The sequence below is a fragment of the Rutilus rutilus genome (assembly GCF_951802725.1).
Source record: "Rutilus rutilus genome assembly, chromosome: 8".
NCBI lineage: Eukaryota > Metazoa > Chordata > Actinopteri > Cypriniformes > Leuciscidae > Rutilus > Rutilus rutilus.
In genome coordinates, this window is record NC_140222.1 from 7,659,915 (window position 1) to 7,804,093 (window position 144,179).

Below are 144,179 nucleotides of genomic sequence, written 5' to 3' on the forward strand. Positions count from 1 at the left end.
GAAGCTGTGTCTCAGTGGGCGGTCTCAACCAGGATGGAAGACCCTTTTCTATTGGTCACCCTGGATCGAAGTGACAGGTTGACCACGCCCACTACGTTTTCTTGCTGCTGCCGCGCAGTGTCTGAGAGAAGAGCGAGCGAACTTGTAACGTGGCGAGCAACAGGGCATTTACTGGGTAAGATAACTGATGTAATATCACTGTGGCGAGCAGGACGAGGCGACACCAGTATTTATTTTGGTTTTGAGTGGTGGTGAAACCAACTGTTTTGGTGTGCAAACCTCAGAGCCTAGGCTGCCTACAGAGACGCGTTTGTTTGACGGCATGCTTATGGGGCGGGCAGCTAGCGGATCGTTAAGAAATATTAGATGAATGTGGTCATTTATGTTTGGGCCTGAAATCGCTGATTCAACCTTTAAATCAGTAAATTACCTGTTGCCCGCCAAGTTCGCTCGCTCTTCTCTCAGACGCTGCGTGGCAGCAGTGAGAAAAAGTAGTGGGCGTGGTCAACCTGTAACTTCGATCCAGGGTGACCAATAGAAAAGGGTCTTCCATCCTGGTTGGTAGAGCCCGCCCACTGAGACACAGCTTCATTCGCAAACAACACTTTTCAACTCGCAAGCAAAAGATTTACACCCGCAAAAAAGACTGCATAAAAGTTTGTGTGTTTGTGATGAAAAGTGTTCGAAATGCACAAAGAAAAATAAAGGTTTTCAAAGATTTACACGCTCTGCAAATAATTTTATCAACTTCTTTATTTTTGAGCCTTAAGAAGACTATTTTTGCAATCTTTTAATTTTTTTAATTACAAACAAACATACAGACAAGTCAAAGCAAACTGAATAGGTAAGCTTACACATCAAGTAAATAACATGCATCCTAATACACTCAATCAAACCTATAATTTACACTATTTGCATTAAATAACTTGTAAGAATGTGACGCCACCATTGTAAATATGTTTGAAAGTTAATTTGCTCTTCTCAATGAAGTTTATGAATTTAATTTAATTTTTTTCTTACATAGCCTCATTTTTTACTAATGTCAGTGCATGAAATGTGATTTTAATATGATAATGATTGATTGGATGCGACTGCAGTTCAGCACATAATCTACAAACACATCTGCACATTTAAATGTGTGATATTTTGAACATATAGACCAAACACATATAGCTTTGATTCAAAAATATTTTCTTTACAAATTGCGCAAGCCAGAAATGGAGTCAATGTAAAAAAAAAAAAACATTTTCATTTCTAGTTGCCATTTTGAATGCACTGTTCATTGCATTGTGCATTGTGTGGTGTAAAAAATAGTACAGCACATCATCTATAAACAAACAACATTTAAACAAGTCAAATTTGTACATCATTGGAACAATACAACAGGCAGAATCAAAGAAATTGCAGAATGAATCCAGATAAAAGGAGTTGCAGAGTTCAGGCATGTTTCTGTACCATGGCTTCTTACTCGAGCTGTTCTGTGTTCTGTTACTGGCCGTTCTGTTACTGGCCGTTCTGTGGAGGCAAAGATTAGGAATAAAATGAAACTCTTTGAAAACTATTAGATATTTTGATAATAGACCAAAATATGTGTACTCTCTGCCATGCAAAAACAATATTGTACAACATGTTTGACTATTTATACCAACTGTTTAGATTTCAATCACATAGAAACTCCAAATGTATAAAATTAGGAGGCATTACAACACACCTTTGACCACCAGTCGTGTACTGTGATGAACTCCCACATCTGGAACGAAACAGCTGTACGTTCCTCCATCGGAGAGCTGAAGATCGGTGAGTTTGAGAGAGACCTGGCCCTTCTTGAGCTCTTCAGGTAAAACTTCTGCTCTGTTCTTGTACGCTGGGTCTTGTTCCTTAACAGAAACTTTTCCATGGATAATATCGTATACATTCCTGGTGTCGTTGTGTCTCCAGTAGACTGTCAGTTGTTTTTCTTCAAGTACAATTCTTCTGTGACTGCACGGCAAAACGACAGAGCCTCCTTCAACGCCTTCAACCAACCTGTGCTGAGAGGCTAGAAAACAATTTTTTTTTTTTTACAAATTTTTTTTCATGAATTTAATCGTTCACTATTATTATACAGTGGGGTCCAAAAGTCTGAAACCACTTTTTTTTTAAATATATATTATTACAATTATTTCTGAATTTTTAGGCCCAAAATCAAGTGTTGCTTAAGAATTTACATTGATAATTGACTCGTTATACATTCATATTTTCTTTCATTCAAATGTAAAATGTTCTTTGGAACTTCTTAAATCATGCTGGAAATGTTTTGCAAATAAATTGTAATGGCAAAAAGTTATAAAACTGCAAAGTAAAACGTTTCACTAGTAGTTTCAAACCTAAGTATCCTACTGTACAGTATAGTGATATATATATCTAACTTCTGTCAATACTGGAAAGAGGATCAGGCGTGACTTTTTACTGCGCCGAGTCGAAGTGCTCCCAAGTGCTATTCCGCCATAAATTATAGTTAACCTTTTTAACCCGCTTAAAAGCGCCACGTTTTATTTTGTGTCACCATACTTGGTCGTATAACTACTCGTGTAACTGTTTTTAAATAGGGAAACCGTGGAGGTGTTTGGTCACTTCTAAATTCATTGCTGTTAGATACCATTGAATATACTGGGGTAAGCTAAGTGCTTTCAAAGTGTCACCGCGCGCTAGAGCGATTAAGTGCATGCACTGAGATGAGAGAGGTATGTATCAACTCGTCTTAGTTAAGGGAATAACATAGTTTAATATGAAAAAACGGTGGAGTTTCCCTTTAACCAATTGCTTCGCTAAATGATTCACTGTTTCTAAGTGTTCAAAACGCCACACTCTGGCGACCCCTGCTGGTCACAACGGTGTATTTGCAACAGATACTCAGGCCAAACATGCAAACCCATTCCAAATGTTTTATTGAAAGTAAAATCTATCAAATGCAATTATCTACTCATCTAATAAGATTTTCATTTTTTTAAGATAGGCCTAATTCTAATTTTCAAGTGTCTGTGTAATATGTGTTCTGTGTAATATGTTTGTTCCATGGATTGCTCAACTAAACAAACCAATGAGAGACTATTAACTATTATTCTTTTCAATAATACTAACGTCCACAAATGTATAAAACTGATTAGAGATCTGGTAAAAAAAAACCATAGATATTATTTGTTCAATGATCTCACTGAATCCGCATGATTCATTAACCATTAAAATTTGATCTACCACAACGGCTCTGGCCTTATCCACTGAATCGGCACTTTGAAACATGCGCCCAAACTGATTCGAAACAAAAGATTCATAAAGGTTTGTAAGCAGTAGGCCTACATTTCTGTACAGTATTTGCTCTGTTCTTACCTGTATCTATCAAGAGTACCGACAGATAGATGAAACAGCATCTGGAAATCAAGAGAGAACATTTTAATAACAATTATGCTGAGCAATGTCAAGTCCATAAAAACTAATTATAGCCAAAATATTCCGCCATCATTATCCATAAAAAAAATAAAATCATCAACAATATCCTCTTTCAAATGTGCATAATTTTATATTCAGCCTATCTTGGCTGTAGCCTACAGTTGAGGGTAAACTTGATTGGTCCGATCATGTTAGTTACTGACAGCTATGTTGCTCAATGAAATAAATGAAGACTGTAATTAATCTTTGTGCAGCATTTAATACATCTTGTTTATAGTTCACAGTCATACACGTTTTTTTTCTTTCTTTCTTTTTTTTCTATGTCTGTCAATGAGTGTTGAATTGAAACAGGCCATGAAACAGAATTTTGACTTTTTTCATTAAAAAAATGTCCCTATGTATGAATAGAGTTGTTTCTTAATATATATATATATATATATATATATATATATATATATATATATATATATATATCGCACATGTAGCCTATGACTCCAATCATCAGAAGTCCAAATTGATTACCATATGCAGTTTTAATAAAGTTGAATTAGTTAACCTTATGTAATTTTTACTCTTCAAAGTGCACACTTGCAGGTGTTGATTATAATGAATTTATCTCGCGTCATGCACAGTTTTCATTAGATTTTTTTGCTTTGTTTGTTTTTACCCGTGAATGGTGAAAGAATGGTCTCTGTGTTGCTAAGACATCATAAATCAAAATGCTATAGCGTACCACATAGGCCTAATAATGATTATCATTATTGTACACTGAAACGTAGCTCAACTACGTGCTGTTTAAATTGAGAAAGTCTTACCGTCGGTGCATGTTGTCAGATGTGTGTGAGGGTTACTCTCGGACTCTAGATCAGCTGTGTGGAAATACAAGGGGATTTAAATACCAGCGGGCAAATCTGCAAAACGTTAAGACTGGACTTTTCCTCCACCTCTCGTAGGAGGAGTCCACAACTCCACATGGGTTCTCCAACGATTAAAGTCCAAACCTTAACAGTAAAGCTCAGTGTAATAAGTGCATTTGCTAAGGAGAGGTGTGGTGGTTATATCCTCCTGGGACCCAGGAGTAGACTTGTGTTCTCTGTAATGGACAATATCTATTTTAGTGAATTTGTCTGACACCAAACACCATGTCCTGAAAAGAACATTCTGGGCTTAAAAAAAAAAAATTATTCTTTTTAGAGATACCAAATGTTTGGAGGTTTCACCATGACGACAACTTTTGGGCTTTAGAGCAACACTAAATAACTTTTTTATTTATTTTTTATTTTACCTTAAAATAATGTTTCCAAAATCGTATCAGTGGTTCATCAAGTCGTAACAGGGTGAAAGAAACTTCTGGATCCGCTTTGCAGCCCTATATCTGCTATAACCACACTATGCAAGTTTGCCAAACCGGGTCACATTTCTGTAGTTCGAATGAGAATGATAAAATTATTTGCAGTGCATGTAAATATTTGGAAACCTTTATTTTTCTTTGTGGATTTCGAACACTTTTCATCACAAATGCACAACTTTTGCTCTCTTTTCTGCTGCTTTTTTGCGGGTCTAAATCTTTTGCTTGCGAGTTGAAAAGTGTTGTTTGCGAATGAAGCTGTGTCTCAGTGGGCAGTCTCTACCAACCAGGATGGAAGACCCTTTTCTATTGGTCACCCTGGATCGAACTTGCAACGTGGCGAGCAACAGGCCCTTTACTGGGTAAGATAACTGATGTAATATCACTCTGGCGAGCAGGACGAAGCCGGTGGCGTGATTATTGATGAGCAACACATGCGCGACGCACCGGTCTCATGTCTCTCACGGAGGAGCGGAAGCATATGATGAGGGGCGACGACAGTGAAGATGGAGAGAGGACAGGCCTGGATTTTACAATGTGTTGTGTTTTGTTTTATTATGTGTTATTTATATCCAATAACAAACTTTGATACAATCACAAACTCAGTGACAAGAGAACTGAATTATTCTCTTCTTATGCTCTCTCATTTAAATACTTGGCTAAACCAGTCTGTAGTTTGTTTTACCGCAGAATAGACTTTATTAGCCAACACAACAGCATAGCTAGCAGCCAGAGCCACCCATAGACAGTAAAAGAAATGGACAGCGACCCCATTGGATTCAATGGAGAAAAGTGAAGTCAATTAGAAGCTCTCACTTCCTGATGGTCAAGCGTACTGCGCAGACTCAAACTGAGCTTGACGAGGTAGATTTGACGTGAGCAACCCGTCTGTCTTCTAGTAGCTGTGCCAAGATCAATCTGAATCATTACCTTCCGAATCTTGCAGAGACGGAGAGTGTGAGTAGGAGCTGTCCATGAGCTTGGAGCAGGAGAAACTTTTGCTAGGTATTCTGATTAATTATTTTGTCATTTTGCCTCCACGTCCCCCCGATTGCCCGCGAGCTTCTCCTCCTGTCTATACGGTAATCTCTCTACTGTGCGACAGAGAGTCGTGTGGTTATGACGCAATCGTTAGCCTATTTTTACTAAAACTGCTTCTACGGGGCCATAACATAAGATACAAGGTAATGGAGCCTTTTATACATTGTCGTGTTTCTTTAGAAATAAATAATGGACAAATGGAGTCTTTAAACGCCTCAGATGTAAAGTTATTCTCTGTCAAAGTGATGCCAAAATGAATGGGAGTCAATGGAATGCTAACAGCAGGTGGGGTCCGCTAATCAATGGCGACGCCCGGGGAAGCTTCAGTGTTTTCTGAAAGATTACCCCCCTGGAGCCACCAGTAGGAAATATCAGTTTTGTTAACAGACAGATCATGCACATGACATATAGCCTAAACCAGCAGCTAACAGTAGCAATTCACACTAAGCAACAGCCGGATTATTTTCTGATGGTCATTGTTATTTAAAATTCTACTTAAGATTAAATATGAATATGAAAAAGTTTAAATGCACTTACATAACAGCAAAAAAGTTAAAAAAAAACTGCTGGGAAAAATATATAATACCTGTCTTGATAAGTGCATGTAAAACAATTGAAAGAAAGAAAATGTGTGAAGAAATTTATGTTATGTATTTTATGTAGGCCTACCTATATTATCATTATAGTTTTTAAGACTAATATTGTTAATAATAATTTGTTACATTTATATAGCGCTTTTCTGGGTAGTCAAAGAGCTTTACATGGTCAACCACCACCAATGTGCAGCTCCACCTGGATGATGCGACGGCAGCCATATTACGCCAGAACACCCACCACACACCAGCTTACTGGTGGAGAGGAGACAGAGTGATGAAGCCAATCAGTATATGGGGATGATTAGGAGGCCATGATGGACAGAGGCCAAGGGGCAAATTTGGCCAGGATGCCTGGGATTTTTTATGACCACAGAGACTCAGGACCTCGGTTTAACATCTCATCCGAAGGACGGTGCTCTTTGACAGTATAGTGTCCCTGTCACTACACTGGGGCATTAGGACCCACACAGACCACAGGGTCAGCACCCCCTACTGGCCTTACTAACACCACTCCAGCAGCAACCTAGTTTTCCCAGAAAGTCTCCCATCCAGGTACTAACCAGGCTCAACCCGGCTTAGCTTCAGTGAGAGACCAGTCTTGGGCTACAGGGTGATATGGCTGCTGGCAGATGTTAAAAGTCAATATAACGTCTCTTTTTATATTGACTTCAATCACAATCACAGTTTCAGGTAGTCTAATGAAATGATCCGGAAGTTATGGCAGATCAGACATGATTACTAAGCCCGACCCTTTGGCCCGACTTCACTGGTTTAGCAAACGTTAAGTATTTAAATGGGAGAGCATAACAAGATAATATTTCAGTTCACTTGCCACTGAGTTTATGATATTAAAGGTTGTATCAGCGATTTCAGGCCCAAACATAAATGATCACATTCATCTAATCTTTCCTAACGATCCGCTAGCTGCCCGCCCCATAAGCAGGCCATCAAAAAAACGCGTCTCTGTAGGAAGCCTAGGCCTAGACCAAAATAAATAGTGTTCCAACAAATCACAGACAGGGGGAGGGTGTTGTGAGGTTTTCGCGTGCAGCCGTCATAGGCAGCCGTGCACGAGCGCAAAACCTCACAACACCCTCCCCCTGTCTGTGATTTGTTGGAACACTATTTATTTTGGTTTTGAGTGTTGGTGAAACCAACTGTTTTTGTGTGAAGATCTCAGAGCCTAGGCTGCCTACAGAGATGCGTTTTTTTGACGGGATGCTTATGGGGCGGGCAGCTAGCGGATCGTTAGGAAAGATTAGATGAATGTGATCATTTATGTTTGGGCCTGAAATCGCTGATACAACCTTTAAATCAGTAAATGACCTGTTGCTCGCCACGTTACAAGTTCGCTCGCTCTTCTCTCAGACACTGCAGTGAGAAAATGTAGTGGGCGTGGTCAACCTGTCACTTCGATCCAGGGTGACCAATAGAAAAGGTTCTTCCATCCTGGTTGGTAGAGCCCGCCCACTGAGACACAGCTTCATTCGCAAACAACACTTTTCAACTCGCAAGCAAAAGATTTACACCCGCAAAAAATACAGTATAAAAGAGAGCAAAATGTGTGTGTTTGTGATGAAAAGTGTTCGAAATGCACAAATAAAAATAAAGGTTTTCAAAGATTTACACGCTCTGCAAATAATTTGATCAACTTCTTTATTTTTGCCTTAAAGGAACACTGCACCGTTTTTTCATATTAAACTATGTTATTCCCTTAACTAAGACGAGTTGATACATATCTCTCTCGTCTCAGTGCGCGCACTCAATCGCTCTTGCACGCGGCGACACTTTGATAGCGCTTAGCCCAGTTCATTCATTAGGGACCAAACAGAGATGAAGTTAGAAGCGACCAAACACCTCCACGTTTTCCCTATTTAAATACAGTTACACGAGTAGTTACACGACCAAGCATGGTGACACAAAATAAAACGTGGCGCTTTTCTAAGCGGGTAAAAAGGATAACTATAATGTATGGTGGTGTAAGACTGAAAATACTGGTTGAGGCCCTGGTCTGAGACAAAGGGCTAATTACCATTTGACCTCCCCCATACGACCTCACTTCCGCAAAATACTAAGAACTCACACAAGAATATGGTTTAATGTGAATGTTTATCATTGACTGTTATGTTTTTGGTGTCATTTGAAATGCCTCAAAGTGAGTGGTACAGATATCTCATATCCAGATAGATAAAATAAAAGGTAATAAGGTTTAGAGAAGTTTAGAGAAAACTGGTTAAGCCATTTGAGGGTGGTTTTCCCCATCCCCCATGTCACCTGGGCAAACAGGATAAAGGAAGGTGTGCTTGCTCTATCTGGGCTCTTCTTTGCTGGTCACGAATGGAATAGGTGGTCTCTCCCTCTCTCTCTCTCTCTCTCCCTCTCGCTCTCTCTCTCTCTTTCTTTCCCTTTCTCTCTCTCTATCTCAGGTACAAGCTGGGTAAGATTCTTTGGTGTAACCAATGTATAATCATGTTCTAGATATTTGAATTGATTGTGGAATTGATCTCTGATATCTGAAATATTAAATTGTTACACGCGATTATTCTAACTGATTTTGACATTGTTCCTTTAATGGTTATAAGGAATAGTCAAACATTCGCTCACTTTCAGTGAGGCACAGATATTATTAAACCTTTCATTTATGGAGTCAGATGAATTAACGAGTAAATATATATGATTAATGTATTACAAATTTAACCAAAACAATACTTTGCGTGAGTGAGGACAGAACACGTGATAACCTTCCCCGTGTTATTGGAAAGCCTCCATTGGACCAATATATCGGGCCTTACAAAATGGTGACCTCGAGACGTGATCTCAAAACAGATCAAAACAGTTTCATGAGAAACGTCCTTTCCAGCAAGTATTGGGATTTTAAAATCAACAAGAGGTTTGAAACATCTTCTCTTTCTTCCGCGGTTGTGGTAAGTAAACTTTTTCTGCCCTTTATAGAAGTGTTGAAGAAATGTTTGCATTGTTTACGGGTCGTAATTAAAGCCCTGCTTTGTTTAGAAACGTGATGCGGCAGCCAGATGAAGAATGAAAAACCTTGTGTATTAGATTTTAAAGATCGCCTTGTTTTGCCTAAGCAACAAGAAACGAAACCTAAAGTGAGAATAACATCTTCCAAATAATTAGTAACTCGATGAAGAGCTGAAAATGTAAAGCCTAAAAGTTTTAAAAATCAGCCGCATGTTTTCCGGCCATTGTTGTATGGGCTTAAAACTAACCAGCAACATGTGAAAATAATGAGCAAACAAACAGAAAACAGAGAAAGAAAAATCTAAGTTTGTAAACGATCGGAAAACATGTGATTTTATAAATAAAAAGGCAGATTGATGCATTGTTTATGAAAAGACATTTTTGGGAAAACAGGATGATATGATTTACAGGCTAAAACTCAAATATCAAGGCTAACTTGATTAGTTGATTTGCTCTTCTCAATGAAGTTTATGAATTTAGTTTTTTTTTTCTTACGTAGCCTAATTTTTTACTAATTTCAATGCATGAAATGTGATTTTTAAATAATGAATGATTCGATTCGACTGCAGTTCAGCACATAATCTACAAACACATGGGCACATTTTGATATTTTGAACAAATAGACCAAACACATAGCTTTGATTAAAAAATATTTACTTTACAAATTGCGCAAGCAAGAAAGGGGTTCAAACTTTGTCGGCTTAAAAATCCCTGAGTAAATGTAAAAAAAACTTTCATTTTTCAACAAACAACATTTAAACAAGTAAAATTTATACAGCAATGGAACAATACAATGAACAGAATCAAATAAATTGCAGAATGAATCCAGATAAAAGTAGTAGGAGTTGCAGAGTTGTTCCCAGGCTTGTTTCTGTGCCATGGCTTCTTACTCGAGCTGCTCTGTGTTCTGTTACTGGCCGTTCTGTTACTGGCCGTTCTGTGGAGGCAAAAATTAGGAGTACAATTAAACGCTTTGAAAACTATTAGATATTTTGATAATAGACCAAAATATGTGTGGTGTGCTATCTGCCAAGCAAAACAATATTGTACAACATATTTGACTATTTATACCAACTCTGTTTAGATTTCAATCACATAGAAACTCCAAATGTATAAAATTAGGAGGCATCACAACACACCTTTGACCACCAGTCGTGTACTGTGATGAACTCCCACATCTGGAATGAAACAGATGTATGTTCCTCCATCGGAGAGCTGAAGATCGGTGAGTTTGAGAAAGATCTGGCTGTTCTTGAGCTCTTCAGGTAAAACTTCTGCTCTGTTCTTGTACGCTGGGTCTTGTTCCTTAACAGAAACTTCTCCATGGATAATATCGTACACATTCCTGGTGTCGTTGTGTCTCCAGTAGACTGTCAGTTGTCTGTCTTCAAGTACAATTCTTCTGTGACTGCACAGCAAAACGACAGAGCCTCCTTCAACGCCTTCAAATACCGGATGCAGAGAAGCTAGAGAAAACAACTTTTTTTAAGTTTTACATAAATTTAATTGTTCTCTATTATTATGCAGTGGGGTCCAAAAGTCTGAAACCACATTGAATATTTAATATTACAATTATTTCTGAATTTATAGGTCCGAAATCAAGTGTTGTTTAAAAATTTACATTGATCAGTGACTCTTTGTACAGTCAGATTTTATTTCATTCAAATGTAAAATGTTCTTTGGAACTTCTTAAATCATGCTGGAAATGTTTTGCAAATAAATTGTAATGGCAAAAAAAAGTATTAAGTCATAAAACTGCAAAGTAAAATATTTCACTAGTAGTTTCAAACCATAGTACCCTACTGTACAGTACAGTATAGTGATGGGAGAAAAGCTTCGAAACAATTGAACCAATTGCTTCGCAAAATTATTCACTGTTTCTAAGTGTTCAAAACTCTGGCGACCCCTGCTGGTCACAACGGTGTACTTGCAACAGATACTCAGGCCAAACATGCATAAAACACCTTTTACAAATCCAAATGTTTTTAGCGCAATTTTCCACCGGACAAAATTGCGCTTGTTAACTCATGATTTCTGTTCTGTCTGTGCGCACCAATCTTGCACTTCTATCTACTCCTCAACCAGACCACCTAGAGACTTCGGGTTTTCGGCATTATGTTAAGGAAGGTCTAATCTCGGGAACGCACAAAAAAAAATCCAGGAAAAGATTTACTATCTCTTAGTGTTGTGATCCCATGAGGTGAGAAAATTGCGCTAAAACACTCACTGAGTTTTTATTACTTTTTTTTTTTTTGTAAAATCGATCAAATGCAATTATCTAATAATCTAATAAGATTAATTATCAAGTGTCTGTGTAATATGTGTTCTTTTATCAATTTCCAGGGCTTGTTTTGTTTGTTCCATGGATTGCTCAACTAAACAAACCAATAAGAGACTACTACTATTATTTCCTTCAATTATACTACTGTCTCATTAAAACGTCCACAAATTGCTAACACCCCCCCCCCCCCCCCCCCCCCTCTTCACTACATCATTACCTGTGTTAAAATATGAATTGTTTAGCCTACATATAAGAATATTTCTGCACACTGTATTTGCAAAGTGAATTTTGTTGAAGGTTTTTTTTTTTTTGTGACAATGTAAAAAAGAAAATTTAATAAAGAGAATGTAAAAAAAAAAAAAAAAAAACGTCCACAAATTTATAAAACTGATCAGAGATCAGCTAAAACCCATATCTGTTCAATGGTTCGCCACTGCGGGTCGATCTCAATGAACACGTATGATTCATGGGTTCTGCAGTGATCATCGCCCCCTTACAGTCTATGGTCAGCAGGACTCGTTTACTGAAATCATGTGACTTTGGCAGTTTGATACACGATCCGAACCACTGATTCTAAACAAAAGATTCATAAAGGTTTCTAAGCTTCACCAGAGCCCGTCTACGGAGAGCCTGCCCACTCCCTATTAAGTCCTATTGTACCGAATTTTGGTTGTAGTTCCACCAGAGTTCCACTGGGGGCGATCGCCCATGAGTGCAGAATGAATGGGAGTCTATGGGGCTAGACGGCTAAATTTGTCTCTTTCACCCGATTGCCGTTGAGAAATCTCAGATTCGATAGTAGGTTTTGCAAGTTCAACATGGGTTATAGGTCGAAAGTTGAATGAACGAGTACTTATGTCCTTTCGATTTCTTACAGGTTGAGTTGTTGTTGCCCATAACACGCTAGCATTCTGCTAATGAACGCTGATTGGTCAGTGAAGGACTGATTACGACCAGAGATACCGCTTGATGGCATCGTGGCATCCGAAGCGGGACCAGAAACAAACAAAACAAAAACTCGTCTAGCATGTGTATTTACCTGTGTCAGCTGTGTTGTCGATGCCTCAAGAGAAAAGAAAGTGCAGAGCGCGAAAGCACCAGAGTGACTGAAGGATTGCCGTAAAGCAGTATCTGGTCGTACAATGTGTATGACGTCATTGACACTTTAAAATACTTTTTAAAGCAAATAAGTGACTCTAAAAAATCTAACACCCAGCAATGTGTAATTTCTTTGCATCTCCTTTCGAATACAATATTCAAATTACTAGACAAAAAATTATATCCTGAGAAAAGTGGATTTTGATGGGTATACTGCCATAGACCTCCATTCATTCTGCACTCGTCCTGTGAGCGCCCTCATATGGAATCAAAGTGGAACTGCAACCATTTCAGAAGCCGGAAGTGTACTGAGAGTGAAACTTCTCGCCTTATTAGACATTCTCTGGCTTCACGAAGCAAATCAACCATCACTACTGTACAGTATTTGCTCTGTTCTTACCTGTATCTATTAACAGTACCAACAGATATATGAAACAGCATCTGAAAATCAAGAGAACATTAACAATTAGGCTATGTTGAGCAATGTCAAGTGCATAAAAAGTAATTTAAAATATTCAGCCATTTCCAAAAGAATCATCAATAGATACAGACGGTTGGTCTGGGAACGCCCCGTCACGTGATGTGAATTTAGCCCGTGGGGGAAAACTATTAGTAATCCTATAAGATTTCTATAGTAGTGTATAATACTTCTGTGATGTTCTGTACCTCTATAGTACTTCTATAGTATCCCAAAATACTATAGTATTCCTATAGGATTACTATAATATTTTGTCCCAGAATAGCTACTATAGTTGTTTTTCATAAGGGATGTCTCATTCACATTACTAGCGTTATCAGCTGAAGGCTCGCTTGATAGGCCAATCGCGAACCTATGGAGTAGTTCGAGGTCTACACTCAAAGACTGCAGTCTGTGAGTTAGGGATAACTGTCAGCACAGTCCCTCGGCAACTTCGTACTACTGATCACCGTTTTACAAAAGGATTAATAGTTTGGAGTGAAGCATACGTACAATTGTTAAGTGACAAGGTTTTATGGAGTTATAGTATGCAACATATACGAAAGTTGATTGAGTTATAGGCTAATGTTACCGCTACAGCTACCGCAATGTCTTACCTGGAGATTCAACCAGATAACAAAATATGTCTGGAAACGACACCTCCGGCCATTTGGTTGGGTCATTGACACAGTTTTTAATTAAATAAGGGCAATCATAACCTATTGCATTTAATTTTGCAATGTACTGTTGCCGGTCGGCAGGCGTCAATGACTCGCAATAAGACATTTTTGTCATTCAAATACACACGATGTTCGCTGTGTTTTCCTCTATTTTTTACAGTCTATGGTTTTCCCCCACGTCGACTCCACCCTCGCCACGCCCCCAACTATCTAGTCTCTAGTCATAGTTGGGGTCGTGGCGAGGGTGGAGTCGGCGTGGGGGAAAACACTGCTTACATCGTGTGTATTTGAATGACAAAAATGTGGTATTGCGAGTCATTGACGCCTGCCGACCGGCAACGGTACATTGTAAAATTAACTGCAATAGGTTACATATGATTGCCCTCATTTAATTAAAAACTGTGTCAATGACCCAACCAAATGGCCGGAGGTGTCGTTTCCAGACATATTTAGTTATCTGGTTGAATCTCCAAGACATCGCGGTAGCTGTAGCGGTAACATTAGCCTATCAATCAACTTATGTTGCATAACTCCATAAAACCTTGTCACTTACCAATTGTACGTATGCTTCACTCCAAACTATTAAATCCTTTTGTAAAACGGTGATCAGTAGTACGAAGTTGCCGAGGGACTGTGCTGACAGTTATCCCTAAAGTCCTCTAGTAGCCTAACTCACAGACTGCAGTCTACTCCATCCATAGGTTCACGTCATGAGCCTGATAACGCTAATGTGAATGAGACATCCCTTATGAAAAACAACTATAGGAATCTTGTAGTATTTTGGGACAAAATATTATAGGAATACTATAGTATTTTGGGACATACTATAGAGGTATTACAGAACATCACATACGTATTATACACTACTATAGAAATCTTATAGGATTACTAGATTTCTTTTTCGTAAGGGATGTAGACAAAACTAGCCCACCACTTCCTAATACGAGTTTAACACCCACTACTATATCACACAGGGATCTACTCACACAGTAATCTCAAAAAAGAAAGCTCAAAAGCCATTTTGTCCCCATTTCCGGTTCTGTGTGTTTATTAGGAAGGATGTAGAACTTCAATTCATAATTTGTTTGTTTATTGGCGGTACAGAAAACGACACAGCAACTCTTCGGCATGATTGCCCCGTGTATTTCAATGAGCGCCAAGGCAATGTTTTCCCCCACGGGCTAAATTCACATCACGTGACGGGGCGTTCCCAGACCAACCGTCTGTATCTATGATATCTTTCAAATGTGATAAGTACCGCCTATCTTGGCTGTTACAGCCTATGGTTACAGCCTACAGTTAAGGGGGAACTTGATTGGTCAAAGTCTGTTAACTGACAGCTATTTTGCTCAAAGGAATGAATGAATCGTTAATCGTTGTGCAGCATTTAGGCTACTGTTTACAGTTACGGCGTTATGCACATGGTTCGTTATGTTTTTTTTTCCCCATATCTGTCAATGGGTGTTGAACTGAAACAGGCCATGAAACATAATTTTGAATTAATAAATTAAAAAATGTCCCTATGAATAGAGTTGTTTCTGTGGGGGAAAAAAATATATTGCACATATAGTCTACATAAATAAGGGTCATTATAGCCTATCACACATTGCCCTTTAAAACATGGTAGCCTACTACATAATGACTAACTGAAACGTTAATTTAATAATCTCACGAGTACATTGTTGTAGCCTACAATGAAAATGAATGATGATAGACTTATATTATTCAACTCTACGTCGTGCAGTTTAAATTTAGAAAGTCGTCTTACCGTCGGTACGTGTTGTGTGCGCGAGGGATATCCTCAGAATTAGCCGTTAACAAAAGAGTCATAGCCTGCTGTATCTCTGTTTACAACAACTCATATGAAGAAAAAAAGGTGCCTGTAGCCTAAGTTAAAGTCATGATGTGATTCGACAAAGCCCCGCCCCTGGTTAGTGGTTACCTCGAGTGGGTGTGGTGTAGCCTACGAGTAATTTGGAAGCTGTTATGTTTTGAAAAAGTATGTTTTTTAATTAACACTATTTCCATTAGATAACTTGTGCACATAAACACATTAACTTAAGAATGTGATGCCACCGTCATAAATGTGTTTGAAAGTTGATTTGCTCTACTCCGAAGTTTCTGAATTTCGTTAATTTTTTTTCTTACGATCATTTTTTACTCATTTCAATGCATGGAATGTGATTTTTAAATAATGAATGATTCGATTCGACTGCAGTTCAGCACATATAATCTACAAACACATCTGCACATTTAAATGTGTGACATTTTGAACAATAAGGACCAAACACATAGCTTTGATAAAAAAATATTTTTCTTTACAAATGTGTGTAGCCTACTTTTAAAAGGCTACATGTACTTAATATGAATATACATATTAAAAAATACAATTTACAAAACTGTACAAATAAAAGGTTATATATATATATATATATATATATATATATATATATATATATATATATATATTATTATTATTATTATTATTATTACAATGATTCATATAAGTAGCATGAAAATACTTAACAAGTGGAGTTTATTCGATTTTCATAAATTTTTGCTTGATTAAATAAACGCTTTGTCTATAATAAACATGAATGATGTTTTGATGGTACAAATACGTCTATATGTCAAAAGATTGAGACACATTTGATTTCTCATGTCACGACTTCTTTAAATACTTTTTATATAAAGAAAATTAAAAGGGGAAAAATATGCAGAAAAAAAAAATACTACTTTAACTATTATCTCTTTCCCTGCCATGGACGGAATTTTCCGGTTTTCACTGTTAGAGGGCGCTATTAAGCATCTCCTGTACAAGTAAGCCTACTGAATCTCCTGATCAAAACATAAGCAGAAACAAGAGATCTCATATGTAATCATATGTATATGTAAAATAACGTGATCATCAACATTAAATGAAGTTTTATGTAACAAAGTTCGGGAGGAGCATGTTCAGGTAATCATCCAATCAGCACAAGAATAGCCAGTATAAATAAAGCCTTCCCTTACCTCCTGTCTCATGACTAATTTCTCAGCATCCCATCACCACCCCATCACCTGCTCATAGATGCCTATGATCTATACATTTATAGGGGGGAGTACTCTGGGGTCGGGCCGAATTCCGAGCTCGGAGCCCTAACCCCCCGGACAGCAAGCCAAATACGCATTATAATATTACATCAGATTTCATTAACATGTGAACTTGTGAAACAGCATATAAATCAAAACTAATGTTACAGAATGAAATGTCGACCCAGAACGAGCTATAGCTTTATATTATTATTTATATTAGGGGTGTTTACGGATTCAATCTACTCAATCTATGTTTTGAATCCGTTCTGGATGTAGTCTTTGACAAAAATGTGCTATTGCTCAAAATTTTGCTTTTTTTATGAAACTTTTTATGCCACATTCAAGTTTTGAATAAATGAATAGAAAAGAATGCATGAAGCTGGAATAAAACAGAGGGTCTATTCTTTCTTTTAATATATTGCATGTTCAGATATTTGTACAAAAAAAAAAAATTCTGGGGGGCCATTACACTTGTGAAAAAAAAAAAAAAAAAAAAAAAAACACTGGTAGGGAATGAGTTAATACTAAAATACAAAAATACTAGTATAATAATAGTTCAGCGGTTTTAAAATAACATACACAAATTAACTGTTGTGTTATTAAACCCAACAATAACACAACAATGCTCCTTTCTCCTGACAAATAGGTGTAGTGTGACAAAACACATTTTATGTCAGCCTTACAGAACCCTTATCTTTATCATTAAGGCATTTTTTTCATTAAGGATGTTAGATGGTTAAAAAAAAATAGCAAAATGTTTATTTTTGTCAGTGGAATTTAAATGTAGATGATATTCAAGTGTATATACACTGGAATCAAGGGCAGGTTTGTCTCCGGCTTAGGATCCGCTCTCTACTCAATGGAATCTGTAAAAATATGGAAAGTATTTGAATGTTCCCATCAATCTACAAATTAAATTAGTCTTCCCACTACAGTGATTTTTAACTATTCACAATGAAATATGGAGCACTGACAAAGACAGAAAAACTACATATTGTATCTCTATGTTTATTAAAAAAAAAAGATGCAAAGAACATTTAACTCTTTATTAATAGTTTTCATCTTAGTAAGACATTTAAAAGCTTTGAAAGACCTACTCACATGAGCAACAATGAATGTATGCATGCTCATCTGTCCATTGCTGGTGATGTGGAGTTTATAATGTCCACAGAGTTTAGGTGAGATGTTAGTGATGGTGAGAGATCCGGTGTTGAGGTTCAGTTTTAAACTGTCTTTGAATTTGAGAATTTTTCTATAATATGGAAGTTCTTCATTGTTCGTTTTATCCAGTGTAGCTATGACAACAAATTTAGCGTTGTGTTTTTTGGAATCCGCAAACTTCCAACATATCTTCTCCATTCCCTGTATTTGAGCATCATCAGTGTGTAGCGTGACAGGTTGTCCTTCCATCACTGACACTGACGTGATTTTATCTTCCTTAACAAACACACCTGGAGAACAAACAGAAACAGTTTTTCAGATGTGATTGAACCGCAGTTGTATTTCCAAACACCAGACATCAGAACGTTTAATTAGTGTTTTTAACAAAAATAAAAAAATAAACACGGTGGCTTCGCAAATTGCAGACAATTTTTATTAACTGACACTTTGTGTCCCAGTGTCCTGAGAAGTGATTATGGAAACACATGGGATGGTGCTTTAAGCAAATGTTTTTATGCGACATTCTAATTTAATTCACAACTTTGGATGGAAACAACTAACCTTGTGACTTCCTACAGCCTGTATAACTACGGAGCCCCTGAAGGGACATGGTGGTGGGAAAAAATATGAGTTGGGAGGAAAAATAAGTAGTCAATGCTTTAGCCTTCCCCCAAGAAACTTAGCGCTCTCTCACAAAACGTTTACGTTCGGCCGAGAAACTCTTCTTTCGCTTGCAAAATGCTTTGTGTTTCCCCGAGAAACTTTGCATTCGCTCTCAAAACCTTTGCTCGACCTTTGCTTGGCAGATTGAAGATATAAGTCAATCATTCATCATAGGCTAAACTCACCCAAAATCTTTGGCTTAAATTGGAAACAATCAAACAAAAAAAATTACAAAATTAAAAATATTTTTGTCAGATCACGCATATATCATTTGACTTGTACCAACAGCCTAGGAGGAGTTTAAAGAAGTAGTTTTTTTAGAAAGTTCTAAAGGGTGGACAAATTTCACAGAGGAACAGAGAAGTGATGCACAACATGATCCAACAAGCCTGCAGTTTCTTTACACCTCCTCATTGCTCTCTGTGTTTATGACTGTGGAAATGCCAATCAATAAAGCTCATCATCCAAAGGTTGAAACCTGGATTTGCTCAGAGGACACAGCAACACCCTTTCCCCCACAGATCCCAGCAAACAGGTTTGATTATTTGTAATATCTGCAAAATACACATCTCTCCTCTGTGTGACAACTCCCTGCACAAATCCATGCAGTAGTTGTGGGTCAGTGTGTAGTCAAGCACTCGATTGATAGTTTACAACAGCTCATCATCACCTCATTTACTCATGTTTTAGTTTCTCTTTCACACACTGGCGATCATTTCAGCTTCATTCTGACTCTGAAGTTTCTCTATAGACCTGGAAATGACTCTCTAGACAAGAAAGAAATCCTGAAATTCTCACATAAATACAGTGGTCAAACATGCTTCTTTCAGCTTCGACTACTAGTAAAAGTAAAACCTATTCCGTCAAGAAAAAATTCGAAAAAATAAGATTTTACTGATTGGATTACTGTAACTCACTTTACTTTGGGATTAGCCAAACAACTAAGTCATTGTTATGAGGGTCTGTGACTGATGCATGCTAAGTATTGTGCAAATTAAATCATTACTATCGAGCGTCACCGGCGCAGCGCACCAGCCTTGTATCTCCAACTTTAATAAATAAATAAACTCAAAACAAAAGTAATGGCGGATGTCAACGGATGACTGCCGCACACACATAATAAGGCATAAACAAAACACAAAGTAAAATCCAGGCCTGGTCCTGTCTCATCCTTCACTGTCATCGCTCCTCCTCTTATGCTTCCTCTCCTCCGTGAGATACGAGGCCTCGCTCCATTCTCTCACAACCCTCTGGCTCGTCCTGCTTACCACAGATATTTTTCAAGGTATTTGATAATTCCAGTATCGTGACAGCACTATTAGTGTCGTCCGGCAGACATTTGCTGACAAATAAATGTGAATTTTTCAGTCCAGGTAACAATAAGAACGAGTAAACATTGCTGATTTACATACACTACCAGTGGCGTAGTGGACAAGAACACATGATAACCCCTCTGCTTAAAGAAGGACTATAGCTTATTCACCGTATCCCCCAGAGTTAGATAAGTCCATACACACCCTTCTCATCTCCGTGTGTGCCGTAACTCTGTCTGACGCACCCACCGCTAGCCTAGCTTAGCACAAAGACTGGCGGTAAACGGCTCCAGCTAGCATACTGCTCCCAATAATTGACAAAATAACGCCAACATTTTCCTATTTACATGTTGTGATTTGTATAGTCACAGCATGTACAAATAACAAGGTCACATGAGACACACCACCAACAAAAATACTACACTATAAAATGATTTATTGGTTTCAACTTTAAGGAATTTAATATTGCACCAACTTATTCAAGCAAACAAAGGTAACAAGTAAACTTCCAAATTTAAGTTCACTCAACTTTAAACTTATAACTATAAATGCATAATCTTAAAGGACAAGTTCGGTATTTTACACTTAAAACCCTGTTTACAGATCGTTTCTGATGAAATAGAACTGTTAAGATTAAAATTTGGACACATGCTGCTGTCCCGAGAATTTTAGGTTTCTTTCACTCTTTCACTTTCTTTCACTTTCTTTCACTTTTTTTTGCGCAAACTAACAGATTAAGAACGACTTTCAATCCAAATTGGGTTAAATGAACCCAGCGTCTTTACCCAACAGTCTAAACCCAGAAAATGCAGAAAATTAATTCTGCGATAACAGCCGGCTGGATGTACATTATCCTTATTTGGAGTTCCCATGTGCTTTCCTACAACCCACGCTGCCATCCTCTCAGTCACACCCCTCACCTGAGGAAAATCTATAAACCTGCTCCTCCACTTTTCTGTTCAACCTCACCTTATAATGTATACACCCAGCTAACAGTGAACATTTTCAGATCTTTAGCTAACGTTCTGGCAGGGTTCGCTCAACATTTAGAAATAGCTACCTAGTATCATGGTTCAGAGAAATTTAAAAAATAACATTCTCAAACTGTTTGCAAAATTCTAAAATAGAATGGAATTCTCTAACGTTCCCATTACCAACAAAACATAACCAACTTAATGTGAACGCTAGCAAAATGTTGAACAGACTTTTGTTAGCTGGGATATACGCTGCCAGTTTCGATTGTGCTTCACGACAACATGAACCATATGCTGAACAAAGACACAGTATCCTGCAATATTAGCACATGATATCTTACCGTCTGTCTCCACAGCTAACAAAGGAACTGCACCTGTTTTAACCAAAAATCACAGACTTCATTAAATAACACCTTTTGACATAGTAACTTTCAACCACCAAGATACACACAGTTGTACAGTAACTTACCATTTTGTGAACAACTGTCCTCATTATACGGTTTCCCGTCTGAGAAAAAAACAAAAAACATAGATAATGTCTTGAATGTGAATGTATATGAAACAAGAACACAGAAGTAAATGTAACCTTTCTTACAAAACTATATTTTGCATAATTAAGCGTTATTTTGTGAAATCAGCTCTAGGTAACACGTACCAGCTTGATCTGCACGTTTAAGCTTGTGTTGATGGTACCAGTAAACACCACACAAAACTGCAGCCAGAGCCAGAGCAGAAACACACACCAGCGCTATTTCACCTGCAGACAAACCTGCTGCTATAATGGAAGAGAGAAACCATATCAGTATTAGAACTGCTAAAACTTTATTGATTAGATATTAGATATCAGCGCTGTGGTACCTGCACATGTGTGACAGAGTGTGTTGATGTCCAGATGTGTGGTCTGGTTGCTGATGGGATTGTTCAGCACACAGCTGTAGGTGTTTTTATCCTGATATTCCACCTCCAGAGGTAGAGAGAGACTGATGCTGAGATCAGACGCACTGATGCTGGACAATACACTGATTCCTGCGTACCAGGAGAGAGTCACATGACTCACATTCACCACTGATGAACACACCAATGAACATGACGATGAAGAACAGTGTGAAGAGTTACTGATGATGACAGGAACAGGCAGAGGAGCTGGAAAACATCAGAGAATAACATTTTTCACTCTATTGACACAGCAATGCAATGAAATCAAACCAAATGCATCCAGAGAACTACTCACCAGAAACAATAATGCTGAATTTCTTCGGTGGGACCTCATTTCCACCAAAGATCTGTAGTTCATAATCGCCCCTGTGTTCAGTTGTGGTGTTTGTGATGGTCAGAGATCCAGTCTTGTCCAGATGCAGACAATCTCTGAATCTCCCATCAAGAACATCATCATATAATGAGACCTTATTGACAGCGTTGATGATTTGAGCTATTCGAGTGCTGTCGGTTCCAAATGTCCACAGTATGCGTTCATATTTCTGTATATTAGTAAGATCAGTGTGTAGCGTGACAGAATCTCCCTCCATCACGAACACTGACTTTACTTCACCTGTAACACCAAACACACCTGAAGAAAAGAGACAGTTTTGTGTTCCACAGAAGAAATAAAGTAGGATTGATTGATTTGGAAAAACATGAGACTGAGTAAATTATGACAGAATTAATGTTTTGGTGAACTATTCCTTTAAGTCTTATTACTCCTGCAATCCTGTTCAAATCTTTACAGATCCAAGGACAGATTTAAAGTCCCGCAGGATACAGTAACAACAAAATGGTGAATAAGAAATTAGTTCTCAGGTAAGTTCACTGAATCCTGAGTAATGTTAATGCAATAGTGAACAAGACATCAGCACAGAAACAAAGCATCATGTTGGTTTCATACCTTAAGAAAACTAACCATGGTTTACTATAGTAAAAGTGTAATAACCAAGGTTTCTTGGAAGATCGATTACCATTTGTATAACCACAGTTTTACTGCAAAGAAATATACCATGGTTAAACTATATTAGTGTAGCAAAACCATGGTTTATTTTCGTAAGGTTTAATAGGCTACTTGCACTGTAGAATAAGACGTTTTTCTTTCACAATCTCCAGACAGTTTCAAGACCTCTAGACCACAAAGACATTTTTTTTTACTTTGATTCGCCCTAAATTAATATTATTTTTCTTTAAAGTTTAAGTGAAGTGCGAAACCATTTAAATGTACTCACCGTCCACGAGTAACCCGGCGAAGATTAAAATAAACATATTTCTGTACGAGTAAAAAATGAGTAAACAAAGTCCATTGTAGTTATGAAAGTTTTCCATTGAGTGTCAGATTGATCGGTGTCATTGAGCCGGTTTTAAACGAGCAACTATTATTATTCCACTTTTCTAAGCGAGATTTTTATAAACTGACTTCAGATCGATAGATTTATACGAGTTTACACGAATGAAAAAAATAAAAATTCTCCTTCAGTCGGGAAAGCCCTCCACAACACTCAGACTTGCACCTTCTGCACTGACTGATATACAGACGCGCTTATTTTATAGCAGAAAATCCGCTTCCTGTGGTGGTGGTGGTGGTGGTGGTGGTGGGTGGGAGGGAGGGAGGGAGGGTGTTGACTTACTGGCAATCATATTTCTCTTTGTCATCACCTTGTACACAGCAGCTTTTTCTGTTTTTGGATTGCAGAAGTTATATAGGTAGGCCTAATTGAACTTTAAAGGAAATCATATGTTTGTCTTCTAGAAACTTGTTTTTATCATTATCATGAGTTTTCTAACCACAATATCTATATATCTGTAGGAGCCATTTACAGTGCTATGCATAAGTTTAGACATCCATACTAAAGTTGACTAAAAAGAGGAATAAAAAAATCATCTTTTGGAAACTGAACTTAATGCCTTAATTTAAAAAATAGGAAAAATCCAACCTTTAAGAACACCAATTTTCTTTGTGAATGAATAATGTATCGTAAATAAATAAATGTTCTTCCTTAAAATACAGGGTGCATAAGTTTGGACACCCCTATGTTAAATTCCCATAGAGGCAGGCAGATTTTTATTTTTAAGTATTTTTTTAATTATTTTTTTAGGATACTATGCATCCTGATAAAGTTCCCTTGGCCTTTGGAATTAAAATAGCCCCACATCATCACATAGCCTTCACCATACCTAGAGATTGGCATGGTTTTATTTCAGTTAGCCTAATAGCTAGTTTGATTTGCATTGAGAGATGATCTTATGGAAAGTACTCCATGCCCATCTCTAGGTATGGTGAAGGCTATGTGATGATGTGGGGCTATTTTAATTCCAAAGGCCAAGGAAGAACATTTATTTATTTACGATACATTATTCATTCACAAAGAAAATTGGTGTCCTTAAAGGTTGGATTTTTCCTAATTTTTAAATTAAGGCATTAAATTCAATTTCCAAAAGATGATTTTTTATTCCTCTTTTTAGTCAACTTTAGCATGGGTGTCTAAACTTATGCATAGCACTGTATGTTTATTGTTGGCATAATATTTTATTTTGTTTGGATATATTTATATTAGTATTTTGGACACTGGGTGACAGTGATTAGATGCACATGGTTGTATATAGGGGGCATAGGTGACAGGAAGTGGTAGCTACAGGTAGGGGGAGCCCACACCGTTCTTCTCACCAGACAACAGAGCACAGACCACGGATTAGCAGATCAGAATACACGCAAACAACCGGAAACAAGATAAGAAATCAACCGGTATGTTCATCTGTTTGTACAATTTACTACAATAAACCACAAACCTCAGCTGCAATAATCTCTGGAAAATCTTTGTGTGTCTGCGTAAAAACTTCACTCCTACCTGTGCATGATAGTAAAGCTAGAGGTACAGAGAGGCAAGGATTGCCAAAACACTATCTATCTATCGTTTGTTCTTTCTTCTGTCTGTCTGTCTTATCGTTCAATCTGTCTATCGTTTGATCTATCGTTCGATCATTCTCTCTATCTATATAAAACAATGGATACATTTCTAGTTAATCTGTGTAAATGAATTCTGAAAAAAAAAAAAATACATTTAAAAAAAAGTAATTACATTTTTGATTGGCCTTATATGTTTTAACATTATCCTTTTTTCCCCCAGCAGTTGCGGGAATCTTCTGTAAGCTTTTCAAATAAAAGCAGTGAACTGAATATCTCATCTCTGACATTTCTTTTTAGACAGATTGTGGAATCGATGGTGCATTGAGACAACTCTCACAGGTGAGCGTAAACTCACACATACAGAGATGACTGTAAGGGGTCCTGTGTGGTTTCTAGGTGGCAGTTAACTGCTTTGTTCTAAACCACAGAAGTCTTTCACATCTACCCCTGGCTCCATTCATTCTAAAATAATGCATGCAAGCCTTTCTCCTGAAACTCAACTCAAGTTGTTTGCCTCTTACAGCTACTATGAAAACAGACACTTCTTGTGGGTACAGTATAGTTCCTGTTACCAGAGAATGACTAATAAGGGGAGAAGTTCCACTCTCAGGAGCATGTTCCCGCTCAGTAAACCTCCGGCTTCTGAACTGGTTGCAGTTCCACTCTGGCTCCATATGAGGGCGCTCACAGGACGAGTGCAGAATGAATGGAGGTCTATGGCGCTATACACATCAAAATCCACTTTTCTCAGGATTTAATTTTTTGTCTAGTAATTTGAATGTTGTATTCGAAAGGAGATGCAAAGTAATTACACACTGCTGGGTGTTAGATTTTTTAGAGTCATTTATTTGCTTTAAAAAGTTTTTTAAAATGTCAATGCTTCATACACATCGTACGACCAGAGATACTGCTTTACGGCAATCCCTCAGTCACTTTGGTGCTTTCGCGCTCTGCACTTTCTTTTCTCTCGAGGCATCGACAACACAGCTGACACAGGGAAACACACGTGCTAGAAGAGTTTCTGTTTTGTTGTTAAAAAAAAAAAGTCCGCCTTAACATTCTGGCCCTGCTTCGGATGCCATCAAGCGGTATCTTTGGTCGTAATCAGTCCTTCACTGACCAATCATTCTGAACTGACTGTTCATTAGCAAGAATGCTAGCGTGTTTTGGGCAACAACAACTCAACCTGTAAGAAATCGAAAGGACATAAGTACTCGTTCATTCAACTTTTCAAAACCTGCAATTTCTCAACGGCAATCGGGTGAAAGAGACAAATTTAGCCGTCTAGCTTCATAGACTCCCATTCATTTTTGCACTCATGGGCGATCGCCGCCAGTGGAACTCTGGTGGAACTACAACCAAAATTCGGTACAATAGGACTTAAAGGAGAAGTTCACTTTTAAAAAAACTTTTGCTGATAATTTACTCACCCCCATGTCATCCAAGATGTCCATGTCTTTCTTTCTTAAGTCGAAAAGAAATTAAGGTTTTTGATGAAAACATTCCAGGATTTCCCCCTATATTATGGAGTCCAATGGGACCCAAACGGTTCAAGGTCCAAATGACCGTTTCAGTGCAGCTTCAAAGGGCTTTAAACGATACCAGACGATGAATAAGGGTCTTATCTAGCGAAACGATCGGTCATTTCAAAAATAAATAAAAAAGTTTAGGTTTTATAAGCACAAATGTTCGCCTTGCTCTGTTCTGCGATGCGCGTTCGTGACGTCACGTAATACGCAATTACGTTGAAAAGGTCAAGCTTGAAAAATTTCTGTCCTGAAGAAAATGTTCTTTTTGGCTTTTTAATATTAAAACACCCAGGATACGCACACGAAATGGGCATTTTAAAAACTGGGCAATTTTTTAAACTGACACAAATACATTTGAAAATGTGTATATGGTCCTCCTTCTGCACATTTGTAAACACGTCAAGCGTGACCTTTTCAACGTAATTGCGTATTACGTGACGTCATAAACGCGCATCACAGAACAGAGCAAGGCGAACATTTGTGCTTATAAAAACTTAAACTTTTTTATTTATTTTTGAAATGACCGATCGTTTCGCTAGATAAGACCCTTATTCATCGTCTGGTATCGTTTAAAGCCCTTTGAAGCTGCACTGAAATGGTCATTTGGACCTTGAACCGTTTGGGTCCCATTGGAGTCCATAATATGGGGGGAAATCCTGGAATGTTTTCATCAAAAACCTTAATTTCTTTTCGACTGAAGAAAGAAAGACATGGACATCTTGGATGACATGGGGGTGAGTAAATTATCAGCAAAAGTTTTTTTAAAAGTGAACTTCTCCTTTAATAGGGAGTGGCCAGGCTCTCCGTAGATGGGCTCTGCTGTTACCCACTTAAATGTGAATAATAAATAATAAATATTAGGGGTGTAACGGTACGTGTATTCGTACCGGACCGTTTCGGTACAGGGCTTTCGGTTCGGTGCACGTGTGTACCGAATGACTGAATGCAATATTTTGTGTGCGGAACATAGGTACATTTTCGTGTTTCCACACGAACATATTAAGTGGCGGAAGCCTTCGCGTTCAGCGCAAATCCCGCCCTGCAGATGATCAGAGCCCGTCTACGGAGAGCCTGCCCACTCCCTATTAAGCTCTATTGTACCGAATTTTGGTTGTAGTTCCACCAGAGTTCCACTGGGGGCGATCGCCATGAGTGCAAAATGAATGGGAGTCAATGGGGCTAGACGGCTAAATTTGTCTCTTTCACCCGATTGCCGTTGAGAAATCTCAGATCTGATTGTAGATTTTGCAAGTTCAACATGGGTTACAGGTCGAAAGTTGAATGAACGAGTACTTATGTCCTTTTGATTTCTTACAGGTTGAGTTGTTGTTGCCCATAACACGCTAGCATTCTGCTAATGAACGCTGATTGGTCAGTGAAGGACTGATTACGACCAGAGATACCGCTTGATGGCATCGTGTCATCCGCAGCGGGACCAGAAACAAACAAAACAAAAACTCTTCTAGCACGTGTGTTTACCTGTGTCAGCTGTGTTGTCGATGCCTCGAGTGAAAAGAAAGTGCAGAGCGCGAACGCACCAGAGTGAGTGAAGGATTGCCGTAAAGCAGTATCTCTGGTCTTACATGTGTATGACGTTATTGACACTTTAAAAGACTTTTAAAATCAAATAAGTGACTCAAAAAAATCTAACACCCAGCAGTGTGTAATTTATTTGCATCTCCTTTCGAATACAACATTCAAATTACTAGACAAAAAATTATATCCTGAGAAAAGTGGATTTTTATTGGTATAGCGCCATAGACCTCCATTCATTCTGCACTCGTCCTGTGAGCGCCCTCATGTGGAATCAGAGAGGAACTGCAACCAGTTCAGAAGCCGGAAGTTTACTGAGAGTGAAACTTCTCGCCATATTAGACATTCTCTGAGATGATTCTAAAGTTTTACCAGAGCCCGTCTGGTTTTAGTTTTACCCGTCGTCACTGTAACCTAAACCAATGAAATCGACTGCAGGGCGAAAAAAAGCTTTTCCGCTCCGTGTGCGCCGCCGCACTCTCCGTTCCGTGTGCGCGCGTGTGTGTCTGCGCTCTCTGCTCAATGTTCGACTCCGTGTTTGCGCTGCGCGTTCTGCTCTGTCGTTAACGGCCCAAACACTCCAATCATGTACCGATCATGCACTGGAAAAGCAAAGTCTGCTCAAATAATGTGAAATTTCTCAGTAGTAGACTTCTGTTTGCTGAGCTGGTATAGTCACGCTAGCAACAATGGTAAAATGACCTGCTCTGATCACATGCTCTGGTAATAATAGCTTTGTAGGAATATATTTTATTTTGATAATTAGTAAAAAAAAAAATGGGAAAAAAAAATCTTAAATTGATTGTTGATTGATTATTGAAAAATAATACATTGATTATATATGTTTAATATTATTTTAATATAGGGCTATTTTCTGTTCCTTTTTTCCCCCGGTGTTTCATTTAATTAGGTGATTCTAAGTTTAATTATTGATGATTACAAGCTTGGAGGAATTGCAATTAATTACAGCAAATTGTGCAATTAAAGCATTTTTTTCCCAGTCTTAATTTTTAAATATGAGCAGGCCTACAAGCTGGGATTGGTAATGCTGCACTGTAATCATAGTTATTTATTTATTTATATTTTTCATTAAATTTATTATGTGATATTGGTTTGAGACTGAGAGTATTTTATTTAGTGGAGAACTTTGCAGCAGTATTTTATTTATTATTCTTTTTTTTATTTTATATATATTTTATTAAAAAGTGTTTATAGTAAAAAAAGTTTATAGTAATAAACAACCTGCAGTTTAATGTTTGCATTTCTTTCCCTTACTGTACCGAAAATAAACCGAACCGTGACTTTAAAACCGAGGTACGTACCGAACCGTGATTTTTGCGTACCGTTACACCCCTAATAAATATTGATTTGAGTTGCAATTATTATCTGTATATTATCTTAAACTTTCACTAATAAATCGGCCTATCAACAAGACAGACACTGCAACACTCGTAGGTGGAGTGTGTGTAAGGCTGGACAAGGCTTAAAGGTGATGATACACAGGGCAACTTTTTGAGCAATCTTGCTGGGCAATGTTGCCGTCAACGGGCAACCAGATGAGACACAGGGTCCATGACTGATCTAAATGATCCAGACAGAAATTTACTGCCAATTTTCAATGGGAAAGTGCCCAAGCAACAATCGATCGGCAAGATTGCCCAGCAACATTGCTCAAAAAAAAGTTGCCCTGTGTATCATCACCTTTAGCCTTCCCCTGGTCACGGACTTGAGACTTGCTAGGAGTTTTCTCACTCAAACCACTGTCTGCTGCTCCTTCTGATTGCTTTTAGAGGGAAAAGCTGCCTATATTTGGCAAACAATCCGGTGCTTATCTGTGTTTGTGCTCTGGAGAACATAAAAAGCTTCTATTCTATCAGTCCCTGAAATAGATCTCATGAAATTAAGTGCACTTAAAAGTTATTGCACCAAAATACTTTTGTTCTGCTTTTGCATCTTGCACAGCTGACCACAGGCTGGTGACATTAAGAAGAAAATGTCTTAAATGTCAAACGGCCACAGTCAGGGAAACTACATTTTGAACTTTTTGTTTCATAGACATTGCACAATCAATTCTTTCCATTGAGATATACAATATGAGGTAAACAATGGCTTACATATAAAAAAATATAAAGACATATTTAATGTATTCCAATTATATGAAATCTCAAGGGCAATTAGCAATGTTTTAGTATAAAGTCGTTTTTGGGGGTTGTTTTTTTAACATGCCACTATACAGCGGACTAAATTCATCTTTGAAGTATGAATAGAGATTCTCAGACATTGCTTTGTTATTGTTGTTCTAGTCATCTGTTTAATGGTCATAAATATTTCTCCATCTTTGTATTCTTCGTTAAAGCCAGTTTGAACCATTGCAGTGAACTGGGCCTATTAGAAGCTGCTTCTTATTTTGCTAATGCAATACAACAGTAATTGTAATGATGAAAAATGCTTCTTTACATTGACTTTCTTTGTTGAGTTTTACCTCAGTGCTGGTTATTACAAGAAACAACTGAGCACTATGGAATTTCATTAGTTAGGTCATTAAATGAGTAATGTAAGCATGATTAAGCTAACCTGTTCCTTAACTTGCTATTATACCATCTGAGCAAGCATTTCTGGATGTACCTCACATCATGCTTTAGAGTGAAGACTAGGGGTAAACCAAACCCATGATGCAAAACTTATCATGTGTTGCTTGTACACATTTGTGCAGTGCAACTTGTGGAGATCTTGTGGAAAGCCTGAAACCCTGAGATATTTGACCGTCTTGACCTCAGATCACCTATGCTTATAGATTTTGTGTGTGTTTGTGTACTGTCTTTGACCTACATTATGAGGAACCAAGAACTGACTTTTTAAAGGTGGGGTATGTGATTCTCTTTATTGTCCATTTTTTTCAAAATCACTTAAAATCCTATTCCTAACCCACTTACAGCCACTGAGTTAGAAGCACTGAAATGAAAATTAAGCAATTGAATCATCTGTGGAACGGGCAGGACTCGAAAAACTCCAGCCAAGACCACCTGGAATCATTGGACAGTAAGTTCGTCAATCGTACAGTAAGGTCGTACACCCCCCACCCCCTCAGGGCCAGCGTTGGAGGAAAGAAGGTGCTTCAAAGCACGTTTTCCTTGACGGATGCGAGGTAAAAAAATAATCAAATAAAAAGAGAGAGAGAAAAGTCTATATTCTACTAAGGTCGTGGTTTGGGCTTTTGTGAGGAGTTTGGCATATTATAGTACTTTAGCTATGACACTGAAATTACTTTTCTGAAAACATTTAATGAACACGATGACGAACACTTCTAAATCCTGCCGGCCTTATAACCAGGAAGCGCACAGATCTGCAGATAAACATATTTCCATCACACGTGATAATATCATAAAATACAAGCTCATAAATGACACAAATAATTAACAGTGGACAATCACAGCACAGCAAAACATTCTTCAAGAATAGAACTAAACGAGGCATGCAAAGGCGAAAACATTTAAAACAAAGAGATGATGTGAATAAGTACATCATTACCGTTAAATCCCAGTAAAAAAATACACTTGACAGTAAAAATAAAATAAAAGATCAGCATGCCATCTCAAATGCTTCATAAAAGGTTACAATGTTGTAAGACTGAAAATACTGGTTGAGGCCCTGGTCTGAGACGGGCTAATTACCATTTGACCTCCCCCATACGACCTCACTTCCGCAAACTACTAAGAACTCACACAAGAATATGGTTTAATGTGAATGTTTATCATTGACTGTTATGTTTTTGGTGTCATTTGAAATGCCTCAAAGTGAGTGGTACAGATATCTCATATCCAGATAGATAAAATAAAAGGTAATTAGGTTTTAAGAGTTTATGGATAACTGACTTACAAAGGAAGGTGGTCTCTCAAGCAAATGGTCACCCACCCCCATGAAGGTGCTTCTTTTGTTAGCACATGTTTCCATGTGAAAGAGGTCTGACTATTTAATGAGATGCAGCAGAGAGTTCGGGGCCTTTTCTGTATTTCAGATCGGTCCGTTAGGATGAGAGATATAGATCTCTCAGCCGCACGTATTTCTTAAAGTTGGGTTTGCATCTTCTCTCTATTCCAGAGCATTTGATGTTTTGTATCGATTATCTTTGAATTGATTATGAAATCGGCATGATACATTTACCTGACATAATAAATTGTTACATTTGATTATTCTAACTGACTTTGACATTATTTTCATTGAAGAGTTAAACGGAATAGTCAAACATTCACCCATGATTAATGATCCACAGATATCATTAAAACCCTTTCATTTATGGAGTCAGATGAATTAACGAGAGAATACATAACTAAATGTATTGTAAATTTAACCAACCAATACTTTGCATGAGTTAGGACAGAGCACGTGATAACCTTCCCCGTGTATTGGCGGACCGGCAGATTGGACCAATTTCACGGGCCTTACAATGTTAAAAGACATTTATTAAAACAAAAATACAAAATTCCTGAGATTCAGAGTTTGATCAAGACTTAAGACTTCAATTCGTACTTGACAGCACCATGAAGCGAATCCCAGCGCTGATGATACGCTGGATTCAATAAAGTGTGAATAAACTCTAGCCATTTCATTCTTAATCACCGTACAGTTGGAAAACAGAATAAAACTTGAGCGTTTGAGTAAGCGAACACACATCTCCAACACATATTGGTCCCTGACGTGTCAACAGTGGCTTTGGCCAGGTGGGGTTTATAACATGGGGCGGAGCTTTAGATTCTAGAGAGCGTTTGATTGGACAAAAGATGTGATGAGAAGCTAAAGTCTGCAGTGATGTCATAGAAATCCATGATCCATTTTAGCGGAAGCGGAAGAGACTGTAAGTTTTGAATGTAACCCAGTAGAACAGAATTCGACAGTTAATGGGTTATTTCAGTTTATTTGTTTTAGTCTTTAGTCAATTTATTTGTTTATTTGTTTATTTTTTTGGTTGATGAGAGTCAGAATGTAGGCTCATAATTGGCCGACGCTGGTCATGTGTGTGATGCTGGCCAATAGTGAGCCTACGTTCTGACGTACAACCCAGAAGCGTTGCGCTGTTACACTACGTGAACTCACTCAGAGGAACACACAGAAGAAAATGAAGAGTTGAATAAAGTCGTTTTTTTTGCGCACAGAAAGTATTCTCGTCATTTGATATAAACTTAAGGTTGAGCCACTGTAGTCACTTGGACTATTTTAAACATTGTCTTTAACTTTCGGGGCCGGCAAATATCAATTTTCTTGCAGCCAATGGAGGAGTGAGACAGCTCTCAGATTGCATCAAAAATATCTTAATTTGCGTTGCGAAGATGAACGAAAGTCTTACAGGGTTTGAATAGAGTGAGTAATTACTGACAGAATTTTCATTTTTGGGTGAACTAACCCTTTAAGGTTAACATATTCATACTAAAAGCTAAAAAAGTTCAATTTTGATTTCAGTGGGCCTTGATTTCTAGTGAAATTTCACTAGTATTGGTACTAAAGAAATCTTGGAATCGTGACTATCTTTCTCTGTGAGCGATGTGAGATTCTTCTCTTGTTTCCCATTTTCTTTTCAAGTTCTCTTTTAATGAAATTATCAAAATAATGATAATAATAATAAACTTTATTTTATAAAGCGCATTTAAAAGCAACTTCTCAAAGCACTGTACACAAAATAAGCAATACAAATGTAACATCAACAATTAAATGCTAATTAAAAAAAATATGTCTCAAGTCTACCTTAAAAAATGTTGTAGCTCTGAGCTTCCCTAAGATCAAGCGGAAGAGAATTCCAAAGGACAGGAGCATATGAAGAAAAAGCCCTGTCACCCATAGATCGTAAGCTTGTATGAGGAACAACCAACAAGTTGGATTATGAAGATCACAGTCTCCGAGTTGGTGTATAGGAAAAATTAACAATTCAGATCAATAATAAGGAGCCATGCAATGCTTTATATGTCAGCATCATCTACTCTGAATCTGACTGGAAACCAGTGTAAGGCCTCCACAACTGGAGTGATATGATTGCATACCCTGGACCCAGTCAATATCCGAGTTCTGTACATATTTCAGGTTGTTTAGTGTGGATTTTAAGACTCCAGCTAAAAGGGCGTTACAATAATCTATCCTAGAGACGACAAAGGAATTCATCAGCTTTTCAGCTACTGAGAAATTTAGCATAGGACGTAATCTTGCTATATTTCTGAGGTGAAAAAAAGGATGATTTAACTGTACTCTGGACAAAAGAATCAAATGAAAGACTAGTATCAAAAATAGAGGCCAAGTGATCGTAACAAATGACCAAGTGGTAAATGATAAATATTAAAGAGCAGAGGGCCCAAGACTGAGCCTTGGGGAACACCAGTGAGAACAGAGCTAATCTCAGACCTGAAACCGCCTATGGAAACGAACTGAGAACGGTCGGTGAAATAGGATTTAAACCACTTCAAAGCTGTCCCCGACACCAAAATCTTGTTCAAGGCGGGCGAGTAATAGACTATGATCAACAGTATCAAAAGCTGCACTTAAATCAAGAAGGATGAGAATGGAAATTACACCAGAGTCAGAAGCCATCAACAAATCATTGGTAACTTTTACTAAAGCCGTTTCAGTACTGTGGAATTTACGAAAACCTGACTGAAGAGGTTCAAACAGGTTATTAATTGTAAGATGGTAACACAAATGAGAGGTACTCAAGTATAATAATAAGTGTTATGTAGGTGTTAATAAGTGTTTCTTCGTGAGACTTCAGCTCCACTTGCCTGTATATAAAAGAACACAGATTCACAAAAGGTAAAAGTAAACCGGATTGATGTTACTCAAAGGCTTGGAATTGCAAAAAATAACTAAATATCTTAAAATGTAGGATGTTTCTCTTCACATTTAATACAATAATTCATCTTTCCTAAAGAACCTGCACATTTAAATGCTTGAAATATTATTTAAACAAATTATTCTAAGTATATAATACTATAAAATGTGAACCACACACAAACATTTATTGAGCGCACAGATGTGAATCTATTTTGCAGTCAGACAGATTCAGGTCATGTAGTTTCTCACCTGTGTATCGCGCTTCGTCCTGTTCGCTTCTGGAGGAAAAACAACAAACTCTATTAAACACTTTACTTTGGTTAGAGTAAAAAAATATCTTTTAAAGATGTTTTTAAATCTCATATTTCAATCTTATTAAATCATGTGTACAGTATGTTACACTCACCGTTCCTTCTTGCTCTGCGCTTGCAATAACAGCAAATCACAGCAAGAATCAGAAGAAGAACAGCGACAGCGACAGCAACAGCTGCATATATTCCTGGCCAGAATGGAGTCGGACCTGGACCTGGAAGAGCTAAAGACAGACAGTTACAAAGTGACTAATAATTCAACTTCAACAGTATTTTTGTCTGATATCCATTTCTACATGTTTCTACTTTGGTCATCAGTTGTATGATGTTGATTTAAGCAGTAAATGGCTCCATCTTGTGTGTTTTTGAAGAACTAGCAGCTAAACCAGCATCACACACTGTGAGATCAACTGGAAACACCAGCACAGAAACAGACTATTTATACATTCATTTTTCATCTTAATAACATTAGTTCACTTTTTTTTTGCATGTGAAGAATTCTTTTGTCAAACAGATCTCAATGAAAACATTTTTTTGTGTTAACTTCAAATCCACTGCACTTTGGATTCTTGGTGAACTAAAAAAATAAATAGATGTATTTAAATTGACGATAATAAAACGGTGATAAGAGATGATATTGTCCAGAACAAAAGAGTTTAAACTACCACCAATAGAAAAAGTTAAAGCTATAAATTACAGTTTAAGAGTAAATGTGTTTGGGACAAATTAGCTACAATACAAGTCGATAGTTTTGGTAAGATTTTTCGAAATTAGTCTCTTCTGCTCGGTTATGACAATTTTAAAAAATGGTTTTCTATTTTAAAATGTAATTCATTCCTGTGATCAAAGCTGAATTTCTCGCATCATTTCACCAGTCTTCAGTGTCACATGATCCTTCAGAAATCATTCTGATATGATGATTTGATGCTCAAAAAACATTCATATTATTATCAATGTTGAAAAGTTATTTAGATTTTTATTTCAGGATTTTTTTGACGAATAGAAAGTTTAAAAGAACAGCATTTATTTAGAAACAAAAACACATAGAAACAAAAATACATAGAAAACATCTATTTTAAAGTGCAAAAATATTTCACTTTTTTTTTTTTTTTTTTTTATGAAATAAATGCAGCCTTGGTGAGCAGAAGAGACTCCTTTCAAAAACATTAAAAATCTTACCGACCCAAAACTTTTGACTGGAAGTGTAGATGCTGTGTGTGAATTAATATACAGGTAAAGAGAAAACACCCCACTGAATGTCACTGCAGAAGTATTAAACACTTTAATGATGTGATTTAAATGGACAAGACTTGCTTTTAAACATGAAGACTCACCATGAACAGAAACACTGAAGATCTTTTCACTGATTCTGCTGTCGCTGATGATCATTAGTTTATAAACTCCAGAGTGTGTGTTTCTGGTGTTTGTGAAGCTCAGAGATCCAGTGTGATGATACAGCTTCAGTCTGTCTCTGAATCTCTCAGTAACTTCATTACACTGAACATCTGTACTACAGATAAAACTGGAATCTCTAATGCTTGCATTTTCTCCAGTGATTTCAGCGATGAGAATGCCCATATAATACCATCTAATCAGTAATTGTTGGTTTGTTAGAACACCAGTGTTTAGAATTAAAGGATCTCCCTCCATCGTTTCTTCCGTATCAACACCAGACACACCTGGAGAAGAAACGATTAACATTAGTCGAACAAATGCATAATAGTGCTTTGAAAATGCTTTTTCTACATGTCATAAAGATTGTAAGTAGAGAGATATTTCTAGATTCACGGTGAACATTCACTTTATGAACATCATACAACCATGAATAAATGTGTTTTTGAAGAAATGATCTTTATGCTGTGTGTGAATTAATATACAGGTAAAGAGAAAACAGCCCTGAATGTCACTGCAAAACTATTAAACACTTTAATGATGTGATTTAAATGGATAAGACTTGAAGACTCACCACGAAAAGAAACACTGAAGATCTTTACACTGAATCTGTTTCTGTTGTTGATCAGTAGTGTATATTCTCCAGAGTCTGTGTTCGTGATGTTTGTGATGATCAGAGATCCAGTCTGATTATCCAGCTCCAGTCTGCCTCTGAATCTCTCAGTATTATTACACTGAACATCTGTACAGATCTTACTCTGATCTCTGTTGATTAGAGCGATACGAATGCCATTAAGATACCATGTCATTCTGTCTTGTTGGTGTGTTTGAACACCAGAGTTTAGAATGACTGAATCTCCCTCCATCACAGACACTCTATCAACACCAGACACACCTGAAGAAGAAACAATTAACATTAGTCAAACAAATGCATAGTGCTTTGAAAATGCTTTCCTATATATCATAAAGATTGTGTGTAAAGAAATATGTCTGGATTCACGGTGAACATTCCCTTCATGAACATCATACAACCATGAATATTATGATACTGCCATTTCCCAAAACATTAAGATCCAATTGAAGAATTTTTTTTTATCATTATTATTTTACCGTTTCAATTGTAGACTTAAATAACATGTTTTCATTTACACTTTTATTCACCCACATTGCCACTAGTAACAACTGATGACATCACGGCTTGATCTTTGCTTGATCAATCAGCGGACAGAGGCATTTTATTCCCGCTCGTGTAGAGATGGAAAAATACAACGTGTTTATCTAGTTTGGTTTTATTGTTTTTCCATTTGGCGGATTACAACAAAGTTTGATGAAAAAAAAAAAAAAAAAAGATTTGCAATTTCTTTCTTTATGTTCATGAGAAGGGTCGAATATGTGATAAATGAACGATTTCTTTGTTTTTCCGTTTAAGACAAAAACGAGAAAACAAATTATCCGAAGGTACACGGACCAATAAATAATGTCACTGTAAAAAGTATTAAACACTTGTGTGATGTGATTTAAATGGACAAGACTTGCTTTTAAACATGAAGACTCACCAGTAACATAAACAATGAAGATCTTTTCACTGAAGCTGCTCTCACTGGTGATATGTAGTGCATAATCTCCAGAGTCTGTGTTTCTGATGTCCATGATGGTCAGAGATCCAGTCTGATGATCCAGCTTCAGTCTGCCTCTGAATCTCTCAGTATATTCATTACACTGAACATCTGTACAGATATTACTGAGATCTCCATTGATCCGAGCGAGGAGATAGCCAATATACCAATCAATATTTTCATGTTGGTTTGTTTGAACACCAGTGTATAAAGTGACTGAATCTCCCTCCTTCACTGCCACTCTAACTTTATCAGCGGCACCAGACACACCTGAAGAAGAAACAATTAACATTAGCCAAATAAATGCATAATAGTGCTGTAAAAATGTTTTTCTACACATCATAAAATAGTGTTTAGATGTCTGTATTCATAATGTAACACAGAAGAACTTCATTGATTTACGGTCTAGCATCTGGACCAATCACACATACAAATTATTCATTATCTAATATCCATTCACCATCAAGACCACATCAGCAAAGATCAACTGGAGCCTCAACAGATTGCATCAGGACAGTTTAATTCAAATGGGCGAGACATGCAAGTATCAAACTTAGTCTCATTATTTGATACATTAAGTATCCTTACCCCTTTAAAGAAGGGCGTATTAGAACTAAACTGATGGTTTGCTCAAGGCTGTTGATCTGCTGACAAACAATGATTTCAAACAATGCTATAACTTCTTGCTTTCCTGTATTCTGCTTCAGCTCTCTTTCCCTTGGTAAACTGTATGCATGTATGTGTGTGTATGTTAGAGTAGTTAATAAAATCTTGTTCATGTCACACGTAAAGTTGTCCGTGTCTCAAGCTCATAACTGAAGTCACTAATCATAGTTTTTGTCTACTTGCTCTTAGTAGTACTGTAAATTAATTAAGACATTTCCCATGCCCCAGTAATGTACATTTCTTAGAGTTAATAAACAATTAACACTGAGTGTTCACGGGACAAACAGGCTAATTGATTGTAATATTAATGTACAACATTAAGTTAATTATATTAACTGATCCAAATATTCATAATCAATTATAACCAGTTATTATTGATTATTATTATTTCATAGAGCTAATTTGCTACAACACTTTCACTCATAAGAAAAAATTCACGAGGCTCATGGAACAACTTGTGTTCAAATTATGTTATCTTCTAACACATGGACATTATGAATATTACCCATAAAAAAACGTTAGAAAAAATTGTGCCATTTTCCAAAAACATTAAGGTGTATGGAACATTTATTATTGTAATCGTTATGATTTTTACTGTTTCAATCTTACACTTAAATGAAAATATGTTTTCTTTTACACTTTCATTCATCCATAGTTATACACTACATTCATTCAATGCACATTTGATCAGTTTATGCAAATGTATCAATATTTACTCACGGTATGAAGCCCATGTTACTTTTAGTGTTTTTTTATACCATGTCACTACAACTGCACATTGACAAGGACATATCTAATATAATTTTATATTTTGGCCATGTTTTGAATGAAGCATGGGCTGTGCCGAGAAATTCGTTCATCGTTCATTTTTATCGTTGACCAGAAAAGAGATCACGTCTTACATTGATGGAGTAGAAGACAAAAAATACATGAATATCCGTCGAATTTAAAGCTAATAGAGCATATTATGAAACTTTGTCGGTCGTATTACCGAGAAAATAGTTAGTAATGTATTATTGTCTTACCATGCAGACGTAAGCACACCAACAGTATGAGAAGAGATCCAGAGACATGCTTCATTTTCGCTTTTTGCTCAAAGATGAACGCAGATTCAGTAAAGTAAAAGACAAGTGATCGGTTGTTACTCTGCATTAATAGCACTTGGCGACCAGTACCAGATTTAAAAACAGAGTTAGGACACTCCCTTACATTCACACCGCCGCCGGTGTGGTATCCTGTAACCCTATAGTAAGCAGTGTTGCCAGATCTCGCAAGACAAATAAGCAACCAGGCCTGTGAAAACAAGCCCAAAACAAGCGACTTTTTTACGGAGCCCCCTTAGGTTCCGGGAAGAGAAAAATAAATAAACTGTGTGCACGGTTTTTGAACTGTGGGTACAGATTGTCAATTTACATCCATGTGGACAGATTGGTAAACTGTCCGCAGTTTTGCAAAACTGTACACACGGTATAGTTTATTTATTTTTATTATTCTCCCCCCTGAGCTTCAGGACATAGACAGTAAACATGATAATTAAAAATTAAACTAAAATTAAAATGTGCGCACAAATAAATATCATCCTGAATTCACAAATTCTCTATTTATTATTGCAGGGACTGCAGAAGATCGCATTTTTAATTAACTATAACCCACAAACAGTAGAAATTATTGATAATCTAGTGTGCAGCAATAAAGTGTCTCCTGCTCTGATAAACAAATGAGTGAGTTAGAAAAGACTTAAATAAACTAAACTGATTTAAAAACCATTCCAGTCAAAACCATTTTGAACAGGTGAGGATGAGGCTTGGTCTAAAACATTTTTCTTAAGACTCATAACACTTTAGCCTCATATATATGAAGAATAACACCACCATTTCTCTTTCTCCCAGTCTGTAATATTTCTTCCCATATTTCGCCCACTTTGTCACTGGCATTTTTGTTCCTCGAAAAACTCTCCTACAGTCCAGTCACCATCAGTCGCGACTCGCGCGTATTTTCAAAACGTCACGTTTCCGAACCAGAAAAAAAAAAAAAAAAAACAGATTGCCCTACTTTGCCTCTGATTGGCTAGTACTCGTTGCACTCTGCTGTATCATGTGTGTAACGGGAAAGGGGAGGGAGGGAACAGGCAAGACAACTCCCACGTTTAAATAACATATCGAAAATTTCTGCTTGACAACTTATTATGGAGCTGAGAACAAGCCCAAATAAGCAACTACACTTTAAAAACAAGCCCAAAAAACCGCGACCCGCGACCCGCGACTACCAATATTTGTAAGCGACTTTACAGAAAAACAAGCCCAAAGTCGCTTATAATAAGCGGACTTGGCAACACTGATAGTAAGGGGTCTGGGCTGAGGACCCAATTAGTATGCCAGTAGTATGCCTGGTCTAAATCTGTTCTCGCGATACGGTAAGGCAGTATCAGTGCAGTATAAGCTCAGGAAAAGCTCATAGCACGATCATCGGATAACGTTAGCTGTATGCTATGCTATTATCTAAGCTAATTAAAAAACACTACCAACGAGAAATGTTTAATTTCACAATCTATAGCTTCGGTTAAATACTAGTATATGAAACGTATAATTTAAAATACATTAAATACATTAATGATTCGTTATAACGTAGTACAAACGTCTTCTATAATAAAGTGATTTTGTATGATTTGTAACCAGGCACTAAAGCGATTACCCATAAAACGTGCTTTGAACCAATCGGATTGCTTGGGTCCTCAGCCCGGACCCATTAGGGTTACAGGATACTATACCACACCGGCCAGTAGCACCCACTGACAGTGGGTAGCACCTCACTGCAGTACACGAGATCCAGGGGGCGGAGTTGGATCCAGATATAAGGGGTGGAGATGGGTAGGTTTAGGGGTGGGTTTAGGGATCAGGGCAGGGTGGAGATGGGTAGGTTTAGGACGGTATATGTAGGGTAGGAGGAGTTGGATCTGGATCCGACTCCTCCCCCTGGATTCATGTTCTGCAGTGAGGACCATCTCCCGCCGGCGAACGATATTTTTTTCCCTAAGATGGTAGGGGAAGGTAGGTACCGCCTTTTTCGCCTCTGATTGGCTAGAAGGGCTCTCCTCCGATTGGTTATTTGATTTGGCCGTGAAACGTCATCTCACGTTCATGGCATACTGTCGGCTAGTCTGTTTTGATCGTCTTTACAACATAAGTAAACGAAGTCAATCCAACATTGCCTATGGGAGAGCGGGGCACAAAGTAACGCTTTTTGACTTTCTCAGTTTGTGTAAAACCTACTTATGGTTCATTTATTTTTTCCCACATTAATTTCCCTCATGTCTAGTACAATTATGTGGTTTTGTTTTATTAATAGGCCTACAGTATACTCTTTTTCCGAAAGAATGAAAGTGAAATGTGACAACATGCCCCATAGGTGGGGTACACTGTAACATGTGAGGGGCACATTGTAACATGACATATGACAGCTAAAAATGTTATCTGATCTAATAAAAAAATATACAAGACAAACTAAAATATTTTCTTAATTAAATATAATGATTAACTTTTTCATATAAAATAATGGCATTTTTTAATAATTAAATATAAACTCATTTTTGAGTTTCAACTACAAACACAGGAAAACACAGCTATGCAACATAGTTCAAAACAAATAAATAATTAGTCATTTCTGAACATTGACTCTCAGTCTTTATTCACCTTTTTCTCACGTTTTCTCAATAAAATTAATAAAAGTATAGAATATAATAGCATATTTCTAATAGGGGCACATTGTAACGCAGTGTGACAACATGCCCCGCCTGCACAACTGGGGTTTAAACCCGGCGAGTGTCTTCTGCTAGTTAGCGAAGCATTAAAGAACTATCTCAACTGTTAAATAACATATTGGAGATTAAAATAATATCAGATTTGTCTAATTTTAAATAAACACAAAAAATAGAGATGAAAATTTAACTTAACTAAGAAATTTACTTTTGCTATGGTTTAATAAATGTCTATGGATATCTTCCAAAAAAAAAAAAAATATATATATATATATATATATATTGGCGCAATTTTTCTCTATAGTGTTGATATGGCAACTAGTCAATACACCAAGTTTCATCATGCTAGCATTTGTTGAAGTATTTAAAACAAGTGTGTTACATTGTGCCCCGCGCTGCCCTACTAAGAAAAGCGCTATATGTGCGTGTCTTCAGATTTATATTCCAAGTTCACAATTTCATAGCCTGTTTAGATTAGTCTTAGCTGTTTGGGGGAATTTTGTGACGAACATGTGAACTTGGGAGTACAAATCTGACCAGCCTACGTTTCGTAAACTCGCCAAGGCTCTCAAGTACTGAACAGTTAGAGTACATAAGCATATTTAGGCCTATGCATTGCCTGGGTTTAAGATGTATGCAATACAATAAAACGCCACTATTTTGCCCAGCTGTGTGCAGTGCAGTGCACTATTCATGAAAACTAGTGATGCATCATCATGCTCAGCTTTGACTTAAGGTCCATTAAATAATACAAACAATTACACAGAGGGAACTAGGTATGGAAAGCAGTGAGACATGTAATGACTATTGTACACTGCAGTGGAGTAACATTGACAACCACTGTTGAAGAATTTCCCTCATGTAAAAGTCTGAATGCTGTAATGCCCAGCAGAAAATACTCACAAATGGAAAAGTACCCAAAAGTCTGTAAATGCAGGTGCTGGGATGCGCTGGCAGAGAAACATGTTTTTTGAGATGTTCCACCAATAGAAGAAGGTTTAGGGAGAGATGTATCTAATGGGGGCAAGGACACAAGGAGTGACAAAGAACATTTTTCAAATCAGACTTCAGGACCTGTGCAAGCAATACAAGCAACAAGTGTGCCTGCTGTTGATCGTTACAAAAGACAATCACCTTTGAAACCTCTGTCTGTGCCTTCAAAGTCTTTTGCTACTTCCTTGGCTGGTGCATGTTATCGCTGTGGATCTACAAAACATCTTGCAAATGATTCCAGATGTCCTGCAGTTTCTGTAAAGTGCAATAATTGTCAAAAGTTGGGACACTTTTCAGTGTCGTTCACAGCAAACACGTTCTGTACATGAGATTGAACTGCCTGAGCTTCAGATTCTTTACATGCAGGATTCAGTATCGAATAAGATAAAGTGTACTACTACTATCATGACTGCATCAGCCTCTGTACCTGTGGAGTTGATTGTGGATTCTGGATCTTCCGTTTCCTTTCTGCCAAAATCTGTGTATGAAAAACACTTTAAACACGACTCTTTGCTGCCTCCTTCTGTTAAATTGGTGACGTATTCACAAGATCCAATACCAGTGCTTGGTTGTCTACCTGTTACTGTTACCAGAGATAATATGAACTGCAATACGCCAGTCTTTATAGTTGAATGTGGCACTGCTCTTCTTGGAATAGATCTAATTAATGGATTGCATCTCAAGTTTGAAGGTTCTTCCATACTTCCAGGACCGGCTCAATCTTCAGCCCCTGTAATGCGACTTTCTGCTTCTGTGCCTGTTACTAAGCTAGGATGTGCAAAAGGCTTTGTGCATAAGGTAAAGACTTCTCCAGTGGTGAAACCTGTACGTCAGAAACTCAGACGGTTGCCATTATCTGTTCGAAATGCTGTCAGTGATGAACTTCAACGCCTTCTTGACTTGGGTGTTATTGAACAAGTGGATGCATCACCATGGATTTCTCCAATTGTAGTTGTTCAGAAGAAGACCGGTGGTATTCGCATGTGTGTAGACCTGGGAGAACCAAATAAAGCTGTTGTTGCGGACAGTTATCCTTTGCCCCATATTGATGAGATGATGTCTATTCTGCGTGGAGCAACTGTCTTCTCTACAATTGATTTAGAGAATGCTTATTTCCAGCTTTTGTTACATGAAGAAAGTCGTGATCTGACTGCATTCATCACCCATGAAGGACTATTCAGATTCTGTCGAGTACCTTATGGCCTTGCTTCAGCTCCATCTGCGTTTCAGAAAATGCTAGCAACTAGGATTGCCAAACGTAGCCAATTATCTGAATGATGTCACTGTCTGGGGACACACAAAAGTGACCACGACCACATGCTCAAAGTGGTTCTTCAGCGCATACACGATGCAGGCTTACAGTTGAATGATTCAAAATGTCACTTAAATAAAAGCAGTTTGCGCTTCCTTGGTCATACTGTATCTGCACAGGGTATTTACCCTGATGAGGATCATCTTAGTGCAATGCTTCATGCTCCTGTTCCTAAAGATCTACATACAACTTAAATAAATAGGCTATATTAACCATAAACAAGAGTCTATAATGAGAACAATGTGATTAAACAAAAAGCAATATAAAACAAATATTATATAAAACGTGCGCAAAAAAGTACTGTGTCTATCCCATGTTTTTGAGAGAATAAAATCGTCACACCCTGGGAATCTGGCGCAAAGTATCTATAATAAAAATGAAAGTTGCGGAAACCCCAGTAGCAGTATTAACATTAAGTGACATGGCATCTGACGCACAGAAGCCAATGGCACATGTCACTATACATATTGGCACATCCGGTCTTCATTGGCATGTGCCAGTGGATAGCAGGGGGCCAATGTTTCGAAAAAATTTGAAGCTTCCCCGGGTGCCACCATTGATTAGCAGACCATCACCTGCAGTTAGCATCCCATTGACTCTCATTCATTTTGGCGTCACTTTGACAGCGAATAACTTCACATCTGAGGCGTTTAAAGACTCCATTTGTCCATTATTTATTTCTAAAGAAACACGACAATGTATAAAAGGCTCCATTACCTTCTATCTTACGTTATGGCCCCGTAGAAGCAGTTTTTGTAAAAGTAGGCTAACGATTGTGTCATAACCACGCGACTCTCTGTCGCACAGTAGAGAGATTACCGTATGGACAGGAGGAGAAGCTCGCGCGCAATCGGGGGGACGTGGAGACAAAATGACAAAATAATTAATCAGAATACTTAGCAAAAGTTGCTCCTCATGGACAGCTCCTACTCACACTCTCCGTCTCTGCAAGTTTCGGAAGGGAATGATTCAGATTTCTCTTGGCACAGCTACTAGAAGACAGACGGGTTGCTCACGTCACATCTACGTCGTCAAGCTCAGTTTGAGTCTGCGCAGTACGCTCAGCCATCAGGAAGTAAGTGCTTCTAATTGACTTCACTTTTCTCTGTTGAATCCAATGGGGTCGCTGTGTCCATTTCTTATACTGTCTATGGAAGCAGTATTAACATTAAGTGACATGGCATCTGACGCACAGAAGCCAATGGCACATGTCACTATGCATATTGGCACATCCGGTCTTCATTGGCATGTGCCAGTAGTGGCCTGTGTCACTGTACGTGTGAGTAAAAAATGAGTAAACAAAGTCCATTGTAGTTATGAAAGTTTTCCATTGAGTGTTAGATTGTTCGATGTCATTGAGCCATTTTTAAACGAGCTGACAGCGACGATTAACGTCATTCTACTTTACTAAGGAAATTTATTATATTTAACCGACTTCAGATCGATAGATTTATACGAGTTTACACTAATGAAAAAATCATTTGTGACTGTTTTTGATTATTTCACTGCTGGGAAAACAATAAATCAGCGTTGCGTAATGAGGAAGCAAGTTCATCATTCATTGTGATTTAAATGGATCAGATTTGATTCCCCACACCGGAAGTAGATCACGACACCAACTATCAAACATTTTGACATTTGACGCTGTGAATGGGTGTGTTAGAAAATGTAATCTCCACCAATAAATCAAAGTCCAAATTCAAACTAATGTCTTCAACACTTTAAAAATGCAAGCTAACAATTTTTATGGAAAACAATTCAATGGGTTACAGTAAAATCCTAAAAAATGTTAATTGTAACATTTATATCATTGTAACATTTATATCATGAGTAATTATGCTGCAAATTATGAGTATGAAAATATGTTGTTACCAAGACAATTAATTAGACAGTTGACACATCATTACTTAAGACACGTTTTTTATTAATATTAAAAAGTTATAGGTTACAAATATTTTTTTTAAATAAAACATGTTTTGTTTTAAATGAGGCTTAGTTTCAGACCAAAACTACAGTTTCTCATTCACATTATATAACTGTAACATACTGATTGTCCACTAGAGGACAGAAAATGCTCAAACACCTGTTTTGTTCAGTTGATATTAACACTGATCAAAACAGCGAAACTCACACTTTATAATGTAACAGACATGAAACATACATGGTATTAATATCTGCATAACAGACAAGATCACGGTTAATGGGAACATGTTCCATCAACTTTAAAATAACCACACACAAGAAATGTTAGTTTGAAGTTTAAAGAAGCCCTTTGTCATTATACTTTTCACAGGCTTGCAGATCATTTCAAACACATTTGCCACAGCATTCAGGGATAATGTCGCTATAGACAAGAGCTTTCAGAGATCAGTCCATCCTTCAACAGTGAGTTTGTCTCTGGCACATCTTCTCTTTCTAAGGAATCTGTAAGATAGGATAGAAAAGGTCAGTGAAATTAAAGTGTTGGTTTCATCTCCATCTAGTGTGGATGTGACCGTTACCCAAATATATACCCTAAAATATACAAGACGGGAGAAATACAAAACAAAAAGAGATTAGAACAAATAACAATCATTTACATCAGGTGCTTTTAAATGTTTAGCTAATATTTGGCAATTGATTCTGCCATTAGATATTGAAAGGATTAATGAAAAATAAAAAAAAACATTGCATTGTCGTCTCCAGCACTAGATTGTTAAATAATATTTTTAAAGCAATATGGGAGCTGTATGCCAAATTTAGCCAATAAATCCAGTAAAAATGTATTACTTTTTGAAACTGATTCACATAGTGCCTATATGCACTTTAATTCCCACTGAAGTGCCTTGAAACACGCATTATTCATTGTGTTGACGTAATTCCCACTGAAACAGGAAGACGGGGCGGGACATATCGAACAGCTCCTCCCCTTTTTTAAATAGCCAATAGCGTGTCGTTTATATCACGAGTCAGTCAGAGCTGTTGAGCTTGGTAAAGCCGCATTTGACAGCTTATGACAGTCTAATAGATTCCCCTTTTAGATTTAAAATGAAACTCTTGTTAAAGCAAAACAGTGATCATAATCATGCTGAGGATGTGTAGATTGAAAAGTCTGTAATTTATGTTGGTGTTTATTTGGTGTTATCTCTTCTATTCATCAGTGCTGTTTCTAATGCAGAGTCTAAGTGTTTCTCCTCCATTTTGTTTTAAAATACAGAATTCTGTGCAGAATTCAAATGGGTCCAATTTTTTTTTGTGGTCTGTGTCAACTCAATCATATGATCTGCTATGTGTTGTCGTGTCTCTGGACTGGAGCTGTGGCGGTTCGCGTGACACTAATGTGAAACCAGACTTCCTTTGCCCCAATGGAAAGCATATTACACTGTCTGAATCGTTGCCTATCCCCTATATAGTGCCCTATGTGCCATTCACCATGCATGTAGAAAATAGTAACTGTTTTAACAAGTGACTGATTTCAGCATCTATTTATAATGTAGGGGGCGGAGCTTCAGATTCTAGAGATCATTTAATTGGATGGAAAATCTGATGAGAAGATGAAGTGCAGAGTGATGATCAAAATCAGAGATCCATATTGGCAGACTTAGTTTTAAATGCTTATATAATCTAAATGTGAATTGTGTCATTGTTTTTGGAGCACACTAGCTTATAGATAACAGTAAGGCTAACATATTCATACTGAAAGCCAAAAAAACTTCCATTTTGATTTCATAGGGACTTTAAAAACTATTACACTGACAGGTTTGAGCTACTCACCGTGGACAAGAAATGTCTTGGAGATCATACTTCTCCCATTCCTGGTAATATTTAGTTTATAAATGCCCAAATCTGTAGGTCTGATGTCATTGATTGTGAGATATCCAGTTTTGCGATCCAGGTGAACTCGGTCATCATGATCGCGACAACCGCTATTGTTCAGTTCATCCAGTCTGGCAATGATTTCAAAAGGACTGGTGAGATCTGTGCCTAATTCTCCAAACCTCCACTGTAACACATCACAGCTCTGTATTTCAGTGAGGCCAGTGTTTAGAGTGATGGACTCTCCCACCGTCACTAACACGGTCTTCAGTTCAACTTTCTCAGCAACGTCCTCATCTGCTGAACAAACGGGAATGGAGGTAGAGATTAAACATTGTAGTGGTGTTTAATAACAGAATAGACTCAATAACAGTATCTTACCATTACTCAGTTCAGTGTCTTGCCCGTGCACGAGTTTGGCCTGATTAAACTAAATGTAAGTCAAAATGTTTTTATATATATATATATATATATATATATATAAACAAACATATTTTTTACCTTTTGCTTAATCATGCCAAACTCGTGGGCAAGACACTGAACTGAGTAATGTGTATACATGTATATAAAGCTAATATTTTCTATTTTTTAACACTCTAGATCAAACTTACCCATGTGATCTGTATTTCTATATTTCCTGAGGATGATGAATATTCCAACAGCAGCCACAACAATTACTCCAAATAAAACACAGATCAGCACTATATGACTGGACGATAAACCTCCTTCTGTCGACCCGTCCACTGTAATATAATGCATTAGAGAGAGTTAACACGCAAAACTTGTGAGATTACAAAAATGTTGACATTGTAATTATGGGACACTTGAGAACTGGAAATAAAGTTGAGAGGTAAGAACTGTTTTTCCTGCTAAGACAAAAGCTGATATAAAACTCATCCTGCAATAAAGCAATAAAACGCACCCTGGACAGAAGATCTCAAAGAAAGAGCACAGGACATTGTCCTGCCCAAACTTATCTCCCTCCTTATCTCTGCATCCCACCTCTCCCTCCTCCCTTCCCCTTCCCCCTGATTCAAGTCACTAAAAGTTCACTGAGAATGTCTATATCACATATGATGTATCTTGTGAATCTATTGTTTTTCCTTTTCATGTTTGGTATCATTTTAAGTGTATCAGTGCGATTGGTAAAATGGTCTTAATTTCATTGCAGTCATTGGTATTATGAGAAAGATTGAGAACTTAGGAGAATCCTGTTCTCCTCTTTGGGTGATATCTCTTCAAGCTATCTGATAATTCTCCTCAAAGCCAGGTGTTACCCCCTGGGGTACATGAATTGAACCAAAAAATCTCTAAAAAATATTGGTACAACCTTTTTGTTCTGGTCTGGGTATTTAAGGGGAAGTGGCAGAGCAGACTTTGGGAACCTGTAACCAGGAAAACCCCCATACAGTGCTGTTTCAGTGTTTTCTCAAGTCTTACACTCACACACCACTGTGTGTCTCTGTCAGGAATGCATTTCTTACTCTTAGAGTCATCTTTGAGTAATTGATGTCATCATGCATTTATTATTTCTGAATTGGCTTTTAATAATTTACTTGTGTAATTGGCATGATACAATTTTACCTGACAAATAAAATGTTATATTTGATTTATTCTGCATTATTCTGAAATCATTTTTTCAAAAAAAATGTAGTCTGTTGTTTCCTCAAATCTCTGTCCAGGATAGATCAAACCGAAGGCACTAATGAATGGAGCATGGGGCACATCATTAGGGAGACCTTCCGATTTCTGACTATCACTGCCAGCGCACATACCTGTATTTACATCCTGTTTTCGGTCGAAGTCCAAAGTAGTCGATTGTCGAGTTCACGCGCGTGATCATAGGTAACTAAACCTATGCGCGTGAACTCGACAATCGACTACTGTGGACTTCGACCGAAAACAGGATGTAAATACAGGTATGTGCGCTGGCTGAATTAACATAACTTTTATTGATATCTTTCACATCTACTGCAGTCAGATTCACCGTGTTCACTCAGAATGAATCACTCACATGACCTGTGCACTTGTAATGACACATCAAGGATGTTAAGAGGCTAAAAGCAGGTTTAAAACTTGCCCCATTGAAGTCAACAGGGTGCATATTTTAAAAAGAGGATAACACGGTGTAGGCAACACAGATTTTTGTCGTTGTTCTCTGTATTGACAGCACTCCAAATGTACAAAAAAATGAGCTCAATGTTAAAATTGACCGGAGTTCTCCTTTAAAACAATGACACCTTTTGTTATGAGTCAGCAGAGAACGGCCACTTAGGGTAAAATAGTTCGCACTGTATCCTCTGATTATTTCAGAACTGGCTAGATTGTGTTCGTGAGCAGACATTCGCGATGTGACGTCTCAAAGCGAAACCAGGTTCTTAATAAATGAATAATTTAAAATATGGGATACCCAGAGTAATCAAAAATCTAAATTAAATCATAATCAATATTTATGATTATTGTCTGAAACACAATCTAAATTTGATTATCATTTGAAATTGGAGTCAGATTAAGCGTAGAGCTTGAGTAAAATTTTAACTAAATTCCAATAAATTAAGTGAACTTCACTGGAGCGCTGAAAAGACATACACGCATTATACCTTCACCCACATCGTTGGATTCCTTCGTTGGGCTAATGGGTGGGCTTTACAGTATCAATAGTGTTGAGCAGAACAAATCAGTGCTGCCGTACCTGCACATGTGTGACAGAGTGTGTTGATGTCCAGATGTGTGGTCTGGTTGCTGATGGGATTGTTCAGCACACAGCTGTAGGTGTTTTTATCCTGATATTCCACCTCCAGAGGTAGAGAGAGACTGATGCTGAGATCAGACGCACTGATGCTGGACAATACACTGATTCCTGCGTACCAGGAGAGAGTCACATGACTCACATTCAACACTGAACACACCAATGAACATGATGATGATGATGATGATGATGAACAGTCTCTGCTGATGACAGGAACAGGCAGACGAGCTGGAAAACATGAAAGAATAAACAGAGAATAATCAATTACAATCTTTATATAAATATTTATCTAAATAGAGCCACCTTGATGAAGTAGTTTGAAGAAGTTTAACATGCAATCTATAAAAGTGCACTTTCTACTGCAAAAGAGGAACATCTGGGTAAGTGTCAATGTGAAATTTTATATTATTGGCTCTTGATTGGTCCATTTTAATAACAAACTTTTTAAAGTCAACAAGCAAACACATTTTACTTCCGTCATGTGGCTTATTTCTGAGTGAGACAAAAGATATTCAATGAGAAGAATAATGTAGTTGAGTTGTAAATAGTTAATGTTACATATCACAGTGAAACAATGAAGCCAAGGATATTGTCCAACAAAAAATTACAATAATTGTGTTTGCTAAATTGATTCCTAACCTGATTCCTACCTTTTGAAGTTTAATACATTTAGTTAATTATTACTTTTGTTAATGCCATAATTATGATTTATCAAAGCATTATTTTTTTTCTTATGTTGCAGAAATGGGCTTCCATAGTTTTAGTTAGAAAGAGAGTCAGGGAACAAATACTTATCAAAATAATTTTGATTTGCCAAAGATAAAAGATACAAATGCCATGATATAAGTTCATTATGGGTCTGGTGATGCTCATTTACACAAATAGATCTATTTCTGCTGAACGCAATGTCCAAACTTAATGAATCTTGATGCACATAGTCAAATTCATAACAGGACATTTTGAGTAAACATGCAGAGTTTTTTTTAAATATCATCCCTATATATCACACAAAATCTGTGTAAAATGGCTCAAAAGACTGACTATGCATAAAAATGCATTATAGTTTCAATACAGTTTAATGATTCATTTAATTAAAGTCTAATCAGTCTGCAAAGAAATCTGCAATCTCCAAATTACTTTTATTTTTACATATCATATTCATACTGTCAAGTTGCTAAACATGACTTGCTGTCCAATTAAAATGAAGAGACAATATTCTCATTTGTAATATAGTATATATAGAATAATACTTCCATACTGAGACTCTCAAAGACTCATATTTGAAAAGAGACAAGGCCATTGAATAACTGTATCGTCTACACAAGCCATTTGTGCTTGGACCCCGACAACCGACGCGTGTGGCCTGTTAAAAACTTTTAAACTTTAATTTGTTATACCAATAATAAATCTTATTGCACCTTAATTATGCGACGTTTAATTTTGGAACTAAAGTTATATTTATTATATTATATACTGTATAAAGTTAGATTTAACTTAATGTCACTTCTCCTATTGAATGAGCAGAATGTAACAATGTCATCATCTCAATTACCCAACTATAAAAGAAACTGTAATATTAATCAGTTTTGCTGCTGACTGCAAAGCAATGAAATCAAACCGAATGCATATATTTTAACTACTCACCAGAAACAATTATACTGAATTTTTTGGCTGTGGCCACATTTCCGCCAACGATCCGTAGCTCATAAAGTCCAGCATGTTCAGTTTTGATGTTTCTGATTGTAAGATCTCCAGTCTGATCATCCAGATGCAGTCTGTCTCTGAATCTCCCATCAAGAGCATTACTGTATAATGAGACCATATTGATCATTTTGTTGATTTGAGCTATACGAGTGCTGTCAGGTCCAAACGTCCACAGTATCAGATCAGCTTTCTGTATTTCAGTATTAGTGTTCAGAGTGAGAGAATCTCCCTCCATCACTGACACTGACTTCACTGCGTCTTCAGCACCAAACACACCTGAGGAACAAACAAACAGTTTCTCAAATCGAGATCATTTCTGTCTAAACAACTTCATGAAACTTAATCAAATTGAAAGGGCTGGTAGATAGTAGCAACACTGATGTTCTGTCTAGTCGGACGGTACATGAAGTCTCTCCGAGTGAGTCCAACTGTATCCCACACTACTAAAAAATATACATCCTCATGAACATAAAAAACGAATCACATGTGGGTTTTTTTTTGCATATTTTTATTTTCGGTTTCATCACACTTTGTTCTAATTCACCAAATGGATACACACAAAAAAAAAAAACCTGGATAAACAGCTTAAATACTCGATCTCTACATGGGCAGGAATGACACGCCCCTTTCCACTGATTGGTCAACCAACCATAAAACTGTGTCGTCATCAGTTGTTCACCAGTTTCGCGCAACTCAACAGAATAATAGTAATCCGCTACTACAGTTGTACCGATTCTAAACGAGTTTATTGCAACACCATTTAAACTCTTTCTCCTCAAACAACCAGACAAACCAATGGCTTGACCCAAACTGTACCGGGGCAGAACCTAGGCAGGACTCTCTTTTGTGTAGACATAGGTTATTGCTATAACTACTCATGCCAGAGAAATACACTATTATAGCCTAGGTGTTTATTTCAAAAATATTAATGTAAACATCTGCTCCCACATAACCCATTAGTCTTCTTATTTGGCACACCGCCTGTTTTATATAGCTACTATTAGCTAGCCAACTTTAAAAATCTGCGTGACAAAGCTGCTTGACGCACTGAAAAATGTGGAGCCAATGCATTTACATTGTAGTGCAGACTAGTATATTTTTAAGAATCAATGCAGCAGTCGTAGCTTTTGTTTTAGGCAAAAAGCTGAGATTAATTTAATTGGGACAGCCTTCATTGTGCTGCTGTGACGCAATCAGCCTTCGAATGTGCCCTTCGAAGGATGCAGCCTCTGAATTGGGCAATTGTTTTATGAATGATCATTGAATCTTTGACTTAACCGATTAGTTCAAAATGCTGTGATCTTTGTTTGGAACTATTTTTGCTTCTAATATAGAGCAAAACAGTCAATATTGTGTCTAAAATGTGTGAAATTAACATTAACTACTTTGTTTTATAAAATCAGTGACACATTTTTAATCGTGATGGTATTCACTCTTGGTAGTGTCATGTTATAAACATAAAAACTACACATTTAGAATTTTTACCGTATTATGTTAACTGAGTTTGTTTGTGCTGCTGTCATTTGTTTCGATTTCTGTGCGACCCAGGCAGAAAACTGACAGAATGAAACACGGCAATGAAACAACGTTGATCTGTTGTTAAAATGTTTTCACTTGCCCCTTTAAAAAATCCACTTGCCCCGGACAAGTGCGCTGTATTAGGAAAGCTGTGTTGTTGTAAAGTGCCCGATGTGCAGAAAATGACTAATTATGTTTTATTAACAAAGTTCGGGAGGAACAGCCTTCTACATTTCTGTCACTAATTTTGAAGACGCAGTAGTTCAGTGCGGCAGCTACACACTGTCATGTTGTAAATAAGAACATCTGTTTTGCAAACCCCCATCAATGTTGTGGTTGTTGTTATTGTTTTTGGCGTATTCCTACCAACTCAACGTCATTTCCATAGAAACCAATACAGATATTCCGTAAAACAAAAGAGCAGCATGGAAACACAAATAGAATCTGAACAGTTGCGATACACAATTGTGAACAGTCATTCATTTTAGATCAGATTCCAGACGGATACACACACGGATACAAATCGGATTTGGACTGACAGTGTGAACACAGCTTTAGACAATTCTGTATCCCTTTTTATCTCTTTGAATGGAAATCTATGGAGCTTGTTGCTAGGGTGCTCTAAATGGTTGCTAGGGCGTGGCTTGATAGCTTCACTGTCATCCAGATAGACTGTTTGGTTGCCTGAGTAAAATAAGCCCACCCTCATGTCTCTATGGCTGTATGACATTGTGATCTAGTAAGCCTTAAAGTTTGTGCGATAAAAAAAATGAATGTATGCAAGTTACAATAGTAGAAAAACACGTGCGCGCACCTGTTTCATCGGAAGTCCCTTCACCGTAGTATGGGGCAATTCTAGGCAGCTCTTGCACCCCAGGGGAAGTTATGTTTTTACAGCTTGTCGGCCTCTTTAAATGTGGTAACCCAAATGTTTCTACAAAATTCGCGCTCGGAGCTGTCAAAATGCGTGCCAATGTTAAGTCTATGGTGACTTTTTTATAAGCGATAAACATCGTACGCCCGATAGATTAAAAAAAGTCATAGCACATCTATCCTCAATAAGCCGCACGATTTGACATCTCCTCATTCATGTGGATTCTTCTTCTTGTCCAGAAGTAGTAGAAGAAGAAGAAGCATGCCAGAGAACAATGCTTTGCTTATAGCCGCACCACTAATTAAAGAGTGTTGCCAAACAATAGGCTAGGCAAATGGATGCCAACATCAGCATTTTAATGAGACGTTGCATTTGGTAAACCACTTAGACATGTTTTATATTAAATACTGTAGTAATATTTTGTTATATATGTATAATCAAAGCATTTAAAATTATTTCGTTTAATAGCAAATACGCATGCCTTGAACCCAAGCAAAACAACGATAGGCTTAGAGAATGAAAGCGAAAGTGTCTGAGATTTTTTAAATCTGTACTTACCTTTCAAGAGTAAAAAGTAGATCAATAAAAGCCAGATCATTTCGCTGATGTAGATTAAAATGAAATCTGATTTATAATAGCCTAAAGTTGTAGTGTATTTGGTCATCAGAGGTGCGTTCTAGTTCATCTTTCAGGTAGCGCTGCGTTTCTTAAACGCGCTGACAGCGACGATTAACAGGCTAATTTTACCTAATTAACAACGGAACTAATATTATTATGTCTAACCGACTTAACAACAATAGAGACTATATTTTGAATGATAGCCTAATGGTTGCTGGTAAACCAGTAAACCTGCGTCTCGAGGAAAAGTTGGTAAGTTGAATATCAGGAAATTTCTGAGGTAGGATTTTGAGTAACCACGTAAACTTGAATTACCTGTTTCATCGAAACTTTTTCACGTGACCGAGTAAAACATCCAAACTAATAAACACAATGCATTATGTTCCTTTATGCACACCATAAATTGTTTTTTTAAAAAGGCAGACTGCAGGACCATAACACCTCTTGCTTAACATTAAGTCAGTTATGTTTAGTTCAATATCACTAATCACAATACAAACAAAATCCACCCGTTTTGGTTGAGCACTTGAAAAAATGCAAAACACTTGCACAAATGCAAAACATTTGTGATTAAAGACAGCATTTTACCAAATAATTTTTCCTCCCATCTAATTTTTTATCTTTCATTATTTACATCACATAGGCTATGTACTCAATTTCCACAACACCCTATTTCGGGTAAAAAATTTGTGTAAATCCATGTAACATTCGTTCATTTGTTTAATGTTTGTTCAATATAAATTTTTTGTATTATTGTTTTTTTTTTATTGAAAAATGAATAAATTAATTGTACTTATTTCTTGACATTAATGTTTTTTTCTTTCTTATTACAATCTTTTTTTTATTTCAATATGTGAAATGTCATTTTCAAAGGACAATTCAATTTGATTTGCATTTCAACGCATTATCGAACTTCTGTGTGTGTGTTTTTGCGAGGGAGCACAATGTTTTCCGGGAGAACACAAAACATTTGCGAGAAAACGCAATGGTCAAATTTTTCCTTCCATCTAATATTTTTTCCATCACCATTTCCCTTTAGGGGCTCTTATCATACAAACAACCATCACATTTTTCTTTAGAAAATATTCTGAATACAAAATTTAAAGAAAGAAAAAAGTTTAAAGTTTAAAATGTATATATATTACAAATATTGTTTTACAATTATACATGCTACAAAGCATGAACACATTAAACAACTGCAGTTGATTTGATTTTCCGAAACAAGTTGTCAACATCTGGTAATATATTTCTTCCCCCAGATTTACTTTTTCTTTGATGGAAAAACAATGATCATCAAGAGCATTTCATCAGAAAAAAGTTACTAAAAACTAAACAGCCAACTGTTTTTTACACAGTTCAGCGGTTTATAATACTGTTGGTTATAGTACTACTGTCTCCTGACCATTAAGTGTGACAAAACATACACACTCTTAAGTCGGCTTTTGTTGCATGCTTAACTTTACTTATTTTGTCACTTAGGATTTTAGACGGTTGTAAAAATAGAAATGTTTCTTGGAATTCAAATGTGGATATCCACTGTTTATGGTCCTCCTGCATTGTTAAGGGCAGGTTAGACTCCTCTGGGGTTTGCGCTCTCTTTTTACTGGAACCTGTTAGGAAACAAAGAAGCATCAAAGGTAAAAACAGGGAAAGTGTTTGAATTGATATTCCCGTTAATCTAATCATCAATCATCATGTGTCTCTTGATTTCAAAAAGATGGTTTCTACAGAGGCTCTAAAAGGGACATGGTGGTGGACAACTCCTTGAGTTAAGCACTGACTGCATTTCTTTATATTTGAGTCCAAGTTCAAACACTACGAAACGCTCCATTGTTAACATATGGAGCTCTGAAACATTCCCAGCGGGATATTAAAGTGTCTGTCTGAGCTCACAACAGTTTTTGCGAGGGAAGATTTGAAAAATATTTCTTTCTCCCATCCCAAATTTTCCCACCACCGTGTCCCTTTACGTGGGTCCATAGGTTTCTTCTTCACATTCACTTGCCATATATAATAGTTGATCAGTTACAGACTTCAGTAAAACAATTATGACTTTAAAAGACTTAACCAACTCACAAGAGCAACAACACTGAACGTCTTTGAGATCTTCTGTGTCTCGCTGGTGATGTGGAGTTTATAATGTCCATCGAGATTAGGTGTGATGTTAGTGATGGTGAGAGATCCGGTGTTGTGATCCAGTTTCAAACAGTCTATGAATCTTTCTTCATTATATAAGTATTCCTCATCATGTGTTTTATCCCATTTAGCGATGACGGTAAATTTAGCGCAACTGCATTCTTTGGAGTCAGCAAACTTCCAGCATATCCGCTGATGTTCCTGTATTTCAGTGATATCAGTGTGTAGCGTCACAGGTTGTCCTACCGTCACTAATAATGACATGATTTCATCTTTCTCAACAAACTGACCTGGAGAACAAACAGAAAGAGTTTCTCAGACAGAGATCAAACTTGTGCAAGACTGTGTGTAACAGATCTTGTCCAGCAAACCTTGAGACTTCAGTCATTACAACTTAATGTACAGATACTAATGATGCTGAAGTTATAGATTTTATAAACAAAGCATTTATTTACTCAAGCTCCTAAAACAGCTCATTTTGATATTGCGGGATCCGTGATGTAACACCAGCAAATACATTTGCATATACCCGCCTCCAGAGCAGGACATCAACGAATAGTTATACATCATCACACCATAGGCCCCGCCCACTGGTGTTCAGTCTCTTAAAGGGATAGTTCATCCAAAAAAGTTTACCCCATGATTTACTCACCCTCAAGCCATCCTAGATATTAAAAAAATGTCCTGGCTCTTCCAAGCTTTATAATGGGAGTCAATGCTTATATTTTTTTGGAAGTCCATCAAAGCGTGATTAAAGATTAAAAATCTATTCATGATTAAAGTGCTCCACGCATCTCCAGGGGTTAATAAAGGCCTTCTGAAGCGAAGCCATGTGTTAGTGTAAGAAAATTATCCATATTTAAAACTTTATTGACTAAAATAACTACAAACGGCCGTACGCAAGTCGACTTATGCCAAAAGAGTAACACTTGAACTTGATGGTGGTGCCCTGTTTTTTGAACTGCGAGAGACGTCTAAGCTTACGCCACTACTACATCCTACGTCATACATCGTCAAGTGTTCTTTGGTGTAAGTCGACTTGCGTACGTTATTTTAGTCGATAAAGTTTTAAATAGGGATAATTTTCTTACACAAACACATGGCTTCACTTCAGAAGGCCTTTATTAACCCCTGGAGCCCTGTGGAGCACTTTAATGATGATAGATGCACTTTTATCATGGATAGATGCACTTTTATGATGGACAGATGCACTTTTATGATGACAGATGGACAGATGCACTTTTATGATGACAGATGGACAGATGCACTTTTATGATGGACAGATGCACTTTTATGATGACAGATGGATAGATGCACTTTTATGATGACAGATGGACAGATGCACTTTTATCATGGATAGATGCACTTTTATGATGGGCAGATGCACTTTTATGATGGACAGATGCACTTTTATGATGGACAGATGCACTTTTATGATGGACAGATGCACTTTTATGATGATAGATGCAGTTTTATGATGGATAGACGCACTTTTATGATGATAGATGCACTTTAATGATGATAGATGCACTTTTATGATGGATTGATGCACTTTTATGATGGACAGATGCACTTTATGATGGATAGATGCACTTTTATCATGGATAGATGCACTTTTATCATGGGCAGATGCACTTTTATGATGGGCAGATGCACTTTTATGATGGACAGATGCACTTTTATGATGGACAGATGCACTTTTATGATGGACAGATGCACTTTTATGATGATAGATGCACTTTTATGATGGATAGACGCACTTTTATGATGATAGATGCACTTTAATGATGATAGATGCACTTTTATGATGGATTGATGCACTTTTATGATGGACAGATGCACTTTATGATGGATAGATGCACTTTTATCATGGATAGATGCACTTTTATCATGGGCAGATGCACTTTTATGATGGGCAGATGCACTTTTATGATGGACAGATGCACTTTTATGATGGACAGATGCACTTTTATGATGATAGATGCACTTTTATGATGGATAGACGCACTTTTATGATGATAGATGCACTTTAATGATGATAGATGCACTTTTATGATGGATTGATGCACTTTTATGATGGACAGATGCACTTTATGATGGATAGATGCACTTTTATCATGGATAGATGCCCTTTTATGATAGATAGATAGATAGATAGATGCACTTGTATGATGGATAGATGCACTTTTATGATGGATAGATGCTTTTTTATGATGGACAGATGCACTTTTATGATGGACAGATGCACTTTTATGATGGACAGATGCACTTTTATGATGGAGAGAAGCACTTTTATTATGAATAGATGCAATTTTATTATGGATAGATGCACTTTTATGAACTTGGAAGACCCTGGAAGAGCCAGGGCATTTTTTAATATAACTCTGATTGTATTCGTCTGAAAGAAGAATGTCATATACACCTAGGATGGCTTCAGGGTGAGTAAATCATGGGCTAATTTAAATTTTTGGGTGAACCATACCTTTAACAGCAGATATTTGCCTACACTGCATGTGAGCATCGTGAAAGATGTGAGCATCGTGAAAGCAAATAGAACCCATTATGACAACTGATGGTGTCTAGACTGATACAGTATACAGATGTGAGTTCAGTTTCTGACAAACTCCACACGCTTGAGTCTGTCGACAACCGGACAAATGAAAGAGTGAAAGAATGTTCGCTTTGACACATCCAGTTTAAACAGCTTGTTTGCGTCTCTATATAGACTTCAGAAGATCCCACCCAGACAGCAATATAGTGTCGGCCCAGATCCGGGCCACATCTGTGAATTCAGCACGTACCAGATGTGGGCCGACACTATATTACTGATTGGGCAGCGTCTGAAACATTATTAACTTTATTTTAAAGGTGCCCGGATCAAGTTGGAAGATTATATGTTTGTTCGGAGCATTTTGTTTGGCAAACAAGACACAGTGTAATGGAGAGTTTACAAAAAAGTTTGTGTTGAAAGATGAAGCTCCGACTGTATTGGATCTGACAGCAGCTGCATCACAAACCACGTAAATGATTTCATAATCCTTATGTAAATTATGGTTTCATATGGATAATGTTTGTAAAACAATTACTCGTATGCAACAACGAGTGGGCAATGATACTATTTCTAATGCAATGACTTTAGCCAATCATAAAGCTGAGTCCGTTTACTGGCAAGCCGCTTTAAAAACTGACTCACTTTAGTTAAGGGTCCAATTCTCTCTATTAACTAACTATGAACTATGACTTTTGCCTCAGTAAACTCCTAATTACTGCTAATTAATAGTTAGTATGGTAGTTGTTAAGTTTAGGTATTGAGTATAAATGGTCATGCAGATTAAGGCATTAATATGTGCTTTAGAAGTACTAATATAGAGCCAACATAGTAATATGCATGCTAATAAGTTACTAGTTAATAGTCAGAATTGGACCCTAAACTAAAGTCTTACCGATCATTTCAAGCAGAGAATTAGAATGAGGGTTGAAAATAATAATAAAAAAAAACCACAAGGAATATATTTTAATAAATTTTTTTTTTTTTAATTTAAAGGCCAGTTATGGCTCATTTGATGTCACTGTTTCTGTTAATCTTTTCGGCCCTTTAAAACCATTCTGGAAGAAACCAAAAATTTGTTTTTAGTTGTTTAATTTAAAACTTTTTTTCCTGGCAAAATTCCGGTGCATCACTATTTAAACTGTATCTTACCTTTAGTTAGAATAGCAGTAAGTTCAGCTCCATTAGCTTGGCCTGTATAAAAACAATGACTCAATTTAAAGAATAAAGTAGAAGTAAATTCATCCTTTTAATAAAACTCAAATGTTTTTTTTTATGAAATTAGCTGTTGGTAACACATACCCTGTAGATCTGCTGATTTAGATGTCTTGTGTTGATGGTAACGGCAAATAACACCCGAAATTGCAGCCGCAACCAGAACACAAACACACACACACACCAGCACCATTTGAACTGCAGACAAACCTGCTGCTATAATGGACAAAGAGACAGAGTGTCAATATTGTAACAGAATCTGAGAACATCTCTGTGAGTAAATGGACCGTTGCCATACCTGCACATGTGTGACAGGGTGTGTTGATGTCCAGATGTGTGGTCTGGTTGCTGATGGGATTGTTCAGCACACAGCTGTAGGTGTTTTTATCCTGATATTCCACCTCCAGAGGTAGAGAGAGACTGATGCTGAGATCAGACGCACTGATGCTGGACAATACACTGATTCCTTTGTACCAGGAGAGAGTCACATGACTCACATTCAACACTGATGAACACACCAATGAACAATATGATGATGATGATGATGATGATGAAGAACAGTGTGAAGAGTTACTGATGATGACAGGAACAGGCAGACGAGCTGGAAAACATGAGAGAATATTATAAAAAATAAATGTAGGTGTCAAACAACACTTTTAATGCACCAGTTTGATATGTTCATAAATATAAATGTGGCAAATACAAAATAGTTCAATACTGCAATGCAATGAAATTAATTATTTTGCAACTATAGAATGACTCACCAGAAACAATAATACTGAATTTCTTTGGCGGGACCTCTTTTCCACCAATGATCTGTAGCTGATAAAGTCCAGAGTGTTCAGTTGTGGTGTTTGTGATGGTCAGAGATCCAGTTTGATGATCCAGCTTCAGTCTGTCTCTGAATCTCCCATCAAGAACATCATCATATAATGAGACCTTATTGACCAGTCTGTTGATTTGAGCGATGCGAGTTCTTTCAGGTCCAAATGTCCACAGTATCAGCTCAGCTTTCTGTATCTCAGTAACATCAGCTTGTAGAGTAACAGAATCTCCCTCCATCACGGATAATGTCTTCACTGCATCAGCAAACACACCTGAAGAACACACCGAGACAGTTTCTTAAATGCAGATATAAACTGAATATTCTATTCTATTCATTCTTCATTGCTTTAAACAATTGAACCAATCATATTGATAGAGCTTGACGTGTTAGTCATGATGATTCTATCTTGATGTGTCTGGCTTTACCCTATAAAGCCTGTTGTGTTCTTCTGTTGGGCCGAGATTCTCTGAGTATTGCTCGAACTCCCGGCCGTTTGAATAAACCATCTGAGGGACATTTACTGAAGTCTGTCTCGTTTGTTATTTATGCTGCGCAGCAAAGAAGTTAGGAGAAGAGACTCGGCCAGTTGTCGACGGAAGACGCAAAGAGCTGGAGTATAAAAGTTATTAAGTGTCGATTTGTAGACGCTCAGTGTCGATCAGTAGACGCGACAGATTTATTTATTAAGTGTCGATTTGTAGACGCTAGATAGTCAGATTTAGGAAAACTCCATTACACTAACATCCTCTTTTTGAGTTGGAGCGACATGAGGGCGAGTAAGAGATGATTACATTTTCATTTTTTGAGTAAACTATCCCGTTAAGTGCAATAATCTGTTCTTCTAATTCCCGTCTTTACAGGTCCAAGGCCACTCAGGCCCAGTCAGCAAATTTCCTTTGGCACAGATTTGGCCCAGATAAACAGCTGAGCTGTGGCCCAGATTAGATTGCGTTTGCCGGCCCAGATATGGCCCACGTATTCTTTGCCAGAACTGAACCAAAGTAGTGCCATAACTCCACCAAGAATGAGTCAAAAAAGGCTCCCATATGTGAGCCTTGTATATGCAATATTAGCATGGTTGAGCTCTGTTAAAATCAAACTAGTAGGCTACTAGTACATTTTTGAAAAGTACTAGTACTTGTTAGATTTTAACTCAAAGGTAAATAAAACACTCAACAACAAAAATGTAGTCAAAACTATTTACTTTTGACCAGTTTTTAAATAATTGCAGCTACTCTGTTGTGCTTTTTAAGAATGAATATAATTAGCTACAACTACATTTCAAATTCAGCAATATATTTTACAAGAACAGGAACAACAAAATGCTGAATGCAGATATCCGGTAGGCCTAAAAGTTAAGTGAATTATGAGTAGGGCCTAACGTAACTGTTTCTTTCGGACACGTTTGACATAATGAGAGGCTGATGAGCTGAGCATGCGTGCAATTTGTTGAACTGTAAGTGTAACAAAATAAAACATGTTGGAAACATGTTTATCACATAATTACTGTATTTTAAAGATTGGAAACACAATGAATGGATGGTAAAACTAAACATGTATTATTATATTACTAAAACATTATTTTCAGGAACAGCTTATTTAATTTCTAAGTAAGTTGATCACTGAGCATGCGTGATAGCACCGTCTCTGAACCGAACTTTCTTTCGGCCAGCGGGGTCTGATACCGGTGCTGATAGCCTACACGAGCACGGGTGAACCGAGGACTTAAATGAGGGGCTGAATTCGGCGAAATGTAAGTTTATTTAGTAACAAATAAAATAAAATTGATGAAGACCAGTTTATTCACTTCAGGTCTTTAAGACATATGTAAAACATCCGTGTTTACTTTGCACATCGCCTGTTCATTTGCAAAACGTAAATGTAAGAAACTTATCCAAGATGATTATGACAATGAGTACTATTATTTAACTGAAGTTATGATTACAAATGCCTTTATTTGAATGTATTTTTATCCACCGGGATGATAGAATTGACGTCATTACGCGAGGACGTAAAAGAACTGGTGAACCGGTTCATTGAAACGACCTGTCCGAAAGAACTGGTTCGCGGAAAAGATCCGGACTTCCCATAATCTTTGCATTTTTGTTGGTTTCAAATATTTTGTAATAGTACTAGCACCTGCTATACAAACACATTAATTTGGGCGTTTTTCTTTCTCTAGACTACACTTTTCTTTTACTTTAAGCTCCAAAAACAGCTCTAAATTAACGTTAATTCGGCAATTTAAATCATTAATAATCATCATCGTTATCATCATAATTTCTTATAGTTTATATTTCGTTAAGTTTGTAAAGTGAAAGTAAAACTTAAATGTAGGCTAGGCTACTCACCATCATCCACGAGTAACGGGACGAAAAATAAAAAAAACATCTTCATATTTCTGATCCGAGTAGCCTAAAAGGTGGGTGAAAAATGATCTATATAGATATTAAACTCCGTTCGACGTCCAACCGTTTCTAAATGACCTAATTCACATCTTGACAGTGATGATGATTATTAACATATCATTTCCTTTTTATAAATCGTTTTACTGTATTTTTAGCCAAGAGGTTTATCCGAGTGAAAATTGGTGACTCTTCTTAATTCCAATGCTGGGCAAATCTGTAAAAGCAGTAAACCCGATTTTCTTATAAGAAATAAAGGGGAAGTAAGTTCATTAGAATTTCCCAGTGGGAACTTGAATGAAAAACTTTCCATTAACTCATAGCCTACCGGAAGCATCACTCCTTAAACTATTATTTTGACATTCGATCTGCATTCGATAAAGTGATAAATAAGGCTAAAGAAGAAATAAATAGGAAATAAATTAGAAAAAAAGTGTTAGAAAGTGCGAGTGCCACCAACAGGTCAAAATTCAAGGTCAAACTTTCTGTTCATGACAAGTGTACCCAGCACTTCCTGAAAAGTGAAACCAAAACATTTCTATTGCCCCAATGGTGTCCGGCTGCAGTACAGGCCTTTAACCCCGCCCTCTCTATCTGATCCAATGAAATCAAATTACACTACAACTATATATATATATATATATATTTTTTTTTTTTCAAAGATTGTTTCTGTCATTTCGAGTAGTTCTTATTTTACATAGATACAACACAAATAACTTCACAAGACAATTTTTTTTTATTATTAAAAAGTTACAAAAAAAATCAATTTGAATTTCGTGGTTAGTGAGGCTAAAATTGAGTTATCAGACAAACTGCCTGCAGTCTCTCGTTCACATTATAACTGTTTGAAACAGCACAACTTACATTGCCCACTAGAGGGCAGAAAACGTTCAAACATACACAATGTCATTCATAAACACTGTAAAAGTTCAAACTGACTCTATAAAATGTAACAGACATGCAGTAAACATAACATGGACATCATAATACGTTGTCATGTTACTTTTCACAGGTATAAACACCATTCATTTTAAACACGTTTCCAGTTGTAAAGGCTCATACATGCAGAACCTTAAGGATAAGGGTAAGTTGCTAACAAGGGGTTTCAGAGACATCTCCATTCATTAGCGGTGATTTTGTTCCTTTGGATGCAGTCTCTCCATTTTCAGAGGAATCTGAAAGAAAACAAAGAAAGATTCTTGTTTGAAACATTTTATTTGGTTGATTCTGAATTTCTTCTGTTTCAGTACAGTAATGTGATTTTTCTTTTCTTGTAAACCAAATCTGACCTTTTCACATGCCATATGATACTGATATGATTAATGAAGTATAAACAACAAACACTGAACCGCATTACTGTCTCCTACACTTGATTATTAAATCATATTTATTTTAATGCATTATAGGAAAATTCAGTCAAACAACCCAGTAAAACTTATAAATGGTTAATTTCAGAGCGTCTAACTTGTTCACACTGGACAGATTTGAGGTACTCACTTAAGACAATAAATGTTTTGGAGATCATATTTTGTCCAATCCCAGTGAGAATTAGTTTATAAATGCCAAAGTCTGTAGGTCTGATGTCATTGATTGTGAGATATCCAGTTTGTTGATCCAGCTGTATTCTGCCTTTGAATCTCTCATCATAATCATCACAACTGCTATTGTTCAGTTTATTTCCTCTGTTGATGACTAAAAATGGATTAGTTTGATCTGTGTCTAATTCTCCAAACCTCCACTGTAACATATCGAAGCGTTGTATTTCAGTGAGGCCGGTGCTTAGAGTGACGGACTCTCCCAACGTCACTGACACGGTCTTTATCACGTCTGTTTTATCCACAACTTCACCTGGACAACATACAGGAACACAGAGAGAGATTAAACACTCAGTATAAGCATGATATAACCGGTAGCTGGACACTTTTTTAGAGACTTTTTTTTAGAAATCATAATTTCGGTATCATTTGAAAGCTGAAACACAAAATGTATCCTGTGAAAGTTCAGCTCTGTGCTCAGAAAGGGATCAGTTAACAGGTTAATACTGATAACCAGAACAGATCCTATGAGTTTGATGACATATTGGACATTAATATTAGAGAATCTTACCATTACTCAGCTCAGTGTATTCTTGATTAGGAGTCTGGCCTGTTTAAACACAAACCACAGACTTAAATAACAAGTCTCTTTTTTACACTTCTCCACAATGTAGATACTCTTGCTCTAACTGTGAGTAATACTTACCCAAATTATGTGTTTTTCTATATTTCCAGTAGATACTTAACATCCCAGCTACAGCCAAGACTAGTAGAGTAACTACTATACCAACAAAGATCATCACCACATGACGGAAGGATAAGCTCTCGTTTGCATTGAAACTCGATGCATCCACTACGAAACAGTAGATCAGAGAGTTAACACATAATACCTTTGACCTACAAGTAGAGAACAGAACACATCAGTTAACAATACTATTGCTGTACCTGCACATGTGTGACAGAGTGTGTTGATGTCCAGATGTGTGGTCTGGTTGCTGATGGGATTGTTCAGCACACAGCTGTAGGTGTTTTTATCCTGATATTCCACCTCCAGAGGTAGAGAGAGACTGATGCTGAGATCATACACACTGATGCTGGACAATACACTGATTCCTTTGTACCAGGAGAGAGTCACATGACTCACATTCAACACTGATGAACACACCAATGAACAATATGATGGTGATGATGATGATGAAGAACATTGTGAAGAGTTACTGATGATGACAGGAATGGGCAGTGGAGCTGGACAAGATGAGAGAATAAACAGGCAAAAGATCAATCTTAGTAAATAAAAAAATGACACCTTGATGAAGTCAAAATAGACTTACATTGAAGGATCTATATATCATTAAAACTTGAGGTTGGACTGTTAAAGGCACACTATGTAAGAATTGTACATTAATATAACAGCTTCGAAATCATTTCGATGGTAAAACAACTCGTAGTAGGGTGAATTAACCCGATAGCAAAGCCTGGGGGGGGAACCAGCAATGCAAGTTTGAGAGGTGGCGCCCCGACAAATCTCGCGAGAATCACGACTTGCTTTACGGCACAACGCCACATATATCAACAACATATGAAGCAGCCTCTATGGAAGACACTAGCACGCATTACAGATGTGAATCATGTCAGGGTCGACGAAGAAAACGCGGTCGATAGAGTCAAGGAAAAGAAAAGGGTGTTCGAGGCACACATACAATACAGACTGCCGACAGTTCAACAGGGCGGGTGCAGCTCTTAAAGGGGCCACACCTTATTTCAGCTCTTAAAGGGGCCACACCTTATTTCCACTCGTTACAGCTTCCATCCTAAGCCCCTTTCACACAGAGATTCCGGAAAATACACGGATAAAGTGACCCGGGATTTGACCCGGGTTCGTTAGATTTTGGTTCATTCACACTGCCAGTGATTTTCTGTAATCAGAGGTAGTTGCAGGTGCTAGTTGTGAGGTTCACACACAACCCGTAAAAATCCCGTAAAGACACGTGACATCGATGTGACTTGTAATGTCTCAGCAGCATCTTCAGTTTGCTTATGAGCTGCAATTTCTCTCTCGAGAAATCACGCTTGTGCATTTTTTTCTCTGATTCGATCATAAACTTGCGCATTACGTACCGTTTCACTGCTAGCGAATGATCCCGGCTTCAGCGTCATCACTGCGACACGGCATTATTACGGCTTTTGTTCACACAGCGCGCGTTCCGGGACTGAACATGGCAATGTTACTAGGTCCCCAACCCGGCATCAATCCCAGGTTGTGTTTGCGTTCACACAGAAAGCGTTTGAAATTTGCCAGGATCATCGCACTGTGTGAAAGGGGCTCTACTGAACAGGTACTGGTATAGAGGGGGGAGGGGATCAGGCCGAATGGTAAATACAAGTACTCCACCGCGACTCTAGGGGCCACTGTTTGACAAAAACGGAAAAAAAGTCTCCCTTTAAGCAAACATTCACAGTAGCCTACACTAACATTACACATATCCATCAATATCATTATCTCAGTCACAAAAAGTAACTGTAATATTGATAATAAGACCAAAATGCAGTTGTAAAAGTCCTAAACATGAAAACTTTCCACTTACACTGTCTCTCTGGGTCGCTCACCACAAATTATATAGACTTAGGTCTCATTTTACCCTTCACAATAGAAACCAGATACTGTATTCAACTTGTGACTTTGGCTAAATTTGTGTCTCAGGTTACTAGGACAATATTGTACGTTCAGTATGGTTCAGTTCTGCAATGCAAATACAAAACTACTCACCAGAAACAATAATACTGAATTTCTTTGGTGGGAACTCATTTCCACCAATGGTCTGTAGCTTATAAAGTCCAGAGTTATCAGTTGTGGTGTTTGTGATGGTCAGAGATCCAGTTTGATTGTCCAGCTTCAGTCTGTCTCTGAATCTCCCATCAAGAACTTCATCATATAATGAGACCTTATTGACAGCGTTGATGATTTGAGCTATTCGAGTGCTGTCGGTTCCAAATGTCCACAGTATGCGTTCATATTTCTGTATATTAGTAAGATCAGTGTGTAGCGTGACAGAATCTCCCTCCAACACAAACTTATCGTCACCAAACACACCTGGAGAGCAAACATAACCAGTTTCTAAGATTTTCATTACGTTGATCAAATCCAAATGAGGTAATGAGTAGCTTAATTTAATGAGAGTTGATCGCGATTTCATTAGCCTACAGTTAATAGTGACGTAGAGAAGTGAAAGTGAAAGTCTCGAAGCTAAAGAGACTTACCTTTCAGTATAAAGCATAAAAATAAACCAGCGATCTTCATGTTGTTGTTTGTTTTTGTGAGTCAAACGCGATTTAATAAAGACTTCTTGCGTTCTTGAATTTGTTTACGATTAGCCGATAACGTTAGCCTCCAGCGCTCCGTTTAGCAACAGGTGTAGCAGTCGATTCTGTTCCCTTTCGGAATTCCTGTTCCCTTTACGGAATCATACTACAAATCATGCGTAGTTGCCGCGTTACCATACGTACCATCAGAATTGAATACGACAAGAAGCACAACTGGATGTACGGGAAGCCAAAAGGTTAAAAAAGTATTTTTAAATAAAAAAATTATAATAAGCGAGTTTTTCCTGCTCTGTCATTTCAATCTAGCTTTTTTTTTTTTTTTTTTTTTTTTTTGTGAAGTGAAACCACAATTTCACTTCACAATTTAATATCACACTTTATAAAATAAATACTTGTTTTGAAAGACTGATTTTCAAGTAGGCCTAGGTTTAACCAAAGGGAAAATGAAGGGAAAAAATAACTCCAAAAAACAATGGTTTCATATTTAGTTATTTATTGCAAGAAGCACATTTGTATTCATCTTCCGTGGATGGATTGCCAACACACTTTAAGTGGAACCATCGCCCACAGTCATCACATGCAATCTATAAAAATAAAAATATAAGATTAACAATTTTTTTTTTAAAAAGGGAGTTTAAAGCATTGGTCCATTCATGATTACTTTGAGTATGCTACACCAACCAAAAATGCTTAGCCATATTTACCCAAAGAACATCTGCACTGCAATCATCTGCATATGCAGTCAATGTTTCTGCCTCTCCTTCAGATTCAGAATCAAAAGTGTCTGCCTCTCCACAAAAATGGCACAGGTCACTTAGGTCATCTATGAGGTACAGTACAACACTGATGAAAGTGATGCACATCAAAAAGCACGTCAATAACATTCATGAGTTTATAAAGCCATACCAGATTGGCGGAGCAGAGTTAAAGAAATCTCCATTCTGAATCGTGTTAAATATTGTAGATCACTGGAGAAGTTTATTGTGGTATTTTGCAGAATGTGTTCTGCAAACTGAGGAAGTAACAAGAAATATGAACTTAAGCATCATCCCATTTTAATGAACACTTAATATTTGCTACAATACTATAATCACACACCTTCAAAGCGAACACACCACATGATATTGCATCCCTCTGAAGTGGGTGAGGCAAGCTTTCACACACCCAGTTTGAAACCGAAATACCCTTTGCCATCATCAGGGCTCTACAAACAAGATAGTATTATTTCAAGCATACAGTACATATTACACAATAACACTACATATGGTGCATGAAAAATACCTTGTTGTCTCCAAACACTTTTTCTTCTTGATATCTGACTCTCCAATTGAGTCAAGCAGAATGTTTTTTTGTTGGGATGGGTATATAGCCTAAGTAACATGCAAAAAGACAACTTGATAGGGGTATATAATTGCTAATCAGGATTAAATGAAAAAGGGAAAACTTAAGTGAAACTGTTCTATACCACAAATACTTACAACTAGGAACCAGTGGTGGCCCTCATTTACAATACCCACTATGACATCATAGTTTGCTGGGTTCAACAACAACAAAAAAAGAAAACATACATGTTCTATCATTTAAACTTTGCGAATGTACACAAAGCCCTGAACAAAATGGGCATTAGCACAAGTAAAAAAAAAAAGAAAAAAAATAATTGCACTTTTGCAGGACACCTTGAGCCTTTCATGTTTTCCGTTCCACATATCTGTCATGGCAAATGTGTCCATGTGGAATGCCTTGCCTGGTGAAGTCAAGTTGTGCTCCCTCACTTTCAGGGACAGATATGCATTTATAACCTTGACAAAAATGGCAAAACATTAATACAAAATATTAGCATAGCAGATGAAAGGCTTATCTGTAAAAATCAATGAAATGTGTACCTCACTCTCCAACTCCCTTCCAGGGCCGATCCGCAAGTCTTTGTAAAATAATTTATAGGGTCCCACTCTGGACAGCAGTACATAACTGTCGTTTCCTGCCCAGGCACTTTTGATATCTACAGAGGATAACCAAAAACAGCATTGCACTTACCACCTCACAAATATATTAGAAATCAGACTAATATTGATCTATTATAAGATCTGACTGTGCATCAACACTTACAGCGATGCACTGCGTCTGTGGTGTCGGCTGGTACCTCTGCAATCATTGTAGGGGTGTGGGACACAGGAGAGGAAAGTGGCTTTTTGGTTGAAAAGTTCAACGGAGACAGGGGAGAGGATCTTGTAGATTTAGATCTAGTAGACAAGTCAATTGGTGAGGATGGAGGTGATGGTGGGGGCTGGTGTTCATGTGACTTGGTGATGGTGAGGTCTACAGGTGTAAGTGAAGGGTATAACGTTTCTTGATGTGCTCTTTTATGTTGTGGTTCTTGGGTAATTCTATGGGGTATCCGGGGTGTGTCTTCTTTAAAGGGTTTGAGGTGGTCGGTGTTGATTTTGGGGAATATCTTGCCATTTTCATCCCTTAAATCTGCGCTTTTTTCTTGCAAATAAACAACTTCATATGGTCCCAACCAGCTGCGCTCAAGCTTGCCCCCTTTCCTCTGTTGGGTCCGTATGTTTTTTCTTAAGACCTTCTGCCCTACAAAAAGTGGTGCCTGATTTGCCACCGCAGCCACCCTCTGTCTCCTGTCCTGTTTTTTCTTACATTTTTTTTTACAATGTTGTCCAATTTCTCCTTCAAAGAAATGGCCTTTGAAATGGTGTCCTCTGCTATCACAGATTCCACTGTGCTGTTGACCTTTAGAAACATTGAAGATTGAAATTATTTCACTAAATTGATGCATGATATTTATATGGAACAATGTAAATGATCACATACCTCATATATCTCCGGCACCTCAGAAGGATATCGTGCCTCCATACCGAACATCAAAAAGAATGGTGAGAACCTAGTTGTCAGCTGTGTCTTGGTTCTGAGACCAAACATTACCGCATCTAGGTACTCATCCCATTTTTCTGGTCTTGTATCCACCAGTTTGCACAAGGCTCTGGAGTCATAACCAAAATGAGTTAAAAATTATGAGTAACCAATTTTCAAAGACAAATATTTCCCTGAATATTGCATTCCCACAAAGCAACCCACAAATGAAGGTTCACCTCTGAATGGTTCCATTTAATTTTTCCACGAGCCCGTTTGTTTGTGGATGGTATGGGGCACAGAGGCTTCTCTCCACATTGAGGAAGGTACAGAGCTCTTCATTGATCTGTTTCCAAAACATACATTAACATTAATCTACATAAACAAAAACAAATGTGTGAAACCATTAAATTCTCATGCATATTGAATTTAGTTCATTTAACAAACTACAAACCTGGTTTACAAACTCAGTCCCTTGGTCAGTTAGAATTCTCTTTGGTGCCCCAAACCTGTAGAAAAAAATTATAATGCAGCGCGAGACAACTGCTGCAGATTTATTTGGGATTGGATATGCCTCGGACCATTTAGTATAGTAGTCAACGAGGACACAAATGTACTCATTTCCCTGGTTGGTTTTGGTGACTTTCCCCACTAAATCCATGCCTAGCAGTTCCAGAGGCTTATCCACCTTAAAATTAAAATAAATACATTTAAATTATGTGCACTCATGAAATACCAGTCTCAAATCCCATGCACATCTGTGGACAAGCTTACACATATTGGGATGTACTTGGGCTCCTGCTTGATGGACAGTCTGCTAAATTGGCACTGGGCACACTGCAAAACCTGATGTTCAGAAATAAGCACATGAGAAATGCATTCCAAAACATAATACATTCGTATGTTTCACAGCAAAGTTAGAAAGGAATAATTTAGTATTTACCCATTTATCAATGTCCACGCCCATTCCAGGCCAGTAGAACCTCGCTGAAATGGCAAGCTTGGTTTTTTCTGTTCCACAGTGTGCTCCATAGGGGTTGGCATGGAATTCCGTGAATATTTGGTTGGCCTCTTTTTGTCCAATGACCACTTTTTTCCTCAAACCCATACAGTTTTTTGAGGAGATGTAGTAAAGTTGACCATCTATTGAAATTGCTTTATTGTTAGTAAAGTCTAAACAATAACCTGCACGGAGGTTCTGAGTGCCTGCAGGATAGGTAATTTTTTTATGTTCTATTTGCCAAGAAGGCTATAGTCCATGGACAAGTATGGGTTTTTTGTTTCTATCAAGTCTTGGTGTATTACTATACCTCACTCCTGTCTGTGGAGTTATGTTATCTTCACTTTCAAAAAATAATTATAATTTAGAATAGATTACTTACCATGAATTTGGAAATTGGAGCAACGTCTGCGAATCACATATTTATGGTCTTTTTTTATACCAAATGGATATGTGCCTTGAGTTTTATAGCTCATGATTTCCTCATACATTTTTGGATCCATTTTTGGAATGTGCCAGCAAGAATAGAAATTCAGGTGACAATGTTGTGTGGTCATCTCCCCAATTTATAACACCATTGATTAACTTGATTAATTAAAGCTAATTAGTGCCCTCAGAAATTGTTAATTAATTACTTGAATGTCATGTTGCACTCTCATGTATCTTGCATGTGAAAAATATTAAAGAAAAAAGCAATATGGTTTTATTCATATTTATTTATTTATTTATTTTCATACAAGGAACCTTTTGACAATAATATGATGAACTCTTTTTTCATGTGTATTTTGGTGACATTTAACATAATACATTTTATATACTGTTTACAAAGTTGTATTTCATAAACCTGTCATCTCTGACGTTTTGCAATCTTTATAAATAATACAGACATAATAATATAAAGACAATAATAAGGCATTGAGTTTGTTTTGTTTTGACAGAAATATTACTGGGGTGTGAGAACCATTTTATTATGCTGACAATTGAATGTTGCGCCAATGCTTTTGGCCTTTTTCGCTTTCCGTACTTCCAGTTGTGCTTTGATGCATTTGCTACGCATGCGCAGACATGCCTATTTGAGGGGGAACACAAATTCCTGTAGGGAACAGAATCGACTGCTACACCGGTCTACGATCATCTGACTGCGACACAGTTTTCTTACTATTATTATTTTTATATCTAACCGACTGATCAACAATAAAGAGACTTATACTAAGTAAGAAATCCACTAAGTGGATTATATTCTCTTTAGGAATGTTGACTCCCTGAATCCAGTATTTCCGCCTTTCGAGTAAAGTAAGACATGTTAAATGATAGGAAGTTGAATTTCCTCAATCCCGTGGGAGATACCAGCTTTCAATCTCATCCACCTCATGGAAAACGTTTTGAAATGACGCACTGAGTTACTACGGGTCTTAAACCATAGATGCGGCTGCTTTAACTGTTCCAGTGTTATTTATTTAGTGATTTTATCAGCATTATTTTGTAAAGTTATGATTTTTTTCTTTTGCTATATTGATATAGCAAAAGACTATGAAGAATTCAGATGCAAAAGCCTCTAAGTGCCATCTGAAATTTTCCTCTAAAATGATACATTTTATCAAGCTCGTATATTTAAGTTCAGTAATTTCACTTAAATGGCAATGAAAATTACCTATTAATTGTCATTTAAGTGAAATTACTGAACTTAAATATACGAGCTTGATAAAAATGATCATTCTTGAAGAAAATTTCAGATGGCACTTAGAGGCTTTTGCATCTGAACTCTTTATAAGTGATGTATCATGATGATAATAATAATAATAATAATAATAATATTAATTGCATGAATATTTAAATCTGGTGCATTTCATAGGTAGTTTAAAAATAAGTCCAAAAATATACTGTAAGGGAAGACCAATGTTTTTATGATTAAAACGCCCCTTACAATTATGACAATATGACAATATTTTTGTTAAGTTTATAATGTAATACATTTTTCATAAAGCTAATAATTGTTATTACATTATGAGCTCAAGATTTTATTACATTTTGAGAAAATTATTACAATAGGAGCATTTTATTACAATAATAATACTTATTACATTATGTGTAGATTCTACATTATGTGCAGTTATTACATTATGAATTGCTACAATGTGCAAACCAATGAAATGTAAAATAAGAAACTGTAACTGGCAAAGAAATATAAAATGGATGGCAATTAAATTAAATATTGACGAAAATTCTAGTTTTGTCCACCAGATGGACCCATCATACACAATACAGTCACTTTGGAGAAAAGCATCTAAAATTCATACATGTAAATCACTATTATAGATTAAAACTCACAATATGTATGACATCTGATGGATGTTTTTATTTTATTCAATGCCACAAGATAACATGATCACATTATTTACATTAGCTGCCAGAAAGAGAGAGATAAAAATACATAAAGCACATCAAATGCACACATTTCTATCATGAATATGAATATCATTAATGTAGAATCTTTCCAGGATAGTCTTATAGTAGACTAATAGACTTACAGTAGACAAAATAAAACAGATTTAAAATAACTGGACAAATTCAGTGTTATCTGCTGTTATTGATCATCATTGACCAGAAGAACAGCGGCTGGTTATCTCTGTTACTGCATGTTGATGTGATTTTGCAGGACAATGTGGGACACGTGTGAGAGAGATACATTTACTAATATTATATTATGTAAATATTGAAACAATACGTCAAGTATTTTTACAAATACGTTCTTCTTTTTTTTGTGTGTTGCTTTAGACCAAACCTGCACTGCTGTGATTCATATTGAAGGTTGGTGGTTTGGTTAATGGCTTATAACTATTTTAGTGAAATCCTTATGGAGAAAAAAAAAAAAAAAAACCGCTTAATGCTTTAAAGGGATACTCCACTTTTTTTGGAAATAGGCTCATTTTACAACTCCCCCAGAGTTAAACAGTTGAGTTTTTACCGTTTTCGAATCCATTCAGCCGAACTCCGGGTCTGACGGTACCACTTTTAGCATAGCTTAGCATAGTTCATTGATTCTTATGAGTCCAGTAGCATTTCTTTCAAAATGACCAACGAGTTTCAATATTTTTCCTATTTAAAACTTGACTCTTCTGTAGTTAAACCGTGTACTAAGATCGACGGAAAATGAAAAGTTGCGATTTTCCAAGCCTATATGGCTAGGAACTACTCTCACTCCGGCGTAAGAATCAAGGAACTGTGCGGCCGTAACATGGGTGCAGCAGGCGTAATGATATGACGAAGCACTTGCCGTCAACAAACCAACGTGACAACCCGCTTGCACAGGGAGCGTGCCTTGTAGCATGGAGACATTTGTGAGAGACGATTTAGATGACATTTACTTTGCTGATCCCGAACCGTATTTATTCGAACCGGAATACACTGAAGATGAGCTTTTGGAACGCGAAAGGCAAGAAAGTATGGCTGAACAGTAGGGTTGCGCGATATGCTCCATTTTCATATCGTCCTATCGTCAGCCTGTGAGATCGGCGATACACGATATTATCGTGAGGGGGGCGGGGCTTACTTATTTGATTATTAACTTGCTTATTTACTCATCAATTTGCTTGTTTTATTACTTCGTTTTAAATGAGAATCTTTTTCTATTTTGCTAGCAAAGGTGGAGTGTTTATTAATAGGCTAAATCAGGTTATTTCCTGGTATAGTGAGGTAAAAAAAAAAAGATCCTAATCATTCTTGTATCTGACCATTCTTGTATATTTCAACATGTCAGCGGGAAATTTACGGACACACATTATCCTCTCATGCCGTTACAGATGCAGCATTTTGACTGTAGGCTGCTTATGCACGAGATCACGAAAACACGTTTTAATTTATTGGGTCAAGAAAGAGTCGGAGTCTGCGATATGTCCGCCTCTGTCTGGATGCACTTCACTTATGCGCACCGCACTTCAATAATCCCAAATAACGCGGGTTTTAAATGCCGGGAGAAATCAGAGGCAAAAATCTAAAAGTCGTTCGGTACTTACTTATGACTTGACTCTGATAAAGGAAAATGGGTTAATCCGTTTACATGACCACATGCATTGTCAGTTTATTCAGCATAATCGAGTTAATAGCATGTAAACGCGATCATTCCCTGAAAACGAAAGCAGAAACGGACTGCGCTTTCACTGCATTAACGGCGCGTTCTCTCAGAGACGACGGTGGATATAACGGTAGGCTATACAGCATCTTAATTTACTGGCTTAATATTTCTCTTGTGGACTTACATTATTGACAGTGAAAAAAAATAGAAGAATATATTTCTCAAGTTTGAAGTTGCTTGTGATTTTCACAGGCAGAGTTCCACAGATGCTTCGTGTAGCCTACTAAAGACTTTATTAGGCCTAGGCGGCCTATATAATTTTATTGATATTATTATTATAATTAATATTTTGTAATTGTACTGTTTTTAGTGTTTTTACTGTCATTAAATATTTTGTTAATGTGCTATGGAAACAAAATACTGACGAACAACGATGCCGCGTCTTCATCTTGGCTCTGTATAAGAATGATGCGTCTGTTAAGCACTCTTGGCAATTTGTGAATGGATCACCTTGCAATTAAATTTCGTTGTGGGATGTAGTTTTTTTTAGTCTGTTTTAAAAATATTTTCTTTGAGGAGTCCTCATACGCGCGCGTCGGTGACGTCGCATGTGTGGTTATGTGATGTCGCAAGTGTGGTTATGTGGTGATGTCGTTATGAATTTAGGCAAGGCAAATATAATTGTAACTATACTAGCTTCATAATAATAATAATAATAATAATAATAATAATTTAATACATTAATAGGAAAACGAGCCAATTATCGTATTGATATCGTCAAAGGCATCTGCCATCGGCGATATCTCTGTCTATCGTCGATACACGATACTATCGTCTATCGGCACAACCCTACTGAACAGACTGGGGAAGAAGGGAGGAAGAGAGCAGATTCGAAATGGTGGTGCAAGTGTGGGTCTTGCCAACCTATGCCAACCGAAAGTGAGTGCTTGTGTTGTAACGAGTGGGACCAGGTCTTACCATCGATGACAAGGGTCGATCTACCTGATGAGGAAGTGACATGTGTCGCAACATCCGAGGACTTCTTAGTGATGCTGCATCCTGCGGTGGTCGATTTTTTTTTCCGGTTTGACAAAATAAACTGGAAAAAACGTCCCGTGCCGAGCGGACCTGACGGACAGCTATCGTTAGAGTAAGTGATTCCTGCAATCATTACAATGCATGAGTAAACTTTTTAGAAGTTTACTCATTTTCACGTTTATATTTATGATGTGCTATCTTCTCAGTCAATACAGGTTGGTGTCGTACCGCATTATTATGGAGTGGGCCCTGAAGGGAGAGACTTTGGGAAGAGGCAACCGAAAACCATTGCCATCGTGTGTGATTGGTGCCATTCGCCAAAAATATCCATCAGAATCAGGAGTTTATGTAGGATTTCAAGAAGCAGAAGATGCAATAAATATATTATAGTACTGTTACAGTTCTGTAGGCCTACATTCCAAGTACTCGGATTTTATTTTGTGGTTATCAGTGATTACATTAGTCTGTTTAGACATTTTCCCATCGGAAGATCAGACGTTTACCATATTATTAACTCAAAGATGTGAGTTGTCATAATTTAACTGGTCTAAATAAAGCTTTGCCTTCATGTACCTAGAAAAATATGTGAAGCCTTCTTTTTTTAACTTCTAGAAATACAGTAGAGCAACATGTATATTTGGTTTTGTTTACAACATGATATCTAACATCTTTTACTTGTAAAATACATATGCCTAGCTGATATTTTCAAACCAAAGGGTAATCACAAATTGAGAATGCAATCATTTATTTAACTGTACAATAAAACAACAAATTAAACATTTACATATATGATGTGAAGTCCCAGTGTATTCTGAACATACAAGGTCTATGGGGAGTTGGTGTGTTTGTGTTCATTCTGAGTTAGATGACAATCACAGCTTCTCTGATGGACCTTTGAACCTTGATGTGTACGCTCTTAGGACATCTTCCTTGCTGGGTTTTGGCTGTAAGGCGATGTTAGCTGCCAGACGAGGTCTTCTGACACGGGATGACGAATCTTTGAATTTGACAGTGGGATCCAATCGTCTTTCAATCACTCCTTCCATGAGACCATTTGTGAATGTTTGTGTTGTCTTCGTATAGATGGGTCTGGCAATCCACTGCTTAGATTGTCTTTGAAAGACAACATTGTGTCTTGGGAGGCCTGAAATTATACACCCAGGAAGGTATTGTGAGTTAGTCTGTAATGGTTATGATATTTATGACGTATTTAGAGGCCTTTTATATCAGCCCATTTTTTGTTTTACTACGGCGAGTGAGTGAGTGAGTGAGTGAGAGAGAGTCTGTGTGCGTGAGTGTGTGTGTGTGTGTGTGAGAGAGAGAGAGAGAGAGAGTGTGTGTGTGTGTGTGTGTGTGTGTGTGTATTTCATTTTGTAATATTTTCAGGTCTTACCAGCTGCTGTTCTTGCCTGTTCACGCTGCATCGAGTGGTTTTCGTTGTGGTCCATAATGGCCAACATTGTGCGTGCCTGCATCGATGAATAATGAAAGTGTAGACGCTTTGGACAGTATTTCAACAGGGCATTATGAAAGACCTCGAGTTGTCCTGGCAAAACGGAAACAAATTTGCCAAATGAAACAATAATCAGTATGAAATTATGTTTTCATGATCTGTACAGGACTGAAATTGTATCTGGACTGGGGTCAATCCAATATTTGTGTGTTTTAAAGTAATTCAAATGAACATTACACTTATACATTTTATATGACTTTCACAAACACTTCACACTAAAAGTAAATTTAGTTGGCCATTACACTACCTGCACATTTAACTTTTTCATAAATATACCTGTGTGTTTGAATAGCGTCATGTGCTCCAGGTCTTTCAGTAGACGTGTATCTACTACTATTTCAAACAGGGCTTTGTAGGCAGGGGAGTCCACAGACAACCATTTCTTTGTCATTTGCTGGTCTCTTGTCAGCTCTTTATGGTAGCATTTGTACTCCATGCCATTTTCCTCCCAGCGATGAACCCCTGTGATATGGTGCAATATTGATACCCATCGTCTGCGCAATTCCTGACAATAACATAAGAGCCCAGACAGAAAATTCCTTTAGTAATAACATTCATTCAAAGTATCTGGGGATTTTTTTTTAATTTGCATGCCATCAAGTTATTGTGCAAAATTTGTGATAACCAACAATGTCACTATGCATTACACCGCTTTATAGCATGCATATGAGCAATCAATTATAGTTTCATTTTGTGAGGAGTTGTGTGTGTATGACTGTGTACCACTGCATCTCCCTTGGATGAGCAACAGCTCCACCACATATGGTTGCTCACACTCCTCACCCAAGGAGCAAGTTCTTTGCAACTCCTCCGATTGGAAGCAGAAACCAGCTTCTTCTTTATACCTGAATTACAAGGGTACATACTGCAAGTCAACTTCAGATAATGTTAATATAATAAAATCAATCAATTCACATAAGTATCAACAGGTTGTGCTCTACTGCCCAATAGACTAACCTTTTGCCACATGCCATGGATCAAACTGATGTATGATGTTAGGATACTCTTCTCTCATCAATTTTCTGATGGATGGATGTCTATCCGTTGTAACCACTTTGATGTCAATGCCTTCATTCAAGAGCCTCTCCAGTCCTTTCCTGAAGCCCATTGGTTCCATTGCTACGGAACTTGTGGCCTGGGACACCTTGAGGATACAAGTTTACAGTTTATGACATTTTAGACATCATTTTTTAGTAATTTTATTTCTAGTGTTGTGTCCATTTGTTTACCTGAACCAGATCAAAAACAACTAACTGATTGGAGGAGTCATCCATGAAGGAATAGGTTGTATATTTGCATGAATGGCCTGGGCTGTCACTCCTCCCATCTCCGCAAAGCTGCACTCCCTGACCATCCTGAGTTTGGCAGATTAGTTGCGCTTTTATGATATTTTCCTGCTTCTTGTATGCTGCTTCAATCACTGGAATGAGGTAGCTTGCCTGTATGTTGTAGTATGTTGTTTTTTGGGGCAGCTGCAGGTTCAAGAGCCCAGCCCAGTCAGCAATGTCCGTAAACGTTGCACCAGTGAAGAGTGTGGCAGCTGCTGCTAGTAGATTGTTTTCCGGCATTCCACGTGTGTTTGGACATGATTCCCACTGTCCAGTATGTCCGTTGTTGCATTTCCAGCTCACGTTGATTCTGCAACCAATTGTTGATATGGTCTGGTCTGTCTGGGAGATCAGAGCTCCACAAGTGGAGCATTTCTGGAAGAGCTCCATGAGTTTTGACTCATTCACAATCCACTTTCTCTCCTTCCATCCTCTGGAATGTTCAGAGCTGCTTGAAGTGCTTCCTGTGGAAGAGGTCGAGGGGCTTGTGAATGGATCAAAACTGCCATCAGCAGGATTGGCAGCAGGCTCTGAACACATGCTGATGTCCCAGGCTGATGCTGAACTGATGTCCATTACAGATGAGGTGTGTTTTTCCTGTTATTGACAATTCAACATTGAAATGTTTAGTTTCTCTTCCAGTTTTTGTCTACTCGCATAGAAATGATTTGAATAAACAATTATCTGACTGTTCTATGATTGCATTTCATATGCTATAGATAAGTGTCAAAAGAATGGTGAAAAAAAATTATTATATTTTCATTATGGATTATATATGGCAGACATATAACATGGACACTCACATCATAGATTAAACTTTTCCTTGGACTGGACACAGCCATGCCACTGGACGAAGATGCGGTGTACTATAAAATATAGAGATTTTAAATATTTTAGGAATTTATTCATAACACAGTACAAAAAAACTAAAACATGAGGAAAAGTATCATTTTCCTACCTGTTGTGTCCATGTGGGTGCCAGGGCAGCAAATGGCTTTGTGCACTTCACTGTCTGTGCTGGACTAGTCGCCTGCAACAGTAATGGAATTTTGAACTCCGCTGCATGTTCTTTTGAAGGTCTGGATTTCTGAGGGGTTGACTGTGGTACACCAGCAAAAAAGCTGAACAAATGCTCATGTTCAGGTAGATCCTGCTGTACATCAAGCTCATCCTGATTGATAAGTAAGAGAAAAAAAGCTTATTCCAGGGAGTCAATGACAATATCTTTGAGATGCAAGCAAAAAAAATCCATCACACCTTTCTTTCAACAGCACAGGTAATATGATATTACATACAATTAATTTTTTTTTAAAAGGCTGCTTGCAAGGCTGATTCTGAAACCAGGGTTTCACACGCACCCACACACCCACACACGCACACACTATACACACACACACCACACTTGGGTATGTGGTTTATAGGGACTCTCCATAGGCGTAATGGTTTTACAAATGTACAAATTGTATAAGAAAACGTTTGGCCTTTTTTGAAGTTCATAAAACACCATTTAGTATGTTTTTTAAGCCGTTTGGTTTATGAGGACACAGATGTAAACCATGTTTACGTTGTAATACCCAAGTCATTATGCACATTTGTGTCCTCATAAACCATATACACACACACACACACACACAATAACAACACACACACACACACACACACACACACACAATAACAGCAAGGGCTGACAGGGGGAAGAAAAAGTAAAGGTACACAGGACCTAAAATGTCCACACTTTTATTAGCCCCGGGTCCAGTGGACACGAACAGCCTGTGTGTAATATAAATGTGTAACTATAAATATATAAATATGTAAATAATATGTATAATATCATGTAAATATAAACTCTACAACAAAACTACTAACGTTATACTGTACAAGACGACTGATCGAGGAAACCTAGCACACACTGATGCATTTCACAGGAAGATAACAACGGCAGTGCTTTTACAAAAAGTAAAATTGTTATAACTGTTACTTACAGCCATGGGTGATGATGATACGCTTGGACCTGTCTGTACATTGAAGATCGTTGGGATGGCTGTATCCTTTAGACGCTGTACCGTACTGTCCGTGTTTTCTTTATAGTCATCTGGTCCAAAATGCTTTGAGCAAACACGCCATTTTTTGATCGCTTCTATCTGTGTTTTTAGATCAATGTTCAGAGCAGTCAACCATTGATTTTTTATTTTCCTTTTGTTCGTTGGTATTCGGTGTAACATTACGGTAGAATATACCTTCGACTTACTATCACAACCCTTTACTACGCACAGAACCATGGCTAGCTAATCGTTTGCCGTCTAAAAACTACACGAACTAAGTCCCGGTCATGTTGGAAGTTACCGAGCTGGGGACTATTTTCAGGTGCTTCGTCATATCACTACGCCTGCTGCACCCATGTTACGGCCGCACAGTTCCTTGATTCTTACGCCGGAGTGAGAGTAGTTCCTAGCCATATAGGCTTGGAAAATCGCAACTTTTCATTTTCCGTCGATCTTAGTACACGGTTTAACTACAGAAGAGTCAAGTTTTAAATAGGAAAAATATTGAAACTCGTTGGTCATTTTGAAAGAAATGCTACTGGACTCATAAGAATCAATGAACTATGCTAAGCTATGCTAAAAGTGGTACCGTCAGACCCGGAGTTCGGCTGAATGGATTCGAAAACGGTAAAAACTCAACTGTTTAACTCTGGGGGAGTTGTAAAATGAGCCTATTTCCAAAAAAAGTGGAGTATCCCTTTAAATGTGTTTTCATTGATAGTTTATTCTTATTATGACTCCCCTTCAGTTATAATATAGACATATTTATGATCATAGCTGTATATCAGTTCGGTAATATTCTGTTAAACTCTACAGTGATTTATTGGTGTGACAAATATTTGTACATTTATATTTTTGGAGTTGCTGCATACATTTATAAAAGGAAATTAAAATAGCAACATAACATACATTAAGAAAAAAATTAAACAATGTAATTAACAAAAACAATTTAAATGGGATGCATTAAAGAATAAAATGAAATATTCAAGAATATTCAGGTTTAGCCTCAGATGGAGAGAATAGGAAAGCAAAGCTTTGTTTTACCATCACTAAACTATTAGACCACAAATATTTCCATCTTTACCATTAAAAATACAATATATGGCACAATTTTGTTTATATCTCTTCTGGTTTCTCCGTTTTACCTCTTGAAGCTCTGACGTCATTGACCAGAAGAACAGCAGCGGCCGCAGAAGCCACGCCCATCAGTGCAGTGACGACCAATCGCAGCACAGCTTCAACTGAATCACAACAGGGGGCGTGGCCTTCTGGGGAAACTAATGAAACAAATGATAAAGTAAGATTTTCAACAAGTTGACTTTAGTCTTTCATGAATTTAAAAATATCAAAATATCATGTTTTAAAAACATGAGATGACAGAAGCTCAATCATCATGTCTGGTATCGAAGTCTCGATAAATTCAACACATTAGTGAATGAATGTGAATAAAATCAGCAGTGCTGTCGTACCTGCACATGTGTGACAGAGTTGAGTTGAGTCTGGTTGTGAAGTAGCTGGTTGTGAAGTAGGCTCTGTAATAATAAAGAAAGAAGTGAATGCATCAGTCTGATCTACAACAGAAGACAGAGATCAGGTCAGTAAATACACACATATATCATCAGTGTTGCTGTACCTGCACATGTGTGACAGAGTGTGTTGATGTCCAGATGTGTGGTCTGGTTGTAGGAGCGTAGGGGTGTCCTGCCATTTACTTTGACTTTGTTTGTGATGTTTGTTTATAGGGAGTTAGGGAAGTTTCTTTGTAATTTAGTTTATTCCCTGATTAGGTAATTTATACATGTTTTATTTATAAGTCTATTTAGTTTATTATTTTGGTCTTGGGGCATCCTGATGCTATTGCTCCTTAATTTAATTACTTTTTTCACCTTAAATAAATGATAGTTTTTGTGGAACTTAGTATTGTGTCTTTGGTGATCTGTCGGCTGGGGTTTCACGTCAAGCTCGTCCTTATTGCACATAACAGCAGAGACACACATTACTGGATCAGAGGCTCCTCATGCTCACATGCTTCATTATATTTAAACCATTCTGCAGGCAAAAATCTACTTTTTCCATTAATGATATTTAAAAATGGGAGAAATTTTAATATAGAGCGATCAGTCACATGACACGAAGACTGTCGTGCTACACTATTCATCACTAGTACAGTCATGTTACACTATAGGGGATGAAAGAAGTTTGCTACTGGAAAAGCATCACTGTTTGTTGTTGTTGTTATTTTTAAAAAGGCATTACACTATCATTTTTTTTTTTATAGCTACTTTTAGTTAGAAACTCCCTAAATTTGGATGACAGTACAATTACATTACAATGCTTTAATTTGAAGAATTATTCACTTGTTTTTTTCCTTGACATTGACAGACCAACATGAAATGTTCTTTACAAAAAAGATACATGGACCTATGTGTGTTAATAAGAATAGAGCTGGAAATAACTTCTACTGAAACTTGCTTATCTGCAAGCTCACAGCATTAATATGCAAATCATGGAAATATATAGAGATGCATATGAAGCTCAACATCAATCTTATATATCACATACACATAGTAATATTTAAACACTCACATACAGTAAGTTTTATTTGTCAAACATTAGCATTCACTGATTCTGTACTTTTTCAAAGTAAAACTGTTTCTCAAAAAGATGAAGTTAAATTGTGGAAGTCACTTTAACCCACACTATATATAGTCCCTTCTGTTCACAGAAACACACACTCACACTATTCACGCCTCAAGAATACAAAAGCACAAACCACAGACGTCCAGTAATGAAACACATTCTCATGCACACACTCTCTAACCAACAGATGAAACTACATTCATATTCCATATCTGAAAATGAGGCCTTCTGTAGTTTGAGCTGTAGAATACAATACTGTAAAAATACATTAAAAATGTCATGAAATTAAATGTGCTGTCATTCTGCAGATTTTGTAAAGTGCCCCATTATGATATTTTAAAGGTTTCTATAGGTTTGTTTTGGAGTCTGCAACAATTGATTTACATGCATCCAATGTCAAAAAAAAAAAGACCTGATTGGTCAGATGGCTCAGTCTGTTGTGATTGGTCTACTCTGCTCTGATTGGTCAGATGGCTCAGTCTGTTGTGAATGGTCTACTCTGCTTAAGTTTTAAATTAAATGTATTTACTAAATTAAAGTTGAAACTAAAATCTCCTCCCAAAAATCCTCAAAAAAGTATTTTGGTGCCTCAATGACTACTTCGCTCAGAGAAGCTGTCAATCACAGCTGTCAATCATGACGTCACACCCCCGCTTTAAATCAACATCAAATAACTAACTAAAACCAAACTTATTTAAAAGATGAACATTTGAACTTACATCAGTGTGATAAAATGAGTTTTTCCGTGTCTGTGTAAACTACCAAAAAAATTACATTTGTGAAAACGGTGACATCATGTGCATGTGTATTATGTGTCCAGTCTTTAGAAGTTTAGTTTTTCTTTACAAACATTTCCAACTACTGGCCTGGCAGCAGAATACATTGTTGTATACATTATTGATAATGGTCATCTATACGTGAAAACGCGATTTTATTACATCGTTGATGTGTAACGTATCCTCAGTGTGCAGAAATAAAAAGCTTTTGTGTGGAGATACAGTAGTTCATCATATTTGCACCTGGCCATTGCTTGCATGACTTTCATTTCTGAGTGAGCTTTATGAGTTTATAACACTATGACAGTATGACAGGTGTGAAAGGGACAAATTATCCACACTACAAAAGTTAGAGGCTTTTCTCATGGTCAGTTTTCAGAGTTTTTAGAAACCTATATGGATTAATATTTAAAATGGAAATTTCAAAGATCACAAAGAAATTTTTTTTTTTTTTTTTGTAGTATTAAGAAGAATTCTAACAATAAAATGGCACTTCTGTAATATATAATAGAGTGAGCTGTATTTCTCTACTCACCATAGACAGTAACATTGAATCTGTGTTTAGTCTCTGAGCTGCTGTTGCTGATCTTAACTTCATAAACTCCAGCATGATCAGTTCTGATGTTCATGATGGTCAGAGATCCAGTCTTCTTGTCCAGCTTCAGTCTGTCTCTGAATCTCCCATCAAGATCATCAGGGATCATGTTGTTCACTCCATCAGTTCTAGCTATAAGAGGCCCGTTAGTTCCAAATGTCCACTTTATCTTTTCACCTCTCTGTATTTCAGTGAGACCAGAGTTTAGAGTGACTGAATCTCCCTCCATCACTGACACTGACTTCACTGCATCTGTGTCAGCACACACTCCTGAAGAACACACAGAAACAGTCTCTCAGTCACACATTCAACTTTAAGTTGTTCTAATGAAGCTTTAACTGAAGTTTGAAGGGGTTTTGAAATTATAAAAAAATGTGAGAAGGCATAAAGATCGAAATGAAAAAAGATGGAAACAGTGGAGAACAGTTATCTGAAACTCTTCTTATATTGTACATTCAACAGTGAGGTGGAACTTCATTTGGAAGTTCACTTGAGCTCCACATAAACAATATGCGACTGTAAAAAAATTATAAACTTGTCTAACTTACCAACCAGACAGCAACAGCACAGACAGCAAAAAGAAAATGTGTGAAACATCTTCAACAGTTCAGTGGGTCTGAAATAGTTCCAGTACAGTCTAAAAACCCGTGAGTGTCTGCAGTGAAGATGTGTAGAGAACAAGTGTTGACAATCTTAACTATTTGCTAACTTCCTCCAGACTGAATTAGGCCACGCCCCCTGCCTCCAAACACACGCCCTCTCTCTGAAACCCCGCCCCCAAATGTTGTGTTGTGTATGTCTGTGCATTATTAGGTGATGTTGGTTTAGTCAGATCTTTTAAAGATTAATCTCAGCAGTTGCTTCACTATGAAAGTTTCATCTACAAACATTTATGACTGTGAAATAACTAACAATAATACTAAAATAAAATATTCATATTCATGCTAAGAATAGTTTAAAATCAACTAATTGGCTTATTTTATATTGCAGCTTTTCATAAATTTAACAAATGTTTCCATTTGTCACACTTATGACTTTCTGAAATTTGAATATGATTATACAAGGTCTAAGATCCCAAGCTAATGGGACACTAATCACCATTATGGTGACTTCAAAACAAATACAGTGGTAAACAATTACATTTCTTACATATAGACACACACTGAACAAAAAAAAACATTTACATTTACCATTAATGAACAAAAACATCAGCTGAAGTAACATGTTTAACCTGAAACAGTAAATATGGTATATTGACTATAAACTATACAATAACATGCTTAAATTGTAATAAACATGTAATGTATATGAATTCCTTTTACAGTTATCTTTATGATTATGTAGATGATGTTATTAATTTCACATTATTGATAGTAACTCTTTGATTCTACAGCGTGAAATCTAACAGTGTAATTAGATGTGTAATTAATCAGATAATATGAAGTATTTCAATAACACATTTAGACACACAGTCATCGAGGATCAGCGGATGAATCTCAACAATGTTGTGGTTCTTCTAGGAACTGGTTTACAACTCTTCTTTATGGAGTTCTTATGGAGAAAATGAATGTGAAAAATTGCTCTGTCACTGTTTCACTCTTTTCCCTCAATGAACGTTTGTGTGATATGACCATTCTTTACACTGTCTGTGTGCAAATAAACTGTTTAAATGCTATTAATGGTCATTATTTGAGCAGATTATACCCTATCATTCCCCAGAACACTTGTGATATACAGCATGTGTCGCATGGGATCATCCTGTGATACTTCTGCATCTTTTTGTTAAAAAGCTTGATAATATGATCACTATTCACTGCCATCATGGACGAGTGCGAGCGGGACATTTATATAAATAGAAAGAAGTGCACACAGCATTAGAAGAACACCAGGGTGAGTAATATATGACTTCATTTTCACTTTAGGGTGAACAATCCCTTTCAGCTTGGACTTTTATTTCGGACAATAGATGGCGCTCTGTGCTGTGGTGTGCACAATTTGTTTAAAGAAGAAAGAGGTTAAATGGTTAATTAATTTAATTTTAATTAGAGATTTAGACCTATGAGTGTATGCCTCTTTAGATCCTCTGCCCTGGGCATGAAGCGATGATGCCTATATATAATTCATAGATGTAAATTGTCTATGTGTTCGGCACTTTGTTCGGCCAGTGGCCGTTTTTAAATGTGCTTTATATAAATAAACTGAACTGAAATTAATTCAGTAGATGCTATTCAGTTTCATCTTAAGATGCTTTATTGGCAAGACATTTTTAGATTTATATTAGCAAAGCATTTGCAGCATTGTTGCGTACAATTAAAACAGTGCAAAATTAAGAACCATAAAGACATAAAGAAAACTTTAACTGACAAAACTACAAAAGAGACACCAGTAGAGAATAAAGTGGGGAAAAAATGAAGAAATTAATCTTTTTGTACACATCGTAGGCCTACTCCCTATTGAACATTTCTGAGTAATGAACCATTGGAAATTGTTGGTAAGCATCAGTGGTTTGCAAAGCTGAGCCAAAAAGATCTTTTTATGTGCGTGTAATAATAAACGCCATTAAACAGATCCGATTCACTCATAACGCCTGTTTATCAAAATGCATAAATCGAGTGTATTATTGGATGGTGAAGTCAATCTTGGGAAGGCTAATTCCTGGTAATGAACACTAGATGGCGCTCTAGTGCAGTATAAGCTGTCTGGAACTCTCTTTATGAATAATAGTGCAGCAGATTAGTAAAACAAAATCGTTCACTTTGGTATACAAGCATGAAATCTGGCACAGATACTCTCTAAGGGCCACTATTCTGGAAAAAGACGTTGGCCACTCAAAAATTCAATATGGCTTTGCTATTGCATTGCTATTCAATGTTTATTGTATCAATTATTCAAACAGTGATCCAAGCATAACATTTTATACAAATACTCTCTAAAGGACATGTTAATGGGAAAATATCCTTGTCTCTCAAAAATTCAAGATGGCCGCCATTTTTAAAGATGGCCACCGTTCCTGTCGAATATTAATTATTTAAATTGTTCAAATGGTGATGCAAGCATAAAATTAGGCAGAAATACTCTTTAAGGAACACTCTTTTGGAAAAAGGTATGTGCCACTCAAAAATTCAGGATGGCGACCATTTCCAAGATGGCCACCATTTCTGTCAAATAGTTATAGGGTGCTTCTCAATATCCCTCCTCGTCTCCTCTCTCCTCCGTCCTCCATCCTATGACCCGGAAACCGATCGAGCACAGCCATCTTGAAGGACATCTCAATTCTCTAATTGCACCGCGAGGAGTCGAGGATCGAGGAGTGAGGAGGCTTCCAGAGGAGTCATGAGCGAGGATACACAGGTGTATCCTATGCGGAAGAGTTTTTATCGACTAAACGTGACGCACGTATAAATTCTCCTCCCCCATTCACATCGGTCACAATAATTTTGATTTATTATACTTTACTTTTGCAGTTTATATAAACCACACACCTCACATATTTCAACAGGGTATCTTTCTTTATTATTATTTATTATGAATTTCTTAAATAAACAAATTTCAACAACATGAGGGCAGATCCTCTGAGCGCTGCTAATGACGCGATGAACTGACGCTCGAGTGATCAAGGATTCCAATGTATAAAAAAAAGCTTTCATTCGATCCCTCCGTCCTCGCGTCTTTTCCTTGCAGCCTTCCCTCGCATCCTACAGGGGGCGGAGCTGAGACGCGAGGAAAGGAAGCGAGGAGAGGAAACGAGGATGCACAAATAAGAATTGAGAAGCACCCATAATGTCTGCTTTGTCTGCCTCCTCTCCTTTGACCTGTCCAGCTTAGTTAATATAAAATCCCCGCCGGCATAGCTCTCAGGTTCACTGGAGTACACAAGCCTCTCCACCACCGCAAGGTGCAGTCCACAGAGAGGAAGAGCCACTGTTAGAAAAAGGAAGTGGTCAGTAAAAATTCAGGATGGAAACCATTTTTCAAGATGGCTGCCATTCCTGTCCTATGTTCATTGCCACTGTTTCCAAAATAGTGATACAGAAAATATGCCACAAATACTCTGTTAAGGCCACTTTTTGGAAAAACTGGATGGTCAATAAAAAATTCAAGATGGAGACCTTTTCCAAGATGGCCGTCATTTCGGTAGTATGTACACTGATGCACACATGCATGTTAGCAAAAATTACTCTAACGGCCACACTTTTAGAAAAATGCAATCGCAAAAATTCAAGATTCATTTTTCAAGGTGGGTGTTGCTTTAATAGTGTACTCTGTTGGGACTGAGGTAAAAGTAAGGATTGAAAAAAAAAAAACATAAGTTCTATTCACATTTTGACCAGCTCAAAGGCCTTGTGGTTAGAGTGTCCAACCTGAGATTGAGAGGTTGTGCCCTGCCGAGTCATAATAAAGACTGTTAAAAATGGTAGCCAATGCCTCCCTGCTTAACAGTCAGCAAGTGTTGTATTGGAGGCAACATATCCAGGAAGGTGTACATATACGTCACGGTCCAGAATCAGGAAACCGGCTCTCGGCCCTAAAATCTAAAACATTTGCATCTTCCACGGCACTCTGATTTGCAGCCACACTTGGCTAGTTGTTCACATCTTTGTGCAACTGGTGCATTTGCTGTCCAGAAGATCTGTTCACCAAGCTTTTTCCATCCCCAGTCAGCAGGACTCTCTGCTTCTGGCTGACACTGGGTTGCTTGAGCCCATATGCAGCCTGCCTGATATGCAGCACGTTTAGTGTGTTGAAGCAGAGCTGCTCTTGTTGGAGGAATGGCTTCATATGGCCTCTGCTTTCGGGCAAACATGTCAAGTCTAGCCTCATCTACACTAACAGCTGTGCTTGATCGATCATACAGCAGGACCACAAACTTCTCAAGGATCTCCAGGTCACTATCAGTCAGAACAGGAGGGTATTCACTTAGTTTGCTGAAGATGAGAGAGGCCTCAGGGAAAATGTCCCAGGTTTGCCAGGCAGTCTTTTTGAGTTTGTTGCGAAAGGCTGATACAGTATCACTTCCGCCTTTCGAGACATTAGTTAAATGATCGGAAGTTGAATTTCCTCCCGTGGGATTTACCAGCTTTCAATCTCATCCACCTCATGGAAAACGTTTTGACATGTTGCATTGAGTTTCTATGGGTCTTAAACCATAGATGCGGCTGCTTTAACTGTTCCAGTGTTATTTATTTAGGGATTTTATAAGCATTATTTTGTTAAGTTTTGGACTTTTTTTTAAAGATTTTTTTTCTTTTGCTATATTGAAACTGTGAGTTATTTTTTAAAACATAAGCTATACTTTGTACAACAGTGTTGTTAGTGTACACTTTTTGTGTTCGAATAAAAAAAATATATGTAAGTAATGTACCATGATAATAATAATATAAACATTAATAATAATAATAATGATTGCATGAATATTTAAATCTGGTGCATTTCATTGGTAGTTTAAGAATAAGTCCAAAAATATACTGTGAGTGAAAAAACCGATGTTTTTATGATTAAAACACCACTTACAATTATGACAATATGACAATATTTTTGGTAAGTTTATAATGTAATACATTTCTCATAAAGCTAATAATTGTTATTACATTATGAGCTCAATATTTTATTACATTTGAGAAAATTATTACAATATGAGCATTTTATTACAATAATAATGTAATACTTATTACATTATGTGTAGATTCTACATTATGTGCAGTTATTACATTATGAATTGCTACAATGTGCAAACCAGTGAAATGTAAAATAAGAAAACTGTGTAACATAAAATGGATGGCAATTAAATGAAATATTGATGAAAAGTCTAGAGTTTTTGTCCACCAGATGGACCCATCATACACAATACAGTCACTTTGGAGTAAAGCATCTAAAATAAATATATCTAAATCACTATTATAGATTAAAACTCACAATATGTATGAAATCTGATGGATGTTTTTATTTTATTCAATGCCACAAGATAACATGATCATATTATTTGCATTAGCTGCCAGAAAGAGAGAGATAAAAATACATAAAGCACATAAAATGCACACATTTCTATCATGAATATGAATATCATTAATATAGATTCCTAAATCTTTCCAGGATAGTCTTATAGTAGACTAATAGACTTACAGTAGACACAATAAAACAGATTCAGAATAACTGGACAGATTCAGTGTTATCTGCTGTTATTGATCATCATTGACCAGAAGAACAGCGGCTTGTTCTTTTTTTTTTTTTTGCTTTTAGACCAAACCTGCTGTGATTCATATTGAAGGTTGGTGGTTTGGTTAATGGCTTATAACTATTTTATTGAAATCCTTATGGAGAAAAAAAAAAATAAACTGCTTAATGCTTTAAATGTGTTTTCATTCAACCGTCATTCAATCTGAATCTGAATTCATAGTTTATTCTTATTATGACTCCTCTTCAGTTATAACATATTTATGATCATAGCTGTACATCAGTTCGGTAGGAAATATTCTGTTAAACTCTACAGTGATTTATTGGAGTGACAAATATTTTTACATTGTATTTTTGGAGTTTCTACATACATTTAAGAAAGAAAATTAAAATAGCAACATAACATTAAGAAAAAAATTAAACAATGTAATTAACAAAAAAAAATGTGAAATGGGATGCATTAAAGAATAAAATTAAATATTAAAGAATATTAATAGTTTCAGCCTCAGATGGAGAGAATAGGAAAGCAAAGCTTTGTTTTTGCCATCACTAAACAAAAAGACCACATATTTTCATCTTTACGATTAAAAATACAATATATGCCACAATTTTTCTATATCTCTTCTGTTTTCTTCATTTTACCTCTTGCAGCTCTGACGTCATTGACCAGAAGAACAGCAGCAGCCGCAGAAGCCACGCCCATCAGCGCAGTGACGACCAATCGCAGCACAGCTTCAACTGAATCACAAAAGGGGGCGTGGACGTCTGGAGAAACTAATGAAACAAATGATAAATTAAATTAAGATTTTCAACAAGTTGACTTTAGTCTTTCATGCATTTAAAAATATCTAATTTTCTGCTTCACACAAGAAATAAAAATTAAAAACAGTTTTAAAAACATGAGATGACAGAAGCTCAATCATCATGTCTGGCATCTTAAAGGGTTAGTTCACCCAAAAATGAAAATTCTGTCAGTAATTACTCACCCTCATGTTGTTCCAACCATGTAAGTCTTTCGTTCATCTTCGGAACAGAAATTAAGATATTTTTGATGAAATCTGACAGAATTTTGACTCCTCCATAGGCTTCCAGTGTGACCGAAACTCACCGGCCCAGAATAGTTATTAAAACATCGTTAAAATAGTCCAAGTAACTACAGTGGCACTACATTAAGTTTATCATGCGACGAGAATACTTTTTGTGCGCAAAAACACAATATTCCTTCTCTCTGGGCCTCGTAGTGTTTTTGCGCTGCGTGTCTGTGTTGCACGTCATCACGCAACACACACATGACCGGCGTCGACCAATAGTGAGCCTACGTGGTGACGTGTAACACAGACGCGCTGCGCAAAAACACTACGCGAACCAACTAGAGGTCGAGAGAGAAGGAAATGAATAGTGGAATAAAGTCGTTATTTTTGTTTGTTTTTGCGCACAAAAAGTATTCTCATCGCTTGATATACTTAAGATTGAGCCACTGGAGTCACTTGGACTATATTAACGATCTCTTTAATAACTTTTCTGGGCCAGCAAGTTTCGGTCACATAGAAGCCTGTGGAGGAGTGAAACATGGCTCAGATTTCATCAAAAATATCTTAATTTGTGTTCCGAAGATGAACGAAGGTCTTACGCGGTTGGAACAACATGAGGGTGAGTAATTACTGACAGAATTTTCATTTTTGGGTGAACTAACCCTGTAAGATATAAATCTCAACAAAATCCACACATTAGTGAATGAATGTGAATAATATCATCAGTGCTGTGGTACCTGAACATGACAGAGTGTGTTGATGTCCAGATGTGTGGTCTGGTTGCTGATGGGATTGTTCAGCACACAGCTGTAGGTGTTTTTATCCTGATATTCCACCTCCAGAGGTAGAGAGAGACTGATGCTGAGATCAGACGCACTGATGCTGGACAATACACTGATTCCTTTGTACCAGGAGAGAGTCGCATGACTCACATTCACCACTGATGAACACACCAATGAACATGATGATGATGATGATGAAGAAAAGTCTCTGCTGATGACAGGAACAGGCAGACGAGCTGGAAAACATGAGAGTTTCAAGCCAAATTTAAACCAGAACAGATTTCACACAGAAGGAAACTGCAGCCTGCTTCAAGCTTTAAAGCCCTTGACGTTACTGTGTACTTGAGCGTATGCACACTTTTGTTTATTCCCTGATTAGATATTTTATACATTATACAATTCTGCTTTTAAAGGAACACTCCACCGTCTCAGTGCATGCATTGTTTTAGTTTGGCAGCGCCAGCGCTAGCTTAGCTTAGCATAATGAATGGAATCCTTTGTTGCCAGCTAGCATGTCGTGAGTAAAAGTGATAAAAAAAAAATGAATAAAAAAAACGAATTACTTCTTGTGGCCTGCATATTTAAAACGAGTGCAAATAGCAATGCAGATTAAGACTAGGCGATTTCCTAGGCAGATATTGACTTGGGACTATATTAAGCTAGGTTTATACTCGACGCGTCCGCACGAGCGCGAAGGCGCGGCAAAAATGACGTCATCGCGGTGCAAGACCCCATTTCGCTTGGCGGTGTGCATGGCTTTTTTTGTAACAGAGCGCACGGCTCCACATCCAAAGATAAACGACTTTGAGCCGAATCTGGCCGAGCTCGAAATTCTCACCACACCGGCACCCAGTGTGCACGTCTAAATTAGTTGCTTACATTTAAAAAAATGAGCATACAATAGCATAAAAAGTATTTTTAATGAACATAAAGGTCCATGTTCAATAAAAATGTTCACGAAACAATGAAATGTTTAGTGAAATTAGAAAATATGTAAGAGATCTTTAATTTAATTATGTTGTACACATTCTCATATCCATATATTTTGTAATAATCTCAGGGTTTACTGGGTTTTACACGATTCTTTTTGTAGTGTGGTATTGGTGGTGGTGTACTAAAATAAACATTGTCACGTGTATAGCTTTCTTCTCACTGCTGATTCCTGATGGTTTAGAGGACGATTACTCGAGTCGCCCCCTATCGTTTCACAGAATAGTATAACTGCGAGCGCGTCAAGTATAAACGCCTAGTCCGATTGGGGAGGTGCGCGTGCAGTGTGTGGAGACTCGCACTGCGGAGCCAGGTGAAAGTATAAACAAGACTTTAGGGGGAAGCACAGGCGAAGCACTGCTACTTGGGCGCAGAGATATCACGCAACACATAAAAATCCCCCAACTTCCGTCAACATACCGGCATGAATAGTACCTGGCTATTTTTCCTAAAGTAGACATAGTGAATGGCGATGAACTTGGCGGATTTTGTGAGAGACGAAGAGGGTGACTTCTCAGATAGTCAAGATCCAGAACCATACCTCTATGAACCAGAGTTTGAGAGGAGGAGTCGCGTGCTTTGGAAATAGAACGACAGGAGGAGGAGGTTGCGATCGCTCAACAGCCTGAGGACGCGAGGATGAGAGCCAACACGAACTGGTGGTGTGAGTGTGGGGGAATATGCCAACCTATGCCGACTGAAATAGAGTGTCTGTGCTGTGGCGAGTGGGACAAGTTACTGCCATCGATGACCAGGCTCAACGTGGGGGGATTTCATGTGTTGTGTGATATCTATGCGCCCATGTAGCAGTGCTTTGCCTGTGCTTCACCCCAATATAGTCCCAAGTCAATATCTGCCTAGGAAATCGCCTAGTGTTAATCTGCATTGCTATTTGTACTCGTTGTGAATATGCAGGCCACAAGAAGTAATTCGTTTTTTATTTTATTTTATGTTTTTATCACTTTTACTTACGACATGCTAGCTGGCAACAAAGGATTCCATTCATTTTGCTAAGCTAAGCTAGCGGCACTGCCAAACTAAAACAATGCATACACTGAGACAAAAATGCGTTTGCACACCTATCTAAATGTAGGACAGACGGTGAATAAGCAGACATCAGGGCTGTGTTTGGACGCTATTAGACGTCTTCTAAAAGCAGAATTGCTTGCTGGGTATTTATTATGTGATAAGTAGTCGAGTCCTGATCGCTCTGTCGGAGTCTGTTTCTCCATAAGCATCTCTCTGAAGTGTCCAACAGATCTGTCTGTGTGTGTGTGTGTGTGTGAGTGTGTGTGTGTGTGTGTGTGTGTACATGTTTTTCTATCCCGGTGGGGACTTCAACCTGAATTCACACAGAGTCATGGGGACTCGTGTCACTGTTGGGACCTAAATTGAGGTCCCCATGGGTACACAAGCTTATAAATCATACCGAATGATTTTTTCTGGAAATGTAAAAATTCAGAAAGTTTTCTGTGATGGGTAGGTTTAGGGGTAGGGTTAGTGTAAGGAGATAGAATATACCGTTTGTACAGTATAAAAACCATTAAGGCTCAATCCCAATTCACCCATTGCCCCTACCCCTCCGTTTTGCGCGTTCCCGTGAAGGGGTAGGGTTCTCTCAATTCTCTTTTGGTTGGTGGGGTAGGGGGAAGGGCCAGATAGCCCTTGAAACGAAGATTTTTCAGGACCACACTTCAAACGAAGGGGTATGAGAAATGTACACCGGCTACAGAGGCAACATGACTGCCAATAATCATTTTCTTTGTCACATTCAATCTTGTGTTCATATTTACGGTCATGTTCTTCAAAGAAACTTTTGCAAAAAAAACCGCTGAAGTTCGCTAACGATAGTCCCGCAACATATTTTTATGTCTGATAACTGGTGAATGTAATTGCGGCAGGGTAGAACCCGAACTTCAGTAGAAAAATGCAAAAAAAATAGCTGTAACCCACGCAATTGAGATGACTACAGCTGACGACGGCATCTTGGAAGTTTGTGATAAACAAACATTGGCGCATCTCCTGTAACGTAGGCGCTAGTGACGACGTATAATGACGTGTAACGGTGTAGTAGTGGTGTCCCATATCTTAGGGGAATATTTTCACCCCTACGCCTTGCCACTCTGTTTCAAGGGGCAAGGGTAAGGAGTAGGCGAAGGGGTATAAAATAGAATTGGGATTGGGCCTAAGTCTATGGAGTCACCACAAAGATAGTGAACCAGACAGTGTGTGTGTGTGTGTGTGTGTGTGTGTGTGTGTGTGTGTGTGTGTGTGTGTGTGTGTCTTACCCAAGACTACGAGACTGGTCATGGCAGACGCACCATCCTCATCATTAGACAGATTCTCAACTCCACACTCGTAAACACGCGTGTCTGCGCTAGTGACTCTCAAGAGCTGCAGGTCGGCTATTCCCCTCGGGATATCTTGTAATAGATTCGCCCTGCCTTTATATTTCGTCTGCACCTTAATTGAACTGGGACTGTTGTAAGAGAGGATTTTGATCTGTGAAAAAAAAAAAACCCAACAACATGAACACACATGGATATGAGCTCTAGTATCAGTGATGCTGGATGAAGCTGATGTGTGTTTCAGTACCGGTGGAGATCCCGGCACATCTGGAGCTGCTGTCCACATGATCTGGATGCTATGACCCGGTGGCTGGGGTGTAAATCTGCAGGGTATCGTCACATTAACACCTCTGGCAATCTTATATTGTTTCTGTGGGATAGTCACAGAAGTGGCCAGCACTCCTGTGAAACACACACACACTTGATGAACTATAGTGAGTTTACATTTAACACTGCACAAACATCAGACTCACACACTTATATATAAGACAAACTATTACATATAACACACACACACACACACACATACACATTCACTCACTCACTCACACAGACACACACACACATTCACAAACACACACACATTCACAAACACACACACACACACACACACACACACACACACACACACACACACACACACACACACACACACACACACACACACTCACACAAACACACTACCGTTTTCAATGCTGAAAACTTTTTACTTCCTATTTTTGTGGAAACTGATACATTACCATTCAAAAGTTTGTGGTCATTCATTTTTTTAGTACTTTTACTCACTGAGGATGCATTGCATAATCATAAAAGTGTTAGAGACATTTATAAAAAAAATAATAAAAAAATTACATAAATGCTGTTCTTTTGAACTTACTATTCAAAGAATTCTGAAAAATAAAATGCATGACAGTTTCAACAAAAATCTGAAGCAGCAAAACTGTTTTTAACAGTGATAATAATCATAAATGTTTCTTGAGCATCAAATCATCATTAGAGTGATTTCTGAAGGATCATGTGACACTGAAGACTGGAGTAATGATGCTGAACATTCAGCTTTGATCACAGGAATAAATTATAGTTTAATATATATTCACATAGAAAACAGCTGTTTTACATTAAAATAATATTTCACTGTTTTCACTGTATTTTTATGCAGCTTTGGTGAGCAGAAGAGACTCTTTCAGAAACATAAAAACATCTTAATTACTCCAAACCCTTTGACCGGTAACAGGCACCAACGTGAAAGTTATGATTAAAATGTATGTAAATTAATTACATTTTTTACTGCTCAAATGTTGTTACTTCACATATCACGATTCACGAGACTTAATGGAGTTCTCCTTTTCCGTCTTTAGTACATCGTTGTCATGTAAACGTACTCTCAGTATGTAAAAATAAAAAGCTTTTGCGTGGAGATGTTTCATATCTGCACCTGGCCATTGCTTGCATCACATATTCACATATTCATATGACAGGGACAAATTATTCATTATACATTATTCATGCACTACAGAAGTTAGAGGCTTTTCTCTTGGTCAGTTTTTAATGTCTTTGGATTAATATAATATAATTTTAATATAATTTTTTTCAAGTTTACAGTATTAGGGAAAAAAAAATCCTAATATATAACAGTGTGAGCTGTATTTCTCTACTCACCGTAGACAGTAACAGTGAATCTGTATGTGGTCTCTGTGCTGCTTCCTCTGATGGTCACATTATAAAGTCCAGAGTCTGTGATTCTGGTGTTCATGATGGTCAGAGATACAGTCCTCATGTCCAGCATCAGTCTGCCTCTGAATCTCTGGTCAGATTTAGAAAAGATTCCAGCCCCTTTATCGATTACAGCTATTTGAGTATTTTGATGTCCAAAACTCCATGTTATCAGATCATCTTCCTGTATTTGAGTAACACCAGATTCTAGAGTGACTGAATCTCCCTCCGTCACTGACACTGACTTCACTGCATCTGAATCAGCAAACACTCCTGAAGAACACACATAGGAACAGTTTATCAGTCAAACAAGTTAATAATTTGTATTTATTGCAACTGCAGTTTATTAGAGCTCCAAACAAATAACACACAACTGTTAAAACAACATAAACTTACCAATCAGACAGCAACAGCACAAACAGAAAAAAGCAAATGTGTGAAACATTTTCTTCAATAGTTCAGAAGTCTGATATAGTATCAGTCAAGTCTGAGAACTAGTGAGCGTCTGCAGTGAAGATGTGAAGAGAACAAGTGTGAACTATTTGAACTCCAGACTGAATTAGGCCACGCCCCCTGACTCCAAACACACGCCCTCTCTCCAAACCCTGTCTCATAGGTTGTATTTTTTTTTTTTTATGCTCAATAACATAAGAACATTGTCATGGAATTACAAACAAATACATATACATATAATGAAACAAAGAAAAAAAAACGATTAATGATAACATCAGATAATATGAAGGATTTTAGTAACACATTGTGCACAAAAAAAAGGATCAGCGGATTAATCTCAACAATGTCTTGGAACTGGTTTACAACTCTCTGTGATTTTATTTATGGAGTCCTTATGGAGAAAATGAATGGAGAAAATTGCTCTGTCACTGTTTCACTCTTTTCCCTCAATGACATCAGCAGTGCTGTGAAACCTGCCCATGTGTGGCCGAGTTGAGTTGAGTCTGGTTGTGAAGTAGACTGATCGACCAGTTCTGTAATGATAAAGAAGGAAGTGAATGCATCAGTCTGATCTACAACAGAAGACAGAGATCAGGTCAGTAAACACACACACATACAGTATATCGTACACGTGTGACAAACGTTTGTGTGATATGACATTCTTTACACTGTCTGTGTGCAAATAAACTGTTTAACCCTGTCATCAAGTTTACTTCACTATATTACAATTAAATCCTAATTTAATCATGACAAACTATATATCGTTGGAAAGGTCTAAGACTCCTTAATAGATATTTCAGCACTGTTTTTTGTTACAATTTATGCAGGAACAGTAATAGATGAATTTATGACAAGAGCGCACCTTAAAAAAATCTACATCATAACAGGCGTTTCTGGCGTTTGTCACAAAAAGTCGACGCACACACTTTTAATAATTGAAACTTTGGTTTTCATGCTAAAAGTTCATAATAAAACATTTAATCTAGTATTTGTCAATAAAAAAAATAAAATAATATTATCCTCTAAAAAGTAAAATATACATATTATCCTCTAAAATATAATATTATCTTTTTTATTACATCACATATTTTAGAAGTTATCATAAATTAGGTATCATTTGAAAGCTTACGATCTCAGAATTCATCCTGTGAAAACTGTTTTGAAATTGGACATTGTGTTACCATAGAAACGATACTCTAAATCAATGGTTCTCAACTCCAGTCCTCGGGACCCACTGCTCTGCACATTTTGTATGTCTCCCTTATTTAACACACCTGAACCAGATCATCAGCTCATTAGGAGAGACTCCATGAACTGAACTGAGTGTGTCAGATAAGAGAGACCGACAAAATGTGCAGAGCAGTGGGTCACGAGGACTGGAGTTGAGAACCACTGCTCTAAATTATTTTATCAGGCTCGTCCCCTTTTGGGCGTCGTCATGTTTCATAATTTATGATCAAAATATTTTCTAATCTTGACAAAACACATATTGTCAGAAAGGTCTGAGTCTCAAGGTTCCATATTTTGTGACAGAAGTGATATTTGGACAGAAATGTATTAATTTGTTATGGTAGAATGCATACAGTTAAATTCAATGGAATTCAATGACACCCGGTGGCTATGTTTGGTAATACGCCTAAACAAAATCTCATGGGAACTTCAATTTTTGTGATATATCAACTTCAAATTTGGAACACAACTTGGTTAGATATATGGCTATTGGCTATATATATATCAGATTTTATAGTACTTTTTTTGTAAAACATATTTTGTAAAATATATATTTTATATAAAAGAAAAATATTAAATAAATTATTTGATTTAAAGTAAATTTAAACTTCCATAACTTTTTCATACTTTAATTTTTTGAAGTGCTTTCACTTCAGTAATAATCTGCATTTTTTGGGTCTATACTCCAAAGCATTCTTGAATTACAACCATTTAAGCTTGAATAGTGCATTTGAATGTCCATTCTCAAAAAGGGAGGTGACAGCTAAGGGGTTAAATGCTATTAATTGTCATTATTTGAGCAGATTATACCCTATCATTCCCCCAGAACACTTGTGATATACAGCATGTGTCGCATGAGATCATCCTGTGATACTTGTGCATCTTTAAAAAAAGCTTGATACTGATCACTATTCACTGCCAGCATGGACGAGTGCGAGCGGGACATTTTTTTTTAAATTTCTCTTTTGTGGTCCATAAATAGAAAGATGTGCACACACAACATTAGAAGAACACCAGGGTGAGTAATATATGACTTCATTTTCACTTCAGGGTGAATCAGGGTGGATGGACTTTTATTTCAGACAATAGATGGCGCTCTATGCTGTGGTGTGCACAGTTTGTTTAAAGAAGAAAGATTTATTTAATTTTAATTTGAGATTTAGATCTGTCTGAGTGTATGCCTCTGTAGATCCTCTGCCCTGGCCACCAGGGGGCCCCCAATCAACAATCCAGTTTTTTTTTTTTTTTTTTTTACAACATAAGCTATACTTTGTACAACAGTGTTGTTAGTGTACACTTTTTTGTTCGAATTAAAAAAAAAAGTAAGTAATGTACCATGATAATAATAATATCAACATCAATAATAATAATGATAATAATAATGATCGCATGAATATTTAAATCTGGTGCATTTCATAGGTAGTTTAAGAATAAGTCCAAAAATATACTGTAAGGGAAGACCAATGTCTTTATGATTAAAACACCACTTACAATTATGACAATATGACAATATTTTTGGTAAGTTTATAATGTAATACATTTCTCATAAAGCTAATAATTGTTATTACATTATGAGCTCAAGATTTTATTACATTTTGAGAAAATTATTACAATATGAGCATTTTATTACAATAATAATGTAATACTTATTACATTATGTGTAGATTCTACATTATGTGCAGTTATTACATTATGAATTGCTACAATGTGCAAACCAATGAAACGTAAAATAAGAAAACTGTGTAATATAAAATGGATGGCAATTAAATGAAATATTGATGAAAAGTCTAGTTTTGTCCACCAGATGGACCCATCATACACAATACAGTCACTTTGGAGTAAAGCATCTAAAATAAATATATCTAAATCACTATTATAGATTAAAACTCACAATATGTATGACATCTGATGGATGTTTTTATTTTATTCAATGCCACAAGATAACATGATCATATTATTTACATTAGCTGCCAGAAAGAGAGAGAAAAAAAATACATAAAGCTCATCAAATGCACACATTTCTATCATGAATATGAATATCATTAATGCAGATTTCTAAATCTTTCCAGAATAGTCTTATAGTAGACTAATAGACTTACAGTAGACACAATAAAACAGATTCAAAATAACTGGACAAATTCAGTGTTATCTGCTGTTATTGATCATCATTGACCAGAAGAACAGCGGCTGGTTATCTCTGTTACTGCATGTTGATGTGATTTTGCTGGACAATGTGGGACACGTGTGGGAGAGATACATTTACTAATATTATACTATGTAAATAATGAAAAAATATGTCAAGCAGTCGTTATCCTTTAAAAAAAATTTTTTTTGCTTTAGACCAAACCTGTACTGCTGTGATTCATACTGAAGGTTGGTGGTTTGGTTAATGGCTTATAACTATTTTAGTGAAATCCTTATGGAGAAAAAAAAAAAAAAAAAGCAAAAATATTTCCAGAATTAAGTCTGCTGAAAACATGATCTCTTACACTTTATTTCCTCCATGTGTTATGATGTGTACATTTACACTGTGTGTGTTTTAAATAAACTGTTTAATGTTGTAAATGTGTTTTTATTCAACCATCATTCAATCTGAATCTGACTTCATAGTTTATTCTTATTATGACTCCCCTTCAGTTATAATATAAGCATATTTATGATTCATAGCTGTATATCAGTTCGGTAATATTCTGTTAAACTCTACAGTGATTTATTGGTGTGAAAAATATTTTTACATTTGTATTTTTGGAGTTGCTGCATACATTTAAGAAAGAAAATTAAAATAGCAACATAACATACATTAAGAAAAAAAATAAAACAATGTAATTAACAAAAACAATTGAAATGGGTTGCATTAAAGAATAAAATGAAATATTCAAGAATATTCAGTTTTAGCCTCAGATGGAGAGAATAGGAAAGCAAAGCTTTGTTTTACCTTCACTAAACTATTAGACCACACATATTTTCATCTTTACGATTAAAAATACAATATATGCCGCAATTTTTATATCTCTTCTGTTTTCTCTGTTTTACCTCTTGCAGCTCTGACGTCATTGACCAGAAGAACAGCAGCGGCCGCAGAAGCCACGCCCATCAGCGCAGTGGCGACCAATCGCAGCACAGCTTCAACTGAATCACAACAGGGGGCGTGGACGTCTGGAGAAACTAATGAAACAAATGATAAATTAAAGTAAGATTTTCAACAAGTTGACTTTAGTCTCTCATGATTTTAAAAATATATAATTTTCTGCTTCACACAAGAAATAAAAATTAAAAACAGTTTTAAAAACATGAGATGACAGAAGCTCAATCATCATGTCTGGCATCTTAAGTTATAAGTCTCGATAAAATCAACACATTAGTGAATGAATGTGAATAATATCAGTGTGGAACCTGCACATGTGGGACAGAGTTGAGTTGAGTCTGGTTGTGAAGTGATAAACTGACCGTCCAGTTCTGTAATGATAGAGAAAGAAGTGAATGCATCAGTCTGATCTACAACAGAAGACAGAGATCAGCTCAGTAAAGAAACACATATATCACCCGCGCTGTGGTACCTGCACATGTGTGACAGAGTGTGTTGATGTCCAGATGTGTGGTCTGGTTGCTGATGGGATTGTTCAGCACACAGCTGTAGGTGTTTTTATCCTGATATTCCACCTCCAGAGGTAGAGAGAGACTGATGCTGAGATCAGACGCACTGATGCTGGACAATACACTGATTCCTGCGTACCAGGAGAGAGTCACATCACACACATTCAACACTGATGAACACACCAATGAACATGAAGATGATGATGATGATGATGATGATGAAGAACAGTGTGAAGAATCTCTGATGATGATGACAGGAACAGGCAGACGAGCTGGAAAACATGAGAGTTTCATACAAATTTAAACCAGAACAGATTTCACACAGAAGGAAACTGCAGCCTTTAGCTTTAAAGCCCTTGACGTTCCTGTGTACCTGACCGTATGCTGAGACGATCCTCGGCATAGATATCATATAAAGGCTAGATGTCTTAAGGCGGAGTCACTTCCGGCATCACCGGCGGCCATCTTAGGACAGGGCTCTGTGAATTAAGGTGAGTGATCAGCACGCACACAAATCCTCTTATCTCGCTGAAATCTTGACAGATTTACAAACGGTTTGGTTTCTTACAAACGTTATTAAAGTGGCTATAATTCTTTCATATGGAAGTCCATTGTTATAATTATTCATATGTATGCAGTATCATAACTACATCTCTGACGTTTATAACAAACCAAACCGTTTGAAAATCGGTAGAAAATTGAGCAAGTTATGGTTATTTAAAAGTACATGCACCATGTTACGAGTGAGTGAGCACCCTGTGGTAAGATGGCCGCCGTGTGCGGACGTCGACCTCCATTGGCCAGCAGCGCGCACGAGACATCTAGCCTTTATTATATGATATCTATGATCCTCGGTATCTGTTTGTGTGGGTTGTTGTTTTGTATATGTGTGCAGGGATTGGCTGCCGTCGGAGGAGCCTGATTGGCGGATCTACTGAGGCGCTAACCGAAGATGTGGAGCTCATTCTGGCGTGAGGAGCTCCGGATTCCAGATCCCAAAACCTGCTGTTGATCATGTTCGTTTGTTTGTGATGATTTAATTAGGCTCTTTCTTATGTTGTAAGAGCGTAGGGGTGTCCTGCATTTATTTTGACTTTGTTTGTGATTTGTTTATAGAGAGTTATGAGACAACATTCGCCATGTTATCGTTATCATAGATGATGATGATGATGATGATGAAGAACAGTGTGAACAGTTAGGGAAGTTTCTTTGTAATTTTGTTTATTCCCTGATTAGGTAATTTATACATGTTTTATTTATAAGTCTATTTATTTTAATATTTTGGCCTTGATGCATCCTGAAGCCATTGCTCCTTAATTTAATTACTATTTCCACCTTAAATAAATGATAGTTTTTGTGGAACTTAGTATTGTGTCTTTGGTGATCTGTCGGCTGGGGTTTCCTTTTCCCAACTGCAAAAGTTCACGTCAAGTCTGTCCTTATTGCATGTAACAGCAGCAGAGACACACATTACTGGATCAGACATCTTTTGTATCTGAACTCTTCACATGGACCTGTGTGTGTTAATAAGAATAGAGCTGGAAATAACTTCTACTGAAACTTGCTTATCTGCAAGATCACAGCATTAATATGCAAATCATGAAAATAGAGAGATGCATATGCTGCTGAACATTAATCTTATATTTCACATACACATAGTAATATAATAACATCTCACATACAGTAAGTTTTATTAGTCAAACATTAGCATTCACTGATTCTGTACTTTTTCACAGTAAAACTGTTTCTAATAAAGATGAAGTTAAATTGTGGAAGTCCTTTCAACCCCACACTATATATAGTCCCTTCTGTTCACAGAAACACACACTCACACTATTTACGGCTCAAGATACAAAAGCACATTAACCACAAACGTCCAGTGGTAAAACACATTCTCATACACACACTCTCTAACCAACAGATGAAACTACATTCATATTCCATATCTGAAAATGAGGCCTTCTGTAGTTTGAGCTGTAGAATACAATACTGTAAAAATACATTAAAAATATCATGAAATTAAATGTGCTGTCATTCTGCAGATTTTGTTGCTTAAAGTGTTGCTATTATGCTATTTTAAAGGTTTCTATAGGTTTGTTTTGGAGTCTGCAACAATAGATTTGCATCCAATGTAAAAAAACAAGTAATAAAAACTCAGTGAGTGTTTTAGCGCAATTTTCTGACGTCATGGGATCACAACACTAAGAGATAGTAAATCTTTTCCTGGATTTTTTTTTTGTGCGTTCCCGAGATTAGACCTTCCTTAACATAATGCCGAAAACCCGAAGTCTCTAGGTGGTCTGGTTGAGGAGTAGATAGAAGTGCAAGATTGGTGCGCACAGACAGAACAGAAATCATGAGTTAACAATCGCAATTTTGTCCGGTGGAAAATTGCGCTAAAAATGACCTGATTGGTCAGATGGCCCAGTCTGCTGTGATTGGTCTACTCTGCTCTGATTGGTCAGATGGCTCAGTCTGTTGTGATTGGTCTACTCTGCTCTGATTGGTCAGATGGCCCAGTCTGCTGTGATTGGTCTACTCTGCTCTGATTGGTCAGATGGCCCAGTCTGCTGTGATTGGTCTACTCTGCTCTGATTGGTCAGATGGCCCTGCTGTGATTGGTCTACTCTGCTCTGATTGGTCAGATGGCCCTGCTGTGATTGGTCTACTCTGCTCTGATTGGTCAGATGGCTCAGTCTGCTGTGAATGGTCTACTCTGCTCTGATTGGTCAGATGGCTCAGTCTGCTGTGATTGGTCTACTCTGCTCTGATTGGTCAGATGGCTCAGTCTGCTGTGATTGGTCTACTCTGCTCTGATTGGTCAGATGGCTCAGTCTGTTGTGATTGGTCTACTCTGCTCTGATTGGTCAGATGGCTCAGTCTGCTGTGAATGGTCTACTCTGCTCTGATTGGTCAGATGGCTCAGTCTGCTGTGATTGGTCTACTCTGCTCTGATTGGTCAGATGGCTCAGTCTGCTGTGATTGGTCTACTCTGCTCTGATTGGTCAGATGGCTCAGTCTGCTGTGAATGGTCTACTCTGCTTAAGTTTTAAATTAAATTTATTTACTAAATTAAAGTTGAAACTCCAATCTCCTCCCAAAAATCCTCAAAAAAGTCTTTTGGTGCCTCAATGAAGACTTCACTTAGAGAAGCTGTCAATCACAGCTGTCAATCACAGCTGTCAATCATGACATCACACCCCCGCTTTAAATCACCATCAAATAACTAACTAAAACCAAACTTATTTAAAAGATGAACATTTGAACTTACATCAGTGTGATAAAATGAGTTTTTCGTGTGTGTGTAAACTACCAAAACATGAATTTGTGAAACCGGTGACATCATGTGCATGTGTATTATGTGTCCAGTCTTTAGAAGTTTAGTTTTTCTTTACAAACATTTCCAACTACTGGCCTGGCAGCAGAATACATTGCTGTATACATTTTTTGATAATGGTCATCTATACGTGAAAACGAGAGGAAAAAATATTCAGATTTTATTACATTGTTGATGTGTAACGTATCCTCAGTGTGCAGAAATAAAAAGCTTTTGTGTGGAGATACAGTAGTTCATCATATTTGCACCTGGCCATTGCTTGCATGACTTTCATTTCTGAGTGAGCTTTATGAGTTTATAACACTATGACAGTATGACAGGTGTGAAAGGGTTAAATTATCCACACTACAAAAGTTAGAGGCTTTTCTCATGGTCAGTTTTCAGTGTTTTTAGAAACCTATATGGATTAATATTTAAAATGGAAATTTCAAAGATCACAAAGAAATTATTATTTTTTTATGTTGTAGTATTAAGAAGAATTCTAACAATAAAATGGCACTTCTGTAATATATAATAGAGTGAGCTGTATTTCTCTACTCACCATAGACAGTAACAGTGAATCTGTATGTAGGCGATGATCTGCTGGTGATGATCTCAACTTCATAAACTCCAGCATGTTCAGCTCTGATGTTCATGATGGTCAGAGATCCAGTCTTCTTGTCCAGCTTCAGTCTGTCTCTGAATCCCCTATCAAGAACATCATAGATCGTATTTTTCACTCCATCAGTTTTAGCTATAAGAGGCCCGTTAGTTCCAAATGTCCAGAATATCTCTTCATCTCTCTGTATTTCAGTGAGACTAGAGTTTAGAGAGACTGAATCTCCCTCCATCACTGACACTGACTTCACTGCATCTGTGTCAGCACACACTCCTGAAGAACACACAGAAACAGTCTCTCAGTCACACATTCAACTTTAAGTTGTTCTAATGAAGATTTAACTGAAGTTTGAAGGGGTTTTGAAATTATTAAAAAATGTGAGAAGGCATAAAGATAGAAGTGAAAAAAGATGGAAACGGTGGAGAACAGTTATCTGAACCTCTTCTTATATTGTACATTTTTATTTTAGTGTTAAGAGTTACACAAGTAAATTCAACAGTGAGGTGGAACTGAAGTTCATCAGAGCTCCACATAAACAATATGCGACTGTAAAAAAATTATAAACTTGTCTAACTTACCAACCAGACAGCAACAGCACAGACAGCAAAAAGCAAATGTGTGAAACATTTTCTTCAACAGTTCAGTGGTCTGAAATAGTTTCAGTACATTATAAAAACCTGTGAGTGTCTGCAGTGAAGATCTGTAGAGAACAAGTGTTGACAATCTTAACTATTCACTAACTTCCTCCAGACTAAATTAGGCCACGCCCCCTGCCTCCAAACACACGCCCTCTCTCTGAAACCCCGCCCCCAAATGTTGTGTTGTGTGTGTCTGTGCATTATTAGGTGATGTTGGTTTAGTCAGATCTTTTAAAGATTAATCTCAGCAGTTGCTTCACTATGAAAGTTTTATCTACAAGCATTTATGACTGTGAAATAACTAACAATAATACTAAAATAAAATATTCATATTCATGCTAAGAATAGTTTAAAATCAACTAATTGGCTTATTTCATATTGCAGCTTTTCATAAATTTAACAAATGTTTCCATTTGCCACACTTATGACTTTCTGAAATTTGAATATGATTATACAAGGTCTAAGATCCCAAGCTAATGGGACACTAATCACCATTATGGTGACTTCAAATCAAATACAGTGGTAAACAATTACATTTCTTACATATAGACACACAAAAAAAACATGGCAGCACAGGGTGACAAACGTTTACCATTAATGAACAAAACCATCAGCTGAAGTAACATGTTTAACCTGAAACAGTAAATATGGTATATTGACTATAAACTATACAATAACATGCTTAAATTGTAATAAACATGTAATGTAAATGAATTCATTTTACCTTTATGATTATGTAGATGATGTTATTAATTTCACATTATTGATAGTAACTCTTTGATTCTACAGCGTGAAATCTAACAGTGTAATTAGATGTGTAATTAATCAGATAATATGAAGTATTTCAATAACACATTTAGACACACAGTCATCGAGGATCAGCGGATGAATCTCAACAATGTTGTGGTTCTTCTAGGAACTGGTTTACAACTCTTTGTGATTTTCTTTATGGAGTTCTTATGGAGAAAATGAATGTGAAAAATTGCTCTGTCACTGTTTCACTCTTTTCCCTCAATGAACGATTGTGTGATATGACCATTCTTTACACTGTCTGTGTGCAAATAAACTGTTTAAATGCTATTAATGGTCATTATTTGAGCAGATTATACCCTATCATTCCCCCAGAACACTTGTGATATACAGCATGTGTCGCATGAGATCATCCTGTGATAAAAAGCTTGATAATATGATCACTATTCACTGCCATCATGGACGAGTGCGAGCGGGACATTTATATAAATAGAAAGAAGTGTATACAGCATTAGAAGAACACCAGGGTGAGTAATATATGACTTCATTTTCACTTTAGGGTGAACAATCCCTTTCAGCTTGGACTTTTATTTCGGACAATAGATGGCGCTCTATGCTGTGGGGTGCACAATTTGTTTAAAGAAGAAAGAGGTTAAATGGTTAATTTATTTAATTTTAATTAGAGATTTAGACCTATGAGTGTATGCCTCTGTATATCCTCTGCCCTGGACATAAAGCGATGATGCCTATATATAATTCATAGATGTAAATTTTCTATGTGTTCGGCACTTTGTTCGGCCAGTGGCCGTTTTTAAATGTGCTTTATATAAATAAACTGAAAGCAATTCAGTAGATGCTATTCAGTTTCATCTTAAGATGCTTTATTGGCAAGACATTTTTAGATTTATATTAGCAAAGCATTTGCAGCATTGCTGCGTACAATTAAAACAGTGCAAAATTAAAAACCATAAAGACATAAAGAAAACTTTAACTGACAAAACTACACAATAGACACCAGTAGAGAATAAAGTGGGGAAAAAATGAAGAAATTAATCTTTTTGTGCACATCATAGGTCTACACCCTATTGAACATTTCTGAGTAATGAACCATTGGAAATTATTGGTAAGCTTCAGTGGTTTGCAAAGCTGAGCCAAAAATATATTTTTATGTGCGTGTAATAATAAACGCCATTAAACAGATCCGATTCACTCATAACGGCTGTTTATCGAGTGTATTATTGGATGGTGAAGTCAATCTTGGGAAGGCTAATTCCTGGTAATGAACACTAGATGGCGCTCTAGTGCAGTATAAGCTGTCTGGAACTCTCTTTATGAATAATAGTGCAGCAGATTAGTAAAACAAAAATCGTTCACTTTGGTATACAAGCATGAAATCTGGCACAGATACTCTCTAAGGGCCACTATTCTGGAAAAAGGCGTTGGCCACTCAAAAATTCAACATGGCTTTGCTATTGCTTTGCTTTGCATTGCTATTCAATGTTTATTGTATCAATTATTCAAACAGTGATCAAAGCATAACATTTTATACAAATACTCTCTAAAGGACATGTTAATGGAAAAATATGCTTGTCTCTCAAAAAATCAAGATGGCCGCCATTTTTAAAGATGGCCACCGTTCCTGTCAAAAATTAATTATTTAAATTGTTCAAATGGTGATGCAAGCATAAAATTAGGCAGAAATACTCTTCAAGGAACACTCTTTTGGAAAAAGGTATGTGCCACTCAAAAATTCAGGATGGCGACCAATTCTGTCAAATAGTTATAATGTCTGCTTTGTCTGCCTCCTCTCCTTTGACCTGTCCGGCTTAGTTAATATAAAATCCCCGCCGGCATAGCTCTCAGGTTCACTGGAGTACACAAGCCTCTCCACCACCGCAAGGTGCAGTCCACAGAGAGGAAGAGCCACTGTTAGAAAAAGGAAGTGGCCAGTAAAAATTCAGGATGGAAACCATTTTTCAAGATGGCTGCCATTCCTGTCCTATGTTCATTGCCACTGTTTCCAAAATAGTGATACAGAAAATATGCCACAAATACTCTGTTAAGGCCACTTTTTGGAAAAATTGGATGGCCAATAAAAAATTCAAGATGGAAACCTTTTCCAAGATGGCCGTCATTTCGGTAGTATGTACACTGATGCACACATGCATGTTAGCATAAATACTCTAACGGCCACAGTTTTAGAAAAATGCAATCGCAAAAACTCAAGATTAATTTTTCAAGGTGGGTGTTGCTTTAATAGTGTACTCTGTTGGGACTGAGATAAAAGTAAGGATTGAAAACGGGAAAAAAACATAAGTTCTATTCACATTTTGACCAGCTCAAAGGCCTTGTGGTGAGAGTGTCCAACCTGAGATTGAGAGGTTGTGCCCTGCCGAGTCATAATAAAGACTGTTAAAAACGGCAGCCAATGTCTCCCTGCTTGGCAGTCAGCAAGTGTTGTATTGGGGGCAACATATCCAGGAAGGTGTACATATACGTCACGGTCCAGAATCAGGAAATCGGCTCTCGGCCCACCGCAAGGCTACTTACTTTTATATTCACATTTGCAATTGCACAGTTCTGTTAAAGTGAAACCCAATCTAAAACATCTGCATCTTCCACGGCACTCTGATTTGCAGCCACACTTGGCTAGTTGTTCACAATTTATATGGCCTCTGCTTTCGGGCAAACATGTCAAGTCTAGCCTCATCTACACTAACAGCTGTGCTTGATCGATCATACAGCAGGACCACAAACTTCTCAAGGATCTCCAGGTCACTATCAGTCAGAACAGGAGGGTATTCACTTAGTTTGCTGAAGATGAGAGAGGCCTCAGGGAAAATGTCCCAGGTTTGCCAGGCAGTCTTTTTGCCTTTGTTGTGAAAGGCTGATACAGTATCACTTCCGCCTTTCGAGACATTAGTTAAAGGATCGGAAGTTGAATTTCCTCCTGTGGGATTTACCAGCTTTCAATCTCATCCAAATGGAAAACGTTTTGACATGATGCATTGAGGTTACTATGTGTCTGCTTTAACTGTTCCAGTGTTATTTATTTAGTGATTTTATAAGCATTATTTTTTTAAGTTTTGTACTTTGTTTTAAAGATTTTTTTTTCTTTTGCTATATTGAAACTGTGAGTTATTTTTTACAACATAAGCTATACTTTGTATACAGTGTTGTTAGTGTACACTTTTTGTGTTCAAATTAAAATATATATATAAGTAATGTACCATGATAATAATAATATCAACATCAATAATAATAATAATAATGATGATAATAATAATGATTGCATGAATATTTAAATCTGGTGTATTTTGTAGGTAGTTTAAGAATAAGTCCAAAAATATACTGTAAGGGAAGACCAATGTTTTTATGATTAAAACACCACTTATAATTATGACAATATTTTTGGTAAGTTTATAATGTAATACATTTCTCATAAAGCTAATAATTGGTATTACATTATGAGCTCAAGATTTTATTACATTTTGAGAAAATTATTACAATATGAGCATTTTATTACAATAATAATGTAATATTTATTACATTATGTGTAGATTCTACATTATGTGCAGTTATTACATTATGAATTGCTACAATGTGCAAACCAACTAAATGTAAAATAAGAAACTGTGTAACTGGCAAAGAAATATAAAATGGATGGAAATTAAATGAAATATTGATGAAAATTCTAGTTTTGTCCACCAGATGGATCCATCATACACAATACAGTCACTTTGGAGAAAAACATCTCAAATTCATACATGTAAATCACTATTATAGATTAAAACTCACAATATGTATGACATCTGATGGATGTTTTTATTTTATTCAATGCCACAAGATAACATAATCACATTATTTACATTAGCTGCCAGAAAGAGAGAGAGAAAAATACATAAAGCACATCAAATGCACACATTTCTATCATGAATATGAATATCATTAATGCAGATTTCTAAATCTTTCCAGGATAGTCTTATAGTAGACTAATAGACTTACAGTAGACACAATAAAACAGATTCAAAATAACTGGACAAATTCAGTGTTATCTGCTGTTATTGATCATCATTGACCAGAAGAACAGCGGCTGGTTATCGCTCTGTTACTGCATGTTGATGTGATTTTGCAGGACAATGTGGGACACGTGTGAGAGAGATACATTTACTAATATTATACTATGTAAATAATGAAAAAATACGTCAAGCAGTCGTTATCCTTTTTATTTTATTTTTGCTTTAGACCAAACCTGTACTGGTGTGACTGAAGGTTGGTGGTTTGGTTAATGGCTTATAACTATTTTAGTGAAATCCTTATGGAGGAAAAACTAAAAAAGCAAAAATATATCCAGAATTAAGTCTGCTGAAAACATGATCTCTTACACTGTATTTCCTCTCTTGTGTTATGATGTGTACATTTACACTGTGTGTGTTTTAAATAAACTGTTTAATGTTGTAAATGTGTTTTTATTCAACCGTCATTCAATCTGAATCTGAATTCATGGTTTATTCTTATATTATAACTGAAGGGGAGTCATAATAAGCATATTTATGATCATAGCTGTATATCAGTTCGGTAATATTCTGTTAAACTCTACAGTGATTTATTGGTGTGACAATTTTTTTTACATTTGTATTTTTGGAGTTGCTGCATACATTTAAGAAAGAAAATTAAAATAGCAACATAACATACATTAAGAAAAAAAATAAAACAATGTAATTAACAAAAACAATTCAAATGGGATGCATTAAAGAATAAAATTAAATATTCAAGAATATTCAGTTTTAGCCTCAGATGGAGAGAATAGGAAAGCAAAGCTTTGTTTTACCATCACTAAACAATTAGACCACACATACTTTCATCTTTACCATTAAAAATACAATATATGCCACAAATTTTTCTATATCTCTTCTGTTTTCTCCGTTTTACCTCTTGAAGCTCTGACGTCATTGACCAGAAGAACAGCAGCGGCCGCAGAAGCCACGCCCATCAGTGCAGTGGCGACCAATCGCAGCACAGCTTCAACAGAATCACAACAGGGGGCGTGGCCTTCTGGAGAAACTAATGAAACAAATGATAAATTAAATTAAGATTTTCAACAAGTTGACTTTAGTCTTTCATGAATTTTGAAACATACATTACACATTGAAAAGCATTAAGCATTACATAATGCTTTCCATTATCGATGGGCAAAGACAGTGATTGTACGTGAGGAAATGTGTACTGCTGATATAGAACTATTGACTGTATCTATCCGGCCTTTTTATGTGCCAAGAGAATTTCAGCAACTTTTTGTTTCAGTGGTAGGCTATATATTCACCCGAAGTCTGATGTTCAGAAGTCAACGGATATCATCAGTCAGGTATCAGTTGCGTTCACCGGATGCTCCCCATTTTATTATTGGGGATTTTAACAAATGTTCTTTGGAGGGAGTTTTAAAGGGGTCATATAATGGTACACGCACTTTTACAAGTTGATTGTACTGAGATGTGTGTTGGCAGTGCCTGTACACAACCATCATAAAATGATAAAAATCCATTAAGTGGTTTTTTTTTTAATCTCCTTATATGTTTTCCCCTGTCTCTAATCAAGCCGTTCGACCGTGTGACGCACCTCCCACGATTTGTGATTGACAGCAGCGTTTCAACACAGTCCCGCCCTCGCTCGTGGCTGAGCTGTCTGTCATCATAGTCCGCGAGTCATTGTTGATACGCTGGAGCACTGTCTATGAGCAGAATGGCGTCGATTGTGGTGTTCTGTTCTTGGGTGTAATAATGAACACAGCGGTCATTTTGATGTTTCTAAATCCGAACTGCTGAAGACGCAGTGGCTGAGTTTGTTTTCGAAGGGAATATTCCCCACGATCAACGTCAATGCTTTCATGTTTGCGCGAATCTCAACCAACTATTCGTGTTCCTGCTGCACTTCCAGAAGAACTGAAGTGAGTGTAACGTTTTATTAACCTTTATATTAATATTTATATTAATCTTTGCAAATCGCTTGCACGCTTCACGATGAATGCCGCTGTTTACACTCAGGTTACATTACGGCATGTTTTCTATACGACGTTATTAATATAATTCATAATCCCACGTTTATAATGAACAACGCGTTATGGTTATTGTGTTATTGTGTTATAAACGTGTACACACAGAACAGAGGGGCGGGGTGAGCAAAGCTCATTATCATTTAAAGACGCATGCACTTAAACGGCGTGCTGAAAACAGAGCTGTTTTTGACCAGGTAAAATGAGTGTTTTCTTACAATACTAATGAGAATTTTTAATTAAAGTATATTACAAACTTTTAATTTAGACCCTAAAGATGAATATTAGCTTGTACAAAAATGGCATTATATGACCCCTTTAAAGCAACAGTTTGATCTTATCATGAGATCTTGAGAGTGTTTGGCTCTGCTCTCTCCTGTAACTCGTTCATAGACAGTTCAATTCTTATGAAATGTCTGAAACACCTGCTGAATACAGTCAGTCACATATTAAAAAGCTTTGAAAATGACTTGATGATAGTTTGTTTGATCCTTCAGCTGAACTAAGATAAAAGATCAAATAGAAATATCTATCTGGTGTGTTGTTTAGTGCCGTGAGCTGTCAATCATATTTGATTAAGGTCTTCATTGCCCAGATCTGAGGAAATCATGTGTTGGTACTCCTACTCCTACAGGATTAATATGTGTTGATCCAAACTGGCATAATTCTGTAGAAAAATGGAAATAACTGAAGCCATAACAATACACTTAAAACACCATAAACAGAACTAAACTAATTTGAAAAACATTTTATTCATCGGTTCACTGAAAAAACACATGATGGCAACCCTTAAAATGTCTGAAAACACTTGCTATCAAACACGACTGAACTGAGATATTTATCTGGTTGTGAGTGAATCCTCCCCCAACCTCAGTCAGTTTCCGCTCACACATCCGTCTCCTTTAACATCACGGAAATCAACAAGCTTTTGCTGATCTTACACTTTCAAATGAATTCTGGCCCTGAATGAAAACTAATAGCAGAAGAGTGAAATATTGGATTAGATATCTGTATCTACTGGTGTGTTATTTAGTGCTGTGAGCTGTCAATCATATTTGACCTCTGACCTCTGACTCTTATTTGACTGTTGATGGATTCACTTTATTTCAGTGTAAAGATGTTTTGTGTGGAGTGGAAAATTGTGAGCTTCTTATTAGCAGGAGAGAAAATGAAGAAACGCTTCAGCCACAAACTACTGACACACACAGAGACGACAAACATCCAGCAGAAGCTGTTTATCCACCGACAGATCAAACCACACACACAGATGCTTGTACTGATAAAATAAAGAGAAAAACCATTGCAGGGTTCAGTTGACGCAAAAGCCAGTAAATTACGTCATTAAGTAATTTGTTTTTAAGCAGGTAAAATTTGTGTTTTCTTACAATACTAATCATAATTTTTAATTAAAGTATATTGCAAACTTTTAATTTAGACCCTAAAGAATCATATTAGCTTGTACAAAAATGGCATTATATGACCCCTTAAAATTTCCCGCAATATATTGACTGTCCTACACGTCATCAAAAAACACTTGATTTATGTTATGGGTCAATACCGGACGCATACAGATCCTTTTCCAGACCCCCAATTGGTTGTGCAGACCATAATGCAGTCTCTTTGCAACCATGTTATAAACCAGTGTTGCAGAGAACAAGGCCAGTCATTAGGTCATTTCAAAGATGGACTGATGATAATATCTTACAGTTACAAGACTGATTTGATCGCACCGAATGGGATATTTTTAAAACTTCTTGTGTAGACAATGATGACCTAGCGGATGTTGTGAGTTCTTATATTCACTTCTGTGAAGAGTCTGTGATACCCAGGAAAAATTTAAGAATCTACTCAAATAATAAGCCTTGGGTGACAAAATCATTGAAACATGTTTTAAATGAGAAGAAACAGGTTTTTTTACCAAGGAACAGATTTGGAAAAGAGGCAGGTTAATAAGGAAGTAAAATGAGAAATTAGGAGGGCAGAAATGAAATAAAAGGCATCAGTGGAGGAGAAGTTTATTAAGGGAAATATTCCGTCAGCATGGAAAGAAATAAAAGTAATGACTGGTGCAAACAATAAAGAATCAATTGGAATTTGACTGAGTCTAGGATAGAAAAGGGAGAGATAGCTAATGAATTTAATGATTTTTTTACAAGCTGACTTTAGTCTTTCATGAATTTAAAAATATCAAATTTTCTGCTTCACACAAGAAATACAAATTTAACACAGTTTTAAAAACCTGAGATGACAGAAGCTCATTCATCATGTCTGGCATCTTAATTTATAAGTCTTGATAAAATCAACACATTAGTGAATGAATGTGAATAATATCATCAGTGCTGTGGTACCTGCACATGTGTGACAGAGTGTGTTGATGTCCAGATGTGTGGTCTGGTTGCTGATGGGATTGTTCAGCACACAGCTGTAGGTGTTTTTATCCTGATATTCCACCTCCAGAGGTAGAGAGAGACTGATGCTGAGATCAGACGCACTGATGCTGGACAATACACTGATTCCTTTGTACCAGGAGAGAGTCACATGACTCACATTCAACACTGATGAACACACCAATGAACATGATGATGATGATGATGATGAAGAACAGTCTCTGCTGATGACAGGAACAGGCAGACGAGCTGGAAAACATGAGAGTTTCATGCCAAATTTAAACCAGAACAGATTTCACACAGAAGGAAACTGCAGCCTTTAGCTTTAAAGCCCTTGGCGTTACTGTGTACTTGACCGTATGCTGAGACGATCCTCTGTATCTGTTTTGTGTGGGTTGTTGTTTTGTATATGTGTGCAGGGATTGGCTGCCGTCGGATGAGCCTGATTGGCGGATCTACTGAGGCGCTAACCGAAGATGTGGAGCTCATTCTGGCATGAGGAGCTCCGGATTCCAGATCCCAAAACCTGCTGTTGATCATGTTCGTTTGTTTGTGATGATCTACTTTTTCCATTAATGATATTTAAAAATGGGAGATATTTTAATATAGAGCGATCCGTCACATGACACGAAGACTGTCATGCTACACTATTCATCACTGGTACAGTCGTGTTACACTATAGGGGATGAAAGAAGTTTGCTACTGGAAAATCATCACTGTTTTGTTGTTGTTGTTTTTAAAAAGGGATTACTGTAGAATTTTTTTTCAATTACTTGTAGTTAGAAAATCCGTAAATTTGGATGACAGTACAATTACATTTACAATGCTCTTTTTTTTTTACTTGCTTTAATTTGAAGAATTATTCACTTGTTTTTGTCCTTGACATTGCAAACCAACAAGAAATGTTCTTTAGAAAAAAGATACATGGACCTATGTGTGTTAATAAGAATAGAGCTGGAAATAACTTCTATTGAAACTTGCTTATCTGCAAGCTCACAGCATTAATATGCAAATCATGGAAATATAGAGATGCATATGCAGCTGAACATTAATCTTTTCTTTTCACATACACATATATTAACATCTCACATACAGTAAGTTTTATTTGTCAGACATTAGCATTCACTGATTCTGTACTTTTTCAAAGTAAAACTGTTTCTCAAAAAGATTAAGTTAAATTGTGGAAGTCCTTTCAACCCCACACTATTCACAGAAACACACACTCACGCTATTCACGCCTCAACACATTAACCACAAACGTCCAGTGATAAACACATTCTCATGCACACACTCTCTAACCAACAGATGAAACTACATTCATATTCCATATCTGAAAATGAGGCCTTCTGTAGTTTGAGCTGTAGAATACAATACTGTAAAAATACATTACAAATGTCATGAAATTAAATGTGTGCTGCCATTCTGCAGATTGTGTTGCTTAAAGTGCCCTATTATGCTATTTTAAAGGTTCCTAATTTTGTTTTGGAGTCTCTGACTTAGATTTGCATGCATTCAATGTCAAAACCACTTTAATTTTCTCATAATATACATTGAACATCACCTCATTTCTCAAAGAGGCTGAAAGATCCTGAGCTCAACAAGGGGAATAGACACACGAGAACTGCCACTGAGTCTCAAGTGAAGGCATTTGTCTTCAGCTGCTTTCTTAAAGTTGTGATGGTCTCACTCTCAGCAGATCGGGTGAAGATTGTCAACTAAACATTCGTTTCACATACATTTTGTTTTATCACACTGGGTGGATTGGGTTTAATTGTCATCCATATGTTATCCATATGAACACCGCACATGATATGTTTACATGCATCCTCATATATTGCTGACTGTAATATCAAATGTATAATGAATGTACTTTTCAGACTATAAAGGTAAGAATGAAACCGTCTCTTGACCTCGCTGTGTTAGGCCTAATATATAACATATTTTTATAATATATAAAAAAAGGCCTAATATATAACAGTGTGAGCTGTAATTCTCTACTCACCGTAAACAGTAACAGTGAATCTGATTGTGGTCACTCTCTTTCCTCTGATGGTCACTTCATATTCTCCAGAGTCTGTGATTCTGGTGTTTGTGATGGTCAGAGATCCAGTCTGATTGTCCAGCTTCAGTCTGTCTCTGAATCTCCCATCAGGACCATCATATGTGGAGAACTTTTCTATGCCTTTATCGATTTTAGCTATTTCAGTCTTTGGATTCTCTTGTCCAAACCTCCATGTTATCAGATCTTGTTTCTGTATTTGAGTAACACCAGATTCTAGAGTGACTGAATATCCCTCCGTCACTGATACGATCTTCACTGCATCTGAATCAACAAACACTCCTGAAGAACAAACATAGGAACAGTTTATCAGTTACACAAGTTAATAATCTTCATTTATTAATGATGCAAGTGCAACTGATGTTCATTAGAGCTCCACACAAATAACACACAACTGTTGAAACAACATAAACTTACCAAACAGACAGCAACAGCACAAACAGAAAAAAGCAAATGTGTGAAACATTTTCTTCAATAGTTCAGTGTCTGATATAGTATCAGTAAAGTCTGAGAACTAGTGAGCGTCTGCAGTGAAGATGTGAAGAGAACAAGTGTGAACTATTTGCTTACTTCCTCCAGACTGAATTAGGCCACGCCCCTTTCTCCAAACACATGCCCTCTCTCCATATGTTGTGTTGTGTATATTTGTGTATTATTATTATTATTTTTTTTTTATAATATAAGAACATAGTCAATGAGTTACATACAAATACATACATATATAATAAAACAAAGGAAATGATTACACAAAAACAATGAAAAACAAAAGATGACATGACAGAGATATGACAAGACGGCACTAATATTGTATTGATACAATAACATAAATTCATTGTTACAGGTGAGGTGTTCGAGATCAAGCGCACAACAAAGGAGATACAACAGGAGACTTTAATTCAGAACTTAAACCAGGAAACATACAATCACAGATAACTCAAATATAATGCAAGACAAGGGACAGGGAGAAACAGAGGGCTTAAATACACAGAGAACAGATCAGGGAAACGAGACACAGCTGGGGCAAATCAACTCAACAACAGTAACCATAGTAACAAACAGAACGACTAACACAACACAGATGAACCAAATGAACTAAGGAGACGGTGATGATGGAAACAAGAAGTGGAGGGAAACTGAACACAGATGAAGTCCAAACATGAACAGAAACGTGACATTAATATGCAAGGAAAGATTTTAAGTAGGCTACATGTATTTTCTTTAAATATTTCTTCATAATATTTAATAAATCTTATGGATTTTATTATTATTTTATGGAGATTTAAGAGGTGTTCTTATTCTTTTTTTTTTTCTTTTTTTTTTTGCTTTTAGACCAAACCTGTACTGCTGTGATTCATACTGATGGTTGGTGGTTTTACTGTAGCCTTTAGCTTTAAAGCCCTTGATGTTACTGTGTACTTGACCGTATGCTGAGACGATCCTCGGTCTGTTTGTGTGGGTTGTTGTTTTGTATATGTGTGCAGGGATTGGCTGCCATCAGAGGAGCCTGATTGGCGGATCGCTAATCGAAGATGTGGAGCTCATTCTGGCGTGAAGAGCTTCGGACAAGGGGGTAATCTCTCAGAAAAAACTGAAGCTTCCCCGGGCGCCGCCATTGATTAGCAGACCATCCCCTGCTGTTAGCATCCCATTGACTCTCATTCATTTTGTCACTTTGACAGCGAATAACTTCACATCTGAGGCGTTTAAAGACTCCATTTGTCCATTATTTATTTCTAAAGAAACACGAAAATGTATAAAAGGCTCCATTACCTTCTATCTTACGTTACGGCCCCGTAGAAACAGTTTTAGTAAAAATAGGCTAACGATTGCGTCATAACCACGCGACTCTCTGTCGCTCAGTAGAGAGATTACCGTATGGACAGGAGGAGAAGCTCGCGGTCAATCGGGGGGACATGGAGGCAAAATGACAAAATAATTAATCAGAATACTTAGCAAAAGTTGCTCCTCATGGACACCTCCTACTCACACTCTCCGTCTCTGCAAGATTCGGAAGGGAATGATTCAGATTTCTCTTGGCACAGCTACTAGAAGACAGACGGGTTGCTCACGTCACATCTACGTCGTCAAGCTCAGTTTGAGTCTGCGCAGTACGCTCAGCCATCAGGAAGTGAGTGCTTCTAATTGACTTCACTTTTCTCCGTTGAATCCAGTGGGGTCGCTGTGCCCATTTCTTTTACTGTCTATGGTATTAGCAGCTCCGATTACCTCACGCAGACACACACTAAAATGACAGAAACTGTTCTGCCTTTTATATTTAAACGGAGTCAGACAACGATGGAGAGACTCAAGAAGAAGTGACAACATGTAGAATGCAACAGGACGTCTCTGAATGGTCAAGCACGGCGCTACACCGGGGCTAGAGGGCGCTAAAGCCCCGCCAAAAATCAGTGTAGCCCCAGTTAAGCCCACACAACCAGGGGGCAAAAGACCCGCGCTCATCTTAGTTCGTACCGGAGTACATCTGACCTCAACACGCAAAAATCCGGTGCAGCATCAAAGTATTTGACGAGCTGCACATGACCACATAGCATGTAGTTGTATGCATCAAGGGATTTGTACGCTCTAATAATTTCTCTTGTATACACACTTGGTGTCTGAATTAGATAATTATATATATCAGGCCATACAATTGCTGGCCACTTCTTGTCATCCACAATCCAAAGATCGTCAGGTATTATTGCGTAGGGATCCGGCAAGATCTCACCATTGCTGAGAGTAAGTTTTTTAATATAATCGCCACGGTCAGAGGTACTAAGGCTTCCCACATAATCCATCGTCAAATCTTTGATTTACAGTAAAGTAACGTTATGTGTGCAGTCATGATATGTTGCAGGTCGTAAAGTAACGTAAACAAGGTTAACTTATATAAAAGCAAATTCGGGCTCTATAGAGGCTATTACATTACTAACTTAGTCTAACATGATAATTCATACATGCATCACAGTATGTCCGGATTTTGATTCGTAAACAGTTGGACATTTTACATAATGTAATATTATTTATGAAACACAAACAAACAGATCCAACTCTGAAATTGCAGTTTATTATTGAGTCAACAACAAGAAATTACAAACAATGCGAAATTACGTTAATTACAATGTTCTTTTACAGAACTACATAACAGATAGCTGTTTTTTGCCCCATGGATGCGCGCGCATCCGGTATTGTTTGTATACAAGAAACCCGTGTGAGGCTAGGCTAGCTAGTTTAGGCAACAATGACAATCTGTTACAAATACAATGGATCGTTTTGTTATTAAAAAAAAAAAGAGTGCAGATCGAAAATGAAGACCAAGATCCAGTCTCCCAGATGGACAAAGAAGAAGAGGGAGATTCGAAAAATGAATTTGAGAGAGAAAGTCATGAGCCAGGACCCGAAGGAGCACCGGAGCTGTCCATCGCCGCTAGTTGCTCAACAGTCCCAGTTAGATGTGCCGCTGACACCGACACCGCTCCCTCTGATTTAAGTCAGTCACCTGTAGATGAACCGAGGCGGCCTCTTCTCCGGCGTTATCCGGCCACCAAAGTTGGACAGCAGGATCGCTACTTCAGTCGTAAATGGTATGAGGATTACAAATGGCTGGAATATTCTATTTCAAAGGACCGTGTTTTCTGCTTTGCGTGCCGGCACTTTCAGCGTCCTGGTAACCATGGAGACAAGGCGGCATTTACCCACCATGGCTACCAGAACTGGAAGAAGGCGACAAGTTCATTTAAGACACACAATGCCAGTGTGGAGCATAAATATGCCATGGCAGCGTGGAATGAGTGGAATATTCAGAAAGAGTCTGGCTCAACAATATGTAATGCTCTGAGTGATGGACATGCAAAAATAGTCCGTAAGAACAGAGAGTATATGCGAGCAGTTGTGGAGTCATTGCGTTTCACTGCGTACCAGGGACTTTCACAGAGAGAAGACACAGAGAATGACAGGGCTGTCAACCAGGGAAACTTCCTAGAACTTTTACAGATCCTATAGGCAAATTTGACAAAACAGTAGCACAGAAAATATCAGAAAATCCAAGAAATGCGAAGTACACGCATCATGATACAGACCGAAATACTGGAAATTATGGCAAATATGATTAGGGATCAGATTAGTGGTGAAATACAAGATGCTGAAATATTTGCTTTGATGGTAGATGAGAGTAAGGATCTGAGTAAAACGGAACAAGTGTCTGTCGTGGTGCGCTACGTGAAAAATGATCACGTTGTGGAAGAATTTCTCCATTTCACGCCAGCTGACGGATTAGATGCAGCGTCACTTTTCACTACGATTAAAAACACTCTCAGCAAATGTAACATTGATCACACTGCCTGTATTGCTCAGTGTTATGATGGTGCTGCTGTAATGTCTGGTGTTCACAACGGGGTCCAAGAGAAATTCAGAGAAGAGGTCCCTCAGGCAGTCTACATTCACTGCCATGCACACCGCCTCAATCTTGTTCTGGTGGACTGTGTCAGAAACGTGAAGCCAGCGGGGGATTTTTTTGTTATTGTGCAAGACATGTACAAGTTTTTCTCAGGCTCATTTGTCCATGCCCATTTCATTAAGAAGCAAAAGGAACTTGAGCCTTCACAGCAGCCCATTGAACTTAAGAAACTGTCTGATACGCGCTGGTCCTGCCAGTACTACTCGCTGTGGGCAGTGCAAAAAACCCTCCCCGCCATCATTGCAACCTTAAATGACATTAAGGCGCAACCAAATCCACGCAGATCCACTGATGCACGGTCATTGCTTTCATTCATTGATGCTGAATTCATCCTCCACCTTATTCTGTTTGAGGATCTTTTTCGTACAGCAAAGTTCCTGTCTGACACTCTACAGTCACCCAATTTTTTGCTGGAGACTGCCACCGACCTCGCGCACTCGGTCATCACGGGCCTAAAAGAAAAGCGCACAGAGGACTCTTGGAGAGCCATATGGCGCAAGGCGGAGGCCCTGTGCACCAAAGTCGGTGTAGCAAAACCACCTCAGCTCCCACAAGAGAAGAGACAATCCCAGCAGCCTCACCATCTGCAGGATTACGTAGTTCAAGCTCCAGTTCAAACAGAACACCGATCCATGTCCTCTCTGGATGAACTCCGAACATCCTCATTCTACCCTGTCATTGATCGACTAGTGAATGAAATGACACAACGGTTTTCATCAGAAGCAGGTGCTGTTCTCATGGGCACGTTAGCCTTCAACCCCAAAAATGCCACATTCCTTGAAAAGGAGAGCCTTGAGCCCATGGCGCAGTTGTATGGGATCAAAAAGGACGACCTGCTGGCCGAGGTGCACCAAATGCGCCGGCTCTTGGAAAGAAAAAAAGAACAAGGTGAAACAGTCGGCAGCACACTGGAATTTCTGTCCATGCTTAAACCATACAAAGACTCATTTGAGGACATCTATAAACTTTTGCACATATCTGTTACACTGCCTGTAACATCCGCTTCATGTGAGCGCAGTTTTTCCTGCATGCGGCGCGTAAAAACCTACCTGAGAAACAGAATGGCAAATCCTCAACTTAGCAACCTTGCCTGCCTGTCCATACATGCAGAAAGAACCAAGGCCCTTGATGTCCAAAAGATTATAGACTCATTTGCACTTAACCACAACAACAGACGCATTGTCCTCCTGTAAAACAACTCAATGAGGTTTTTTCCTGACGTTGCGATCAGAGACTGGTTGTGATACATTTGATGTCATGACGTGACATTTAATTCGTTACACTGTAACAAATGCACAACAGAATTTGGCGCGTGTTTTTGTTTGCAGTAGAATAATAATCAATACTGTAATGAGCCAGTTCATTTTATGCTCTTTAAGTATGTGCCCAGTTAACAGGTACAGGGTGTTTGTTTTTCTTGCTGTGGCGTTGTATATTATTAATTCTATTTTTGACGTTGTGATCCGAATCACTAGACACAAACTGTTTGCACTTCTCGTTGCGGCTGCACTTTGTAGCCTATGTTATTAATTTAAATATCAATTTAATTTCTTATGTTGTGATCCAAGACAATATTACCAATGCATAGATGTTTGTTTGTTTTCTGCATATGGAATAAATATGTTTGTCGCATTTTGTATGTATTGTCTGATTACCGGCAGACGCATGGTCGCTGTCCGGTGCTGAATCTCGCACCTTTCCACGTGAAACATTTTTGTCATTGCCTTGTGGTCGCTTGTATTAGGCTAGTTATTTTGTTGATTTTGTTATTTTGATTATTCTTTGGCCAAATCCAGTTAAAGTGCTGTGTATCATAGCTGCTTTTATTGAAAAAACGAGAACCTCTATATTATAGAGTAACTTCAAGGGATACTTCACCTCTGGAAAGAGTGTATTTAAAATAGGTCATTTATGTAGAAGAAATGTGAAGAAATTTTTTTAATTTGGAGCTTTCTAGACTGAGAAAAGCCAGAAAATGTATTTTTGGCTCATGTGGATGAAAGACATCAACTCCCAGAATGCACTTGCTTTGCTGCCCTAGGAGGCCACGCCTACTGGTAAGAGAGCGCAGTTTAAAACAAGGTTAGGCTACCAGTGAGTCTCCGTGACGAGTCTGCCTGGGATTTCGTGATCGCCCAAAATGTCCGGGATTCGGCTTTTGCGTTTTACAGTCGCCATTCATTATGTTTACTGTGGCGAGCAGGACGAGGGCCGCGGGAGAACGGCGCGAGGCCGGTGGCGTCATTACTGAGACGCGCCGGTCTCGCAAAGGAGGTGCGGGAATTTTCTTAGCAATGTTAAAACGCACATCAACCGATCACTAGTTTAGCGTTCATGTAAACACTACATTCAGATTCACCGATCGGAATGAATTCAGTTAGATTGAAACGAGGTGTGCATGTAAACAATGAATGGCGACCGCAGAAAGCAAAAGCCGAATCCCAGACATTTTGAACGATCTCGCCCGCCGGACAAGTCCGGGTAAAGGAGGATGGTAACCCCTACTTACTCAGCTTTCTCCTACTACTCAGCTTTCTCCACAGAACAAGAGCCTGCAAGCTTAGCTTCCAAAGAAAGCCGGCTGACACTGTGTACATTCTGTGAGTGAGATCCCACCTCTTATAGGCGGGTTGAAAACATGCGGGACAGCCCCTACTACTGGCTGTAGTCTTTAGCCTCTGGACAGAAAATCCTCCGATGACGCAAAATGACGATTTTTGCGTCATCGGAGGATTTTTTCCAGACCAAAAAAATACATAAATCTCTCGTCTCAGGGGGATATGAGGGTGGAAAGCACGGTAATTCGAAAATACTACAGGTTTTCTACTAATACAAAGCTTAATGCTAAATCCTGAAGTATCCCTTTAAGTAATGAAAATCAATTGTTTTCTTAGCACTCCCACGTATCGGTCCAGCTCCCCATTAGCACCATTAGAGAAAAAATCCTGGCGCCGGGCCTGTGAATGGTTAGTTGATGAATTTATGTTGCTGATGTGGAGTTAACTATCTTCAATTAGCATATTCTGTCATGATAATCTATACATCGCTCATATAGGAACTGTTGTGAGATGCACACAGAGTGACTTTCTAAAGTTGTGCTCAACTATAACAACTCTTCCTCTTCTCATCATGGACTGCGTGTTCTGGGGGCGGGGTTTATGTAAATTTTAGGGTTGGTGATGTCACTAACCCGGGAGGAATGTTGTGTAGTCCATACCAGCCGTTTGTTGTAGTCCTTAAAAAACGATTTCTTTAAAATTAAATATCTCCCTTTGCTTTGAACATTGTAACTTTGCAGATGTTGTTTATGCTCAAATTGCAACATTAAACACTAACTAAAGTTAGAAACGTGAAATCATAATCAACCACCCCTTTAACATAGTAATATAGTATATTAACATCTCACATACAGCAAGTTTTATTTGTCAAACATTAGCATTCACTGATTCTGTACTTTTTCACAGTAAAACTGTTTCTCAAAAAGATGAAGTTAAATTGTGGAAGTCACTTCAACCCCACACGATTCACAGAAACACACTCACGCTATTCATGCCTCAAGACATGCAAACACAAAAGCACATTAACCACAAACGTCCAGTGATAAACACATTCTCATGCACACACTCTCTAACCAACAGATGAAACTACATTCATATTCCATATCTGAAAATGAGGCCTTCTGTAGTTTGAGCTGTAGAATACAATACTGTAAAAATACATTAAAAATGCCATGACATTAAATGTGTGCTGCCATTCTGCAGATTGTGTTGCTTAAAGTGCCCTATTATGCTATTTTAAAGGTTCCTAATTTTGTTTTGGAGTCTCTGACTTAGATTTACATGCATCCAATGTCAAAACCACTTTAATTTTCTCATAATATACATTGAACATCACCTCATTTCTCAAAGAGGCTGAAAGATCCTGAGCTCAACAAGGGGAATAGACACACGAGAACAGCCACTGAGTCTCAAGTGAAGGCATTTGTCTTCAGCTGCTTTCTTAAAGTTGTGATGGTCTCACTCTCAGCAGATCGGGTGAAGATTGTCAACTAAACATTCGTTTCACACATTTAATTTTATCACACTGGGTGGATTGGGTTTAATTGTCATCCATATGTTATCCATATGTACACCGCATGATATGTTTACATGCATCCTCATATATTGCTGACTGTAATATCAAATGTATAATAAATGTACTTTTCAGACTATAAAAGTAAGAATGAAACCGTCTCTTGACTTCGCTGTGTTTCCATGAGTGCCCAAAACGCATGAATATGAAGCACTTGATTGGTTGTCGTTTGAGTATCTAGCCGTAACATCCTAACACCACACACTGCACACGTTTAGACCCGGGTTAACAGCGGCTCTTTCATAACCCCGGGTACAATGCGGTGCTAAACCTGGGGTTTAGAATGATGATAACCTGGGTTATGAGAGTGTGAAAAATACTAACGTGGAGATAGAAGAGAACCAGATTTAGTTGCAAAAACTTTTCCGTCTTTAGTACATCGTTAACATGTAAACGTACTCTCAGTATGCTAAAATAAAAAGCTTTTGCGTGCATGTTTCATATCTGCATCTGGCCATTGCTTGCATCACATATTCACATATTCATATGACAGGGACAAATTATCCACGACACTACAGAAGTTAGAGGCTTTTCTCATGGTCAGTTTTCAATGTCTTTGGATTAATATAATATAATTTTATTACAAATTATTTCAAGTTTACAGTATTAGGGATAATTATGACAAAAAATAAATAAATTATATATATGCCTAATATATAACAGTGTGAGCTGTAATTCTCTACTCACCGTAGACAGTAACAGTGAATCTGATTGTGGTCACTCTCTTTCCTCTGATGGTCACTTCATATTCTCCAGAGTCTGTGATTCTGGTGTTTGTGATGGTCAGAGATCCAGTCTGATTGTCCAGCTTCAGTCTGTCTCTGAATCTCCCATCAGGACCATCATATGTGGAGAACTTTTCTATGTCTTTATCGATTTTAGCTATTTCATTCTTTTGATTCTCTTGTCCAAACTTCCATGTTATCAGATCTTGTTTCTGTATTTCAGTAACACCAGATTCTAGAGTGACTGAATATCCCTCCGTCACTGATACGATCTTCACTGCATCTGAATCAACAAACACTCCTGAAGAACACACATAGGAACAGTTTATCAGTTACACAAGTTAATAATCTTCATTTATTAATGATGCAAGTGCAACTGATGTTCATTAGAGCTCCTCACAAATAACACACAACTGTTAAAACAACATAAACTTACCAAACAGACAGCAACAGCACAAACAGAAAAAAGCAAATGTGTGAAACATTTTCTTCAATAGTTCAGTGTCTGATATAGTATCAGTAAAGTCTGAGAACTTGTGAGCGTCTGCAGTGAAGATGTGAAGAGAACAAGTGTGAACTATTTGCTTACTTCCTCCAGACTGAATTAGGCCACACCCCCTTTCTCCAAACACACGCCCTCTCTCCAAACCCTGTCTCATATGTTGTGTTGTGTATGTCTGTGCATCATTAAAAAATAAAATAAAAATTATGCTCAATAACATAAGAACATTTGTCATGGAATTACATACAACTACATATACATATAATGAAACAAACAATAATATTAAGGATTTTAGTAACACATTGTGCACAAAAAAAGGATCAGCGGATGAATCTCAACAATGTTGTGGTTCTTCTAGAAACTGGTTTACAACTCTTTGTGATTTTTCTTTATGGAGATCTTATGGAGAAAATGAATGGAGAAAATTGCTCTATCACTATTTCACTCTTTTCCCTCAATGAACGATTGTGTGATATGACCATTCTTTACACTCTCTGTGTGCAAATAAACTGTTTAAATGCTATTAATGGTCATTAGTCAGGTCCGAATCTTCAAGATTGTGTAACCCTGTAATTGTGTAACCACTGGTGGTGGTTGAGGAGAGATCCCCTGACATGATTGTAAAGCGCTTTGGGTGTACAGTAGTACATATGAAAGCGCTATATAAATGCCCGATTCTATTCTATTCTATTCTGTAGGCATTTTTGAGGAAAAGTTGTTATACCACATTTTTAGAAAGTTCAATGTCTCCTGAATAAGGATCCACCGTATATCATTGAAATAAGGGTCCCATTTTCTTGTAATTGTTATTAAAACAATAGGTGCATTATTCACAGCCGAAACACTACAGGTGGATAGGGTAAAACTTTTAAGTTATAGATATCACCATAAAACCTTTCCAGTTTTTCACTTACATAGAGACAGACATTTTTTGTATTACAAGTTTTCTGAAATGTCATGTTTACATATGCAAATGAGGCATACCAGTATATATATATATATATATAATTCGAGGGGCAGGCATACCAGTACGCGGTTCTCCCTTTTGGGCTAGCCCTGTCTCCTCGCGTCTTCACGAAGGTTGTCGAGGCAGCCCTTGTTCCTCTCGACGACTGGCTGATCCTAGCTCATTCTCGAGACAAGGTTTGCGAACACAGGGACCTAGTGCTCCGGCACCTAGCTTGTCTGGGCCTTCGGGTCAACTGGGAGAAGAGCAAACTCTGCTCCGTGCAGAGGATCTCTTTTCTCGGTATGGAAATCGACTCGGTCGCCATGTGCGTGCAGCTTATGAGCGTGCGCGCGCAGTTACTGCTAATTTGCCTTCGTCAGTTCGAGGGCAAGAGTGCGGTTCCATTGAAACTATTTCAGAGGCTCCTGGGGCATATGGCATCCGCAGCCGCAGTAACGTCACTCGGTTTGCTTCATATGAGACCTCTTCGCGATCAAGTCCCGAGGTGGGCATGGCAACACGGCATGCTCCGAGTCCCAGCGACTTCGACCTGCCGTCAGACCTTCACCCCGTGGACGAACCTCAGTTTTCTATGGGCTGGAGTCAGTTTCCTGGCATGTTGTTATATAAACAGATGCCTCCACAATGGGCTGGGGTGCCATGTGCAATGGACATGCTGCCGCGGGCTCCTGGACAAGACCCCAGCGCCTTTGGCATGTCAATTGCCTCGAGTTGCAGGCTGTACGTGTCGCCCTGCACCGTTTCTGTGCGTTGCTCAGGGGTCAGCACGTATTAGTCCGATCAGACAATACCGCCACAGTAGCGTACATCAACCGACAAGGTGGTCTGCGCTCCCGTCGTATGTCGCAACTCGCCCGCCACCTCCTCATATGGAGTCAGAAGCATCTGAAGTCGCTTCGAGCCATTTATATCCCGGGAGACCTGAACCGTGCAGCCGATCTGTCTCGGTTTCGGCCTCTCGCTGGAGAATGGCGACTCCATCCCCAGTCGGTCCAGCTGATTTGGGATCAGTTCGGGGACGCACAGGTAGATCTGTTTGCCTCCCACGACTCGTCCCACTGCGACCTGTTTTATTCTCTGACCGAGGGCACGCTCGGCACGGATGCACTGGCGCACAGCTGGCCGCGGGGCCTCTGCAAGTATGCATTTCCCCCAGTGAGCCTTCTTGCGCAGACTTTGCGCAAGATCAGGGAGGATGAGGAGCAGGTAATTTTGGTTGCCCCGTATTGGCACAACCGCACCTGGTTCCAAGAACTAGTACTCCTCGCGACAGCACCTCCCTGACCAATTCCTCTGAGAAAGAACCTGCTTACTCAGGGACGGGGCACCCTATGGCACCCTCGTCCCGATCTTTGAAATCTCCATGTGTGGTTCCTGGACAGGACGAGGCAGGTTTGAGTACCCTACCACCAGCGGTGGTGGCTACCATCACTTCCGCTAGAGCATCGTCCACGAGACATGCCTATGCGTTGAAGTGGAACCTCTTCGTCAACTGGTGTTCTTCTAAACTTCAAGAACCCACGAAAGGCCTGATCAGTGTCGTGCTTTCCTTCCTGCAAGAAGGGTTGGAGCGAAGGCTGTCTCCCTCCACCCTGAAAGTGTATGGTGCCGCCATTGCCACACATCATGATGCAGTTGATGGTAAGTCCATTGGAAAGCACGACCTGATCATCAGTTTCCTGAGAGGAGCGAGGAGACTGAATCCTCCTCGCCCTCCTCTCGTTCCGTCTTGGGACCTCTCAGTGGTTTTAACTGCTCTGCAGAGTGCTCCCTTTGAGCCTCTGCAATCAGTGGAGCTTAAGTTCCTGTCAATGAAGACAGCGCTCCTGGATGCATTGGCCTCCATCAAGAGGGTAGGGGACCTGCAGGCATTTTCGGTTGACGAAGCGTGCCTGGAATTTGGACCGGCTAACTCTTACGTGATCCTGAGACCCCGGCCTGGATATGTGCCCAAGGTTCCCACCACACCCTTTCGAGACCAGGTGGTGAACCTGCAAGCGCTGCCCTCGGAGGAGGCAGACCCAGCCTTGGCACTGCTCTGTCCAGTACGCACCCTCCATGCTTACGTAGACAGAACGCAGTGTTTCAGGACTTCAGACCAGCTCTTTGTCTGTCATGGTGGGAAGCTGAAGGGAAAGGCTCTCTCCAAGCAAAGGTTGTCTCACTGGATAGTGGACACCATTGCTTTGGCTTACCAGCAGCAAGGTCGACCATGCTCCCTTGGTGTGACGGCCCACTCCACCCGGAGTGTGGCAGCCTCTTGGGCTCTAGCGCATGGCGCCTCGCTAACAGACATCTGTAGAGCTGCAGGCTGGGCGACACCTAACACGGCCTCTGGGCGACCCCCACGTGTGTAGTCCACTGTAAGCCTCTCTGAGCATGTGTCTTTCCCTCGGCAAGCCACCTTGCCACCCCTGGGTTTGAAATATTCCACCTGCGGCTGGACACCCCAGTGATTCTCAATATGCAGCCCCCTGGGGTCATGTGTATTCCAAGTTCCCCCCTTCGGGCTGGGCATAATTGCATATTTCCACTGATATATGCTTCCCAGTGTACCTTGGTACCTTGGCATAATTCCAGCAGCCATTAAAAACTGTCCCTTTCATGTTAATGTTGTTTTTTCATTGTTTACACGTTTAAATATTCTGAGAATGCATAGTTTAGTTATAATGTTTAATGTTTAAACTGCAATAAATGCATTAAAACTTTTTTTTTTTTGGCAGCCATTTTGTTTTTATTGTTTATGCCAAAACAGTGATGTTTACAACTTGTTATACGGCAGAAATGGATTCAGCACCTAATAAATCATATAGAAACAACATTTGAAGTACTTTTCCTCATAAATGCCTACTGCATCTTATCCAGGGTTATTTATCTATTTTGGGACTGGACTACATTATTTCAGCAAATTATACCCTATCATTCCCCCCAGAACACTTGTGATATAAAGCATGTGTCGCATGGGATCATCCTGTGATACTTGTGCATCTTTAAAAAAGAAAAGCTTGATACTGATCATATTCACTGCCATCATGGACGAGTGCGAGCGGGACATTTTTTTAAATAAAATCTCTCTTTTGTGGTCCATAAGAAAGAAGTGCACACAGCATTAGAACAGCACCAGGGTGAGTAATATATAACTTCATTTTCACTTTAGGGTGAACAATCCCTTTCAGCTTGGACTTTTATTTCGGACAATAGATGGCGCTCTATGCTGTGGTGTGCACAATTTGTTTAAAGAAGAAAGAGTTTAAATGGTTAATTCATTTTAAGTCTGAGTGTATGTCTCTGTATATCCTCTGCCCTGGGCATGAGGCGATGATGCCAATATATAATTCATAGATGTCAGTTTTCTATGTGTTCAGCACTTTGGTCGGCCAGTGGCCGTTTTTAAATGTGTTTTATATAAATAAACTGAACTGAACAGAAATCAATTCAGTAGATGCTATTCAGTTTCATCTTAAGATGCTTTATTGGCAAGACAAATATGTTTAGATTTATATTGCCAAAGCATTTGCAGCATTGCTGCGTACAATTAAAAAATTAATTACAACAAATTTTTTTTTTACAAAATTAAGAACCATAAAGACATAACTTTAACTGACAAAACTACAAAATAGACACCAGTAGAAAATAAAGTGGAGAAAAAATGAAGAAATTAATCTTTTTGTACACATCGTAGGCCTACATCCTATTGAACATTTCTGAGTAATGAACCATTGGAAATTATTGGTAAGCATCAGTGGTTTGCAAATCTGAGCCAAAAATATATTTTTATGTGCATGTAATAATAAACGCCATTAAACAGATCCGATTCACTCATAACGGCTGTTTATCAAAATGCATAAATCGAGTGTATTATTGGATGTTGAAGTCAATCTTGGGAAGGCTAATTCCTGGTAATGAACACTAGATAGCGCCATAGCTCTAGTGCAGTATAAGTAGTCTATACTTACGTGCCATCCAGAAACTTGCGCTCTGCAAGTGAACGCTGTCTTGTGGTGCCATGATCTCAAAGAGGCACAAAATCTCTTTTGGAAACTGGAAAGGGTCATAGCACTTGCATATTGTTGTCCTATTGTTAGTTTAACTGGTTCTGTTGTTCTCATTTGTATGTCGCTTTGGATAAAAGCGTCTGCTAAATGAATAAATGTAAATGTAATAAATGTATAAGCTGTTTGGAACTCACTTTATGAATAAATCGAGCCGTTTAATTTTTAAGTGTTAGGCTGTTTTTGCCCAGTACAATTCACTGTGGGAAACTGCACTTTTCTGCAGACATAATTTATTATAGTGAAGTTTACGATGTTAAAACTGTGGTAATATGTTATCTTATATATCTAATATATATCTTCTTTCAAATTGGTAAACTAGCTTGAAAAACTTATTTGATTTTTCCTTAAAAAATTGTTTTTTATTGTTATTAATTTGAAAAGTATATTCTACTGTACAATAGAAATATATTTGTCATCATTTATTGAAGCTAAACAGAACTTTTGCCATAAGAACACAAGAAAACATGTAGATGAACAACATTTCTGCTGTAATTTTCTTTAGAAAGCAAAAGGCATAGGACAGGTGTGTCCAGTCCTGCACCTGGAGGGCCAGTGACTGTCCTGCAGAGTTCAGCTCCAACCCCAATTAAACACACCTGAACTAGCTAATCAAGGTCTGAGTTTGGACTCTCTTTGGATGCTTTATTTATTTATTTATTTTACTGTACTGCAGTTCCACCTGGTGACCACTTGGGGAAACAGTGGCGCTACTAAGACTTGTTCTACTGGCACCATATCAAATTGACCCCAAATCAAACTGACATGTTCCAATAAAAAATAAGGTCTTATTTTGGAATTTTTTGATGGTAGCTATAATAACAACAAAAATATTATCTGTAGTTATGGTTTAACATTAGAAGATCCACTATCAAAGAAGATTCACAGAAGACCTGTGTGTTTTTTAGTGATCTGCGAGTGAAGTTGAAACCTGCCGTGGTCTCATTTATTTTGATCAACAAAGAGATATGTGGTTTTGTTATGTTGAGTGGACAAATATGTTGTGCGTGTGTCTATTGAATGTCCTGTGTGGTTGAAGGGCTTCTTCCTGTCCTGATTACATTAACATCACAGACTGTTTTCCTGTTACACAATACAGGTTAACTGTTAAAGCAGTGAATCCATCAACAATAATAGGCTATTTAAAATTATCAGCACCATTTAACAATGATCATTTACTATATACAAACACATGTAACCATTAGGAGAACTTGCACTTTAGTCACAGTTTATAATGTAAAATATTGGGAAATGTCTCTTCTTTCTATAGAAATATCAGCAGGTTTGACATATACAGCATAACATGGTTGGTTGTCATAACTAATCAAGAAAAAAATATTTTTTTTTACCAACATCTAAATACCTAATAAGTACTAGAATAAGTTAAACATATGCAAGTACAAACACAATCACAGTCAGTGCATGAGCACGGGGAGGGAGGTGGAAGAAAGGGGGGGGGGGTTGTTTTCTTTTGTTTGTGCTTCTGGCGTCTTGACGGTAAGTTAAAATGTGTTTTTAGCTTTTCACTTCATGCAGTTTTGTAATGGTGTAAAAGGCCTACTGTCGAAAATTACCAAAGGGTTTATATTTCCTTACAACATTTGTCTAAAGGTATTCAACTACGTCACAGTCACAGCTAACAAATATATGCTCTAAAAACATTCCCTTTAATCAAAATCAAAATGTTATTTCTGAATGTAAATTAGGCTATCTAAGAATCTAGCTTTGTCCTAAATGACAATCTCATCAGTCTGTGGTATTACTGAGGCAGTTTGAAAACAGTGCAGTGTTTTACAGTATGTGTGTAAATGAGACTTTATTTGCATTTGAGATTTGAGACAGTGCTCGAAGTGGGCCGGTCCACACCAGTACGCAGTACCAGCACTTCTAGATTTTAATCTTTAGCGTACCTTTACTTTGTATTGCGCATCGCCACTTCTCACATTTTGTCGGTGATGTGCCGAATTCTGTGACCCTAGGCGCTGTACTGAACTAATCCAACCTGATCCCAATCCTAATCCCAACCCTACTGTCTCTACAGTGCCTATATAGGGTCACATAATTTGGTGGGTCACAGACCGGTATTTTGCCAGTCAGAGTCAATGCGAGAGTACCAGCACTTTTTCCCCCACTTAAAGGATAATTCCGGTATTTAGCACTTTGAGTCTCTTTTCTGGTTTGTTTTGGATGAACTAGAGTGGTGGACACAGAAATGTTGACGATGGGTCCTGTCTCGACTTTTTGACTCGTTTAGAATCGCCTTTGACCGCTTCAGAATGGCTGTCTATGGGCATGCACAAACATGTCCTTAAAACAACACTTAACGTTCGTTTTCAAAACTGTGCAACTCACAGAGTGGTTAGTGGTGTTCGTTGATGATTAAAAACAAGTAGTGTAGCGAAATACAGTTTCTGTCGTGTTTTATTTGGCATTTTGTAAAATCCCATTGATTTCTGTTGGAGGACTTATTGCTCGTTGATATTACTGCACTTCAGACTCAAATATCGAGCGGAAGTTTATACGCGGTTGTGGGGTATCTGAAAAAATAGTTCCACTATAGCAAATAACACGGATTGAAATCATATATTGCGCCGATATATTTGTTTTTAATCATCAACGAACACCACTAACCACTCGGTGAGTTGCACAGTTTTGAAAACGAACGTTAAGGGTTGTTTTAAGGACATGTTCGTGCATGCCCGTAGCCAGCCACTCTGAAGCGGTCAAAGGCGATTCTAACCGAGTCAAAAAGTCGAGACAGGACCCATCGTCAAAATTTCTGTGTCCACCACTCTAGTTCATCTATAACAAACCAAAAAAGAGACTCAAAGTGCTAAATACCGGACTTGTCCTATATAAATAAATAAAGGAAAATAGGTTTTTTAGGTTCTTTCCTGTTTTCTGTTTCTAGTGACATTTTGTAGTCAGTTTGTATTTTTATTGTTTATTAGTTCCCTGATTGTTCCCAAGTGTGTCTTGTTTATCTATCACCCCTTGTGTGTGTGTAACCCCAGTGTTTCCTGTGTTCTTGGTCAGATCTTGTTCATTGTTGGATGTGTTGTTAGTGTCCTCAGTTCTGCTCCTGGGATTCCTGGTTTCTGCTTCTTGTCCTTGGATTGTTGTTTGCTTTCAAAACTGCTTTTGGATGACTTTCACCAGTTTTACATCGGAATTATGAGATTTAAACTTGGAACAGGAAGAAATAGTCATAACTGGAAAATATAAAGTTGCAATTAACTTTACATTTTTTTGTTATTCTGTGGCTGAAACAAGCTTCCATAAAAATAGAATGACTTTTATTAATGCCAAGACTGTTCTTGATAATTTCACTGCTGGGAAAACATAATGAATCAGCGTTTCGTAAAAATGACGCAGTGAATGGGTGTGAAAGTGTAAGTTCAAAGTCAAACTAATGTTTTTCTAATGTCTTCAACACAAAAATGCAGCCTTATAATTTTAACGTAAAATGAATAATTTCACTGCAAATTTTATAATATACTTTATACTTACCAAGACAATTAATGAGACTTAACACCATTATTCTTCTTCTTTTTTTTATTATTAATATTAAAAAAGTTTGGTATTTAATGAGGCTTAAATTAGTTTCAGACAAAAAATTGCAGTCTCTCTTTCACATTATAAAACTGTAATGAAACCCACAATCCCAACATATAGGCCCCTGTCCCAATTGGCACCCTAAACACTTGCGGTCTTCCTCCGAGTCCACATATTCGTAACACAACGACCGCAAAGGGGGTGCTCACGAACACCATTCTCAAACCTAAAATGACAAATGGGACACCCTGCGGTCTCATGGACTTAATGGACGCGCACACGGCAGTCATTGTAAGTCCACAAGGTTGTCCACTAGAGGACAGAAAACGTTCAAACACCTGTTTTGTTAAACTGTAGTTTTGGTTAAACACCAAAACAGTTAAACTGTAACTATATAATGAAACAGACATGAAAAATACATGACATTAAATATCTGCATAACAGACAAGATCATGGTTAATGGGAACACATTCCATCAACCTTAAAATAACAACAACAACAAAAAAATGTTAGTGTGGAGTTAGGAAACCCTTTGTCATTATTGTCATTTTTCACAGGCATGCAGAATCATTTCAAACACATTTTCCAGGGTGACAGACTTGAAGGCTCGCTATAGAGAAGAGCTTTCAGAGATATGTCCATCCTTCAACAGTGAGTTTGTCTCCTCTGGCACATCTTCTTTTTCAAAGGAATCTACAAGATAGTGTCAAAAAGTGTTGATGTTACAACTACAACTACTCAAATATGCTTCAAATATACAAGAGGGCCAAATTTAGCCAATAAATCCAGTAAAATGTATTATTTGATATAACTTTATTACACTGACAGGTTTGAGCTACTCACCTTGGGCAAGAAATGTCTTGGAGATCATACTTCTCCCATTCCTGGTGATATTTAGTTTATAAACTCCAAAGTCTGTAGGTCTGATGTCATTAATAGTGAGATATCCAGTTTTGCGATCCAGGTGAACTCGGTCATCATGATTGCGACAACCGCTATTGTTCAGTTCATTCAGTCTGGCGATGACTTCAAAAGGATTTGTTTGATCTGTGTCTAATTCTCCAAACCTCCACTGTAACACATCACAGCTTTGTATTTCAGTGAGGCCAGTGTTTAGAGTGACAGACTTTCCCACCGTCACTAATACGGTCTTCAGTTCAACTTTCTCAGCAACGGCCTCGTCTGCTGAACAAACGGGAATGGAGGTAGAGATTAAACATTGTAGTGGTGTTTAATAACAGAATAGACTAAGATACACTGCTAAGATCTGCTGCTGCTGCTGCATAAATAGACAGCAGATCCATGCAGGTGGAGCTGGGGAAGATGGAGGGTTTCAGAGGAACTAATGCAGGGCTACCCTACAGCAAACACTGAGCCATAATATTTAAATGTTGAGCAAGCAATCTCATTGGCTGCAAGGTCAGCACAGGGGCCAGGGTCATCTTGTGCCATGTGGTAATGGTGATGCTTGTCGATTGAATGTAAAGCCTGCGCCCTTTAGAGTTTCATGACTAGTGATGGGAGAAACAAAGCTTTTCAAAGCTTCGAATCGATTCATCAAATTGCTTTGCAAAATGATTCGATTTTCGAAGCGTTCAAAACACCACACGCGCTGGTGACCCCTGCTGGTCAGAACAGTGTAAATGCAACAAAAACTCAGGCTAAACATGCATAAAAACAGCTTTTTACAAACCCATTGCAAATGTTTTATTGAAAAAAATAAATGCATCAAATGCAATGAACTAATCATCAAATACCATTAAATATTAAGTGTCCATAAAATGCGTGTTATTTTATCAATTTTTATAGGTTGTTTTCAATCAATCAATCAATCAAATTTTATTTTTATAGCGCCTTACAACAGCCAAAAGGTGCACAAGGCGCTTTCCAGTAAAAACATCAATAGACAACAGAAAATAAAACACAAATATCAGTCAGAGTCAGAGGTTACGTGTTAAAAGCTTGTCTGAACAGATGTGTTTTCAACTGCGATTTAAAAACACTCAACACGGTAATGCTTCGTAGGAGTGTTGGTAAAGCGTTCCACAGATTAGGGCCCTGGACGGCAAATGACCGGCCTCCAAACTTTTTGTATTTGAATTTGGGAATGACCAGAGAGGTGTGTTCAGAGGAGCGGAGAGTTCTTGGTGGTTGATAGACCGTTACTAAATCGGCGAGGTAGACCGGGGCCAGACCATTGATGGCCTTGAACACGAACAGCAGGACCTTATACTCCACCCTAAACCGCACCGGGAGCCAGTGTTTGTTTGTTCCATGGATGGTTCAGCGTTTCCTGAAAGCATCGTTAGCCAACTATGGTCGCAAGTTCCGTCGTTATCAGCATAGTTCAACGATTTGGTGTTTCCCGAAACCATCGTTCCAACGAACGTTCGCAAACTTGTGTGGTTGGAACGACAGCTCTCGAGCTGTGGTTAGAAGCATAGTTTCTAGTTTACATGAGATGTAGACTGAATAAATCCTTATCTTTAGCAAAATAAGCAAGCTGACATTCAGTACAACCCGTGTTATTTATTTAGAATACATACAAATGTAATTTACGTCTTTTAGTTTGTCAAGAGATTTAAAGCACCGTTTTTGAAGACTGCGCATGTGCGAACGTGCTCTACTATGTAAGAACGAGCCAAATATTGAGTCTGGTAATAAAGCAAAATAACTGAGAAAAATTAGAAATGACAAAATCTAGCGTTAATTCAATCTCAAACAGATTAATTAAAATAAGTTATTAGTCCACCACGTGCGAGACGTCATAAACCAACGTGGTTGAACGATACTTTGCGACATACGGTTTTCAGTCGTGACTAGCTAGTTGATTTCTCCAACGATGCGTCGGACTATGGTAGTTAAGCAGCGAGCTATATAGTTGTACGGGAAACGCACCCCAGGCCAATAAGAGACTTTTAACTACTATTATTCCTTTAATATACAAATGTCCCATTAAACATCTACACATGTATAGAACTGATCAGAGATCGGGTAAAAATCACATGTTCAATGGTTCGCCACTAGCGGGCAATCTCATTGAATCTTCATGATTTCACAGAGATCAACGCCTCACAGCGGCAGGCATGTACTGGCCATCGGGACTACCGGGAGATTCCCGGTTGACCGCAGTCTGTGTGGGCCGGTGCGTGATGTATTTTGTTTTTAAATCATTATTAATCGTCAATATATTCGTAAGTATATTGTTGTATAGTCCAATTCCGGGCTTATGTGTCTTAGTCGAGTCCCAAAATAGATAAATAGCCCTGGATAAGATGCAGTAGGCATTTATGAGGAAAAGTACTTCAAATGTTGTTTCTATATGATTTTTAGGTGCTGAATCCATTTCTGCTGTATAACAAGTTGTAAACATCACTGTTTTGGCATAAACAATAAAAACAAAATGGCTGCCAAAAAAAAAAAAATTTAATGCATTTATTGCAGTTTAAACATTAAACATTATAACTAAACTATGCATTCTCAGAATATTTAAACATGTAAACAATGAAAAAACAACATTAACATGAAAGGGACAGTTTTTAATGGCTGCTGGAATTATGCCAAGGTACCAAGGTACACTGGGAAGCATATATCAGTGGAAATATGCAATTATGCCCAGCCCGAAGGGGGGAACTTGGAATACACATGACC

The 144,179-nt window shown here is 37.7% G+C and overlaps 10 protein-coding genes across 12 annotated transcripts in view; all 10 read right to left on the minus strand.

The window, feature by feature from the left end:
- Nucleotides 1-10,038: 10,038 nt before the first annotated feature.
- Nucleotides 10,039-15,800, minus strand: LOC311295051 (uncharacterized protein). The gene is made up of 4 exons (XM_084416234.1): nt 15,678-15,800; nt 13,173-13,213; nt 10,533-10,859; nt 10,039-10,330 (listed from the first exon to the last, which is right to left on the minus strand). The coding sequence occupies exons 1-4, from the start codon at nt 15,737-15,739 to the stop codon at nt 10,197-10,199; spliced, it is 564 nt and encodes a 187-aa protein (XP_084272360.1). The 5' UTR covers nt 15,740-15,800; the 3' UTR covers nt 10,039-10,196.
- Nucleotides 15,801-17,381: 1,581 nt separating this feature from the next.
- Nucleotides 17,382-23,597, minus strand: LOC311295020 (uncharacterized protein). Its single transcript, XM_084416191.1, has 8 exons — nt 23,306-23,597; nt 22,327-22,662; nt 21,954-22,238; nt 21,751-21,870; nt 21,565-21,603; nt 21,437-21,469; nt 18,086-18,435; nt 17,382-17,850 (listed from the first exon to the last, which is right to left on the minus strand). The coding sequence occupies exons 1-8, from the start codon at nt 23,400-23,402 to the stop codon at nt 17,800-17,802; spliced, it is 1,311 nt and encodes a 436-aa protein (XP_084272317.1). The 5' UTR covers nt 23,403-23,597; the 3' UTR covers nt 17,382-17,799.
- Nucleotides 23,598-30,072: 6,475 nt separating this feature from the next.
- Nucleotides 30,073-41,172, minus strand: LOC311295015 (uncharacterized protein). Of its 2 annotated transcripts, XM_084416184.1 has the most exons (7): nt 39,864-41,172; nt 38,113-38,442; nt 37,131-37,451; nt 36,499-36,843; nt 35,260-35,388; nt 35,103-35,131; nt 30,073-34,801 (listed from the first exon to the last, which is right to left on the minus strand). In XM_084416184.1, the coding sequence occupies exons 1-7, from the start codon at nt 39,988-39,990 to the stop codon at nt 34,763-34,765; spliced, it is 1,320 nt and encodes a 439-aa protein (XP_084272310.1). In that variant the 5' UTR covers nt 39,991-41,172; the 3' UTR covers nt 30,073-34,762. The 2 variants fall into 2 exon arrangements, with proteins under 2 accessions (XP_084272310.1, XP_084272309.1); XM_084416183.1 differs by lacking the exons at nt 30,073-34,801; nt 35,103-35,131 and having other exon boundaries at nt 35,273-36,843; nt 39,864-40,064.
- Nucleotides 41,173-48,131: 6,959 nt separating this feature from the next.
- Nucleotides 48,132-53,263, minus strand: LOC311294827 (uncharacterized protein; the record flags this gene model as incomplete). Its single annotated transcript, XM_084415861.1, has 4 exons — nt 48,132-48,989; nt 49,304-49,435; nt 51,385-51,669; nt 53,086-53,263. The coding sequence occupies 4 exons, from the start codon at nt 53,261-53,263 to the stop codon at nt 48,643-48,645; spliced, it is 942 nt and encodes a 313-aa protein (XP_084271987.1). The 3' UTR covers nt 48,132-48,642.
- A 4,039-nt stretch (nt 53,264-57,302) lies between these two features.
- LOC311295025 (uncharacterized protein) lies at nt 57,303-65,754 on the minus strand. Its single transcript, XM_084416200.1, has 7 exons — nt 65,232-65,754; nt 62,819-63,151; nt 62,353-62,655; nt 62,142-62,270; nt 61,992-62,033; nt 58,232-58,581; nt 57,303-57,765 (listed from the first exon to the last, which is right to left on the minus strand). Exons 1-7 carry the CDS (start codon nt 65,275-65,277, stop codon nt 57,715-57,717), a joined length of 1,254 nt encoding a protein of 417 aa, XP_084272326.1. The 5' UTR covers nt 65,278-65,754; the 3' UTR covers nt 57,303-57,714.
- A 248-nt stretch (nt 65,755-66,002) lies between these two features.
- Nucleotides 66,003-70,473, minus strand: LOC311295022 (uncharacterized protein). Its single transcript, XM_084416193.1, has 7 exons — nt 70,079-70,473; nt 69,588-69,911; nt 67,766-68,065; nt 67,527-67,673; nt 67,392-67,430; nt 66,783-67,133; nt 66,003-66,460 (listed from the first exon to the last, which is right to left on the minus strand). The coding sequence occupies exons 1-7, from the start codon at nt 70,116-70,118 to the stop codon at nt 66,378-66,380; spliced, it is 1,284 nt and encodes a 427-aa protein (XP_084272319.1). The 5' UTR covers nt 70,119-70,473; the 3' UTR covers nt 66,003-66,377.
- A 9,373-nt stretch (nt 70,474-79,846) lies between these two features.
- On the minus strand, nt 79,847-88,731 carry LOC311295012 (uncharacterized protein). Its single transcript, XM_084416179.1, has 11 exons — nt 88,559-88,731; nt 87,951-88,280; nt 85,469-85,531; nt 82,916-85,276; nt 82,761-82,823; nt 81,859-82,554; nt 81,587-81,773; nt 81,353-81,474; nt 80,906-81,134; nt 80,510-80,662; nt 79,847-80,260 (listed from the first exon to the last, which is right to left on the minus strand). Exons 5-11 carry the CDS (start codon nt 82,797-82,799, stop codon nt 79,989-79,991), a joined length of 1,698 nt encoding a protein of 565 aa, XP_084272305.1. The 5' UTR covers nt 82,800-82,823; nt 82,916-85,276; nt 85,469-85,531; nt 87,951-88,280; nt 88,559-88,731; the 3' UTR covers nt 79,847-79,988.
- A 5,450-nt stretch (nt 88,732-94,181) lies between these two features.
- On the minus strand, nt 94,182-101,549 carry LOC311295033 (immunoglobulin superfamily member 11-like). The gene is made up of 6 exons (XM_084416210.1): nt 101,442-101,549; nt 100,992-101,318; nt 99,580-99,734; nt 99,273-99,486; nt 95,950-96,230; nt 94,182-94,955 (listed from the first exon to the last, which is right to left on the minus strand). The coding sequence occupies exons 1-6, from the start codon at nt 101,488-101,490 to the stop codon at nt 94,884-94,886; spliced, it is 1,098 nt and encodes a 365-aa protein (XP_084272336.1). The 5' UTR covers nt 101,491-101,549; the 3' UTR covers nt 94,182-94,883.
- A 13,897-nt stretch (nt 101,550-115,446) lies between these two features.
- Nucleotides 115,447-131,961, minus strand: LOC311295031 (uncharacterized protein). Its single transcript, XM_084416208.1, has 5 exons — nt 131,886-131,961; nt 131,412-131,750; nt 122,084-122,422; nt 120,043-120,330; nt 115,447-116,709 (listed from the first exon to the last, which is right to left on the minus strand). Exons 1-5 carry the CDS (start codon nt 131,932-131,934, stop codon nt 116,549-116,551), a joined length of 1,176 nt encoding a protein of 391 aa, XP_084272334.1. The 5' UTR covers nt 131,935-131,961; the 3' UTR covers nt 115,447-116,548.
- An 8,575-nt stretch (nt 131,962-140,536) lies between these two features.
- Nucleotides 140,537-144,179, minus strand: part of LOC311295026 (SLAM family member 5-like) — a 15,290-nt gene continuing 11,647 nt past the window's right edge. The window contains exons 5-6 of one of the 2 annotated variants that reach the window (XM_084416201.1): nt 141,372-141,713; nt 140,537-141,221 (exon numbers count right to left, since the gene is read on the minus strand). In XM_084416201.1, the coding sequence (XP_084272327.1) occupies nt 141,139-141,221; nt 141,372-141,713 (425 nt within the window). In that variant the 3' untranslated portion in view covers nt 140,537-141,138. The remainder of the gene's footprint in view (nt 141,222-141,371; nt 141,714-144,179) is intronic. The other variant, XM_084416202.1, reaches the window with a different exon arrangement.

Coding starts and splice junctions, on each gene's coding strand:
- LOC311295051 (XM_084416234.1), bottom strand. CDS start 15,739: ATGACTCTTTTGTTAACGGCTAATTCTGAGGATATCCCTCGCGCACAC. Junction 13,214..15,677: donor GCACACAACACGTACCGACG/GTAAGACGACTT, acceptor CTTGATTTTCAG/ATGCTGTTTCATATATCTGT. Junction 10,331..10,532: donor TACACGACTGGTGGTCAAAG/GTGTGTTGTGAT, acceptor TTGCCTCCACAG/AACGGCCAGTAACAGAACGG.
- LOC311295015 (XM_084416183.1), bottom strand. CDS start 39,990: ATGCAGAGTAACAACCGATCACTTGTCTTTTACTTTACTGAATCTGCG. Junction 37,452..38,112: donor CTTCATTGTTTATGTTACTG/GTGAGTCTTCAT, acceptor TTTCTTCTTCAG/GTGTGTCTGGTGTTGATAGA. Junction 36,844..37,130: donor CTTCAGTGTTTCTTTTCGTG/GTGAGTCTTCAA, acceptor TTTCTTCTCCAG/GTGTGTCTGGTGTTGATACG.
- LOC311295033 (XM_084416210.1), bottom strand. CDS start 101,490: ATGTTTCACACATTTGCTTTTTTCTGTTTGTGCTGTTGCTGTCTGATT. Junction 101,319..101,441: donor GTGCTGTTGCTGTCTGATTG/GTAAGTTTATGT, acceptor TGTGTTCTTCAG/GAGTGTTTGCTGATTCAGAT. Junction 94,956..95,949: donor ACACACTCTGTCATGTTCAG/GTACCACAGCAC, acceptor TTGTTTCATTAG/TTTCTCCAGACGTCCACGCC.
- LOC311295012 (XM_084416179.1), bottom strand. CDS start 82,799: ATGGCTGTGTCCAGTCCAAGGAAAAGTTTAATCTATGAT. Junction 82,555..82,760: donor GGAAAAGTTTAATCTATGAT/GTGAGTGTCCAT, acceptor TGTCAATAACAG/GAAAAACACACCTCATCTGT. Junction 80,261..80,509: donor ACAGGCAAGAACAGCAGCTG/GTAAGACCTGAA, acceptor GTATAATTTCAG/GCCTCCCAAGACACAATGTT.
- LOC311295020 (XM_084416191.1), bottom strand. CDS start 23,402: ATGGAAAACTTTCATAACTACAATGGACTTTGTTTACTCATTTTTTAC. Junction 22,239..22,326: donor ATTCAGCATTATTGTTTCTG/GTGAGTAGTTCT, acceptor GATGTTTTCCAG/CTCCTCTGCCTGTTCCTGTC. Junction 17,851..18,085: donor ATACATTCATTGTTGCTCAT/GTGAGTAGGTCT, acceptor ATATTTTTACAG/ATTCCATTGAGTAGAGAGCG.
- LOC311295031 (XM_084416208.1), bottom strand. CDS start 131,934: ATGTTTCACACATTTGCTTTTTTCTGTTTGTGCTGTTGCTGTCTGTTT. Junction 131,751..131,885: donor GTGCTGTTGCTGTCTGTTTG/GTAAGTTTATGT, acceptor TGTGTTCTTCAG/GAGTGTTTGTTGATTCAGAT. Junction 116,710..120,042: donor ACTCTGTCACACATGTGCAG/GTACCACAGCAC, acceptor TTGTTTCATTAG/TTTCTCCAGAAGGCCACGCC.
- LOC311295022 (XM_084416193.1), bottom strand. CDS start 70,118: ATGAAGATCGCTGGTTTATTTTTATGCTTTATACTGAAAG. Junction 69,912..70,078: donor TTTATGCTTTATACTGAAAG/GTAAGTCTCTTT, acceptor TTTGCTCTCCAG/GTGTGTTTGGTGACGATAAG. Junction 66,461..66,782: donor CAAAACATTTATTGTCTTAA/GTGAGTACCTCA, acceptor GTTTTCTTTCAG/ATTCCTCTGAAAATGGAGAG.
- LOC311295025 (XM_084416200.1), bottom strand. CDS start 65,277: ATGAAGATGTTTTTTTTATTTTTCGTCCCGTTACTCGTGGATGATG. Junction 63,152..65,231: donor CCCGTTACTCGTGGATGATG/GTGAGTAGCCTA, acceptor TGTGTTCTTCAG/GTGTGTTTGCTGATGCAGTG. Junction 62,656..62,818: donor ATTCAGTATTATTGTTTCTG/GTGAGTCATTCT, acceptor CATGTTTTCCAG/CTCGTCTGCCTGTTCCTGTC.